Source organism: Lutjanus erythropterus, chromosome 12, assembly GCF_056507025.1.
Source record: "Lutjanus erythropterus isolate fLutEry1 chromosome 12, fLutEry1.hap2, whole genome shotgun sequence".
NCBI lineage: Eukaryota > Metazoa > Chordata > Actinopteri > Lutjaniformes > Lutjanidae > Lutjanus > Lutjanus erythropterus.
Window position 1 is genome coordinate 6,749,585 of NC_139328.1, and position 102,133 is coordinate 6,851,717.

Genomic DNA, 102,133 nt, shown 5'->3' on the forward strand with positions numbered 1-102,133 from the left:
GGGAGAAAAGAAAATGAGAGATGGATGAAAAGCAGTGACGGCACTGGTAAATTTTCTTGTTTTATCTAACGCACGGCCGACATAGATTCTATTTGGAGATCAAAAGGAGAAGGAGATATAGAGATGAGCTTTTAATGTTGGGAGCATTTAACGGTGTGTGTGTGTGTGTGTGTGTGTGTGTGTGTGTGTTTACTTCAGAGGGGAAAACACTCATCAAGCTCCAAATATGGAAAAAGATGCTGTTTAGTCTGAGAATGAGTGTGATGGAAACAGAGAGCAACAGGGAAGAAGAAGAGGAGGAGAGAAGGATGGAGAGAGTTGGGCTGGTGTTAAGGTGATTAGTCTGGTGGGTTGGCGATAGAGAGAGTTGATCAATAACCTATCGATCTCCCATTGCGAGTGTCAGGGGGGTAGTGGGAAAGAGAGGGAGGGTGAGAGAAAGGATAGGGAGGGAGTCGGTCCTGGCTTGACTTTTAAAAATCCTTTACTCTGCAGATGACAAATAACCCATTAGATTGCAGGAGAGCTGGAAAATCTGGAAATCCTTCCTGCTGCACACACACACACACACACACACACACACACACACACACACACACACACACACACACACACACACCTGTGCATTTTCTGAATGTTGCAAATATTTCTCACTTTCAAATAAGCGTGGTCCAGGCGATTTTTCAACCACGGCTGCATGCAAAAAGAAAAATCATTTCTGCGAGTAGTGTGGAGGAACTATTGAGCTCAATGCAGTGAAGTTACTTAGCAGACCATTACTTCAAAGAATTCCTCTAGGCTGAAATATTCACTGAAGCAAGTCCCGACTCAATATTCATCCTGAAGCCTTTTAAAATGTTCTGCAATAAGTCTATTAGAAACAAGTGACACATCTGAATGCAAACAAAAGCAGGGAAAGAAACAAAAGCTGCCAATCTCCGCTCACTTTTTTGGGGGGGTGGGGGGGCGATTTTTAGGGCTATAAAAAGACAAATATGTTGCATCCAACAGCCAATATTCTTTGTTTGGAGCATTAAGTAGAAAAATGATATAAGATCTTGTGGAAATAATGCGATGATGACAAACATGGCTATTAACCATCCGGTCCCTCAGGCCTCCTCACGGACCAGAGCGGTGGTTATTAGAGGCTGAAAAATGAATACTGAGAGAAAACTCAAAACACAGCGAGCTAATGAAATCAGTTGACACAGAAAGAACGATGACACTGGCTGGGCTGCACTCAAAAAGGATTCATTTTTAAACCCGATGAAATCACAGTTTAACTTTAAATTATGTTGCATCAACCTTTAAAAGTAGCCTCGAATTAAGAAAGCTTAAAGTTTAACCTCAGTCTAGTTTTTACTCTAAACCGAGATTAAATTTAATTTTGAGCAAAATAACCTTCAAACAAAGTTAAGGGACAGACTCAACCTCACTGAGTTTTATGACGGGTCTCTTTCTTTCTTCCATGATTAATCTTCTTTTATTTGGCCATAATTAGCTTTTCTGCTCAACTACTCTCATGAGTAGGCTAACTAGGCTAACTAACTTTTTAGCTAGCTAGCAAACACTTAGTAGCACTTTAGTACGCTAAAACAGTATGTGAGATTTTTTTTTTTAGTGTGAAACAAATAGTACACAAGGTGCATACTATTTCCTTGGAAACACTACAGTATGCAAGCACTGGAGCCTGCATAAGTATCCCACAATGCAATGCAGCAGTGAAGACAACAACAAAACAGACAAAGGTGGGCAGCGACCAAGGCAGGTCCAGCATAACATCAATAACACTTTAAACATTAGTAAGGTCTCACTTTGCTCGGTGTTATATGTTTCTAAATTCTTTTCAATGAGGTCGTCATCACAAAACTACGTTGAATGATAATAAAGATTTTGCGTATGTAGTGCAAAGTATTCAGTATATTTCAGATGCAGCAAATGTAATGTTTCAACTTTTTAGCTAGCTAGAAAACAGTGTAACTTTTTTTATACGAACAAGTTCCCAACAAGATTTATTTTTTAGTTAATTTCTTTTAATTCGGATAAGCAAACATTTCCATACTACCCAGTGACTGTGTGCATATGTTTGTGTGCAGGTGTCTTTGTTATGTGTGTCACCAGGAGAGAGGTCATGGTGTTACAAGGTTTGTCGCTCCCTGGTGTAATCCGGATCACGCAGGGTGGGGGTCATACTTGAGGGGTGAGAGGTGAGGGGTCACCTGGTCCTTGAAAATACCACAGAGCCCAGAGGATGGATGTCAAGGTAATAGACGAGAGGATGGTTATTGAGTAAGCCATCATTTTTATTGTCAGCTCTCATATACCGGAAGTCTTTCGTTACGGCAGGTGGGGGTTAAAGGATTCGGTGCAGGTGTGTGTTACGTCTGCATCGAAATAAAAACACGGCACTTTTCCCGTCATGAATCACCGCAGGGCTCCGCTTTTTCTTTGCAGAGGCTTGGAGGTCTGAAGGCGGGGAATGATGGATTCTCCTCGCACTGGGGCTCAGCTCTCAAACAGCCATTATCATTACAGATCCTGCTGACTCCAGGGCTCATTTGGACAAATGGAGAGGGCTTTTGATATTTGAAGGAAGCCGTGTATGAGAGTGGTAAATGGACAAAGCACGAGCCTCTTTGTCCGGTCTTCTCTTTCTCACCCACACTCGGCCCTGCCATCCCTCATCCCGCTTCTGTTTCCTCATTTTCCTCTCGTTTCTCCTCCTCCGCCTGCATGGCGCTCTCCTTCTTGTGTCCTTGTCTCTTCTGCGTGCCACTGCTCCCCCACCCCGTGCCTCCCTCTCTACCTGCTCAGAGAGCCCCTCCCCCACCCCCAGTGTCCCCGCTGCCACGCAGTCTCTCAAATTAATGTAGAGATATTGACAAGTGATGGGCCTGCGAGGCATAGATCATCAGGAGGGAGAGGAGAGGAGTTTCCCTATCATCCACCATACAGCAGCTTTCTCTGCCAGCTAACTGTGGCTGCACAGCAAACATCCACCAAAGCTGAATCTCAAAAGTCCTCCATCAGCTGATTTACTTCACTGTAATGTTTACCGTCAAGTTCATCATCCAGTAGTTGATGTATTTCATACCACAGAAAAATTACACTGTAAAGTTTTTAAAATATTTTATTATGAAGTACAACATCAAACTGTTATGAAAATGTACAAGTAATTTATTTTACAGTTTTACTGCAAAAGTTCCTGTATTTATCACAATAAAATACATACACACACATTTAGATTGGTCAAGACACGTTTGTACTTTGTTTACTACATGATCTGTGTTTTTCTGATGTTTTTTTTTAACTGTATTATCCTTTCTGCTTTGGCTATATAGTTTAGGGAACATTCACACCAATAAATCCTGTTGAATTGACTTGGAATTGACTTTCACTCATTCATTCATTCATTCAACCTGTATTTTAACTCAGAAATACACTGAGGTAGAGACCTCATTTACAATGCACCTGAGTAAAACAATAAAAAGATAATAAAATAAAAGCACTTACATAGAGAAAACACCAAAGCCACAATAAAAATTTAAAAATGAGTAAAAACACCAATAATAAATAAAAAAATAAAATCTAGGGCACATTAATCAGCTAAAACAGGAACACCTAGAAGTAAAATATGATATAGTCAAAGATTTAAATTGGCCTGTGGATAAAAATGCAGAAAGCTTTAAATTGTTCTGCATGTCGTTCCACGTTGCAGTTGCACAATATGAAAAACTGGATTTCCCAAGTTCTGTAAAAACAGCCGGCACCTGCAGCGTAATCCAGTCACTAGACCGAGTTTGATCTTCCTCACTTAAATGTTACAAACATCCCAAAACAAACTGAAAGCTCCATTAAATAACAGAAAACTAACTTTAGCCTTCAGCCCCAGTATATAATCTAACAGTCCAAAATCAAATGCGCAGAACAAATATTTTTGTCAGCATTATTTTATTCACTTTCTAACTTACTGACAACCCAGTAGGACAGTTATGTTATGCTAATGATAGCCTAGCTAAGGTAGCTACATTAGCAGTAGATTCTTTATTGTTAAAGTTACAGAATATCGATGTCACGGGCAGTTCTTCAAGAGTAATGTTAACTTTACATTTAAAATGTATATGCAGTTTTTATTTGTATGACAACATTAAAGGGGAAATCTGTAATATATTTAATAAATCATAAAATGACCATAATATGTCATCAGCGATTCAGGAAACATGTTAAGTTGAAATCTTCTTCTCTGGCAACAATGCGCCAGTCAGAAAGATCTTTTTTGAAATTTAAATTCTAGCAGATAATTTGTGCTATTGTTCGCCTGTTTCATGTTTATTGGAGTTACACTTAATGCTGAATGTTTGTCAAATGAGTTAGTGTCTGTTTATGAGTAATAAGAAGTCATAGTAGTCTTTTAGAAAGAGTAGATGTTTATAACAGTTAAATCGAGCAGCCACTGAACTCAAACACAACAGAGTGTGTATTTTTAGAGCAGTTTTCAGGATAACAGGCTTAACTTGACCACTATTAGCAGCTGATCGATTTAAAGTGGAGGACTCGTCATCATATTATAATGATATGCTTGTCTTGTGCTCCTGCAGTGCTCCTGCAGCCTGCCTGAGCTTCCTCAGTAAACAGGACTTCAACCTGTTTAATACACCGTCTATGGCTCCAACTTGCTATTCGGACTGCAGGAGTGGGTTTGTTTGTTGCAGTTGCTACATATTGCTCCTTTAAGATTCTCTGCTCGCCAGATATTAATGATGAAGCAGGTTCCACCTTTACAAAAAAAAAAAATGACCAGGCGCTTAAACTTCTCATGCATCAGCCTCCAACACCTGTCCTATGTAAACTGGATAAGGTGCTGCTAACAACGTACAAAGGGCCAGTTGGTCAATACGCCAATTACATAGATGAGGGTATGGAAAGGGCAAATGATAGCCAATCAGTGAAGTGCTTTTACTGTCTTCCAGCAAGAGCTGACCCTCCGACCCCGTTTGATGACCCTCAGGCCAAAGGTCACCTCTCCCGGGGGTCAGAGGGCATTGCCACGCTGCTGGCCAGAGAGGCGTCGCTATGGTAACGGCACTGGCCGGAGAATGGCAAGGTGTGGCGATCGAGAGGAGAGGGGTCACCGTGGATGTACTGAGCGGTGATGTGATGTGATGTGATGTTACTCGCTGCTTGTTTAAGCTGCGTTCAGAGGCAGCTGGTGATCGTTTTTCTAGGCGGGGCTGCTGTGGCAAACAAGATTCAGTAATCATAAAATCAGTAAATATGATTTCATTCAAACTGCAAGGTTTGAGACAAAGGCAAGAGAGGGATCCATCCTCCGTGCGTCTCCTGAGGTTTCACCTTTTTCTTTTTTTTTGCTGTTAAAAGTTTTTTTTTTGTTTTTTTTTTGAGGGGAGTTTTTCCTTACCTGAATCGAGGATCTAAGGACAGAAGGTTTCGTGTTGAAAAGCCCCTCGAGGCAAATTGTGATTTGTGCATTTGGGCTAAAAATAAAAACTGACTTGATTTGCCTTTGATCACTGCAGTCCAAAAAAAAAAAAAAAAGTCTTTTGGTGTTGGTGATTATTTCATTGGAATTCAAATTTCCATCCCCATTTGAAAATAATCTATAATTTAAAAAATATATATTTAAAATCACCCCTCCATTGTATTGTTTCCCATACAATTATCTTATATGTCACCTTTTTAATAATACCAAATAAATGTTTTCAGGAAAGTATAAAGAATATTAAAAAAAAAACAACAACAACAAAAACTTACATATCAAGAAGCTGAACTCAAACTTATGACTCTTAAGTTTAACATGATCAAAGTTCAGTCTCTTAATGTTGCATTGTTTTATATTTGTGTAAATAAAATACAATTTCATTTAGTGTTGAACATAATAGTAATTATACATTGTTCATTTGATTTTTTTCTGGTTAAACTGCTGCTAACTACAGAAACATCTATATTATTAACAATCTGGTTCAGTCTGTGTTGCGTGTCTTAGTGGACTTGACCACTTTACTAACCTGTAACGGCATCTTTTAACATTTTATCAAGCTCAACAACATAATGGCCGCTGTATTTCATTCATGTCTGCTGTCTTTTGCTGCTTGTCTTCACGTAACTGAAGATGGATGTTTGTGGTCAGCGCCGCTCGGCTGTGTGTTGTCGCTTTGTGTTTGTCCTGAAATGTTGTTTGTTTGTTGTTGCTGTGTTACTGTACTGATGCTCTGCTGCCTCGGGTTTCTCCTCGTGACTTGTGATCTGTCTTGAGAATTTTTGTTTTTTGTTTTGTTGCTGTCTTTATGGCGTCCTGTTGTCTTCTTTTTGTGGATTTTATCATTTTATAGATTTCAAAACATCTTGGCAAAGGACCGTAGCTGAAAAATGGCCAGCTGGCAAACATATTTACAGAAATATTGATTAATGTGTGTTGTCCTTACAAATAAAATAAATGGAATGAAATTACACAATTAAAGGAGTACATTTACTCAAGTATTGTGTGCTACTTTATACTTCACCACATTTCAAAGAGAAATATTGCACTTTTCACTATTTATGTGTTATTTTACAGCTATAGTTGCTTTTTAATTTAATATTTACATATAAAACTATATGATTAGTTTAGAAATTATGATGCATTGTTACAGATTAAACTACTGAAAATACAGGAAGTAGTTAAAGCTCTAACTTGACCGATGACAACATTAAAGAACGGCTTACATTGTAATACATCCATAATAATAATAATGATCCAGTAAAAATAATGTTATGAGCATTTTGTTGCTGATATTTTTTTTTTACTGTGTAGCAGTAAATGGTTTAAATATTTATTCTACTACTGTGCATCAATAGTCTAATAATGTTGCAAATCAGGGGTTTTCAAAGTGGTAGGCAGGCCTCTCTGGGGGGGTCCAAACAGTTTCAAGCGAGGCTCAATGAGAGAAAGTTTTACAAATATTATATTAGTTATTGAAAGAAGGCTACGTATAAAAGACTAAATGTGTATGATTGGGTTAAAGAGAGATTTCAGACACGCTGTTACTGTTTTTTCACTTTCTCAGTCAGAAACTAACAAATAGCTTTAGACAGACCTTTTTTTAAAAAAAAAAAATGTTTTGGAACTAATTTACTTTCTTGGCTCAATTGTTGAGTGTCTCTGGGATCATAAAGGAGGACCTCAGTCTTAGACTCTGAAAATCATTGTTAAATATGATATCAGGAGCCAGTTTTCTACAGAACGAACACTTTTACTGTTGATACTTGTGGTATTGCTTTTTTAACAATATAAGTTGTCTTATAAGAATATAAGACACTTCTGACCTCATTCCTGGCGATGCATACAGAATATCTGGACAGAAGCTTTACCTTTTGTAAGGGCACGTCACTGTTTTGTGTTGTGTTGCACCATCTGGTGGTGGCTGTACACACGGCTAATGAGGAGGGATTTTGTGTCTGTTTTTTCCCACAGATGTTTTCTATCTTCTTCATGCCATCTCTTCTGTCTGTTTCAACTAGTAAACAAATTGCTCTTCAAGGTTGAATCAGGAGTTTCCGGATTTTTGCCAACTTTGCTGAGACATGTTAGTTCTGTTTCTCACCTTTTGTACATACAGTGCCAACTGATGAATATCAGCCACTGAGTCATCACTGGACATTTCACAAAATAAACTTAAGCCAAGATCAGCTTACTGCACTTTTACAGCTTTCAGCTTTTATATGATTTCAGAGGCCAATTGTCTCACAGGCCAAAAGCATCACAGCAAGAGACGGCATAAAGAACAATACAAAGTTAAAAAGACATAATCCAATACAGCAATAATCAGCAAAAAAAAAGATAATATGAAAGTTAAAAGGACATAGTCACAGTCCAAATATAAAAAAGGAAATTGCCACACACTTATCACAGTAAACAACGTAAGACAAAGGATAAAACAGACTGTCAAACACAAAGAAAATGCTGTTAAGAGACTTTGCATTTACATCTGCATGAGTATCCTGGTTATGATCCTGCTTTTGATCTTATTCGGGATTTGGCGTTTACATAGAACATTAGAAACTGGTTGTTCATATCCCAGTGGACATGATTCCAAGTTTCTGATCACGTGTGCAGTTGTATCTTGATCTCTCACCATCTCAACCACTCTGTTCTGTTCCAACAAGGAATATTCAGAAAGCAGGATTAGGTGTTAAGATGCGACAGTATCCTGGTTTTTGGGTCTATCACAGTACTCCTAGTAGCTTATGCAGGTTTGTCCATACCTGCAGTTAGCAACAAAAACATTTAGCTCAGGTTTTTCTTCTCTGTCACTTCTGAACAGCTGACAGACTGTGTCGCTATACTGAGTCTTATCTGAGAAATATTCTGACATAATCCTGTCAGACAGACTCATCATCATCTGGAATTACTCGCTGACTGATAGTTACAGGTTTCTGCGTTGTGCGGTGGAAGCGCATGTGCAGGTTGGGCAGAGAAAGGAACTTTGCGGACATGTGAGACAGGTTAAGCAAGTTTGGAAGCATTTAAATTGCTGGGGTGTTGCCTGAATACTCATTTATCACCGTTCACCTCAACGCAACCTCCCGGTGTGGATGATTTTTGCAGTTAAGTCATGTCAGGTGAAAAAACCAAAGACTACGATGAAATCACGTCTTTTCTGGGCGACTACGGCCTCTTTCAAATTCTAGTGATAGTTCTGCTCGGTTTAAGTGCAGTTCCGTGCGGGTACATGGGGATGATGGTGGTTTTCGTCTCGGACACGCCGGAGCATCGCTGCAGAGCGTCCATCAACTCCACGCGCAACGGCACAGATGTGGAGCAGATGCGCAGCTGGATCGGACCCGACAGCTGCTCCCGATACAAGCGGAGCGCGAACTGGACGGAGACAGGGGGACTCAGCAACGACACAGAGTCGTGTATGGATGGATGGGTGTTCAGCAATGAGACGTATACCGCCACAATTGTGTCTGAGGTGTATAAACATGGCCCAGCAGAAACTGTCCCCTTTCTTTCTTGAGATTTCGTTTAAAACTCAGATTTTTCTGACATTTTTCTTGCTTTAATCTGACTGACTGTCTCCTTCCTCTATCCTGTTAATGACAGTGGGGTCTGGTGTGTGACGATGCATGGAAGGTCCCTTTTTCCACCTCCTTATTCTTTGTGGGGACCCTGATTGGCTCCATCGTTAGCGGTCACCTCTCCGACAAGTAAGCAGAAGTACTCAAATCCTTCACTTGAGTAAAAGTACAAATACCACACTAAAAGTCCTGTATTCAAAAGTATGTAGTTGTAAGCAAATTGTAAAAATATTATCAGCACAATGTAGGCTACTTAAGTATCAAAAATAGGGGAGACCTGGGGCGAATATTAAATTTTTTGTATTTTCCTTAATAACTCACCGACTACTTGAAATACACAAGTCATATTTAGATATAAGAAACATAAATGTGCACCAATTTTCAATAGAGTGTCAAACAGTTGGTCTTTAGCTTTATCTGACAGGTAAGTGGCTCCAACACAATGTGTGGTTTGTGTCAAAAAATCCAGCTTACTCGGATGGGTAAATCAAACAGCCCCCAAACATGAAGGTGTGTTAAAGAGCCAAATACACACATTGACTGTGTCATAGTTCAAGTTAACTCAAACAAGGTGGCTACAACAATCAAACGAACTTGGTTGGCTGCACGGACACAGAGAAAAGGACCTGGCAAACCACTGCCAGACTTTTTATAACCTCCTCCAGTGTTACAACTGCCAATGACATAGAAATAAAATTGATATAACCTTTGCTGTACAGACAAAAAGTAACTTTTGTTTTGTTTGAAACTGAGAAAGCTGGAGCCCGAGAATATTTGACTTTTTTGTTTGCAAAATTAAAAATATTCTCTTGATCAACTTTTTGAAATTGTCAGTGTGAGATGGTGTAGATGGTTTGTTAATGTCATGTGTCTGTGCATCGTCTTACAGGTTTGGCAGAAAGCCAGTGTTTTTCTTCACCATGGTCTTACAGGCAGCGACCGCCTTGATCCAGGCCGCCTCCGTCAGCTGGATCATGTTCTGTGTCTTCAACTGTCTGAGAGGACTCGGCCAGATATCCAATTTCATCACGTCACTGGTGCTGGGTGAGACGGGACGCTTCTGTCTGTCTCAAAACATTCTCTACCTCTGTCTCTTCTCTCACATCTTCCTCAAGTGTTCACTCGTAGAAATGAAGACGCTAATTAGAACCATAAAGGGTTCTCCAGCCTGTCCCCAGAGGAGAACCCTTTTTGGTTCATTGTAGAACTTGGAACTTTTTCAGAGTTACATAAAGAGTTATACCTTAAACCATCTGTGAAAGGTTTCGCCAAGAACCATATGAGAGGTTTTAGAAAGAACCCTTATATGGTGTAATGGTTCCACCCAGAACCCTCTCTGGGGGTGTTTACAAGAACCCACCTAGGAGGGTCTACTGAGAACCTTTTTATATTTCAAGGGTTTTATCTAAAGCACACGTAGGGGGTTCTACTGAAAACTTTTTCATATTCCAAGGGTTTTATCAAGAACCCACCCTGGATGTTCTGACGAGAACCTTTTTATATTCCAAGGGTTTTATCTACAGCCCCCTCAAGGGATTCTACCAAGAACCTTTTTATAATCCAAGGGCTTTCTCTAGAACCCTCCTGGGAGGTTCTAATAAGAACCTTTTTATATTCCAAGGGTTTTATCTAGACCCCACTCAGGGGGTTCTACTGAAAACCCTTTTATATTCCAAGGATTTTATCTATAACCTATCCAGGGGGTTCTAACGAGAACCCTTTTATATTCCAAGGGTTTTATCTAAAGCACACTCATGTGATTCTACTGAGAACCTTTTCATATTTCATTCTACTGAGAATTTTTTTTATATTGCAGTGGCTTTATCTAGAAAACACTCTCGGCGTGACAGTGGCATGTTCTCCCCTCGGTCACAGTCAGTAAACGGCGCTCAGGCTGTTGAGGGAGTAATGAATTCCACAGTTTTAAGAACATGCTCATGTTCTCCCTCATCTTAATGCCGTGTTCCTGGTTCTCCTCTTGGTCAGGGACTGAGATGATGAGCCAGACTGCCAGGGTGAGCTACATTCTGCTGGGCCACGATCTAGGTTTTGCCGTCGGCTACGCCGTGCTGCCGCTCCTGGCCTACTTCATACGAGGCTGGAGGATGCTGCTGGTTGTTTCTGCCGTCCCCGGCCTCCTGCTTGTTCCAATGTGGTGGTACGTTAACAGCCGATGATATTCAATGTGCTTTATGATGATGATGGTCTCGATGCCAAGACTTGTATCTGTTCTAGGTAGCCTGTGCTTTCAGTCAGCTGTAGATGCAGATGTGCAAGTTGACTGCAGTTCACTTCGAACAGAGGTGTGGGGTCTCATTACAGAAAAACTGTTTGTCCTGTCTTAACTTAATTTACCAGGAGCAATCTGCAAACTCCTACCTTGTCTCATAACTCATATCTCATCTTGATGTAGACAATTCTAACTAGAGCGGCAAACTCGATTCTTCAGTCGGTACTCATCCTGTCATGCCTGTATCTGCGTTTACAATATACGTGAGACTGCCTGTTTCCTTGACAACGGCCATCTCACTTCACTTGCAAACAGACAAGATGAGATGGGTGGTCAGTCTTACCTTCAGTGAGTCAAAGACATTATTAATAGGTGATCTGGGAAATTTAAAGCATCATCATACGGTTTGAGCAGCCTATCAAACATAATATTTCTGTGTTGATGTTGTTCCATTTCTATACAGACAATTATTTTGAATTCAGGTCTATGCCATCCCAGTTTAGGATTCCTAACTTAGGAAAACTTTAAATTAGGACTGTTCTGTAATAACTTAATTCTTATCCTAATATAAAATAGGATATTTTCCTCAATGCCGTTTGGAAACAAGTTTCTGTAATACCAAAAATCCTAAATGTCATCCTAAAGTGAGAAAAGATAGTGACTTAGGAAGATTCTGTAATGAGGCCGAAGGATAATAAGACAGACGAATGCAACTGTCACATGACAACAAGAATGATGATATTTGATAGAAAAAAAACAGCTCAAACACCCTTTTATCCATCATTAGTGTACAATCACCTGAAAATAAGAATCATCGTTTCTGTTACTTTAAAATAATCAATTTATGTCTACAGTGGGCGCAGTTCTCTTCCATGGAGTCTGCCATGTTGCACTACCGTGTTTCTAGACCTAGACTAGAGCAGATAAGCCAAACGCTGTGAGGTGAGGTGTTTATAATCTGCAAGCTCACTGCTAGATGTCACTAAATCCCACACACTGGTTCTTTAAATTCTCATGGTTCCGCTCCGAACCAGATGCTGATCTCAGTCTCAACACCGTCCCTTTCTTTGTGTTCAGGGTGATTCCCGAGTCTCCGCGTTGGCTTTTGCAGAAAGGTCGGGTGGAGGAGGCTGAGCTTATCATACGTAATGCAGCCAAAAGGAACGGAGTCCCCGCCCCTGAGGTCATATTTAAGCCTGGCGAGTGCTTGGAGCTAACGGTACTTATTACATTTTTACTCCTCATGCTGTGAAAGCCACTGTGCTTTAGTATGAGCATAGTGGCATGTTTGGCAAACACACAATATGACTGTTCTGTTTATGTCTAATACAGTACAATAAAGGTGAAGAGAAGAAGACGTACACTTATGTGGACCTGATCCGCACCCTTAACATGAGAAATATGACAATTCTGTCTGTTTTCATATAGTAATGTGTCCTCTTTTCTCTGTTTGTAAATGTCCTGAATTCTCTACTTGCGCAATGTGGCGTGACTTACATCTATGTTACAAGCAAAACAAAAATGAATGTCATTATCTACTCACCATCACACCGATTGAAGGGCAGGTTTAGTTTTTTAGTCCACAACAACACTGCTGCAGTTTCACAGGAAAACAGCGTTGCAGAATCTCCTAAACAATGTAATGGGCCTTTTCCACAGCAGCGTCGTGCAAACCGTATCGCACCAAATTGGATTTCCGTTATCACTTTCAGTGTGCCGAGCTGCACTTGACATGGATCGACTCTGGAGTGGGGCCGAAGCGAGCCCAACCCTCCTCCAAGTGGGCTGTGGTTAGGGTTAGTCTCGCTGGCTACAGTTAACCTGCGACGACCCTCCTTTCGAACAAGCGCGTGTTGTGATACTCAGCTCATGTGTGCAGGAAAGCAGAGAGAAAGATGTTTTTTAAAGTCTCTGTATGTTCACCTCTCAGTACTTTTGTAGCTTCTAACAGAATCTTTATGTTTTGAAATGTTGCAGTTTGTACTTTCAGGTATCTGCATTGTTTCACTGTTTCATCTTCGCTTTCAGCTGTGTCAAAGTTGTGTTACTGCTGATTAACTTGATTGTTTTTTACGTTTGGAAACTGGTCACAATTCAGTTAAATCATGTGGGAGATTCTACAACTCCAGCAGGTTTGTGGACTAAAAAAAACAACCTCCATCTTCAATCAGCATGAACGTGAGTAAATAATGACTGAATTTTCATTTGTGGGTGAATTATCTCTTCAATAACTCAGATTTAGTTGTTGCCTGGTGTTAGTCTGAATTCCACCATTACTAACTAAACCAAACAAATTTAAACTTAGCTGCTTTAAAGTGACTTGAATAGATAGTGTCATCATGAGGAAACTGGGCTTCTTCATCTTCATTTTAATCCAGTCTTGATTTCTGTATGTCTGCAGGCTGTCTGTCCCCATGGTCTTCTATGGTCTCTCTCTCAATACTGGTAACCTGCATGGAAATGTCTACCTCAACTGCTTCCTTTCGGCAGCCATTGACATTGTGGTGTGTGTAGCCTCTTGGCTTCTGGTGAACCGTGTGCCTCGCCCCGTTTTCCTCTTCTCCATGCTGATGTTCTGTGGCATCATGCGTGGTCAGGAACATGGGCTTAGGGCTTGGCTCCACAGCTGGACGCATTGGCACCATCATCAGTCCCTATGTGATCTACATAGGCAAGTGTTGTCTTTTTTTTTGGTTCTGTTTTTTGCAGTTGCAGTTGATTCTTGCAGGATAAAACATATAGAAGCATCCAAAAATGCAAAGGGAGAACATTTCACTGAGAAATAAAGGGAATCATTAACAAATTTCTGTATTAGCATGCGCCTTTATGAAAGAAAAGCCTTGTTAGAATATGCACCGGTGGTTAACTGATGAAAGAAGGTGAAACAAGTGTTTGTTAAACAAGTTTCAGTTCTTGTTTTTATCTGTGTCACTGCGCATGGAGTGATGCAACAGCACACCAGGCTATAAAATTTAGAAACCAAGTCTCTAAATCACCACAAACCACAAAGCTAACTGTGATGGAAGCTGAGAAGAATGATAAAAAAATGGAGCACAGGTGACTCGCTGCAGCAGCCACTTCACCAGAGCGCACAGGGCAGGTAACGCTTGCTCGTGCTCGTTTTTGCCACTCACAGCTGTAGTAAGTGGCTGTTGTAAGTAGTGGTATTGTAAGTGGCTGACAACATTATGAAAACAGAGTACAGATGTTGCCAAACTCACCAAGCTGCTTTTGAAACCTTGCTTGTTATAGGCTACATGAACTGAAACAACCCTTAGGCTGTATCCACACACCATCAAATCAGGCAAACAAGTCAGTCTGTGCATCAGCATAAAGTAGTTTAGGACATCCTGAACAGGCTGAGACACAGCAATAACCACTATGAAACAATCAGTAAATAACATTTTATTTCTCTGTCTCACCAGAGTTTGCTTATGTAAACCACCACCAGATGACAGTTCTTGCCGAGACTATTTCCCCATCTCCACATCTCATTTGCATATTCTTATCAAGCTGTTAGACATGAGCCTTTGACTCAATTTCAGAAACATCTTTTGGTGATTAATTTGATCGAAATCTCCTCAGAGGCACAAGAAGCTCCAATAGAGCAGAGGAGGTTTAGGACAACATCGAAGGTATCACAGGGTCAGACTCCTGGTTTCATTTTAGAAGGTAGTTCCATCATCATCAGGCAGGGCTGGGGTCTTTTCTGTGATTGTCACCTTTTAATGCCAAGAAAAAAGTCAAAACTAATTTTACAATTTCTTCAGTCACTAACAAGAATAAATGTTGCTAACCTGTACTTTGATAGGCTTGCTAGCGTCTGCTTCTTTTTCAAACTCAAATAGATCCGGTTCATGGAAACAGCAGACACCATGAAAACTAAACATTAAAGTCTCTCAGGCTAGCATCCGTTGATATGTTTGTGCGGCAACAGAAAATGTACCAAACTGTCCACATAAAGGCACTTCAATAAATATAGAAATGAAAGTATGAAATCTTAAATTACAGCCTGTGCCTTTCAGACCATGTAGAATATGGTTATTTGAGGGCTGTATATTTATCCTCTGCGGCCATATTGGTGCTGACCCATAATTCCACAGGAGTGCCCTTCACTAAACTTAGGTCATGTGACCTGCTACACTCAATATATATATAATATATTTTTAACATTTTATTATTACATTTTTTAACATTTTTTCATGACTGTATGAACTCAAACATGTATGCATTTGTTTAAAAATATGAAATTAACATTGCAATGAAAAATGTCTCTCAGATTCACAGACATTTTTCAAAGCAGGAAAAGCCAAGGTGCAGCTAAAAACACTGACGAGGTCTCTGTTACAATTAATCATGTTATTGATTACACCTCCGTTTGACAAGTCAAAATGTCTGCTGTGGAAATGTCTTTTCAATTTTTGTTTAACTTCATATGTTTTCCCTGTCTTTTAGTATTTTAAACCTGTTTTGCTGAGGGGTTTTTTTTGTTTTGTTTTGTTTTGTAGCCCTTTTTTTCTTGATCTTGCTTTTTCTCTCTTGGTAGAATTTTATTTGTGACTATAAATTAAAAGGCCTTTTTCACAGCAGACATTCTGACTTGTCATAGAAGAGAAAGTGTCAGTTAGCCAGCATGCACAATACCAGGACCCTGACACTGAAGTAGCTAAATGCAGTTAAGCCATTATTAATTATATTATTTACACCAATGCTTTTTCTACTGTGACATGTCTAAAATGTCCACTGTGAAAAGGATTATGATTGGTGTCCGTGGAAATTAACAGAACAGTGACAATTCTAATTAAAGTGTCCATTATGCTGTTTGCAGGTGTGTACAATAAGATCCTGCCATACGTTGTTTTTGGCACAATCACTATCATGGCTGCTGCTGTTGGCATGTTGCTACCAGACACCAGAAACAGCAAACTTCCTGACCTCATCAGCGAGGCCAAACCCATCAGAAGGTATGTTGCTCTGTGTGTGTGTGTGTGTGTGTGTGTGTGTGTGAACAACGATCAACACAAATAAAAAACACTAGTCACAGCAATTCTGTGAAACTGAGGCAATCAAATTTTGTGAAATAAATAGGTTTTTGCACAAGTTTAGTAATATTATTATTACACCAAGCAGGTCTGATTTTGTATTATATATATAACTTTTTTTTTTTTTTATAATTAATTTCTTATATTTTTCATATTTTTTATTTTGTGATCATATGCATTTTAACAGTTTTTCTCCCTCTGTTTCTTTTTGTTTCTTGAAGCTGCTGCTGCCCAAAGGAAACGGCTTCAGCGCAGTCAGATTCAACTCAAGGCTGCAAAGAAATGAACAAGAATGCCCTCTGCTGACCGAAAAATCACACAGCAAGAGCCGAGCAGTCGAGAGAGATGTTAAATAAGCAGTATTTCTGTGTTTTCTGATGTGTTGGGGAGACGTTATTGTTTATGAGACAAGGCCTCTGAGCTTCTCTGGTCTTTTCAAACACAGAATAAGCGACTATATCATTTAAGTTTATGTCTATTTTAAAATATTTATGACAGTGTTTTATACATAAAGAGGCATCAGAGTTACAGTTTCTCAAAACACTGCAGTTTGTCAATGAGAAATATATGTCAGCTAACTAAAATGTTTCTTTACACCTAGTTTTACTTTTTACTTAATTTTAATTGATTATAATAACCTTGGTGGACTCATGGTTACCTGATGGGGAACTTGGATGCAACAGGGCACATAATGCACAGACAGCAATAGGTTGGGTGTCAACAGGGGCCCAACAGCAAATATTACAAACACACCTTGCAGTTATGATGGTTTTTGAATAACTTGGGAAAGGTGAGTTATTACAAAAATGTTTTTTATGTTATATCTCATCGGAATAAAAAAAAAAAAAAAAACCTTTGTCAAACTGTGACTCTTGAAAACAGAAAAAAAAACCAAGTGTAAACATTCAACACAGATTCCAGTTAGTTTATAATTTATAATTTATTTCGGTCTGCAAATAGAAATAAGAATATCATGTATTAATCTACAAATTCATGTAAAAAATACATAGCATCTTACAGAAAATGGCAGATACTTAAATACTACAGTGCACAACATTACAATAAAGTAATTTAACATAACTTGGACACTTAAGCGGTCTGATATAGGTGCAGGCTGAAGCTACAGCTTAAACAACCTACCCTTTTAACGGCACATCATATTTAGCATTCAACAACAAAACAAAACAAAACAGGTGCACATAGTAATCAAATATAATAGCCTATGAAGATTTGAATTAAATATAAAAATAAGGCATCTGAACATAACCTAAATTTACACCAATAAAGTTAATTTATCTTACAGTAAAGAACTCTTCACAGTGTGCATTAACTTTTTTGTCTCTCATGATAGACAATATGTATAATTTAAATTCAACCAAGTTAGAAAATTAAGTAATTATGTATTTAACAATTACAATTATTGGATTTGTCATGAAAATCAAAGGCTTATAATTACATTCAAATGTAGTAATAGTGTATTTAGCCACAATTGTTATAGCATGTCCAGTTTTGTTTTGGGTTATTGCATAATCCCGTTCACATGTCGCTACCATAGGCTGTTTATTAAACTGTCACTACACAGCTGACTGTCAACATCTGAAATATCGCGAGATTGAATCCACAGTTACACCGGGAAGTGTGCGGGTACTGCTGGAGCCCCTGAGCTGGGTCGGGCCTAGAAGGGAACCCCAGAGCCGCGAAAAATCTCGCGAGAGTGATCATTTTAGCGCAAACGCGCGATCTTTGCCTGATCTCAACCAAGCGTTTTGTTGTCTCTAAACCTTATCAGATCTCCACACAATGTTGTAATATTATAAAACACAATTATCTTAAATGACGTGCACAATTAAGAGACAATGCGTACAACTCTCGCGAGATCTTGGGTTTCCTTGTATACGCGACCGCCGCGCCCCCACCTCTGTTGCTGCTGATTCTGGGACCGGTGTCTGGGTGCAGCAGCCTCACACCTGCCAGCGGAAGACGGGGAAAAGATAAACTAAGCGACACTAGCTCCTGGTGTCTCTAACTTAAACAGCTGGCTGGGAAACCGCACTGAAAGCGTTTGTAAAGTAAAACAGTCGCTTGCCATTCGCTAGCGTTAAATGTAGTAACTTATTATCACGCAACAGTGGTACTGTCACGCAACAGCTAGCAGATGAAGTTAGCTAGCTCGCTAACGTGAAGTGTTGCTAGTGATGGCTCTGGTTTTGAACATATTCTGTTTGCCGTTGCGTTGTAGCTAGCTAGGTTAGCGTCTGTTAATTTATAATTTGCATAATTCACGTTAGTGTAGTGATGTTAATTGTCGTGCTAACCAGTTTTAGTACCGTTACGTCTTATCATTTAAAACAACTAATCTAGCTAACGTTAACTTAACGTTAGCCGGCAAGCTAACGTTAGCATTATACTACCCCATTTTCTTGTTATAATTTACCGTTTTGCTCATCGTGTTGTGAATCAGGGAAGGATTATTTCAACAGATTCTGAGGCCAAGTCCGTGTAACCTTTAAAGTGTTGAATCCGGGTCATGTTTGCCTAAGTTAACTGTCCTGACTGTACCTAACAACTGACAGTTAACTGACTGGACGCTCGTAAAATAAAACCTTTTCGCTGTTTAGATACGAAACGTGTGCACCGGAAATATAACTTCTCAGACTGATCACAAATAACCTAGCCTTGTTCGCCAGAAACCTGTACGTGAAGACGGGTTCAGTTGAGTAAATTATAATTTATAGCTCAGAGAAAAGTGTGAGCTCATTTATTCACAAGTGAGTATGGCCCCGAAAAAGAGACCAGTGCCCTTAAACATTGCTCCTACTGGTGATGGGTTATCCACCTCGACCAACTCTGATGTTGCATCTGAGTAAGTTATTCTATTAACCATATCAGTATCCTCATATACTACATAAACAATAATGTCAGTCATGTCTGAGATATTCTTTGTTCCTGTCTTGTATCCTTTTTATCAGGGCTAATTTAGAGGCACTTAAAAAAATATTGGAAGAGTTGGACCTGGATGAACAACAGAAGAAAAGGTTAGAAGCTTTCCTTACCCAGAAGGCCAAAGTGGGCGAGATGAGAGATGATGACTTCCATCGTATCTGTGAGCTGGGCGCAGGCAATGGAGGAGTCGTCAATAAGGAATGCCACAAACCTTCGGGAATAATCATGGCCAGGAAGGTGAGCTACAGATACACTGTTTTGTAGCTGCTGTTACCATGCTCAAAATTTCTAGGCCACATAATCTGTAGACTGTCTTGTTTTGGATTGTGTTCCAGTGAATTAAAATTAGCCTTACATTTACATCTCACTTCAGTCCATTACTGACTTGATGGTCGATTCACTCTTGTGGCACATATATCGATTACATCTTAAGAGTATACACAGTGTCTTAAAAGTATTTAAAAAGTAGTGAATTTCAAAATCGAAAACCTTAAAAGGCCTTAAAAGTATTGAATTTCACTTACAAACATCTTAATTTTTCTTGTCCTTTCGTAGGACTATGTAAATACAATAATGTCATAATTATCTGTCAAATACATATGTTTTGATGTAATTTATTATCATGCTACAGCGTCACCCCGGCTCTGTATCAGGACGGCTCCATCACATACACACACATGGACAAAATTACATGTGCTCAGAGTGAAGCCAGTGAACAGCAGAGCAGAAACAGCACAGTGGAGAGATAGTAAAATGAAAATAAGTCAAAGATGAGCCTATTTCATTTGACAATAACTACGCCTGTTAATGTAAGTAAGTGGCATAAAACTTAAAAAGCCAATAGTGTAACAATACACCTGTTCAAAAAATGTAAACATGGTGGTGGCGACATGTCAGTCTGCTTCGTCCACAGTCCCTCATCCATCCAGTGTGTTTAAAACAGGTACAGCGCACTATGTTGGCTAATATCCAATCCTTAAAACCAACTAAAACGATAGCTGTCTGTATGTACTCTAACTATTTAGCTTAGTTTGCCACAGATCTTGTAGATCCCTGGAGATACCCTGATCTTCTTATCATCACGTGGTCAATAAATTGTATCGATCCATAAGTCCACTGCTTCTTATTACCATCATGTAGCCCAAAATGTTTTGCTCATGTGCACTAAAACTGTATTACAGCAATATTACCTGCTGTGACACTAATTAATATTCAAACTAATTCTCTAAGTATACCTGCCACATGGAATTCTCTATACATCAGGTTTTCACAAGAACATTGATTTTACTTCAGTTTAGCACAAATGATAACAAGAAACCAAATGGTCGTACCATAAAACAAAACCAGTATAACAATTCTCTTTTTCATCAGCTCATTCATCTTGAAATTAAACCGGCTATCAGAAACCAGATCATCCGAGAGCTTCAGGTGCTGCATGAGTGTAACTCTCCCTACATCGTGGGCTTCTATGGAGCATTTTACAGCGATGGAGAGATCAGCATCTGCATGGAACACATGGTGAGAAAACTGAGCTAGTTCAAGTATTAAGGACATTTCTGTATTGATCAATATAGTCCCACAGGGAAATTGTTTTCTTGTGGCCCTTTGCACATTTTTATCTTGTAAATTCATGCAGAAGGACTGTATGCATATGTATCAGCACCATGTTTGGTTTAATTTGTCAGAAGTAAAGTAGGTTATTGTGAAACCACAATCATCATTTGTACATCATTTTAGTCTAAAGCATCTGCCAAATTATTTAATGTAAATTTGGCTTTCCGTAGTGCAGTTTTATGGTAAAATGTAAAGCAAATTCATTGTGGTATTTGTGTCATGAAACTGCACAGTACTGCACCTGACATGCTCTTGAAAAAGAGCCACGGTTGTTCTACAGATTGAGAACCACTGTACGTATTTCGTAAATATACTCAGTGCACATTACAACAGTGGGAAATATATGTTATCTTGTGACATTTTATTTTATACAAAATGCATTGTAGCGATCTTTAGTATGACCTGTTGTATTCTTTGTTGTCTCACTTATTTTTGCAGGATGGGGGATCTTTGGATCAGGTGCTGAAAGAAGCAAAGAGGATCCCTGAAGAGATTCTAGGCAAAGTCAGCATTGCTGTAAGTGTGTGGTTATCTTATATTTCGTAATATAACATGAGATTACATTGCTGCCTTTAATGAAACAGTGGTTAATTTAAATTGTTCTATTTAGATATATTCACTCACCAGATGTAGACTGTGGACATAACCCAGGGTGTAAATCACAAGTTTCATCACAATGTGATATTATTTCAGTTCTTTTGGGAAGGATAAGATATTTGATCATATTTTGATCAAACATTTTTTATCGTTTTTGTGCTTCTACCATTGATATGTAGACAACATGGTTAAATAGTTTTTAGTTTTATGGCTGCGAGTCTGCATGGGGGTCTTATGTCTTGAAAGCTGATTCTCTATGATTTTTCTGTGTCTTCCTGCCTGTTCGAGCTCCTCAGTGCTGCTTGACGCGGCATCTGTCAAAGATAGACTCAGTATGTATTTGTAGTGGAGCAGAGTGAAATCAAGCCATAAGCCTGCCATTGGCCACGTATTTCAGGCGGCCTTCTCCTTCCTCCACGATCTGTGTTATTCTTTTCAAAGTCCCCGTTGCTACGTTGAGCACAAAATAAACCATGGACCTCATATAAGCACACAAGCCAAGTGTCTGGATGGGTTTCATGATTGTTTCTGACTGTGTCCATATTAAGTTTATTTATGATTATTGACTTGTGTACTTTTTCTTCTTTTCTAAACAGGTTTTGAGGGGCCTTGCCTACCTAAGAGAAAAACACCAAATCATGCACAGAGGTACTCGCCTTTTCATCAAGTTAATTACTGATTCTACTTTAAAATATGTAGTTTTATCTCTGTCACATAAGGAACTCTAGTAAGGTGCATTGTATTTTGTTAAAATGCATATAAACCTGTTTATACACATGGTCACAGTCCAGAGATACTTAAAGTCTAATAGTTAAACTTATTGTTGATATCAGGGCTGTACTCCATTTGATGGCATAAAGGTTTCTGAACATACCCCTTTTACCTCCAGACGTCAAGCCTTCAAACATACTGGTGAACTCACGCGGGGAGATCAAGTTGTGTGACTTCGGTGTCAGCGGGCAGCTCATAGACTCTATGGCTAATTCCTTTGTTGGGACAAGATCCTATATGTCGGTATGTTGGTTCTCTCTGAATCATGTCTTTAAAACAATGATTCCCAAAATGTGGACTGTGAAGACCCTGCAGGTGGGCCTTGAGAGGTCATTAAAAACAAATAGATAAATGAGTTTCAGTTTTTATGAGTTTGAAATTACCATGAAATATTGATGATTATTTTTTTAAAGGTAATCAGAACTAATAAAGCAAAGTTGTGGGATTTAAATTATGTGTTGTTATTTATTTATCTACCCTAGTTTAACAAGTGCAGAGTTGTGATGAAATTTTGGAGTGGGCCCAAGAAGATTTTCTGATTTCAAAATGGGTTGTGGCATTTTTAAGTTTGGGAATGTCTGCCATAAAAGATTAACTCAGATTAACTTCCCCTGTAATATTATCAAACCTAACTTCAACCAGTGTCAGAATAAAAAATAAAAAGGATATTTGTAAACTGTTAGAAATGGCCTAATCCACTAACAGTTCAAAACAAATATGACATCAGAGCAGTATCTTAGTCATTTCTTTTCAGTTAATTCAGTGCTTGAGCATTAAGAAACAGTTTCTTAAACTTGTTGATGTAATGTTAATTGTTGTGTGTCGTTTGTGTTTGCTGTGCAGCCTGAGAGACTACAGGGAACCCACTATTCTGTGCAGTCGGATGTGTGGAGTATGGGTTTGTCCCTGGTAGAGCTGTCGATCGGACGCTTCCCCATCCCTCCTCCAGACGCTAAAGAACTGGAGGCCATATTTGGACGTCCCATCATGGATGGTAGTGAGAGAGAGACCCACAGCACTTCACCCAGACCCAGACCACCAGGTAGACCTGTCAGTGGTGAGCAACTCATGCAAATATTATTTCTTTTTAAGAGTATATTTATTGACTTCAGAGGGTCAAACAATTTCAAATGAAAGGACATGATGAAAACAGATACAAAAAACACATTGTCCACACGTACAGAACAAAATAACTAACTAAACAGAGGAACTAACGTATAAATGATAAAACAAAAACAAGACAAAATGACATAATAAATGGCAGAATGAAGAGATAATAACATATTAAACACTAAGACCTACATGCAGATGTAACTCGAGATCTTGATTTTTGCTTGTCTGTAGAGATCAGAGGGCCTGGGCCCCTTCATCTCCAGTATAGTCCAGAAAGCACACACAGTATAACAGTTTTGTTAGATCAAAGGGAGAACTACATTGAAAACTTGTTATACAACCTTGTTGTACATGATAAATAACCACTGCTACTTTGTATTCAGGCAACTCCACATGGCAGCATTAGGAATAATTGGGGATGCACAAGATGGATTTTTTTAATCAGTGCGGATAACTAATAATTACCCTATTTCTAATGGCTGATATCTATAATATAGCTGATAATTTCCTATTTTTACATTGTAAAAGAAGTTCATATAACCTGTAGTTTATGCACACCTGCGGGTAAGAAAGGCAAAGACATATTGAGAAGAGATGGATGATTTAATACTTAATAGCACTGACTGAACCTAATACAAGGGATACATCATTATTTAACATCAAGGTTGTAAAATGAGACTTGGTTGTAGTTCCCTCTTTGACTGACTGACTGACTGAAAGGTAAAACAGAAATAAAAATGTAGAACAAATTATTTAATTGCCTGAGAGAATAAGTCAGTGGATACTTCTGTACCTCTCACTGAGAAACACAAATCTAACTGACATCACTAAAGTACAGTTCTGACTCTTCAGATGTTCAGTTATGTTTTTGTAGTTAAGTACATCAAAAAAAACCTTCAAAAATAAATGTTTTGACAATCTGTCAAATCAGAGATTAGTGCTGCCAATATTTATCAGCTGATACCATTACTGGGGAATTTTGGCTGATAATTTATCAGCGCTGATATTTATTGTGCATCTGCAGAAATAATGTCACCTGGTGTAAATATACGGTGTACAAACTTGGCCAGTCTGTGACCGTTAAATGCCACAAGGCAGTGTTTACTGTTTGTGATTCAAGTTTCTTGTCTCTCTTGAGTTCTCACTGTCTGGTGTTGTGGACAGTTTTTTTTAATGTTTTGATTCATCAGTTCTTTCTGGTAGAAAACTATAATGCTGCCACTGAAATCTAATTAAAGGCAAAATAAGATAAATCTTCCGTGTTGCTAATAAAAGTGCTGTTTTACTTTGGCTCCTTTTCCAGGTCACGGTCCTGCAATGGCCATCTTTGAACTACTAGACTACATAGTAAATGAGGTAAGACTCCAAGAACGTGTTAAAAGAACAACTTAAAATTGTATTTACTGTCATCCTTGCACAATCAGGAAGGCATCCGTCTCTGCTATGATCTCATGTTCATTCAACGTCCTTTCTGTATTTCAGCCCCCTCCCAAACTACCACACGGCGTCTTCACCCCTGATTTCCAGGACTTTGTGACGAAGTGGTGAGACATTTTAGCCTGAAAACATAACTCAGTGGTCCCTTTTCACATCTTTTCTGAGTGTGTGCTTGGCTGTAAGAAATTATCATGAATATATAGTCCAGTGTTTTTTGATGAAGCTCTCTCTCGAGGACTGATCTCTCTTCTATTATTTTCAGTCTCATCAAAAATCCAGCAGACAGAGCGGACTTGAAAATGTTGATGGTGAGTATCCTCAATTAGACTACAGCCTAAGTTTGAATTTAAGCTCCCACTTTTCTGTTTGGTCCCATTTTCACTGGGAGCATGTGCAATATCTGACAGGTTGATTACATAAGATAAGAGAAGAGAGGACAATCCTTTATTAGTCCTACATCTGGGAAAATTTTCACTGATGCAGCAGCAAGTGAATAGCTAAAATGGAAATGAAACACTAAATAAATGAGTAAACAGGGAATATTAACAGAGGAATTATATTTAAAAAAACAGAAATAATAATTAAGAGTTAACAGGTCTAGATAACAAAAAAGTTTCTATTCATTTAAACTATTGAATTATTTAATGTCCATTGTCTTATTTGTACATGATTGTGCTTGTTTTGTTGCAGAACCATACATTTATCAAGCGGTCTGAGGCGGAGGAGGTGGACTTTGCTGGCTGGCTTTGTAAAACCATGGGGCTGAACCAACCTAGAACTCCCACGCGCACTGCAGACTGAACACACACACTCACACATACAGACACACACACACACACACACACACATATACAGTATGTACATGTAAAAACGTGGAGAAGCTGCTGCCTAAACATACACACCTTGTTTGCCACATCTTCCCTCAGGTGACCCTCTGAAGTCTCATCTATCAGATGAACCCTACTGACATGTAAACCAGGTGATCACACATTAGGAAAGATACTGTACCTACAGTTTGCACCTTTTGTGGAAAGTCGGTACAAAGTTTCCTCTTAAATAATTACAATATAATTTCTCTGAATGTGTCATGGCAACATAGAGAACATTGGTCATCACTAATTTGTGTTCAGTTCAGTTCAGGATTTTGGGCCATTAAATATCTTATTTTTTAACCTATAGCCGCTAGATTGGAGTCCTGTTAAAAATGCTAGACTTTGCATTTGAATTTGTCACTGTTATTGCAACCATGCTGAGGGTTCAGCACTGCTGCATTACTTTTTGCTTGTCTGGCCAACGAATGCCATTATCATTTTGTTTAGCTCTCACCCAACATCCTTCAGTCATGTGTACAAAACTGGATAAAGATATCCCTTATAAGCAAATTAAAATGTGTACATCAGACCGGCATCATATCATCAAGGACCAATGCCCTGCTTTTGGGGGAAAGAGAAGCACTTTGACATATGTTAACCTGAGGGACCTAGAGTGAAACTAGGAACAACCATCCTAATAACCAATGCTTCTGCAGTTAAATTTGAGGCACATAAGATACAAGAAACAGACAGTGTTTCAGCCTCTTTAGCTTTTGCAAGCGGTATTATTGTTGGGCCACTGTGTTGTGTCACAGTCTGTTAATATCACCTTAATGTAACATGATTGCTTTGCACAAACAAGCAGGGGTTGATGTTGAGGTGGACGGAGAGGAACGCTAGAATGTAACATTAGGAGAAATTCATTCATTCATTCATTCATTACTAAATTCATTAATTTAGTCTAACAGCGACACAGTGTCCTGTGGCAGACCAAAGAAAACCCAGTTTGTTGTGACTGTGCAGACCTGTCCATGTGGCCACTGCAGACTCCGTTTGGAGTCCATGATTCACACATGCCCAATAGATCAGACTCCATAAAGTAGAAGAAACAAAACCAATCGGCATCTGTGGTGTCACAGGTGTGTCACAGGTGTGCGTGTATGCATCCGTTAGGAAGTGTAGCCCGCCTCCTTATAGGGAATCAGTTTAAACACAGATGGTGTCATTGTTCTGTAGCCGTTATGCTGTGTGTAGCAACCACTAATGTAATAACTACCAAAATAAGTGTCTTAACTGGTGACATAATAACTTTTTCATATAATCTAATGAGTTATTTCATTGTTGTCTAGTTATTACATTATCAGTTGGATTAAAATAACAATAATAATAGTAATTGGAGCCGCTGATGTAATATTATACTGTTCTTATATCACTTTAAGTTTTGTTTATTGGTTATAAAGTGTCAGACTTCCATGACACTTACCCTTACTGTTGCTCAAACACCTGAGCTACTTTTGACATTGACAAGTTACTCAGAGTTGCAACTAAGATTCAGGGGTCAGGATTGGTCAGGTTTTTTAGCAGCTATTTGAAAGAAGCAACAGTAAAGGTAAGTGTAAGGGAAGTCTGACATTTGATAATAAATAATAACATTATGTGCAAAAAATTATTGCGTTATTGCTTCAGAAATTATATTACATTATTGGCCATTTAGTACATTTTCAACTTTTATTGCATTAGGACTGGAAAAACAGTTCCTCCCTCAGGTTCAGGGAAGGTCACAAACTAATTATTAGACGTGTCTATAAATTAGCAGTTTGCTTAATACAAAGGGAATATATACAAACTTGTCAAGTGTGATCCAAACACATCTCAGGTTGCATTAACATTTGTCGAATCTTTAGTTTTCTTTCCCCCTAAAAGAGGAGTGGCTGTGATGAGCATACATGCTGGTCTGATGTAAATAATAGCTGTGTAATTTTCTATTATTTTTAAATTCTGCTTTTCAGTTTTCTTGTCTGAATTTCTCACACATTTTCCAAGGCTTACAGCACGAGTGTGTCAATCCCAGTTGTTACAATCATGGTCAAGCATCTGTACATGTGTACAGGCAGATACATAGTATATGAATTTGTTTTTATATGTGTTATGCAAGCACATTGAGAAATGTTAGAATAAGTTTATTTTACTAAACAGGTCGGGGTTATGTGTGTCTGTGTTAGCAAGAGATGATTGAGTCTAGGAAGGTTTTTTTTTTTTGTTGCATTTGTCGATGTGACTGATTTCTACAAATTTCGAGATGTCTTGAGGTGAAGCACAATGTTTAAAACATTTTAGCATGACCCTCATGTCAAAGCCAAAAATAATAAAAAGATACAACCTTAAATGCACCCTCTGTCTGTTGGGGTTGTTGATTTAAAGCACCGTCCTCCTTGCTCTTGTACCATTAGCTTTACATTAACCACACTGGGGCTGCCTTTAGAAACAGTAGAAATTCATCCCTGGATATTACCTGCTTTAACAAGACTGCTTTTGTCTCTTGAGCGAGCTGCATCACAACTCACTGAGCAGTCCCTGCGGAAACAAATGGTTATTACTTTGTATTCGCTGTAATGTAAACAACAGGACATGGATTTGCCATTGAAGTGCATCCTGTGTTGTCGCAGGATTACGGCATTTCGCTCCTTTTGTTTTGTTCTACTTGTGCACTTCCTCCTTTAAGCAACGGTTTAATGATATACATGTTTTTATGGTTAAGTCATTTAAAATTTTGTCTTAATAAAGTCATAATTGTCAATAAATGGTTATGTATTGTAACAGCGGACATGATGTCTTGATTTGCCAGAATACCACTTCACTGTCTTACCCCCATTTCACCAGAAGGGGGAAGCACATCAGATGCAATGCACTGAGGACTTGTGATAACATTTCAAAATCAAGTATGCTGCCAAACAGGAACATCAAAATATACTTGGTGCTGTGTGTGTGGTGTATACATCACTGCAGCTAAGTCAAGTCGTGCATACACAGACTGAAAGCAAGAGCTGGACAGTGAGTTGAAGCCCTGCTGAAATACATGAGTCCTCCATTTAAATCACAAGCACAATGATTCATCTGTTTGGCTCATGTGTGGAGTGATAATGAAATGTCTTCCCTTGAATGTCTGTCAACTTCAGGCTGAAAGTGTCAGGCCTTGAGCTCGGTGAAAGGCGTAGTGTTGCAGCATGTAGGGAGGCAAAGAAGTCTGAGCAATGTTGATGATGGGAGGGGGACTACTGCAGCAGAAAAACAGCAAAGTCTGCAGTCATTAATATGCAAATATGCAAATGAGAGGGTAATTAAGATTGGGCGTTTGTCAGTGGCTCTTTGATTGCTAATGAATTCAAATCTGCAAGAAAGGGGGAGGGGATGATGAGCTAAAAATGAGGAAAAAGAACAGGATGGCATTGTGCTTTTTCTTGCAAAAAAACAAGAAAAATAGTGAGTGATCTGTCGAATATAGACTGTATTAAACAGAAGAAATACTGAACATTTCTGCTTTTAATATAAAAAAAAAGTTGACACCCACCCACCCACAACTGATAAAAGGAATCAAATGCGCTAAACGCGTTTGTTAAAATTCAGAAGCAGCAGCATAAAAGAGGAGAAAATGGGGCTATGAGTTTGTGCCAAGACAATTAACCGTGTACACCATCACTGAGCATTCAGCATGGCAGGCTAGAGCCACCGCAGGAAAGCAGAGAGATTTCTGCTCATTAAGAGTGATGTGGCTGACCCCTGTTGAGAGAGATGCTCAGGTATCTTGGCAGGACGTGTGTGTGTGGAGGGGGGCTGGCAGCATGCTGTGTGTCACAAACTGTGTTATTTTCATTTTTTTATTTTTTTTTTTTGTCAAACGGGGGCCTACAGTTCACACACGAGCACACACTGCTGTTATTGCTGTTTCAGTGGTCCCCTGACACTTGTACATCTTCCTCTCTGGCATGTGAAATGAGGATATGTATACAAGGAATAAAAACAAATTAAATGCTGTGAAAAATGGGGGGAAAACAGCTGTTCTTGTCACCTTATAGCATAATGACTTTCTCACAATGCCGCAGTGTATTTCACAGGGCAGGACGCTGACCACAACAGCGTCACTGTGTGTGACACCCAGTCGAAAATACACTAAAAAATTAGATCGTTGGAAATAATCTAAAACACTGAAAAAATAGATCTGAGTGGATTAAATCTGTAACATAAAAAAAAGTTAGTATCTTTACATGAATAAATATAGATTTTAATTGAATTAGCATTATGCATTTTCCCTTAAGATGTATTTATGTTATCCTAGCAACTCTTTTTAGGTACACCCAAACAACAAACATTGATATAATTGACCCTTCCTAAGCCCCACCCCTTTTAAAACCTCTGTCAACTTTCTGCACCAATATATTCCATGCGCTGCCTCGTCTGTTAAAAACAAGAAAAAATTTCTAACAAGGCTAAAAAATGTTGCTGAGGGACCTGTGAAGTCAACATATATATTCATATAATCACATCTTAAGTCAGCTAATGTTAACAAAAAGCTAGCCAGCTAATCTAGGTATTGTTAGCTAGCTAGTTATGTAGTATTTTGTTTTGTAGCAGAGCATTTGCTAACTAATTAGCTAATATTTATCAATTGTTGTTTAAGTAGTTACATGTTACAGCGAATGTTAGCAAAGCACTTCCTAGCTAGGTAGCTAATATACATCAATTGTTTGCTAGCTAGTTAACAAGGTGGTAATTTCAATACAAGAAACAGGAAAGAAGAAAGATTTAGTTAAAGCAAGAATAGTCTGGCTAAACTAGCCAAACCACAGTTTAGTGACTGGCTGTGTTTTGAGGCAATGGATGATGGGATTTGTAGGTGACTTCGCGTCTAATGTTTTCACATGCACAGTATTGGACCTTTGGGTTTACTTAGATTAACCTGAATTATGTGAAAGTGGCTGCTATTTTAAGTAAGATTCACTTAAAAATATACAGTAGTTTAAACAAAGACTAGACATGCTTGATCTACATAATAATGTGATGATTTAACCAGATCAAGCAGGAAGTTTTTCAGTGAAAAAGAGCATGGCACCATATTTTTAACTGAATCCAAGTGGCAGTAGTTTGATATTTATACTGAACACAGTCCCAAATGCTTAAGCCAGGATTGTAAGAGCAAACACTCAAACTAATATATTTGGAAATGGGGTGTTAGCAGCTGATCCCATGCAGCCCTGCTCTGTGCGGTGTGTGCCGCTGAGCGGTGGAGTTCATGAGTGTGTTTGTGTGTGAGGGGGGTGGGGGTGGGGGGCTGTATTTTTCACAGGAAACAGGAAACCAGAAGTCATAACAGGATGCCCCAGGTCTTCATACTGTACCTGATGCGTGGGTGGCTGCATGGGGGTAACCCATTTACAAACAGTGCTTGTCTAGAAGAAATAGAAGAGAGAGCCCAGGAAAGAGTGGGTGGAGAGGAGGGTACACACTTGGGGGTTAGGAAAATGGAGTTCCACTCTAAATATAGATTTTTCTTTGTGTCTTGCGCCTTACCGTACAACCTTGATGTTGTTTTGCCTCCATGCCGCTCGTCCTACTTTTGAAAAGGCAACAAACCAAACATTGTTTGATGTTTTGTGTAGAGCTGTGATATGATCACTTCCATGGCAAATACATGCGCCTTCTTTCCCCAGGTGTACTGTAGGAGCTTCACGAGTCAATCTGTGACATGAGGCCTGTTTTGTCATAATGAGGTTGATCTGCTCACACTGACTGAATGCAAAAAATATAAAGCTGAGGTGTACAGTCTTAGAAATAAGGGTTCAGAAAGGGATCTTCCTCACCTGATATCAGACTGAATTGTCAACTCGTTACACCTCATTTCAACTCAGTGGGGTGGGCGGATTTCCAAGTCTGGACCCAGGCAAAGCACTTCCTGTAGGACTGAGGTTCTGCCCAGAACCATTTGCTCCTGAAAAATTCCTTAAGCCTTCTTTGTAAGACTAAGGGTTCCATTAAGAATCTTTTTCCTCCAAAGAACCCTTTTTGAAAGGAGTTCTTAGAGGATTGTTGAAACCCTTTAAGAAGTCTTGTGTCAAGGGTTTCTATAGGGTTAGTCAAGGGTTCTTGGCAGAAGAAGTTAGAAGGTGGAAAGGTTCTGGCTAGATCCCCATGATAGGCCTTTTCCACCAACATGGAACCAGCCCCATTCTAGTTCAAGCATCTAATTTTGAACTGTTGTAAGCATTTCCACATACGTAATTTGGCTCAGTACCTGAAAAGTTGTATTAAGACCCCTTTTCATCCAGGGAAGGAAGACTAGGAACTCTTTCATCAAGAGTTCTTTGTACCATAATTTAAAAGGGGTATTAGCAGAACCCTGAGTGGGTTCTAGATAAGACCCTTGGAATATAAAATGGTTTTCAGCTCTGGCTTTCACCCTTAGAAGGTGGAAATGTTCTAGATAAAACTAGCTCTGGTTCCATTTAAAATTCTTGGAACCTCTGTGCTATCTAGCGACCCAGCCTGCGAACTAATTCATGTTTGGTGGAAATGTTCACAATGTTTCAAAAGTAGTTGCTTGAACCGGAATAGGGTCAGTTCCATGTTAGTGGAAAAGACCTGTTTTAGGAACCAGTGTGGGCTACAGGTTGTTAATTCCACAGGTTCCACTCAAAACTGCTGGAAATACAGTTGGTTCACTAAGTAGCACCAAAGTTCCAAGAATCTTGAACAGTACCGGTTCAAGAACCAGAGCTTATTTGGTGGAAAAAGGCCCAGGTTCTGGGTGGACTCATTACGCCACAGAAGGGTTCTCTGTAGAACCTCTCATAGGGGGGGGGTTCTGGGTGAAACCTTTCATAGATGGTTCTAGGTATAACTCTTTATGTTGAGTTCAAAGTAGGACTCTCTGAGAGGGTTCCAAGTACAGCCTCAAAGGTTCAACCAGGAACTAAAAAGGGTTCTGTAGTGACATGTTGCATAACCCTTTATGGTTCTACATAGCACCTTTATTTCTAAAAGTATATCTTTACACCTATTTAATTGCATCTGTCTATAACAGTGCAATTGTGTGCATGAATTGTCTGCTTCTTTGGTACATTTAATTTATTTATTTAGTTCTAAAATGACGACATCATAACCAGACGTTAGTCCCTTTGTTAGCAGCATACAGGTTCGTGTCTGGGTTGCATGTGTGCAATGCATGCTGAGCATATGTGTGTGTGTGTTTTGCCAACCACAAAGTGGATGGCTGAGTTTTCTCGTAAAGGCCAGCACAGATGTTATTTGGGTTTTTTTTCCCCTTGAACCAGTTGAGGTTTTCTTTAGAAAGACTGAAAACAAACAGTCACATTAAGTGCAGCCTTGTTTACATAACCACCAAGGTACAGCTCATGAAAAACAGCAGCCGGACTCTGTATGTGAGTTAGTTAGATGCTGTCTCATGCTCTAAACTCAAGTCTTTTGATTCTGGTTGACAAAAGGAAGTAGCTGTGCCATTACTCTTTTTCTTTCTACCACTTTCTGTCTCTCTTCCACACACACGTTCACACGCACTCGCCCATGCTTTCACTCTACTAGTCTATAAAGCACTCATTGGTTTGGTTCCGCAGTCTCTGACTTGCCCACAGATTATATTCTGATCATGCCTCTCAGATCATCATGTGGAGGTCTTCTAGCTGTGCCCAGAATTGGATCCAAGTCTGGTGAGGATGCCTTCAGCTACTGTGGTTCTGCTCTGTGGAACAAGCCGCCTGCTCACTGGAGGTCCATCACAACTGTGTCCCCATTCAAAAGGGAACTCAAAATGCTCCTGTTCTCCCAGGCTATTTGTTGATTACTCTGTGTGTGGGTGTGTGTTTCTATGGAAGCGCTTGTTTATTGTACAGTTTGTAACATGTACAGCTATGTGACTGGGCAGGGTTTTTTAATTTGATCATTCTGATATTTTCGATTTTTATCGTGTGGTATGTTTGTGTATATGCTTCATTGATTCAGCTTCTGTATTTTTTTCATGCTTCTCTTTTTAGATTTATATTTCTTGTGTTACCTATTTTTATATTTTGTTTTTCAGTGTAAAGCACGTTGAGCGTTTATAAATAGATTATATAAATAAAACTGCCATTGCCATTACTGCTTTTGTTTCTTTCCTCCCTAAACACTAAGCTAAAACTATTGACCGCTTATGAATGCGTAATTATATATCACAGGATGTTTTTCCTCTCAAAAACAAATGATGATAGTTGATATTGTAAGACTGCAAATATCATTGTGAACACAGGGCACTGTAATTATAATCATTATTTGTGAGGATGTTTTCATAGCATTTTCAAATTACACGTTTTTCTCTCTTGACGGCAAACTAAACTAAAACTATTGGACAAAAATAGCATTATGAATGAGATAAGGAATAAGTCGTGTAGGAACTATTTTCTTTCTACTGTCCACCAACTGTAAAACTACGCAGAAGGAAGCGAGCATCTGTTCATGGATGAGAGGCTTGTACTCTTGACTGCACGGGAAATAAATATTAAAGGCGTCCTCCTCGGCTGAGCTGTAACTTCTCGTCCATGAGCCGATGCACGCTTCCTTCTGTGCAGTGATTCGGTTGGTGGGTGTAGTTTGGTTAAAAAGAAAATAGTTCCTTCATGAAACTGCTTACAACAGGATCTGTGGATTATTTTGAGTAACCAGGTCATGATTTATGGAAAGAGAGGCCGTTGTTGAGTTTTGTAAAAGTATGTTTTTGGTGCTAGTTCCATTATATTTGAGACAAGACAGACATCTCTACGCCAGACAGCTCAAAAACTTGCCAATTCACACCAAAACAATCCGGATGGATTAATAACACTACAGGTAAAGGCGCATTTCGGCCTTCTTTATACATAAAAGTAGATGCATCTGTTTCAAAAGGTGTAACTGTCACTGCTCACGTACTTCCATGCGTCCTTTATGTTGGCATGGATGTTGAGCAATACGTCCACTAGAGGGCGCCACTCAGAGTCAAAAGTTACCCTAAAAAAAGTAGATGTCAAAAGTTTCTGATTACAACAAATATGGCAACACTGGAGGAGGTTGCAAAAGTGTTCTTGCAGCTATTAAATACATCTTGACATGTGGATGGAATTTTTTTTTCCACTAATTAATTCAGTGGTTCCGAAACTGGGGGGCGCAGTGCCACTGCAGCGGGGGCACGGAAGACCAGGGGAGAAAAATAGAATGAAACAAAGTTTAATGAATATGTCTTATATCGGGGAAATAAACAAGCGAACAAGTTTGCTTCAACTTGAATCCTTTTTTAAAAAACAGTTTCTTCCCCGATTATTGTTAATGATTATAATACATTATAATGCGGGCGGGCGTGAACTGTTTTTGGGCTTCAGAAGGGGGGCATGCTAAATAAAGTTTGGGATCCAGTGAGCTAACTGAAGACGAACGTCATTTCCAGTACTTTTTGATTTTTAAAATTTGTCGTGTCTTGCTTGATCTATATCCATAAGCTTTCAAAAATGAACACGGAGTACAGAAAGAAGGGTTCGTCCGTATCTGTATCTAACTTTCAGCATAAATGAACCTTTCAGAAAAATATGGATTTTTAATTTTGGGTTGAACTATCCCTTTAATACTGGAATAGTGCGCATGTTATTATACTGCACAGGTCGGTATGATTAGTGTGGTTTTTCAGGGATTTATTCACAGCAAGGTCAACGCATGAGCTGCCATCTTTGACCATAAATTTAGACAACATGGCAAATTACAATTCACCGTAAAAGAAACTTTGTTACCCACGTTTGGCATAACCGTCTGAGCATGGTGGACTCCCACCTCTTTCCCACACACACACACGAACATTTCTTATAGCACAAGCACTGTTCGAGAGCAAAACTAAAGTGTAAAAAAAACCCGTAGGCTAGATGACACTGCCCTAAAGGTTGATGATGAAACATATTTGGGCGCCCCAGTTGCCAATCAAATGTTGGTCGTATCCAATTGGTCCTCCCTCTGATATTATCATTCCATCTGTAGTGTGTTGGGCTTTCCGCTGTCCTCATCCGCCAGTCGACATAGACCCCCGCGAATCCGATCGTTTTGCGTCTCGTTCATCGCCACAACCCCGTGACATTTGTGGTATTTGAGATAACCGCCGCGTCGACGCGAAAACAGCTGAAACCTGCTTCGTTCGGCCACTTCGTTTCAGTTCAGATGGGAGACCGTTGATGTTTCAGCGTCCATGTCCTCCCGTAGGCTGCTGTGCTGCTCGCGGATTGATACTCGGAGTGAACCGACAATGTGGAGGCTGTTAAAATGTCTACTTGGAAAATGAAATGGTTACAATTTCTCTAACAATAAGCAAACGGCTGTAACACAAGAGTTATGGTTTGTGTTAGAGACGTGTTTTTACTTTCGTGACGGAAGACAACAAAAGGAGACGAAGGCGGACGGAGGACTGGTTCATATTGTCTTTCCTCATTTTCATCAAGCCCACAGTCCGGACCACGGGGGGAAGGATCCTATCCCTAACTTTGTTTTTCTCTCCACTCCAGCCGCTGATTTCTCCCTGTTGGATGCCACATAATTGAATCCAGGTAACTACGCGGATAAATACGAATTCATAACAAGCATATGCATATCAAACTGAAGTTGTCTGCCACGTTGTTAACCAGAGTAATAAGCAAGTTTTTAAGCGCATCGTTCAAGTTGTACCGAGTGCCACAGCCGGGAAAAGCGGGGGTCCCTTCGGCCTGCGCGAGCTCGCCGTGTTACTATTGACTATTACAATCTTATATGTGGTGGAAAAGACTTCTTTGTTCACTTCAATTGGTTATAACGTTACATGGCATTAACATATTACTAGTTAGACCCCTTGGATTGTGCTGTCTGACTCTGTATGTTGGTTTTCGTGGTGCAAATGCAACATTAGCCGTGAAACATTAACATACAACTATAACACTCTTGTGTTTAGCTAACATTGCAGTCTTATCCACATGTTATAGATGCTAATGTAGCTTTGGTCACTGTGTTAACATATGTAAAATCCACATATTGTGCAATGTGCAAAAATTCTACTTCAAAGTATAACTCTGGGGTGTTATTTTTACCCCCTCCACCTCTTAATAACAACACCACCACTATACAAGCAACATGAATGCATCCAAAGCTTTATTTATTGCATCCTGCATGGTGAAAAATACATTTGAAGGATTCTTTACATAAATTTGGACTTTTATTCTCATTTTGTTGCGTTTTGACCACTAAACTGAAACTTTGCTGGCCCGAGTCTTTGTGTTCATCAGTGTCCCAGACTCCTGCACGACGTGAGGGAGGGCAGGCAACAGGTTTTTTAGGTCCTTTTAAACATCCCGCAGGGCTTTTTAAACCCTACACACGAGCCCTGAAACACACAGGCTATCGATAACTGATCGTGTCTCATTTGATGCCGGGTACGAGATGTTGTGTGGGGATTAGTGCCGTAAAAGTTGACGCCAAATGGTCAGGCCGAAGGTGGGGGTGCTCAAGACAAGCGTAATGCAACTTCCATTTGTTAGGAGGGGCTAAAACACTTATCCCCCATTTTGACCTCAGCTCAAACAGAGACTGAAATTTCTAGATTAGGGTAGTGCCAGAACATTTTGGCTTGGTTTCATGTAATAACATTTATCATTAGTTACTCTTTATTTGTGTGATTATTACTTGTTTACGTTGCTTTTCACCCGTTTTCCTTCATCTTGTGGTTGCATCCTTTCATGCAGGGTTGCAACTAATGTTTATTTTCATTGTTGATTAATCTTTTAGTTGTTTATTCAATTAATGGATTACTTGCTTGTTCTATAAAATGTCAGAAAATGTTGATACGTGTTTCCCAAAAGCCTAAAGTGACACCCTCAAATGTCTTGTTTGTCCACAACTAAATATATTCAGTTTACTGTCATAGAGCGACCAAAGAGACCAGAAAATATTCATATTTAAGAAGCTGCGATCGGAGAAATCTGACTTTTTTTTTAATAAAAAAAAAAAAAAAATCACTAAAACTGATTAATCGATTAGCAAAATAAATGGCAATTAATTCAACAGTTGACAGCTAATTGATTAATTGTTTCAGCTCTGCTTTCGTGCCTTTAAAATCAGAAACAGTTGATATTTTGTTATGAGCTTTAACTGTAAACAAATTGTTGATTTTGGGTGTTGTCTCTGTTATGGTTTAACTTGATTACAAACAAATAAAGTAGTGAGATTACTCACAATATTTCAAGGAGTATCACAGGTAGGCTAATAGTAGCACTCTTGTAATGCATACAACACTGGTAGAGCTGCAACGGTTAGTCGATTGATTATCAACCATTAAATTAATAGCTAACTATTTTTCTAATTATTTAATCAGTTTGATTTATTTTTTAAGAGAAAAAACTCATAATTCTCTGATTCCAGTGTCTTAAATTAGACCCTTTATCTGGCTTCTGTAGTATTCAGTGACAATAAATTGAATATCTGTGTGTTGTGGACAAAACAAGATATTTCAGGATGTGATCTTGGGCTTTGAGAAGCAGTGACTGACATTTTTCACTATTTTCTGATATTTTGTAGACCAAACAACAAATCGATTAATTAAGAAAATAATAAACAGATTAATAAACAATGACAATAATTTCTAGCTGCAGTCCTAAACATTGGTATAAAAATTAGATATGTTTTAATTTGATTGATAAAGATTTTTGCAGTTGATAACTCAAGTAGCTGAAACTATTTGTCTTTCTTTGTTTCTAGTGTGCTATTTTAGATCGAAAGTGAATCTTCAGTCACGCCTTGAAAATGATACTGAGTTATTCAAGTGGTTTGATTGAAATCATCTCAGTTACAGTAACATCTTGTAAATGTACTTGAGGTCATGAAACATCCCGGATCCCTCAGAATTGTTTAAATGGTCAAAGATACTGAAAGGGTTGTTTGCTTGTAACAAAACAATTGACAAAATAAGAAAAAATACCACAATCCAGTAGATTATATAATTTAGAAGTTGGTCATCTTTTGTTGATTGACTGTCAGAGTCGTTAATTCCATCTTATTGACATTTTAAGTTTTAATTTGCAGTGTTGTTAATGGAGTATCACTTCAAGTGACTTTATGTCTCATTTGGCATCACAGTTATTCAGTGTTTTCAGTTTTTTACATTGCAAATTATTTTGCAGTATTAACAACTGATGCACCAGCAGTTATGGCTGCCTTTGCTTGCATAATAAATTGAATACCGTGCGTCAACATCAGTAGATGTTTGGTGAAACATACCAACAGATTAAGTCAGTTTTTAACACAATGCACAGATGTACACAGGGTCCACATCACACACAGCACAGTTATTTAAAGTGGCAAAGTCTCGACAACATATTCTAAAGTCAGGAAAAGTAGGCATTCATTAGGTCAGAGGAACAGTCGACACAAGCAAACCATCAATATCACTAACTGATAGACACTTAATTGTATATCAGCTTGACAGCATCACAAATTCTGAATTTAATCAACACCCTTGACTACCAACAAAATCACAACATTATGATTTGCCCCAGATGATATTTAAAAATTATAGTTATTTAGATGTTTTATACACATGGCCTGCATTTGCTTTGATACAGGCTGGTCATACAGTACACTGCTTATTTGAGAGTCCAGCATGCCGTGTTATTACTCTGTAAGTTTTTCTGAAGAGCTGTTAGAGCAGGTTGGTTTTTGAGGTTGAGGAAGCAGCCTGAGTCCAGGGTCTGACTAACAACGAGTGCAGTGTGGCCTGTGGCTGAACCATGGTCACCAATGTAAGATGTGGGCAACCAGGGAAATTCTTAGAACTGGCTGGATTTTTCATTACTTGGTCGATACTGTGATGGTCCTGCACGAAAGTACCACTACCATGCAAGCATTAGATTTTCTGGTTTAACTGTATCATTGTCTCATCTCTAAGTATAATCTCTAACTGTTGTATTGAGTGCCTTTTAATCATCCATCTGAATCATTATGTAAACCCTGGAGAAACTGGTGACAGATTTATATTGTGATGTGAGTCTAGACATCGTCTGGAGTTGTTTTCATTGTAATATTTCCTGTTCATAATGCAAGATTTTTACAATCTTAGTCTTACTTCCTAATAATTTCCCCATAATTCCTATTGGTCATGACAACATTTTATTTTTTAACTTTATTGTTGACATACAGGGACAGAAAAACGCCACTGGACACAACTTTACAGTGGAAGAGGCAACGACATAGACACTCAGGCAGGTTTAAACAAGTCTCCAGTTTAACTTTATTATCTGAACCACTTCTCTGTAAGTGAAAAGGAAGACACCTCAAACTATAACTGCTCACCTGCACCTCTACCATAAACACAGTAGACCAAATCAGCACTTCTGCATCTACTGGGTGTTTTTGAGTGGACAGATTTGGTAATAATTTCAATTTTAGCCCTAATTTTAATTGTAGATAGTATGTAGATAGTATGGTTAGTGGGTTGGGTAATATGTTAAATGGAACTTTAAAACCTGTCTGATTGCTTGTGTAGTCGTCTCACGTCAGCAGTCAGTGAGTAATATGCTGTCATAGTCGATAGTAATGATACAATGAAAACAATAAAAATAAAATCTGATTATAAAACGTAAGAATTACGGAGATGCATTGGAAGAATGTGTCAGAAATGGGAATATAATATTCATAAGTATGTTTTCATTAGTGTACAATCACCTGAAAATAGCAATCAATAGGTTTTCGGTTTTGTTTCGTTTTGTTTGGAGTCTGCCATGTTCCTCTACCATGTTTCTACAGTAGCCCAGAATGGACAAACCCAACACATGCGCCTGATAGGGCCTTTAATTTTTTTTTTCGTGAGTTTTGTGGTCAGCAATTTGCAGGCTTACTGCTATATGCCACAAAATCATACAAACTGGTCCTTTTAAAGGCTGTAGCTACAATTTCCTACACTTTAAGTAGGCTCTGCCCGCTGAGTGAGATAAACAGTGAATGCATCGTACTGCCATATTTTGCTCCAAACTCATGTCACCCTCTCTTTGTTTTGATTATATTTTGTAGAAAGCACTAATAGTCATACCCATAATACTATCACACTTGATTTTGCTAATAATTAGCAGAATAGTTAACCATCTTACAAATGAGGAACATATACTCATATTCCCCTTACCTCTGCTTGTAGTCGCTTGCTGAGACTGAAAGGGCCAAGTGAAGAGCAGCAGAGAATGGCTGCAGTGGAAACAGACAAGGAGCTCAACGACTTGCTGGATTTTAGCGCGGTAAGATCTCTCTGAAGATTGCTTGAGTTTGTCGAGTAGGCATCCTACACAGTTCATTCTTTGCTCACAATACAAGATTACTGTAACTGCCATAGTTTTTCCTGAACAGCTGTCATGTGGGTAGAAATGTGAATGAAAATCAGGGCATCAGTGAACGGGTCAGTCGGTCAGGGTTTGAAGGATTTCAGTGTGATTACATCAGCCAACTTTTTACGAGAGAGTTGTTGTGTCATTTTAATTTTAGCAGTCTCTCAGCCCAAGCTGGAATGTGTACATTGTTTCGTGCCCAGTGAAGCTGTTGGCGAGATAGGATGGGAAGCGGGATAGGATAGCTTAAATAACGGCCGAATCAACCTTTGCACCAGTAAATAGAATACACAGGGTGTTTACATGTATCTGGAAGTGTCTAATGATTCAATTAAATTTAAGGCCAATTTTGCAGTAAAATGTAAAACATCTAATGTGAAAATATAGGTGTTGTCTTCTGAGTAAATACATATTGTCAGTTCAAAATTAGAAGTAAGACAAAAATGACAAACGGGTGAAGTTAAAGAACATTTGTCCAAATATGTTTATGAGCAAAAACCTAAAAGACTGACAGGAAAACAAAGGTATTCAAAATAAACTCCTGCACCACCATTACAGCACTCAATAAATTAATATTTAAGTCTTTAAAACTATTCAATACTTCTTAAGGCCTTTTATTAGTTTGTGTGAATTTTAGACATTTTAAGACTGTTAAGGACCTGTAGTCACCCTGTTACAGCTCAGTACAGTCTTAGATGGACTTGGACTGGTGTGTTTACAGTATCGTTTCTCTCATTTCAGATGTTTGAGCTTCCAGTTTCAAATGGCAAGAACCGGCCAACTACTCTTGCCAGCAGTCAGTTTGGAGGGTCAGGTAAGACAAAAACATTTTATTTACTCTTTATGTCATGATCTCCTCTCTTTCTGACTTTCTCCTCTTTAATACAATAATCAGTCTTATTTTCTTGATTTTAAAAAAAGAAATGTTTCACTTTCTGTTCCTTCCTCTCGCCTAAAGCTTGTGTTGAAATGTCCTTATTGGTGTGTAACGCTCCCTAGTGCATCTCCTGACAGAAAAGCATGGCAGTAATGTGCTGTTAGAGCTTCTTGTCTTCTCGCTGCTCCACCCCCATTCATTCATGGTGTTTTGAATGGGGATAGAAAAGGAAAGTGGTCCCGTTCTGTGTTTCAGATCACAGATTATTGTAAGAAACCTCAGTTAAGATTGCCAGGTTATTTAATGTTATGTAGATCAAGCGCCATCTCCTTTACACTTCCTCACCCTCCTCGCCTTGCAGGTGTCCCTTCCCTCACCTTCTCAGCTGTTGCCATTCAATCACCTAAGGACAAAGGCAGAGGGTGGGGGTTTGTGGGAACAGCACAATTAATCTCCTCTGCTTACCTTTTGAGTGTGTATTCCCTTGTCCTGCAATCTCACACCCTATTTTTTGCCTTCACATAACTCATTTCCACATCCTCAACATTACCAGCCTTGTAATCATTTGTATGCAGCCTCAGAGATAATCAAGATCTGTTTCCTTCTATTCTGTAGCATTTCTGGACCCTTTTGAATTACTCTTAAACATAAAAAGTAATAAGCTTTTAAAGGTGTCTTCTTGTCCATCTGTATTCCTGCTGCTGCAGACCGTCTTGCCCAACATGAACCTTTCTCTGTCACCCTCGCAGAAGTGCAGTAGGTCTTTCGGCTGGCAATAGAAATGAAACAGGATATTGAGGCTAAGATGAAAGACAAGGCAAGCGGTGGCAGGGTGGAGTATAGGGGGCTCTATTTCTTTCTATTCACTTGAGGGCCACTTACATGTTCTTTTGTCACGGCAAGGTGTGCGCTTACAAGAGACACACTGATGTTATCTATCCAACGGCTGCTTATGGCATTGTCCCTCAACCTTGAATTCATCCTCCTACTAAAATCTATCCCCTGAGTGTCACACACTCAACCGCTATGGCTGTAAAAATGTTGTAATTTGCTTCTTCACAAAACAGTGAAATAGTGCTATTCACTTTAATCAATGTTTCTTACAGGAGATTCTCATTCTGAAAAGTTTTCCCGGCAGGAAAAAGGTGTCACGGTGTCCATAGAAACGTGCAGCACCTGAGTATTTTGCCATACTTGGACAAAAAAGTGATTATTTGGAACAGACTGAGCATTTGGATAAACAGTAGAGAAGTAGATAATGATAAAAGAAGTATCTTTGGATGTTCAATACTTTTTCTATGGCTGCAACTAATGATTATGTTCATTAGCGATTAATCAATTAGTTGTGTGGCTCATAAAATGACATGGTGAAAAATGTCTTGTTTTGTCTACAGCCACTATCACAGAGGAGTAAAGAAACCAGAAAACATTAATTTGAGAAGCTAAAATCTGAAAATTTGGACACTTAAAAAAAGAGTCAAGCAGATTATCAATTATAAGAATAGTTGGCAAATATTAGTCAACAATTATTCGTTGCAGCTCTACTCGTTAACCCTGATACGAAAACCCATCACTTTAAAGAAATAGTTACACCTTTATTTGTGTTATTTCCAGTGTCATATCAAATACAAAGTAAGAGCCAGAAAGCAATTAGCTTAGCATCAAGATTGGCAGCAGGAATTTTTTTTTACTAAATTCAAAAACCAACATTTATAAAGCTTACTATTTAACAATTTTACCTTGTTTGTTTTATCTGTATACAAACAGAAATGGTGAGAAATATATATTTTGTTGAGTTGTGTACTTAAATTATCCAAAGTGTTTCCAGCTATGTTCAAACACAGAGAAATAGGTAATTTATTTAAGGTAATGGTGCATTTCCTGTTTCTGTTGCTTGCTTGTTGCTATAACGTATGAGAAAACACATGATGCGTTGATACGTCAGAGTGTGAGGAAGGAAGTCGGCGCATGTGACTAAATGTAACTTTAATGAAAATATAATACTGTATCATTCATGAACTTGATATCTGCCTGAGTTGTGTCTGATAGCTTTTCATCAGCTCTGATGGCTCTTTAAAAGTGAAAATAACAACTCCGATGATCCTATGCAACTTAACAATATCATCAAATATGTCTTCTGTTATTGTTTTAATGTGAGAGAGACTTCTATTTGTAGAATTTACATATTGTGCCTTTAAAGGTAGTTGCATGCTGAAGCTATTTCTTGGTCATTAGCTGCAGGATACATTGACTTCCTGAAGTCTTGTTGTCACAATAAGGTTGCCAGGTTTGGTTCTGTAAAACCTGCGTAGAGACCTGTTCCAAAACATGGGCTCATTAAACACATTTGGCAGTCCATTCTAAAGCCAGATGAATAAACTATTGTTCATCAAGAAATAGCATCTAACTCTCTATTTCTTGTCGTTTATTTCTGTGTGGTTAAATGTCAGAAAGGAAGTCTTATCTCCTAAAATGTCAAACTATTCCATCTACAAGACCAAACATTTGCCTAAAGCACTTTGACAGTGGGATAGGTCATAGCAGTCCTGCTGGATATTCATGTAGCATATGTGGCTACAGAGTTAAAAAGTCACCTCCACCATGATTCACATCTGTCTGTTTGTAGTGAAGTTGACCCTGTAAATTCTTTCTGTTTTTCTGGTTACTTAAATCTTTGCTGTCACATGATTAGTTCCAAAAAACCTGACTTGGTCAAACTGTGTTCCTGCTTTTTGTGGAGCAGCTGCCACGTGTTTTCCTTATAGAGTCGGTTAGATGCCTTTTTTTCCCCAGTATGGTTAAGGTTTGGGATGTGTGGAGGTTTAACATGTGCGGGTATGTGGAACCTCCCTTTTAGAGCCTTCAGTGATGGTAATATCTCTGCTCTGGTCTTATGTGCCTGTTCAGTCCCTTTCACTAGTCAGTTAAAGTAATTTTCAGTGCACTTTCATTTTTTGGTGTCTGGAAACTGAGACTCTAGAAATGTATTTTTAAAGTTTGGTACGGGCTGAAATGCAGAAGGACATGGGTGTAATATTTGCATGAAATGTTTCATTTTCAATCAGATGTGTGTTGGTAAATTACAAAGACTGAAAGATGTTAAAGACACAAGTAGATTTGCTGTTTACTATTTGAATTCCTGACACATATTGCTATTGAAATATACTGTTTTTAATTTCACTCGGGGTCACGACTGGGGCATTCAAAGCTGTATATGTTGGTGGTTAAGAGCGCACTTGTGTATGAGAAGTCTCTGGTGACTCACAGGTTAAAACAGCCCGGCCGGTGTTATTGTACATTGTTCAGTATTTCATTAACAGTGTTCACTCTCTTGAGATTTGATCTGACATCATGCTTTGTGTCTGTGTGACTCACTTTGCCAAGGGAAGGAAGAAGGTGTGTGTAGACAAAACGGCACACACTCAGTTATAGGTGCCTGGGGCAGTGTGCCTGTAAAAACCAAGACATGTCTGCAAGTTTGGTCAATGTATGTGCTGGAGTTTTGCTCATGAAGCCTATGACTCAGGCTGGCTGTCTGTTCCCAGTATCTCTTCCTGTGTAATTATAGACTAGCCATGCTTAAAGGGGCGTTGCATGCTGGGAGGAGAAGTGCATTGGGGTTCACCAGAGAATTTGTCTGATGTTACTCACCCTTTTCTTCATTTTTCTTTTTCTAGTCCTGCGAGTCTGTCTGAGTATGCACTACTCATGGTTTCCACTTGGTTAGCACTTCAGTGCTAATGGGAATCTGTAGAAATGACACAGGATTCACATTATTTTGTCATTAAAAAGATGATTTAATTTCATAAGAAATCTCATTCATACATACTGATTCTTGCTGCGACAACAGTGCGATCTGTTGTATCTGTTCAAGTTCTCCCAGGTTCTCGCCAGAACTGCGTAACACCACATTATGAAGTGCACACAGGCCAAGGAGGCTGAGACAAAAACTAAAAGCATGTGAATAACACAAAGGAGTAATGTTATCAGGGTTTCTGCAGCTTTCAACAAGTTAAAGTCAATGCTTTTTAAGACCATTAAGAATTAAATTTAAGACCCATTTCATGCCCTTATTGGGAAAAAAAGTGTGTTAATCAATCTCTTATTACTTTTAATATAATCTGCCAATTGAAATAGCACAATGTAAGATCTTTTCACACTTCCACATGCAAGGCTGAAGTTAATGAATTGTTAACTTCATGATCCAGCCATTTTTAAGACCTGCCAAGATTGTATTTAAGACATTTTAAGGCCTATAATTCAGATTATTGGATTTTGACTTTTTAAGGACCTGCAGAAACCTTGGTGATGAAAGAAAAAGCAACATATTATAAACTGAAAAAGCTTCAAAGGAAAAACAATAGCAAGAACAATATTAGTCTGACTCAGGGAAACAAACAAGAAAAGAAAACAAACGTGTCAAACCCCTGAGAACATGAAAATCATGTGTTTCAAACATGTTTCATGAATAATTCGATATTGCTTTCATCATAGGTAGGAATAGAGAGGGATAAGAAAAAGGATATTTTAAAGACCAAAGACGGAGATGTTGATAGATCTAGTCTGCATTATTAATGGGATTATACGCAGAGTCTGTGATCTTTGTCTCGTAAGTGCTTTCTTCTGTGTTGTTTTCCTGTACCATCACCAAACTACGTGGGGAAATTAAATTAAAAAGCTGGTCACAAGAAAAACACCATTGTTCTTGTATTGGAAAAAAGGGTCACATTCTGTGGTCTGTTTTATGTTTAAAGATGATGACTCTTAAAAACCACAACAAGGATCACACACACGGAAGGCTCGAAAAACGGAGACATGTTGGAATTCAGAGGAAAAAATCAGTCGTGCCACATTGATAAGTTTGACTCAGTTACCAAAACAAGTGAACTAGGCCATTTTCACATATGCTCTCACATGAATACGTTGCAGGCAGTTTGTTATCTCTTTCAATCTTGCTAATGCGCCGTCAACTGAAATGTCTCCTCTCTACTAATCAATGTGAAATGAAGACACGAAAGCAGGACTGTAAAGTGCGACATGTATGTCACACATGTCAAGAAAAAAACAGATTGTGCGACGTTTGAAATTACCACCGTAGCACCCGTTTTATACACCTTTGCAGCGTGTGTGAGACAGCTGCTTGTTTGTGAGTGAGGTGAATCGATGTGCATCTCCCAGACGTTACTTAACTTTACTAGGGCGGGCCGTCCAGGTATATAAATGGTTGCCCAACTATATGTGGTGACCCATTTTAACATTTTTTATTCTTTTTTTTTTTAATCCATCTGAGAGGATGATGCATCTGCAATCGATTAACTAGTGGATAGTCTGCCCTCACTCAACCCCTCCTCTATCTGTTTGTTCTGCTATGTGAGAAGCCAGTAATAGTTACTGACAATCACACAAGCTCTGCAGAGAAACGCAGAGAGAGAGCATCTTCTCTTTATTATTACAGCCTTGCCGTTTTGTAAAAATCTTGTAAGTGAATTTGTACAAATGTAACAATTAGTCGATCAAAAGAAAATTAGTTGCCTTCTATTTTGATAATCGATTCATCATCTCAGTCATTTTTCAAGCCGAAATGTCAAACATTTGCTGGTTCTGGCATCTAAAATGTGTGGATTTGCTGCTTTTTCTTGTCATTTATGGTAGTGAATGATGAGTCTTTGAGTTTTTGGTTGGACAAAAGAAGCAATTTGAAGACGTCACTTTAGGCTCTGGGAGTGATTTTCACAGTTTTTGTCATTTTGAAAACTAAACAGTTAATTTGGAAAATAATTTGCAGATTAATCAGTTAGTTAGTTGTAGCCCTGTGCATGTGATTGGTGCCGATGTCATTCTGCACCACGTTGGGTTCAACTGGTTAGATAGGCTACATCATTAACAACAAGCCTCCTCCTCACACAGCTCACCCGCTGTGAAGACCCCATGAAAATGCGCATCGTATTTTTTGGCAACTTTATGAAACATACTGATGACCAGCAGAGTCAACAGATCATATACACACTGTACAGGAGGAGAGAGAAACAGAAAGAGGCACAGCGGGGCAAGCTGGAGTGTTTGCAGTAAGAGAGGTGTAAGTGTGTGTGGTTGTGTGGGGGGAAAAAAGAGAGGTGAGCATGAGGCAAGTTGAACTGCACTACTTGTGGTGTTTTTTTGGAGAGGGTGACAGACATTTTGATGTTTATGCTGTAATTTTGTGGCCTGTACTACAAAACTTTAAACCTCTGTAGCACCAGTTATATGCGCAAAAAAGGTCAACGTAAAGCCCATAAAGGAGGCTTAAAAGTCACCAAAACAACACAATCGCTAAGATGACAACACTGAAGTGATGTCCCATTGAAACTGGAGCAAATTATTCATATTGTGGCACGTAACATATAAACCTACATTATAACACTGTAGTGTATATAGTGGATTACACTTAGTATGTCGGGATGATCCATATCTATTATATTCATACACATATACTGTATGTGTGTAAGTTTTCTATTGTTTTACTCCTGTGTTTGAAGCCACAATAGATTGGTGTGTAGAGGGAATCGGTTAATCCAAGACATTAGAAAATACACAGTACAGAGACCAGAATAATAGAAACACCTGTATAATCTACCAAGTGTTTTTTACTGTCTTCATTTGATAGACTTGTCAGGATTCATGGAAGCAGATCAAAATCAGCTTAGTTTTGCTCATCTGCTTATCATCAGATCAGTTAATTAGAATATGTGGGTTAATTTACATTAGTTTAGATGACTCTTTAATGGCTCTCAGTTCATCTTATGTCCACTCTCCCATGTCTTAAACATTAATCCCATAATTACATTTCTTCAGGTGTGAATATTCATGTTAATTCTCCCATTATTTCCTCCACACAATCCATTGATTCCATTAAATTTGTTTACCGTTTCGTACACAACACCTGTTAACCCTACAGTTGAGTGCCTTGAACAAAGTATTATTTTACCAGTGGGGTTGTGGAGTTCGTTTAGTGCTATATACATCCTGCTGTTTGTGGCGTGAATGGTGGCAGTTCACATTTTTCCTTCTTCATCCTCAGTCCTGCTAAAGAGGCGGAAAATGCCACATGTTTGTGTCTCGCTAATTAGCTTCGAATCTGACTGTTCTGATATGCTACATGGTTCTGAATACATGATAATAATGTCGGTGTGTGGCAGATGAAATGTGACCACTTTGTTACAGTAGTCCCCAAAATTAAAGCTTGTTCCACTTGTCTGTAAACTTAAATTGTACTGCACTGATCAGAGCTTAACAATAAGGGTTGTCTGCTTGCATGGGGCAAATAAAATGCCATGGCAGTCATTAAATTGATTTAAAAAAGAAACAAACTACGTTAAAGTAATATTTTTAATGCAAAAATGGCAGGAAATGCTGTTTTCAGCCCCTGGTATATGGAAATTTCCTGCTTTTTTCAGTTTAATATCATATTAAACTGGGAGGGATGGACTATTTCCTGACATTTTATAGAGGTAGATTAAACATGACAGTTAACTGTAGTCTTTGTTGTTATTTGATAGTTGGAAGTGGAAAAAAAAAAACCCTGACTGATGGTGCAGCAGTTTGTTTGACACGGTAACTGGCTTATTTAAATTAAGTATGAATAGCAGATGAAGTAAAATAGACCCCATGAATATACAGTTTATTATTAACTTTTTCATTTTGCATTTAGGCAGTCAGGAACAGAGAATATTGAATTGAAGTCTTGTCTTGTCTGGAGCTTCTGTGCTGACGACTTACAGCGGAAACGAACGGTTCATGCATTTTCTTTATCATCTTTGATTGACGTGGAGAGTGACAGTCAGCCATAGAGAGGGGACAAGACATTGTCTCCTTCATCTCTTATTCTGCTGGTGTCGTGCGTATAGATCACAGTTGTCACGGCAATCTAGCAGCTCTCAGCGCTGTGGACCCATCATTCTGTTCTACTGCTGATCCTGTCATGATTCTAGCCCGCCTCTACCCCCCCCCTTCCCTCGCCCCTCTCCGCTTTTTAATTAGACAACAAAACAAAAATATGAATATTCATAGAGCCTAGCTTCATTAATATGCACAATTATGCAAATCAGTACACAATTAAGCTTCAGCTTTCCCCCAGAGATGCTGTGTTGCAGTACGAGAGGAGATTGAGAGAAAAGGGGACGGGCAGGAATTTCTGCTTCACCAATCTTTAAAATCACTCCTTTCAAACACGTTCACCTCTCTGAAAGCTGCCACGCTCTGGCCTTGGATAACGCGTGTCAACTGTGTAAGATTGAGACCTTGCGTCTGTGTTAAGGCGAAGGTGTAGGCCAAATGTGAGAGAACGGATAGGGCATGAATGACTGTTGCCATGGAAAATGTAAAGGAGTGGAGTGGGAGAATGAAGAATGTCGAGGATGATTCTGGGAGCCTCATACTGGGTGTTAATTATTCAAACTTCCTACAGCTCATATCCACGCTATGTGACAGCGCTGTCACTATGCTGTCTCTGTGTGAGCTGTGAAGTGAAGCTCTTCAATGGAGGTTACTTTGAGCAGCCTCAGAAACCTGTATCAAAGCAGGTCAACTTCGTCATTCTCTGAAGTTAGACTTAGTTTTGCAAATCCTAAAGTGCAAATCCCCGTTAAGAACGTGTCTGACTTTTTAGTGGTTAACAGGCCTAACCCCGTTCTTTGTCTTGCAGGTATAGATGAGAGAAGCGGGTCCAGTCCCTGGGGGCCGGGACAACAGAACAGTCCATCATTCAACCAGGGAAGGGTACGTTTTATCTTCACTTAAGTGACACAGTGAATGGTATGGGATGATAATGTTTCAACCTGCATTTGACTGGTGACACTACACAAGTCATGGCATTACCTTACTTGCATTTGTTTTGATAAAAGAAAAATGTGTGACAGAACAGCATTATAATTAAATACTGCAGTGCTGCAGAGATGCCCTGGCCTAAAACTCTTGTTCCTCAGATGAAAAGAAAACATGTTTGTTGGGTAGAGACTTTAACAAATGCCACATCATCATGATTTTAATATTTAAAATCGAAAATTGTGATGCAGAAATGATCGTTACGCAATCCGTGACTCATGTCACAAAATCTGTCACAGTAGTTGCAACATGATTTTATTTTTGTGCCGCGTTAGTCATAGGTGAATACACGGCTAAAACGAGGTTCAGACTGTAGGAGTTTACTAGAAAACAAGATGGATAGGACACATAAGGAGACATTTTACACGTGATCTATGAACAACAGCATGAACGTATTCACACTGAAAGATAAATTAATGGCAGTGTCACACATTACACAGTATAATGAAGACTGTCTTTCCAGAGGGAGCCGTGCACATCACAAACATTAGTCTGTCTCATTAATCTCATAGATACTTGGTTTGTATCCAACTGCGTATCTTGAGTCCACTTGTTCAGCTCAAAAAGTCGTGTTTCTGTCCAGATTCTTACTAATATCAAAAAGATTACCATCAATTTAGAGGGGTTAAACCAACTCACGTTACTAGGGATGGACATTTCAAGCAAAAATGCTATTAAATCACTTGGAACTATTTGACCATTTGTTGAAGGTAGTTGTGCTTGATATACACTGATGGATACAACAAGGAATCGTTCCTTCTGTGTCCCTATATTGTCCCATGCGTTTAGGTTGAAATTGGTCAACATGATGCCAAATAAAAATGATCATTAATTATCCTCAAATGCATAAAGTAACAAATCTGTTTTGAAAATGTAAAGAGTTGAAAATACAGATATTTGTGTTAAAGCAGGCCTAAGCAAAAAATAAAAACTGAAGTAAAGTACAGATACCTGAAAACTCTTAAGCGCTCACAGTAACAAGTATTTGTACTTATATGTTACTTCCCACCTCTGGTTACTGCAAGGTGCCAAGAAAAACAAGGGAAAATATATTTTTAAGACAAGACAACGGTTGCCTACACAATTGGACTTTTTATGAAAAAAAAAAGAAAAAAAGAAAATTTGAAAATCATGACCCATCCCTACAAATAACCAGACCATATTTCTTCCCAGATATCTAGAACAGGGTGGGTATCAGAGGCAGTGTGAGATGATTAGACATTATGGATGGCGCAGACTAATTTATTTGCTTCGTTTGTACACCTTAATGCAATCCCATATCCACTGTTGTGTTTTAATAAAAGGCTTTATTTATTTTAATTTAGTGGTTTTCTATCCCTAATGCCTGTGCTGTGTTTCCCTCAGGGTTATGGAGAAGAAGGTCTGTACAGCGAGCAGGAGGGCATCGCCCCGGCCCCCATGTTTGGACCAGGGATTGTTGGTGAGAAGGTTTAAATTGAACTAAGCTGTCGAAGTATAGCAAACACAACTTTCACATGGTCTTTTTTTTTTTTTTAAATCAAAGAGAACCAGGAAACTTTGGAGCCAGCATTTCTAATAATAGGGCCTTGTACAGAAGAATGTACCGATTGAAATACACAAGTTGTTTTTTTATGAATGATCCTGTGTGACCAAACCAAAAGAATGAGCTGTTTGTTTGAGAGAGCAACCGTTCGCATGTTAGACCCTAATGTGCCACTTTAGGGCAAACCATATTTATGCTTAGGTGGCAATGGATGAGAGGAGCAGGGTAATCGGGGAGGATGTGGAGGAGGGGTTTGTTCGTGTGTTGTAGTGTGTGTGTGTGTTCAGGGCAGGAGGGGGTTGGGGGGATGTAAAGGGCGCCCATGCACAAACAAGGCTCTCCCTCGGGACTACGGTAGCCTATAGCTCTCCTCTGTTTAACTGTCAGGGGAGGGGACAGAGGTTGGGCACAATTGCCCCTGAACCATTTATAATGGGCCAATTTGTTGTTGTTTTGCTGTCCACAGCCATAAATACCACACATCATCATATACACTCACACAGCAGATGGGAGGCACCCAAATGGAGAAGGGGGAATGGCCAGATTGTGATTTAATATTGACATAACAGCCCAATTTTCACGATCATGACCTGATTTTATATTCCTTTCTTCTCACAGGGAAGGCTGAGCGAGGGCCATACTCATCATTTGCAACACAGGTAAATCTGTCAGAAAGCAAAGTCCTCTACTGTATCACTCTTTCTCTCCTCAAGCTCTTTTGAAGAAAATGTTCTCCTCAGTCACTTCTCTTTTTCTTATGTTTCCATAGGTCCTTTAAAAGTCTAAAATCTAATAAACTGAAATTTAGGCCTTAACATGTCTTGAAATGTCTTTATTACAATTTTGACAGGTCTTAAAAGTTGAATGGATTATGAAGTTAGCACCACTTTTTAGGGGTGGAAGGAAAAAAATTATTCTCTTAAGTATTGTGATTGATTTTTTCCAATTCCTGAGATGATTTTTTGATTACTGCATTGATTTTTTTTTTAATATATAAATAAATAACTATTCCAAGTCCATTAGATTGATGCTAACACATAATGGGAATTCCTTTTAACCCGCTAACTTAAATTAGCATCCTTATTTTTGGTTAATGGTTGAAAATAACAAATTTGAAAGCCGCTGAACCTTGTACAAGAAAACTCAAATTAGGAACTTATGACACGAAGGCTTTAGAGTCACATGAGAACCATAAACTGTCAGAGAACCATAAATCCACTGTAACAATCCACCAGCAAACTCCTGCCATCACCCAGTATAGTTCTGTATTCATACTGGAAGCATTACCAAAGTCTGACCCCCACGCTGAATGTGACTAAATTTATATACCTTAGCAAGTAATTCTGGGACTCAGATTTTCCTTCATATCCTTAGTATTTCTTTTGCCAGCAAGCATATGAAATGGGTCTTAAATTGCATCTATAATGGTCTTAAAAAGTCTTAAATTAAACTTGTTGAAATGTGCTGAATAATTACTTCTGTGTCTTTTTCCATTACACGAGCTTGTACTTTCTTTTATAATTTCTATAGCAGGGCTTCATGCCCAGTGAGATACCCATGCCCAGTCCCAATGCCCTCTCCCCGTCTGGCCTGAAGTCCAACTCCCAGTTTTACTCTTCTTATGATGGAAGCAACCATCGCAGGAGACCCTCACAGGACCCAATTGGTAAGATTGTCAAGGATTATTTCAAGCACAGTGCTGAACAGAGTCACAGTCGTCAGAAATTCCGGTTCAAAAAACATTCTCTTTGTTCTGATTTATATTTAGGTCTGTGTGTATCATCACTTCTCCTGCTGAGGTTTTAAAAAGTGTTTGAGAAATTTCACTTCTGCTTATTTTAAGAGAGTGAATCCACCACGAGAGCTCAATGAGAAAAGTCAGACTAAAATACCTTTTGATTAGACATTAATGAGTCGTCACAAGACAGATGGATAGATCGGTTCAGCAGGACTTCAGAAGGAATGGGGCTGCATAAATGAATCCCTTCATTGGTTGGTTGTGTTCTGCAATAAGTTAAGATCTTGTGTGTGTGTGTTAGCATGCTTATGTGATTTCACTCCTCTCCTTCCTCCCCTCAGAGTCGCAGCCAAAAAAGATCAGGAAGGTGCCCCCTGGCCTGCCCTCCTCGGTGAGTGTTAGCATCCAGAAACGTTGCAAAACCTGAACTGTATCTCAGCCCTGGCAGTCAGTCCATGGGAGCCCATGTTTTTGTGTTTTACGCCCCGTTTTCACATTCCATTTGGCATCTTAAGCCTCCCCTTGGCTCGCAAAGCAGCAGAATAGCTGCAATACAGGACATCCAGCTCTTACAGCTGTGTATCTGCACCACCGAAGTAAAAAAAAAAAAATGGAAAGAGGGGGGAAAAAAGCCACTCATTCACCCAGTCACTCATTTGCAGCATGTATTTATAGTGTGTTGTATTTGTGGGCCCTTTACTTTATGGCCACATTTCTTCCCCTCTGCCAAGTATACTCGTTAGATCACTGGAGGGAATTCATACTGGGGTTTGATGGTTCTTACTCCACCTCATTTTTTTCCCTCCCACTCTCCGCTCTCTGGGCACCCTATTTCCTCCTCTTCTCTGTTTCTTCCCCCCCCCTCCTCCTCTCCTCTCTACCCGACACCCACCCGCCTCCTCCTCCTCCTCCCTCTCCTTCCCGCCGCCTCCCTCCCCTTTCTCTCTCTTTCTCCCTCCCCCATCCCTCTATCCCAGCTGCCAGTGGAGTTGGCTGCCGTCCAGGATTCGGCAGATGGTTCAGTAATTAGGAGTGCATCTCTCCGTTCCCTCTTCTCCTCTCCCCTCTTTTTTCCCTCTCCTTTTTCTCTCTGTTTAATCAAATTACAGAAGAAAACTTCAGTCCGTTTGGATTTGAGTTCTGCAGACACAGTTTGATACTTGCTTTTTCGTCTAGAATAGTCTTGATTGAGAGTGATAGGCTGGTTCAGAACATGGGTTTCTTTTATACCCATGATACCGTGCACCAAATCCAACTGCATCTGCCATTGTGTGGCCACATCTTGCTGTGGTAAAGAGTGTGAATTATGTATCTGTAAACCACTCTCAGTGTGTTTCTGTTTAAAAGGGTGATATGTAAAAGCCCTACAGAGATGGAAGAGCAATAAAATCACTGACATTGCACATTCAATACATTATGCTCTGTGCTCCAGCCTGCAGAAATCTTGCAACAGCCTGTTTATTGAATTAAGTTGTAAAACCGCATTGTAAAAATAGATTCTAGCCTTGGAAGGAACACATACTTTTAAGAGCTGTGTTAAATCAGGTATTTGGTGCATAAATCTCATTTGTTTTATTTGAAAATTTTATTCAGATTATAATATTAAGTTATAGGAAAATGAATTTGTGGTCACCCTTCTAGCTAAGCACAAGGAAGCTTTCAGGAAACTTTCTTTTGAGAATGTCAAAATGAAACTGTCATGTGTCTGTGCTGTGTGTCATTCATGCAACAAGTTACATACACCATATAGCAAACCTATTCAATAAGGGCCAGATTTGAACAAATTAAAGAGTTAGGGGGACGGTTATTTACATTTCCTATGTCTGTGTGACCTGTAAAGTTAGGAATTTAAATGTGTAAGACAATGCATATTATTTTTCTTCACTTAAACAGAAAAAATGTGCCTTTATAATCCTGGATTTTAATTAGCTTGTTGTTTTAATAAAGACAGTGTTGCATTTAACATCTTTTTTCACCTAGTTTGACTCAGTCTGAGGGAAAACTTTTTTTAATAATATAATAATAATAAATTTAATAAAATGTCTCTCTGCTTAACAACAGACATAACCAATAAATGGCTAACTAGCCTCTCTATCATTTGAAGAAATTATTTATTTGCACTATATTTATGAATGATTAAGGGGCCCCCAGTTGAATAGGTCTGCCATATAGTTTGTTTACAGTATTGTAGTGATTTGTGAGGACGTTTAGGAGCACCAACATTTCACTCCTTTTGTCCTCTTTAGGTTTATGCAACAGCCTCAGGAGAGGATTTTAACAGGGACAATGCCGGCTACCCGGCCTCCAAGGCAGGAAACGTCTACCCGCCACCATTCTACATGCAAGGTCAGTGAGTTGAAACAAGATTTGCCTTCGGTACCTGCCTGTGTTCTTTGTCTTGGGTTGAAAAGTTCAGCCTGATCGAGAAACTTGTGGTTGTTAAATGCAGTTAAATGTTTCACACACCTTCAGAGATAATAATGACCTGGAATAGGGCAAAAATGAATCACAATAAAATGTTTAAGTTCAGATAGTATTCATAATTATTGAAAATTTTAATTACCTTTTTTTATTTAAGACAAAAAGAAAAAAAGATTGAGTTGACCAACTTTAATTTGAACTTAAGCACTTCTTTTTTCAGTGAGGACCATTTATAGACTCAATAAACTTAAAAAAGCACAAATACTTCACTGGCGACGTGATCTGGCGTCTCTTGCTGTTTCTGGTGTTGTGTCACACGTCGATGGTGCAGCCGAACAACAAACTTGTTAAAAGGTTGGGTGTTTGTGTGTCACTCTTTGAACGCTCCGTCGTCAAGCGATATAATGGATTTGTTATGTGTGTCCGTAACATTGAACAATTTTTTTATTACTTATTTTCAACGTTTAGTTGTTTGGTCCATAAAATGTGAGAAAATGCTGAAACAAATGTTAATTGCACCTCATACGTCTTTTTTTTGTCCACAACTCAAAGATATTCAGTTTACTGTCATTGAGGACTAAAGAAACCAGAGAATATTAACATCTGAAGCCCTAAAATCAGAGAATTTAGACATGTTTCTTTAAAATGAGCTAAAACGGTTAATCAATTATCAAAAAAGTTGCAGATTAAGTTGATAGTTGACAACTTTTCTACTCTTGATATCACCATTGTTTTACTGCCCAGGACTAACATGGAATATTCTTTTAGTGTCAGTATAGTTGTGAAATTAGCTCCCAGTAATATCCTTATTGAAGTCTGGATGGATGTAGGTGCTGTAGCCGTATGCCAGTGAACACCCCGTGGTGCCTGGGTGCTGAATAGTGCATCACAGTTGAATGAAGTCGTCACAGTAATGTGACATGGCTCATATGTGGCCTTCATTGTCTTCTCATCTCCTGTGGCTGGTTATCCCTCGCCCCCTCCTCCGCTGGATGCCCCCTGACAGAAGGCCTCCACCCGCCCTCCGATCCATGGGGCTCTGCTAGGTCGATGGTTCAGCCCGGTTATTCTGCCATGCTGGGCAACTCCCCCCATCTGAGCCAGCATGGTCCCTTCACTGCCATCAACCCCCAAGACAGACTGGTGAGCTCTGCCTTCACACTCTGGACTTGTTTTTCTATGAAGACATAATGAGGTCTTTGACACTTTTTGACTAATGCATCATTGAGGGCTTCTGTGTGTTTGTGCATTTAAATCATTGGCTGCCTTTGCTTCCCAGAAACGGCAGCCGCTGCCCCTGTCTCCCCAAAACTACCCCCTGCATGGCAGCGAGGTGAATGGAGCTCATCCTGCTGGCTTTCACTCTGGCTCCAGCAGCTTCGGAGTCCCCAGCCACACACCCCCCATCGCTGGCACTGACACCATTATGGGTAAACCCTTTATTGTGTGCTCTTATTTTTGTGAAAGAAAATCATAGCATAACAGAATTGTTTTTGAGCATAGGATCTAATTGAAATGTTTTTTTTTCCCTCCCCAAAAGCCAATCGTGGCGCAGTACCTGAAAGTTCAGGTGATGAGATTGGAAAAGCCCTGGCATCTGTAAGTAAAATACATGACTCTAAATGTTACAAATCATGTTTCTGTGACATAATACATGTAAAGGATTAAGCTGTGTTTGATTTAAATTAAAAACAAAACTCCTCCGTGTGCAGATCTATCCTTCAGACCCCAACAGTAACGCCTTCCCTCCGTCCCCGTCCACTCCCTCTGGCTCTCCCCAGGCTGTATCAGGTGAGGGAACAGCTCGAGTCATTTTTTCCTTCAAGCCTTCAAGGTCAACTGGTTGTTCTGTAGTTTTGTTTGTCCAAGTTGGGGTCTTTCCTGTTGTGTAAGGGGATGATTAAAATCTTCTGACTGAGCCTCAGTGGTGCATGGTGACAGTGTAGCTCCATCTATTGGGTTAAAAGTGGAAGTAAAATATTATGTTATATTAAAATTCTTAATTTTTGTGCATTGAAGGATTTTGACCGTCAAATTCCATCATGATATAGATCAATATTGTTAGTGAAACATATTACTTAAAATATATTAGATGAATGGCTGTATACAAGCGTGTATTTACCTTGTCATCAGTTGAACTTTCAAACATCAATTCAAGTTACAAAATGTTAAAATTGATTTAAGATACAAAGAAAGTGTCTCCACAATAAGACAATGGCTGAGCCTTTCACAGGTTCAGGGTCACCCTTGCTAAATTTGATTGGTTTGCAAATTGTTTTTTTTTTTCACCTGTGTCACTGAGTTCAGTCGGGCCTTTTTCTTGTGCTGGCACTGAACAAACATAGAACGAAGATAAGTTTGGCGCACAGGACTATCTTGACATTTAGGTCATCTGATTTAGCTGCAAGCTAGTTGTAAGAAACGTCTCACCTTTTCACTGAACTCTATCCAAGAGTCAAGGGGTACTTGTGTTGATGTTATGCAGATTTCTTGTTTTTTGTACTGAAATAAATTTTGTTTAACTCATTGTACCACATCCACAGCTTAACCTTCACTTGATCTTTTAGACACTCACATATATATACACACACACACACACACCATCCAAATATAACTCATGAGAGAGGAAGGGAAAATACAGTAAAAATAAAAAGAGGGTGGGGTCACTTCCCCATTTGTCTCTTCACTCCAGTCCACGAATGAGCTCATCACACGCTTCATACATCAAATACTGCTGCTGACACATGGTGAGAGAAAATAAAAAAAGGGGAGATGATCATGAATCTAGTAAGGAATTACATGAGGAAATACCTTGCTTTAAAATTGTGGATTAAATTCATATTTAGTATATGATATATATGATATGGATGACGGGTTCATATTTTTTATCTACAGCGTTTCACATTTGTTTCATATCCTCATCACTTCAGTTTCACATCTTGAAAATGTAGAATCAAAAGGCAATTTCTTTCACTTAGTTCTGAATCATCATCACACAATAATGTGAGAAACGCACATTTTGGAAACAATAAAAACTTCCAATTTGTCAAAGTACAGATACGTCTTCTACATGCGGTTGGGCTCAAAACAGCGAAAACGTAGGCGTTTACTTTATAGTGTCTTTGATTGAGCGTGCTTCATGCACTGTACAGCTTTCGACCAAAATGACTCACAGAATACGACAGGAAAAGGAGGCCCAAGCTCAAGCCCCAGTTGCATCAATCATCTGCTCTGTATGTTTGTGAGTAAGACATGAAAAGCTCATTTCCAGGAGTGCTTCTCATTGACTAACCCCGCACACTCACATCTCGCTGTGAGCACAGAGGGCAAACAACAAAAAAAAAAAGGAATATAGCATTTGGAGGCAGATGTAGTATTGTAAATCCATTTGATTCGGTAAACATCAGCAAATGTTACCTGTGATCTTCTGTTTTTTAGGCTCTGCATCCCAGTGGACTCGGTCCTCTGGCCAGGCCACACCTTCACCCAACTTCGAGGGTGTAAATCAGTCCATCGTAAGTCAACATGCTGTTTTATTCTTTTTCATGTGAGATTCAAGATTAAACAACAAAAGATTGAAGTCGATTAAAGAGGTTAAAACTGAGGCTGCCCCAGACTTAAACATTTTCTATCTTTTCTATATTTTTGGGGCACAAAAGGGAGCGAGTTAGTGGTAATGACTGAATACAGTATACCCTCAACAAGTCTCATTGTTCAAATCACAGGAATAAATAACTTCCAACTTGACAAAAACAAATACTTCTTCATTCTCCGTAGCCGAGTAAAATGGAGGACCATCTGGACGAAGCCATCAATGTTCTTCAGCGTCACGCCAGTGGACAAGGAGGACCAGGCCTGGCTGAAATGCACAGTCTGCTCTCGTCCGGTTTAGGGTTACCTCCGGCCTTCACCAGCGCAGCACTTGGACTGGCGAGCCGTGTGCCAGGACTGGTGAGATGAAATGACGCACAAATTACAAAATGAAGTCTGACATTTTAAATTAAATAAAATGATACAGTAATAGTTTTGTTCTGTTGCTCTTATGTCAGATAATTGAATCACTGATCATGTTTAAATTCTTGTCTTGAAGATGTCCAGCCACCACGAGGACTCTGGTCTGCCCTCTAGTGGAGGAATCCTGCATGGTCACCACAGCCCTGCATCTGTCCAGCCTGGTTCCCAGGCCTCTGGTGAGACTTTCTGTTGCTTTGTGCTCCTCTACTTATTTTTCATGTCAGAAAGGATGATAATCCTCTGCCATCATTGGACTGTTAAGTCATATGTTTTGGTGTCTTATTCTCTGTCTTCGTCTCTGATCTCTCTGTGCAGGCCTGCCCGGCAGCCTAAGTCGTCCCAGTGGTGCTAATATCAAACGAGAGGAAAAGGAGGACGACGAGAACTGCTCCATCACAGACAGGTCAGAGGATGAGAAAAAAGACGTGAAGGCCCGCCTTGGAACAAGGTGTCTAAAACCTCTTTTTTTTCTTTCCTATTTAACATTTATAAACGAATGCATGAGATTACATGATATGTAATTCTGCAGTATAATAAGATAATATGTGGAAATAGTCTTTTCTACATATGAGTCTTAATAGTCATGTTTTTTTGTTATTTAATTCCAAAGTAGATTTCTGGGCACTATTAAGATCTAAACATTTCTAATTATTGTTCTTCAGAGGCAGATCATTAAATTGGCAAAATAAAATGACAAAAAAACAACTGCCGATGGACTCTATTGCAATTCTATTCATCCAATCACCCAAACCTGTTCTGTTCCTGACTTAAGTTCCTGAGAATCTGTTATTCCTGGTACTATTTGGTCAAAAACTTACAAACTCTAATGTGACCCATGTTTGTAGCAGTGTCTGTAATTGTCATTGAGTTACTCCTCTCCATGTGGTTTTGACATTATCAGAAAAATTTATTGCACACCACAATTGGCAAGTAATGTCCAGTGAACTGTACCCATGTTGTTGTTTCCTTCCCTCCTCATCTGCCGTTGGCTCTTCGCTAGTCTGGATGATGTGGATGACGACGAAGATCTGCCAGTGGAGATTAAGGCTGAGCGGGAGAAAGTGCGGAGGTTGGCAAACAACACCCGCGAGCGGCTACGTGTGCGGGACATCAACGAGGCTTTTAAGGAGCTGGGCCGCATGTGTCAGCTCCATCTGAGCAATGAGAAACCGCAGACCAAATTGATCATACTGCAACAGGCCGTTAACGTTATTCTCAACCTGGAGCAGCAAGTTCGAGGTCAGTGGGTGTCCAGGGAGGAAGGAAGAGGAGGGGAAGGGCCTCTTTACAAAATAAAACTCCCACACGGCTTCAATTCCCGGCTCCTGACATGTCCTTCACACCATGTAAAATCTTTTTTAAAGCACTTTAGGTAGTTTTACTTCACTTTGGGTAGCAAAGGATTTATGCAAGGCTGAAACTAATGGTTATTTTCATTGTTGATTAATAATCTTAAAAATGATCAGCGAGATGAGGACATGGGATAAGGAAATGAAGCTGTGTGACTGTTTTTAAGACATGCCCATCCTCCAGTTCATCTTCTCAGGTTTTCGTCCTCTGGTAACACATACAGGACTGCTGTTTGTTCTGATTCAGTATGTGTTGCATTGTCTTAAAAGTGGCTGTCTGTGAAAATGCTTACACGTCTCTCCGCCTCACTCTTTGACTGGATTAACACATCTTTTTTTTGTGTGCTCACTTGCTTTTTTCTTCCCACTGTTGCCTCATTATGCTTTTATTAAACTATGACGTCATTTTAATTTCAAATATTTCAGCATTGCGACGTCTTCTACGGGTTAGCATGAAAGCAGGGTTGTCTGTTGTCATGCGTATTAACCCGTCTTCAGCTTTGTTGCAGTGTCTCTATGCTGCTGCATGCTCCCAGCCTTTCAAGCATTAACCTTTTTTTAATTTTGCCGCTGTTTTGTGAGACAAAACTTTCCATCTGTCCATTCACTCCCACTGTCCTCTGTCAGTTTCTTTTTACAGATGGCAACAGTGACCTCCTCTTCCTCACACTCAGATAAATACATCTCCTTCTGCTGATGTATTTAACACGATGCCCTCAGTCCTCTCCTCCTGGCTTTTTTTTTTTTTCTCTGTTGCTCTTTTCTACTGTCAGCAGAGGGTGTTGCTTCCTCTCTTTCTCCCTTTCTCTCTTCTTCCTCCTCATTACTTCTCTCATTCTGCTGGACAGTCACCATATCCCCCCTACGACTTCCATCCTGGACCCCAATGACCAAAAAAAAAAAAAGAAAAAAAAAAAGATATTTGTTGGTTGGATAGACTTCAAGACAGATCCTATTTGTTCTTGGATTGAAATCATTTAGTGTTGCGTTTGCTCAACCCACAACACTTAAAGTTGTGTCCGACTGAGAATATGCTCATTCATTTTTACTGGGGCTGCAACTAAGGATTATTTTCCATTATCGATTAATCTGTTAATTTCTCAATTAATTGATTAGTTGTTTGATTCATAATGTCAGAAAATCTTTATCACTGTCTACTAAAATCAAAGGGGACTTCTTTAAATATCTTGTTTTGTTCACAACCCAAAGAGGATTAAAGAAACCAGAACAAGAAGTTGAGATCAGATAAGTTGAACTTTTTTTCCTAAAGCATTTCCTCAAACAATTAATTAACAAGGTGATGTCCTCAAATCTCTTTTTTCTTGCACAACCCAAAGATGTTCAGTTAACTGTCATAGAGGACTAAAGAAAAAATAACATTTGAGAAGCTGAAATCAGAGAATTTGGACTTTTGTTTTCTTATAAAATGACTCAAAATAATGTAGTTGCAAATTCATTTAACAGTTGACAACTAATCAATTAATTGTCTTATCATTGCAGCTCCAATTTTCACAAAGATGTTTTATTTATCATCTACTTTCTCAAGATCTAAGAAAAAAAAAAAGCACCTCTCCGCTCACTCCCCTGCAGCACAGCCCAACTCCACTGGGATCTTCTTCAGCAATTCCACTGGTTTCATCTTGAGCGAACAGCTTGACGTTACCATCATACATGGACGTACATAAAAGATCAAATATTTCCCAGTAACAGAACAAAGATTCTGAGTAAACGTACTGCTTTATAATAAGTTAAACTCAGTAGTATGGGTTTAAACCAGTATAACTGGTTTACTGAGAATATCTAGCTTAGTTTCAGTGAGGGTTGTGATTTGGGTTTGTTAACCAGCCCCTCAACCCCTCCCTTCTCCTCCTGGCCTGCAGCGTTGTCTCGGTGACTGATGAGAACCTGACTGCCGAGGAGAAGGAGCAGAGGGAGCGTGAGCGCCGCCTAGCTAACAACGCTAGGGAGAGGGTGCGCGTGCGCGACATTAACGAAGCCTTCAGAGAGCTGGGCAGGATGTGTCAGGTCCACCTGCAGAGCGACAAGGCCCAGACCAAGCTTATCATCCTGCAACAGGCTGTCCAGGTCATCCTGGGTCTGGAGAAGCAGGTGCGAGGTAGGTCAGCCGGTACAGGAAGGTCTGATCCACGTAGACAACCAACCATCTCTTATCAGAGCTGGACAAACGCTGCCAGTCACTCACCTGTAGGAAAAGCTCCTCTTCGACTTTGTTCTCACTGACTGTGAAGCATCCACTTTGGCTTTCTCTTCGCTATTTGCCTGCATCGCTTAGAGAAATGAAGAAAAGGGGTTGAAAGGGAGAATTTGTGAGGAAGTATATCCCTGCTTTTCTGCCTGCAGTTCTCATCCTACTCTTCATTTTCCTGCTATCCTTGCTTTCCCTCCCTGTCTATTATTGACCTTTTGTATGTTCAAAACTCTGCTTTAATGTCTTTAAAGATTTCTGAAGATGGAACGTAATGAGCTTATCTTAATAATTTCCTCACTTACTGATTTTAATCTATGAATGTGTCCTTTTTTTCCCAAAGAGCGTAATTTGAACCCAAAGGCTGCCTGCCTCAAGAGGAGAGAGGAGGAGAAAGTCTCAGGCGTGGACCCCCAGATGCAGCTCGGCGGGGGTCACCCTGGTCTAGGAGGAGATGGACATATGTAATTCTCAGGTCCGTCTACAGAGTCTGTTTGTGTTGCCTGCAAGATTATATAATGGGTTTATTTGAAGGGGTGTTCATAAGACATCATAACTGTGTCACGTCACCTGTCATGAACACTAAGGAGTCTTTCTGAATGTTTTGACATGACATTAGCAAGACAAATATCTTTGTATTGACCAAATGTAACAGCAGACAGCAGTTAGCCTACTTTAGCAACAAGTAAACTAGCTAACAGCTAACTGTCCATCAGCTAACTTTGTAAGCTAATTCACCTTGGTACTGTACTCTGTCATCAAAATGGCCTTATGACATTTAATGACATGTTTATGACAAGTCCAAATGGCAGCACTTTAGTTGAAGTGAAGGGAGGGAATTATTCATGACGGTGTTATAAAACCACTTGACAGTGCAATAAACCTTAATGACAGGTTTATGAGACATTCAAAATATACAACTTTACTTGAGTCAACACATTTGACAGTGTAATAAAACTTCATGACATCTTTATGACAAAGTCCAACATGCGTCACTTAACTTGAGTCAAAACATTCATGACACACAAAGTTGTCATAAAGAAGGCATCTCAAACAACATCAGCTTAACATGAAACATGGCATGCATGACCAAATAAAACCTAATGACAACAGTTAAACAGTCATAAAGGCGTCCCTCATGTTCAAGGCAGGCGTCATGACAGGGTTATGACAGTGTAATGCCAGTCTTATGCACACCCCCTCAAATAAGGTGTTACCATGTTAAGAATATGTGTTTGAAGCTTGTTTTGTGCAAATATATTAATTAATTTTTGTCTCTTTTCTCTTGCAGTTCCTGTTGATTGTACAGCCCTTAGAACACGTGGCCTTAATCTATCATTGTCATGCATCTCAGTGTGTGTTAATCAACTTTTGGAAAGCACACACGCACACACACCTCATTACTGACAAGGCAGGTGGCCACATTCCTGACGATGAATACAAAAGTAACAAGCACACTCTTGCAGAAAGAGGAAACATTTATTAATCTTTACGTGACAATACCTTTGAACCGAGGACACTGGTTTGGAGACAGTGGAAATTGGACATAAGGACGTTCTTATGATCGTGTTTTTGTAAGACATTTTGGAAAAAATTTGCTTTACGCGTTGGGAGCAAAAACTTGTTTGGATCAAATCAAACTTTTTGGATCAATTTGCTCGTGTGAGCAGAGTTAGGATTTGTATTGTTGGATGATTATTGGCATTCCCATCTGAAAAGGAGGTCTTACATTCTTCACAAGCACAGAGGGACACCCGGGTTTAAATCTTATGGTTGAACAATACCTGTTTAAGCATGTGCCTGAGAGAGGCCTAATGCATAGTGTTTGATTATGATAAAAAAAATAGCCATCTTTATTATCCTTTCATGTGATGACTGAATTACAGGTTTGGAGACATCAGCCACTGACTGGCCAATCAGAGAGCTCGACTCTCTTTTTGATATGCTGGTAACTCTGGCTGTATTTTTTTAATTTCTTGCTTTGGCTGCAAAGGTGCCACAGTCGTCGACTCACACACGAGTGGTGGGTTATTTTTTGTTTATTTTGTAACTGTGGATCTCCGAGTCTTATCTCTTTAAGTCGTGCGCATCTGTTATTGTCACGGCCGTGCGAGTGGATAAGAAAGACCGCCGGAGAGAGAGACACAAACACGAGAAAAGACTCGATACAAATCCAGGATCCACGCTGACGTAGAATCAAATCCCATCCTGAACCTTCCCTCCATGAGGCTGCCGTCGGACTCGAGAACACAGATGTCGCCCTCGCTGCTCGCGTCCTTCGCCATCGTGAGGTCAGCCGCTCTCAGCCTCAGTCTGACTCAAATACAGCCAGTGTCACATCAGCCTGCCCCACCTAAAGACACTGTTACAGCACGATGAAGAGCAATTTGTGTTGTGCTAAGTGACTTTTTGCTAAAAGACAGAACTAATTGAGTATTGAAAGGGATCATGAGTGTTACTGCTACCTTGTGGAGAATTTACTCAAATCGCCATTGACTGACTTGTTGTGGTTGTTGCTCTTTGTCGAGCATTTTGGTGTTTTGTTTTTTTGTTTAATTTTTTCCCTTTTGAACAATTTGCAAAACCTGTTGTAAGGATCTTCCTTTTGTAGAATTGATTTATCATTGTTTTTTATGTTATTTTTTACTTTGTAAGATAGTTGTATGAGTTTTATCATTTGGAATGCTCTTTTCTTTTTTTGTTTTGTTTACATTGTTTAAATGTAAGACGGCTCTCAATTTAGATTCCAGGAACAAAGTGAGGTGTTTTTCTTTTTGTGCCAGGTGCTTAGAAATGTTAGAAATGACAAAATTATCTGGCTGTAACATCACATGTTGTGATATTGCTCTTTTTGTTATCTTTGAATGCCTATTTCAGCCATCGGCATAAATAGTATATGTGTCAGTGGTTTCAACACAAACCTGTCAGGCCAGTTGTAATTGGATTTTTCTGGTGTTTGTGACAGTTTTTCTTAAAATGAAACACACACACACACACACACATGCCCCTCCTCTCCTCTCCCTGATGTCCAGCTGTCTGGTCATGAGCTTGTTGATTAGTTTGAGGAAGGGGCAGCAGGGGACGGTGGTCTGCACAATCTACAACATAATTCACTGTTTCATTACGACGTGAAGCATAAAATGAATCAAAAAGGGTGGCCTTAGTCATTTTCCTGACTTTGGGAGTTTTGATAATGGTTACTCACCAGTGCCTGAATACTTCTCTGCTACATGGTGGATGATGTTGAGGATTTTTTGGTTGTACCTTTTTATAATACAGATGTATAAAAGCATATATACTTCAGTAACATCTGACAACATCTAAATGAAGAGACGCTGACCACTTCAGTGTCAGAAAGTGTAAGATGACTAATAACCTGGTCTGAAAACTGTACTTAAAATTTCTCATCTTTTACAAACTGATTTTCTTAAATATAATTTTGTCCTTGACTGGCATGTGCATTGATATGTATGTACAGCTGTATGATACGTCCTCATCAGCTTTATCATTGTAAGCTGGTACTGATATGTTAACAGTATTTGGTTTACCTGTAATTTTGTCACAAACCATGCCCTATGGACTGGCCCCAAGCATTATTTTCTTTGTCAGTTACTCTAGCCTTCCTGCAGAAGAACGTGGTGTTGTTGTGACATGAGAAGTTGTTACTGAAGACTTTTATTTCTTTAACACGAACAATGTGTCTGCAGTATCCAAGTATCAAAACATGCACCTGATATTCTTTGTTAACAGACCCTTTTCTGTCCGCCACAACAGATGAACTGCTACAGATCTCTCTGTCTTCACTCATGTTTGGGGACAATATCTATGTAGGCTATGTCCTCAAAGTGCCTCCTGTTTCCTATTTTTTATATATAAAGTAGATATCGAGAACTGTTGTGTATATAACAGTAATGTAGCAATAAATGTGCCATTTTTAATAACAAAACTCGTGTTTATCCAATGTCCTTTTTTAAAACAACTTTCAGATATGTTTTAATTAGCCAATTATACATACATAAGGAAATAAACTGACAAAAATAAAATAATGTGTATATAATAAATAAAAGAGACTACATTAATCTGTACTGAGAATAGGAACATGACTCAGATTAGGTATTCTAGGAGCGCATCTTTCTTTTTTAAAAACCCATAAATAATTTCCATTCTGCAATGCAATGTAGTGAAGTAGGTAGTGGTTAATCTTTTCAATAATTTATTAAGGTAAATTGAATTTACCCAACTGAGACAGATCAAGCAGTTGGTGATGATTTCATAGACTGAGCAGCAGAAATGTACCATAGCTCAATTAATCCACTATGCGGCAGAAATGAGCTACACTGCCACCTCCTACAGCCCGTAAAGCACACTGCACGCAGCTAAATACACATTGCAGAGCCATTATACTGTATTTTGATCAGAGCCATAGAAACAAATCATTACTCCTGTGCTGCAATAATATTTCACTTCAATTTTATAATGCTACAGATTGTTAGTCCGGTTTTTATTCTTATTATTTTCTTTTTGAAAACACATGTAGATGAACAGTATCTTCACAAAAACTGTTTATACAAAGGGTGTATATACAAAGTTAGAAGAGGGGAACAAATGCGAAAAATTAATACAAATTCAATCTATTTTGTTTTTATTGTTAGGGACTTTTATTTTTCAAGTAAACGGAAGTACTCTGCGCACATGCGCAGTAAGTATAGTCAGTGAACTCGAAGCGGAAGTTCTTCATTGCTTTTAAAGTGGCACGTCCCTTGATAGGAGGACAAATTTCAGCCAAAATGATCAATAAGTTGATCGGTCAGAAATATGTGGCCATTGCCAAATCATGGTAAGTTGTTTTTTTAATCATACGAGTTGTAGAAAAAGCGGAAAGGAGTCGGAATTTTGGTTAACAGTATCTTGGTGTGTCCTTTGCTAACATTAGCTGTTAGCCTAGCCGAGGTCATTGCTCTGCTGTGGGGACATGCTGACTTTAGCTAACTGTCAGCTACAAAAACGAACATTTTGAAGTAATAAACAAAGTAAGCGTTACCTTTTCCTCAACTACTGTTGTTTTCCCAGTGGTCACATGTAGAAAAAGTGATTTCATACATACCTCATTATCTAGTTTTAATACGTTTAACCAACCAGCTAGCTGACCGACTGATCTCACTTGAAGGGCTGGAGCTATTGTTGACGTTATGTTTATCAGAAAGACAATTATTAGTCCATTAATCATTTAGTCTACAAGAGTCATGGATAATGTCAAATCAGTGTCCTTAGATGTTTAATATTGTCTGAAAGTTAACTGATGAGGAATAGAACAAAGTGAGCAACTTAACACGTTTGTAAATGAAGCAGTAACATCTAAATCTATAGATTTTAACTCTACAGATGTTTGAGCACTTCTTTCTTGTGCTAGTCAATTGTTGCTTAATGTTTCTTGCTTAGGTGTTTTGTATTTATTGTACAAAGAACAATTTTCCAGTTACAGACAAGAAAACAGATCCCTAATACAACGACAACAACTTGACAGCTGACAAGCTTGACCTCTAGTAATCTTAGGATTTGTGTTTCGATTTCTAAATATACTGACCTTAGAATGAATGAAATTGTGAATTGAAGTAGTTTCTGTTATCATTTTCATTAAGGGTATATCCACTCTAAAAATAAGAAAATCTTGACGTTGTCTTCTACTCCACAGGGTCCCAACTCTGGCAGTCTGGGGGACAGCCGGGGGTGTAGCTCTGGTCCACTTCACAGATTGGCGAGTGTTTTTAGATTATGTTCCCTACATCAATGGCAAATTCAAGAAGGACGAGTAGTGGCACTCAGGTCAGTCTGAGGAATGACAAAGACTAACTGCAGTAATAAGATCGGATGCGATGTCACATTAATTTCTTGTTTTGCCACAGTCATCACAGTCAACTTCATCATTCTACATTCTACATCTACTGCTAACAAAAACCAGACACTGCTGTCTATTGTATTAATGGGCCTCAGTTCCAACTTTTACATCTAAATTTGCTTTAGACTGTCTTCTAAAACTGTTCAGACTTGCATTTTTTTTTACATATTGTGGTATTGATTAATTATTATTCAAATTAATTCAAAGGGGCAGATCTCCATTCGGAGATCACAGACAGAATTGGGTGGCGGTTTTGCCAATTTGATTGACAGTTGATATAACTGCTCTGTTGTACAAACACTATTCCTTTAGTTCAGTGAACACAGACAGTGTTTTTCATTCAGAAACAACCCTTGAGACTGTAAACATCACCACATGCACAGGGGTGCAGTTTGTTGTTTGCATGTTTTGCTAGTTGACAAGCTGAGAGTTAAAGAAAAAAGTAACCTTGTGCATGCTTTGTACGTTTCTGCTCTTGTTCACGTTGGATCTGTTGTGAAGAATAAATGCAAATGCTACTTTGTTCCAAGAAGGAAAAATCCCACAGACATTTTTGCAGTTAAAGTACACATACAGTAATTTAAGTAAATGTAAAACAAGTTATACAGACTATAATCTCATGATCATGTGATTCTTTTTTCAAAATTATAGTGTGATACCCTCACACAGGTTGAGACATCCTGCGGCGAGGTGAATAAATGATCAGTCTTACACCTTTTCCCACAAATAAACTGGTATTTATTAAAGACTGTGTGCAGCTCATACATACTTCAGACCAGGTGTACACACAGTTTAAGAGATAGCTGTGGCTGAGATGACAAGGTCCATGTGAAGAATAGGCTGAGAAGTGTAACCTTGTAGTAAAACATTGTTTAGGTTGTTTGCTAAATTATTATTTTAACAGGGGCCACAGCATTCTGTATTCTTTTTATTTACACTGGAACTGTCATTTTCCTGTTAATGATCTTTTCATTTGATCCTGAAAGGCAAAGCACTTTGTAAATTCTTTGTAAAAGTCTTTGGAAAGTTATTTTAATATGAGCTCTGCATATTAATCACTGAGCAATCTTCTGATGTTTAATAATGATTGAGATATCTCCACGATGTTGTTTACAGGTACATGTGATGAATTAGTGCAGTGGGTGCTATAAATAGCCACAGCCCGACATAACAGCCGCGTGTAATGACAGCTGTTCTGTACTGATGCGATTCAATCAGTTAAACTGTGTTTTCTTCTCAGCCGTTCTTCTCATTTACAGGTCTAATGAGTAGTGGAGCGGGCACAAGTATCGATAGACAAACTGATGTTTACGAGCTTTTTCTCATCCATTAATGGATAGTTCTAAGAGCGGAAATCAAGCTCATAGACATGTGACAGAATCAGACATATATACAGCTATACATAATTGTTTATAACAAAAAACAGTGCTTCTGCATATTCTTAGTGTGTACATTGATACTGTTTAAGCTAAAACAATCGATTATCAAAATGGTTGCAACTAATTCTAATTTGATAAACTAACTGATTTATTGACTAATCATTGCAGCTCTAGTTCTTAGTTTAATGTGTAGAAATGTGTCCTTGTCTTAGTTTTTCTTATACAGTATGTTTATCATGCATCTATTCAGTCTGCAAAGTAAGTACAAATAAAATTTCTGGGTTAAAAGTACCAATATTCCTCTCAAGAAGAGAGAATTTTGCTGGAAGATTTTTAAGTAATAAAAAAGCATTTGTTCAGAGGATTTTAAATGCTGGAGACAATGTGGTTTCGTAACTGCTAATTATTATTTTTTGGGACTGCAATGTAGTACATTCCTTTTGGAAGGACATACACAAGGTTATAGAGACTATACTTGATACTAAGATTCCATTTATGTTTGATCTGGTGTACTTTTATTTTGGCTGCAAGTACGAAAACCATAATAAGGGAATAGTGAGAATTTTAGTCATGAATCTAAGTACAGTTTTATGCATCTGGCCCCCTGATCCATGTATGTGAAGCTGCACTATATTAGTAACTCTGCTCACTCTGGTGGACAAAAAAGTTAAGTGCCTTTGCCTAAATATCAGGTGCTCTGTCTGGTATAAATAGGTTAATAATATCACCTGCCTAACACCTTTCCTTTGTTGAAACTCGGTGGTGGTAACACACAGCAGGGACTGGGAAACTGCCAGGACTGTAGAAACAATGAGTGAAATTCAGAGACATTGTGCCAGGTAGTTTAGAGGTGTCAGGAGACCTGAATCCAGGACAGCGGCCTATTTTAAGACCATATGATGCAACTTCTAATGGACAGGGACGCCTGAAAAACCTTCGACCACTGCAGTTTGCAGTTTGGCAGGGAGAAATAAAAAATTGAGTGTTTAGGATAATGCTTTTAAATAAAACAAAAAAAAACAATTTGTACAAATTTATGAACAAAAAGACAAACGTGCTTTCAAGTGAATTGTTCATATCATGTCGGTTTCATCCAGATTTGATTTATCCATCACAGCAAAACCTCGTTTCTACTGTACACCCTAATGACTTTGTTTTTCTTCTGTCAGGTCGCTGCTGTTTTTTACACAAAGAACAAGAACTGCTGCAGCCGGTTCCTTGCACTCCGGTCCAATTCCATGCCAGGCCGCCAGATGTTAACATCTTCATCCTGCAGCTCAAGTCAATGCTGAACTGTTCACCATCAACATCCTCATAAAGACGCTGCTTGAGTTTGGCAATTTAATGTCCCTCACTCCACCAGTGATTTAAAAAAAAACGTGAACGGAAGGAATATGAAAACAGAGATGATACGTGGACTTTGGTTTTCTTTTCTTTCTCAGTTTGGGGTCAGATATTTATTGTAAACAACAGTCTCCTGTCCTGTGTGCTGTGGATCAAACCTGATTCACAAATGAAAAAAACTCTGTCTTTGATGTCATGCTGTAATTGTTTGAAAGAGAAGAAGTAAAGTATGTGCGATTTATCCTATGTTGTGGTTGTGTTCAATTATTTCCCTTGCAGTTATGTAAATTAAAGTTTGGCTTCAGTTTGCTGAGACTTTGCACTGAGTCAAATCACTGAAGGACAGAATTAATAATCCTGACTTGTTCTTCTGCTTTGTTGGTACATTCGGAAAGAATGTAACTGATCCCGCTTCGTTTCAGACCTTCAAAACCACCGCGTTGACTTATTCTGTAAATAGTAATTATTACAGTTACAATTAATGCTCTCTGAATATGAATATAAGCTGTTTGACTTCTGTGATGTCAGCGAGGAAAATGAACCTTTAAAACCATCAGAACACAGTGTATGTATTACAAGAGCAGTCAAACAAGTCAGGAAAGGTGATCGTTACTATGCTAAAGATTTTTTGGATCGTGTATCTGTATGAAGATATTTCTGTGTGTACAAGTCATATACCTGTTCAGGTGTAACTCAAGATTGTCATGGAGTAACAGAAACCTCATACTTAGTATAAATAAAGTATATTATAACAAGCAGCAAATGTAAATTTAAGTAAAAGTACTCGTACAGGACGGCCATCTGAGGGTGGCCAGTCCACACCAGGCTTCTCGGTCACAATTGATCGTTTTAGTCTATAAAATGTCATAAGATTGAAAAAAAAGTTCACCACAATTTTCCAGAGCCCAAAGTGACGTCTTCAAATTGACTCATCATTTACTTTAAAAAATGACAAAGAAATGCAGCAAATCCTCACAGTGAAGAGGCTGAAACCAATCAAATGTTTGACTTTTTTTGCTTGAAAAAATGACAACTAATCAATTGATTGACTAACTGTTGAAACTTGAATCCAGAGTTATTATAGTTTCCTGTTTTTCATTTTTGTTTTTTTTAAACCTGATTTTTTGATTTTTGTCTTCAGTTTATTTTTGTTAGTTTCCAGAGTGGATTTGCTTGTTTCAGTTTAGTTTTCATTGCTTTCATTTTTTAAAATTACATTACAAGGCTCATTTGACACGGGCAAGATGTAAGAAATTAAGAATAGATATTACAAGATAAACACAACACTTTGAATTGACTCTCATGTCTCAGTAAACGTGCAACAATGCTTCCTCATGCTTGTGTATATGTTTATTTTAGGTAGTTTTGTAAATACACAGTTTCAGCTTTTTCTTCTAGTCTCTTTTCTTTTGTTGTTTGTTTTATTTCAGTTGACTGTTTTTTTTTTTTTCAAATCTAGTTTTGTTTTGTTTTAAACTTGGTTTAATGAGTAGAAATGTCACTGAGTTTTTCAAACAATATTTTTTCATGCACCTTTTCAACCTGCAAAGTAACTACATTTTCCTCTAAAATGTTTACTCCACAGTTCCTACACCTTCTCTTTTCAAACTTTTCCAGAACCTTACAGTTGTGGTAAATGACATATTTATGTTCATATACATACTCAAAAATCTTTTAATCACGTTATTGTGCTATAAATGACCAAAATTATGTTTTATGACAGAATTCTACAGAGAGGTGACAAATTCAAGAAAAACTAAGTGACACCTGTCTAGACTTGATTAATTTTTGCAGCTATAATAGGATGTCAGTTGATTTTTACTAATCAATAAATTAATTACCAACCATTTTGATAATTGATTAGTCATGTGAATAACATTTTTTTACTCCTCCTTGACAACTGAATATCTTTGAGATGTGGACGAAAACAAGACATTTGGACTTTGGGAAACACTGATCAACATTTATCACAATTTTCTGACATTTTTATGGACCATACAACAAATTAATTAACTGAGAAAATCATCGACAGATTAATCAACAAAACTTGAAAAGCCTGCACCTATTTTTTTTTTTTTTTTTTTGAGTGAAAAAATGTAAGATTAATTGATTAACTGCTTTGAGTCATTTTTAAATGACAAATGAAATTATTATTTCAGCCATTGTGAATATACACTTACAATTTCAAGCAATTAAACACTTTTCAACCCTTGAAAACACATGATTTAAATTCAAGCGTCAGCACCCGTAAAAACAGTTTCTCTGTCTTTTAGTTCAGTTAACTGCGTGCAGTGCACAGACCACGTCATTTACGGACTAGTTTACTGGAGCGTGTGGCGGATGTCTCCGGCTCATTATGTAGGCTGGTGGCGGAGTGATCTACAGCGGAGGTCCTGACTGGAGACAGACAGACAGAGGAGATCGATAACAAACCACACTCATCGAAATATTATGACTGCAATAATACACCCATATCTGGCTTCTTACCTTCTATAAGCCAGAACCAGGGGCAAGAAAATCACAACGACCGAGAGGATGGACAGGAAAAGGTGGGACTTCTGAACGTATTGTCGAAGGAGTTGTTAAATAAAAGTTTTTCTGCAGGAAATGCACGCATGCATACGAGCGTTGTGCAGTTGAGAACAACACTTAGCTAATGAACATGTCTTGGTTATTTAAACTTTTGTTATAATGGCCAGTTGTGTGCTTTAGTTAGTTTTGAGTTCATTGCGTTAGGAAGCAGGTAGTATTGAACAACTGTAATTGATACTCTGGTTGCTGTTACATTGACGTTTGTCAGCGCTGCTAGCTTGATTAGCTAGCTAAGTTTCATTGTTTACACACGCTTGACTTGCGGTCCGTCGGGCCCCGGCACAGTTTACCGCAAACAAGTGTTTAAAAAAACGGAATAAAAGCTCAACTTTTGCACAGTAATTTCATGAAAACTTGCTCTTGAATACTATGATGCCTCGGGTGTCTCTCATCGCTGATTTATCCGCTTACAAGTCTCTTAAACGAGCAGCTGCATCGCTCTCTACACGTGAAAATGCAGTTGTGAAGGAAGTGAGTAAGTTGTATTACAATCACAAAGCTGCTGCTCCTCCTACACAACTAAATATCAGCCTCACAGGTGTTTTAACTGACTTTGGCTCATTACACCTCCTTGTTAAGACCGTGTGGGCGTGTACAGATGGGCTTTATTGACATGTCCTGATGCAGTGTCATTACACCTGTTCGGGGCAAGTTGCACCTTTTAATCATGTTTTAATGTTATATGCAGTCAGATAACGAAGCCCAACTTCAGCCTGTGCAGAGATCAAATCATTTAATAAGACTGAGAAAGCATGTATGGGTGTCCAGAGTGGGGCTGGGCAGTCTATTGATAATATATCAGTTAGGCAATACCATATGTATCGTGACAAAGGAGTTACAGCTCAATGTATTGCTATTTTTTAAAGGGATAATTAAACCAAAAGTGAAATTTCCGTCATTATCTACTCACCTTCATGCTGATGTAAGTTCAGGTTTATTACGTTGGTCCACAAAACACTGCTGGAGCTTCACATGTAAACAGTGTTGCAGAATCTCCAAAACAATGTAATTGATTATTTATCAAAACTCTCATTGTTATATTTCATGAAAGCACCATGAGTCATCCCTATAATATTGTCACAATATCAGTATTGAGGTATTTGGTCAAAAATATTGTGATGTTTGATTTTGTCTGTATCGCTCAGCTCTAGTCCAGAGCCATAATTGCTTTAATGCCTCAGTCACTGATGAGGTCCGTCTTGTGATCATGAGTTTTCTGTTTGTCTCTCTAGTTTACCTGTGAAGCGCATCCTCAACAAGCCTCAGATAGTCCGCAGTCTGGGCAGCAACCTTCACACAAATGTGAATCCCAGCCACGCCATGGCCGGACGGCCGCTGCTGACCAAAGTGCAGCGCAACAGACACAAGCATCTCTATGACATCAACCATCAAGTCAGGGTGAGTCTGCGTTTGATTTTAGCATTTATAAAGGCATACGTGACTGCAGTGCTACTTGAAGGAGGAAAAAAAACCAAAATGAAACAAAACAGAATGAATATATTGCTGTTTTAGTGATTTCTGGACAACAGGAGACTTAAAGACACAGTGCTTGTAAAACATTAACTTTCCTTGGACATTTTCATGTTTTTGTTGAATCACATGGGTTAATAAATTCTGACCTGATTTAGGTAATCCTGGATTCACCCACAGTGTTGTTTTGAACTCAAAACAACATTTACTGCAATTAGTACATCAAAAAAAGCTCAGTTAGGTCTCATTAGACTGGGAATCTCGTGAGAACTGACACTGAAGCGCACACAGCAGCGCATTCAGTGCGCTCTGTCAGCTCAGCTGATCGGTGCCCAAAGCACGACAAAATAGGTTAAATCTTGAAACAGTGGACTTTGTTCTTTTTCCTCACAGTGCAGCCAAACACCAGGCTAAAATGTACAGTATAGACCTGCAAATGTGCACTGTTCTGTTAAAACTAACTGTTAAAATATAAAGGGGAAAAGAGGAAGAGAATGAGAGGAAAAAGCAACAGACATAACGTCTGAGCAGAAACATTACATTACATTGCATTATTTTCCAGACATGAGAACATGTTCTCCTGACAGTGATTTGTGGCAGGCTCAGTAAATCTCCCCCTCAATCTTTTGTCCCAAAACCTCAGAAGAGGTTTTTATTTTGGGAGGCAAAGAAAAACAACACTGGCAGAATTTTATTCTCGTTCTTCTCTTTTACTGTGGCATCAAATTAGGTATCGAGAATCATGGAAATTCACTGACTACTAAATTTCTGGTGTTGTGACATTCCTATATTAGACCATAAAGCCTTCTTCCACTTTGTTTCTGAGTCTCCCACATGGCTTCTGGCAAACACTAGTTGATATGTCATGAGACTTGTTGGCTTTCTTTCCCGCTCTGTCATAAAGCTGCAACTCATAAATTGTTATGTCTGAAATCACTATGACCTTTTTAATAATAAATATTTCATCGTTTGCTCCAGTGAGATGAAATTTAGATTTCCGACACTAGTACATGCAAATATTTTACAGTTCATATTCTGATACTAAATATAAAACACTACTGTAGGTGGCAAATGAGTGATTTTGAACACAACGAGACTCTTAAATCTTGGCAATAAAACCCTGTAGCTACTGAAGAGTTGCCATAGACCGCTTTGTTCTTTGCTGGTAAACCTCTCCCACAGACATTGTTTTATGATTGACTGGTGACTGTGCTGCAAGGGGATTTTTAGTGCCTTATAAAATTGACATCGTCACAGACTTTTATCTCTGCTGTTCAGCCTAAGGAAGAATTTTAATTCTAAACTATTTTTGGATCATGATAATCATTCCAGCTTATTCTAGTGTTCATGTTATCCATTCACAGGCCATAGAACTACATACAAAAACACTCATACAGCTCCACAGGCTTGTAAAGTAACTTCCCACAATTGTATTATTAAAATAGAAAATTGGTCAAAGCTGGTTATCACACTTTTAACCAGTGAGTCTCATCATTTCTCTGTTAAAGGCCAAGCCTGATTTGAACACAACACTACCAGTACGTCAGACGGCGTCCATCTTCAAACAACCAGTGACCAAGGTGACAAATCATCCCAACAACAAGGTGAAGACAGACCCGCAGAAGGCCGTGGACCAACCTAAACAAGTAAGTCAGAGGATAGAAAACGTCCACATTTCACTTCTTTGAACTTTCTTTGTTTTTTAGTGTTTTCAGGAAACCGCAGTATTATCATTGATAGAGACGAATGAGTCAAAAGCAATTTCTCCTGCAAGTAGTTGTAATTTTTTTAAAGAACTTGGTGTCCTGGTTTCTCTTTGCTATTGTTTAGAACGAGTTGAAGGATTCATTTAACCTCGTAGTTCAAGATCCTCATAATTTAGATAATGATGGACATATTCAGTTTGGTGCTCAATACCTAACAAGGATTTTCTTTGTTTTTTGGTTTGCCTCAACCTTCAGCTGTTCTGGGAGAGGAAGTTGAGCGGGTTAAATGCGTTTGACATCGCAGAAGAGCTGGTGAAAACTATGGATCTTCCTAAAGGCTTACAGGGTGAGGATAACCCCCCCCCCACCCCCAATATGACAACATTGTCTGATTCAATGCTGCAATTTTTATAGCAGCTTGACTCGAGCCTCCCTGTTGTCCTCTGTTTAGGTGTTGGGCCTGCATGCTCAGATAAAACACTGCTGTCTGCCATCGCCAGCGCCCTGCACACCAGCCCTGCTCCTGTCACCGGACAGCTCACCGCTGCGGTCGAGAAAAATCCTGGAGTCTGGCTCAACACAACACAACCTCTCTGCAAGGCTTTCGTAGTGACTGACGATGACATCAGGTAAAATGTCCACACAGCTGTAATTTCCTCACAGTAGGATTAATCGATCAATCAGCATCATTGTATATTTCTTTAAAGCAGATGTTTTTGTCAGATGTAGGGCTCTGTTTAAGGTGGCCAATCAAAGTGTCAAATGTGAATCAAATAAACTGTTGAGGGCTGCGTCCACCAAACTGTTTTTACCCAGCAAAACGGCCAGGTGCTCTCCTGTAAACACCCAGCTGGGAGTAACTGTTGATTTGTGTTGCAAGTACCTAATTTTGCAGATAGTTTGTGTTATCAACAAATATTCAATGTAAAAATATCAGCACAAGGTATTAGAGTATTTCCTCTGGCTCGTGCTCTCATAGGCTGGACCACACAGAGGAGGAAAGACTGGTCTGTGTGGGTTCATGAGACTTTGTGGGCAGGGAAACGCGTCAGCAGGCGACATCATTTGGTCGGAGACTGATTCAAGGAGCGCTGTATGAGCAGGACATAGTTTTTTGTGTTTGTCCCACCCCTCCTCCCCTGTGATTGGACAGCTGAGGAAAAAGAGCAAGCGCATCCTTCAAGCCAAAGTTGAACCGCCTAAACACCAAGTGTTTAGTGCTAATCTCAGGAAAGATGCTCAGAACCTCATCACGCTGCTGGCATTTGTAGCAGAGTGTAAAAATGTGTCAAGCTGGACACAGCCCCTTAAAGTGCAGTCGATTGTGACACATACACCCAATAACAAGGTAGTGTAACACGTTCGGCCTGTTGTTAGCTTTGGGTAATCATTTCTGAACAAGTGAAAACAAGTGTACATGTGTCCCCTGCCTGAGAACGAGCACCAGCCTTAAAATGTCAACTTAAAAAGCTGCAAAGCTGATAATGTATTTTTATCACAGCTTCTACTGTAATTCTAGCACTGCACTTTGTGCATCTCAATGCTTGTTCCTCTTTTATGTTAATATGTAGAGTATTTCTTCACAGTTATTTTGAGATGCTTTGAAAACAAACCTGCTTTGTTTCACCTACATGTCAGCCATATGATATACTGTAAACGCATTGACAATAATCTTAAAATAATCTAATAGTGATGTGTTTCTTTCATGCTTTGTTTGATTATATATCCACTGCTGTGGAATTACTTGTTACGACAGGGAGATAGAGTCTTTGGTTAAAACAGTCAAACTGTTGTTCACAACATGCGATGCTGAATAATTTTGTAGTTAACTCACACCAGTGCACATAGTCAAACTAAATGAGAGGTAGATTCTGACACGTCACACCATCCTACTGTACTAAGGCTCTCCTGTGCTGTTGCTAAGAACCTGTGTAGCTCAGGGGGATGATGAGCACAGACACTCTGCCAAGATCAGGGGAACAGTCCCTCACTTGGGCCAAAAACTGTGCAGGCTTAAATCGCACCTGCACGGTGCTTTAGTGGCCGTCAGATGACAACAACAGAACTTGAAATCACTCTACACTTTCCACTACTTGTGGATGTTGAAACTAAATCCCTTTCATCATCATTAAGCTGTCTTCACGAAAGGTTTGTTTTCATTACTGCCACCTTTATTTTCTTCCTGTCTGCGTCCGTCAGGAAGCAGGAGGACCTGGTGCAGAATGTGAGGAGGCGTCTGGAGGAAGCCCTCACAGCTGACATGTTGGCTCATATAGAGGACACCGCCGCAGACGCAGCAGCCAGCAAAGCAGAGGAGACGGTTGACCCAGTGGACAAGGAGGAATTATAGCCAAGGTACAAAGAACCACATGACTGGTTCAAGTCTTCTCCTACTGGTGCATCCATTGCCACTTGGGATTAATATTTTTCCCGAAAATGAGACAACTCTGGAAAAGAAGCACCTTATCCCAGGATTCCTGGGAAGTGCACTTGTTAAGTTATGACTACAGTCAGAATGCTTTGCTTCTATTTTAGGAAACGCTAAATGCAACATGGAGAAATGCGAGCTCCCAAACTGACCGCTTTAGTTTATTATTTGGTAGTATTAATATTTATTAACGCAAAAGATCACCGTTTATCTTAATCACCATTAGAACAAATAAAAGATAAACTGTGCTTGAACTTCCACAGCTGCAAGGATGAGATGCCAAATTTATTGATGTTTTAATTCAGTGTTCTCGCTCGCTTTGGGCTTTCACTGGAAAGTTTGTCTGAGATTTTAAATGTTACAGCAAACCGCTAGCTGGACCTCCGTCTGGTGTATTTGATCCCTCCTTCACAGGGTTCACACGTAGCCTAACTTAGATGGCACAGCCTGCAAGTTACCACACTAACTTAACAGTCTGGTGCGCACACACAGCTCTTGGACATGTTTTAAACAGGAAACTAGGTTTACATATTTTCTAAATAAAACAGGAAATGGTTTGGAATCTTTTTTTACGTTGGATCAAACCTTAATTGCCTCTCTTTGACCATTTCACTCTGTTATGATCTGCAGGACACCTCCTAACATGTGACATCTCTCTTTCTCGTCTCTCCCACAGGTTTGTTTGACATGAAGTCTGCTGGTAAACTCCTTTCATTCTCAAATAATTGACACCATGAATATTTTTATACACTTGTAACTGACCCTAAACACAGACATTCTGCAGATTTTGTTAACCTAAGCAAAGACTGCTTTCTTTATTTTTATTCTTGTTTTACATGTGACAGTGTAATCCTGAAAGGGTGCTTTGAGTTTCAGTTCATGTTTACCTCTTTTACTAATGAATGGCAGTTATGGATGATGGTCTATATAATGCAGTGTTACACTTAGTTAACAGCTGTCAAAGCTCAGAGTTGAAAACACAAACCTGATGTGTGAGACTGATGAGTGTGTGAGTGTTTGAATGTATCAGTTCACGTTGAGAACTTCTTTTTAACTGTTCTACCAGAACATGTTGCTCTTTTATATTTTACTCTGGAACTGTAGGTAGTATGTTTATGTCTGGAAACATAGAAAAAATTGCAGTATGTTTACATGAAAATTAAAATTTAGCTTGTCTGATTCAAGGTGTTACAGTTCGAAGTAGTATTACTTCACACAATAACCTGAGTTTACATGGTTTTGAAGTTTATAGTCATGGTATTTTTTATTGACAAAAGAACGATCAGTATTGTTTTGTCACATTTGATTTTAGACAGTAAAAGAAAACAAGTGTGTACCCTCCAAAAAAAAAACAACAACAACAACAATGCTGATGTACCTCATAACAAGATGTACTGTACCTCATTACAAGATTCATTATGTGTCTCTGTACCGCCGTGTCACTGTCAAATAAATGCAGCTTTTTTGTGACAGGCCTATAGTGTCATTTATTTGTCTTTATTATGTGTAAATTTATGAAGTTGTGGAAGGTGGACATGGTTTTAAATTGTTGTGTATTTCTTAAAACAACACTCAAAAGCCCAAATGTGTATTATAGGCATTATTGGTTGCTTTGATAATTCCTCCTTTCCAAAAATCCACAGTCCTTGTTGAGCTGAAGTACAGTGGGGATCCTCCAAAGTTTACAAGCTTTTTAGAGCTAAATTTTCTCTTTGTGTCACTAAACCTTCACCTCAGCTCAGCAATGAAAGACAAAGAAGATTTAGGAGTTTTAGGAGGGAATCTCCTCACCCCCAAAATCAAAATTTCATATTTTTCTTACCTGTAGGATTGTTTTGGTGTGAGCTGCTGGGTTTTGGTGATACCATCTATACAGATGTCTGCCTTCTCTTGAATATCATGGAACTAGATGACACTCAGGTTGTGGTGCTCAAAGTGTCCATAAGTAAATGCACGCTTCCCTCTGCACGGCGATACACTTGGCGGACAATAGAGAATAGTTCCTACATGCAACTGCTCACAGAAAAGTCTGTGGATCATCTTAAGTAACTGGGTCATGATGTCTTAAAGGAGACACTGGTGTGAGGTTTTTTTGTGTGTATTTCTTACCACCAGCCAAGTACCATCTTGTTTTATTATATTCTAGAGTTTTGGAGGTACTGGCTCCAATTCACACCAAAACTAGTTAGATCAGTGGTTCCCAAACAGTGTGCTCTGAGGCATTTATAGGTGTGTCTTTGGATATTTTTGACAACCACATGATTTCATAAAGGAAGAAGGAAGGGCTGCATGCCCAACAGTTGCTCTTTTAGTAAAGCAGGTAAAACTACAAAAGGACAACATAAACACACAGGAAGTCTTGCTTGTTATAATGTTAGGCAGATAATTGTGCAAAAAAAATCTAAAGTACTCTGCCTTCTGGAGAAATAATGCTATAAATGTACTCTTCAAGCACAGGAAAACAAACAGACTTATGTGTATCAACTCTAGGTCTTCAGGGTCATTGTTACTGCAACATACAGTCACAGCAAAAGTTTGAAATTAATTTTTACGATGTTGATTACGATTGTGCATACTAGTCTCCCAATACTAATTCTATATGCTAAAAACCATCCTTTAAAGTGAACCCCAGCTTTTATGTGCAGTTACCAGATTGTGGGAATTATTAATGTCCATCTTTCCCTCTTTTCCTCTTTTCTTTGACCTCATTTGTAATTTTGTGACCTCTCTCCTTTAAATGGGTGTGTTGCTGCTTTGAATTGAATTCTTGAATTATTTCGTTAATAAATATTTAATGAGTAATATAGCTGTTTGTCATTTTTTATGTGGCATTTGTAAATAAAGATAAATGTTTACAAAGTGTTTTCATAGAGGCTATTTTGCACAGATATCAATATAGATGGATAAATAGCACTGCAGGTAGGAGGATTTTTGGGTGAATTGTCCCTTTAACTCTTTCTGTGTCCATATGGGTGTGTGAGGGTTGTTTTAAGATACACTGAAAAAAAAAACTGAACATATTCTGTATTTATTTCAGGTTATGGTACAATAAAACGAGGTGCCTTATTACACATTACACATGATTTGAACTCATTGACCCTCCATGTGTCTATTTATTATTCATTTTTATTACCTAGAAAGCACAAATAAATGCAGGCACACACGCGCACTGCATGAGCATCATCATTCAGTGCTGTTATTGGACCACCCAAAACACCTCATTGGTAGCCATGATGAACACACCCAACCAAGAGCACATTTTTTAAAGCCATGTATCAATGCAGTCAGGATGCATTAAAGAGAGGTGGTTAAAACAGTGCCCTGCAGACTGACTGACAAACACAATGGCAGTGACAGCAGCAGTAGTAGTAGATGCTCTCCTCTCCTCTCCTGCTGCTGCTGCATGTGGCCTTTGAACCCATTGTTGTGTCGCGGGTGACGTCAGTGCCGTGTGCGGGAGACGGAGCGGCGCGGCGTGCGCCTGGCGAGACAAAGGCGGCGGACCGACCGGGGTCAGTCAGCAGCAGCAGCACAGAGAGCCGAGAATCACTGTTTTTTTTAACTAAAAGGTAACTGCTAACCTTGGATTTCAGCTACGGTGTCCCTGGCGGTTCACAGCATGAAGACCCAGTGACCCACCCAGGAATATGTTTTGACTCTCCGGACAGTTAAAAAACAACAGTGGCCTCTTTTCGCTTTTTAACGTTTTTCTCCTACGCCCCCCCGTTTAGCGTGCTAGCTTAGCTAGCTAGCCCGCTGCTAGCTCCTACTAGCTCCTGCACAGCACAGCACAGCACAGCACAGGTCTCCTCCTCCTCCTCCTCCTTCTCCTCCTGCCTGGCTGCTTCTCATCTTTTCCTGAAGAAACTGGGCGACAAGCGAGGAGAGGATCTCAAAGGCAAAGATAAAGTAAGTTCACGCTGTTTTCGAACTTGTCTAATTTTAAAAAACAACCTTTGCGAATGGAGTTGGACTGTCAGAGAGCAGAGCTAACAGCAAGCTAGCCGCGGTGCTCCCAAACAAAGGGGTCGACAACGTGACTGAGTGAGCCGACTGTGTGGGACTAGCCTGTTAGCTTGGCTGTTGGGGCTAACAACAGCTTATTTCACTATTTTATCCACATTTTTTAAATTCAGCCAAAGCGTGTAAGAGTGTCCGGGGTTAGTGCCACGTTGGTTTTTAATGTGTGAGCGGAGAAATAGTTTGTTCTGTGGCAAAACAAGCAGCCTCCTCCTGGATGGCTTCAGTTGTCAGACAAGGAGCAACAACAGACAAAGCAAGGCGCCCAAATCAACACTCCTAACGCATGCTGTTGTTTATGAATGATAGAAATAACCAGAAAGATGCATCACTTGTAATATTTATTATTACCTTTTTGCAGGAACGACAAGGTAACTTATTTTGTGTCATTGCATGTGGCTGCATTTTCATTAAATTCAGGAAAGTGAGCCCCCACTTTTGAACGTTTTGTCCTGTCATCTGTTTATGTAACATTACAGAAATACTGATAGCAGTGTCGTTTGTTCAGGAGCTTATTTTGGTACTTACTAGTCAGGATCCCTAGCTATATGGCTCTTTATAAGGTGGCATCATTGACATATATTTATTTATGTCAAAAGTAGGCGTTCAAGGTGTCTGATGTGAACCAAATAAGCTGTTGAACTGCCGTTCATTATAATAACAAAGTAGTCCAACATATTAGAGATATGGCACACAAATAGCACCAGCCATCAGCCCAAAATACTCTCAAAATAAGAAAAAATTGGTAGCTTTGTTTTACTCGACAGCCAAGAAACACAATGATAATCTATTATGTGGCTGGTTAAAATGTGAGCATCCGCTGTGCCCATCTCCAGGCTTTCTTTGTGTGTTTCATGATAAACAAATACTTGACTTTTGTGTTGTTTTTTTTCTTTCAGGAGAGGGTGAGCTCACTCCCAACACACAGGCATCCGTGATCTGATGTGAGATCCACGGAGAGAGACTATGCCTAGCCCTTTATTCCACCCCGAGATTATGGACCACGACGTGGTGATCAGCAGCCAGCACAGCGGGGTCGGTCTGCCCCGGGAAACAGACCAGGAGTCCCGGGAAGAGGACCACCAAGAGGCGCTCCGCTTCGCCCTGGACCAGCTGTCACTCATGGCCCTGGAGAAGGTGGACTGTGGGGGCGGCGGCGGTGGTACCGGAGTGGTCGACTCTCTGGATGGGACCCAGGGTCCCGGCTCTGAGGGCTGCAACGGCGTGGGCGGAGGAGGGGGCTACGTGGATCTACAGATGCTGGAGCATCCCAACGGGTCGCGGGACTCGCCGACGTCCTGCTCTCCGTCCCCGGAGTACTACGGCTCGGGCGGGTACCACATGGCCGGCTCGCACTCCATGCTCCACGGGGAACAAAGCTCCGTCCTCTGCAGCAGGAAAAGAAGTGTCAACATGACTGAATGTGTGCCTGTGCCCAGCTCTGAACATGTGGCAGAAATAGTAGGGAGACAAGGTAAGCGCATGGCTGCTAAATAATGTGGTGTTGATGTTTGTTGGACAGCTTGTTCAGCCTGGTTGTTCTTTGTTTGGGTGGCTGCCTGGTGAGAGGAGGGTCTCTGAACTTTTTACAGCCTCAGCCTGGTGCTCTGCTCGGGGCTGCACCCACTGTTTGGGTCGTTAATGCCAAAATAATGCGGGCGCCCCATTAAAAACCCATACCTGCCCCATTTACATGTGCTTTTTTAAACAGTATTTAGACAATGCCTTGACAAGAGTGTGGTTGAGAGTGTGGTTGATGAGCAGGAGGGAGGGGGAGGGGTGGGAGAGGGTCAGACAAAGCGGCAGATTGTCGGGAGTCTGGACATGTCTAGCAGCCTGCACCAAACAAAGGAAATACACCGAAATGTGCTGCTTTTGTGTATCACAGATGTTGGGCGGCGGGTTTTAACACCGGGCTCACATTTTTAACTCGTGTACACGTTCGCGGTAGATTATTTTTGGCTTTGCGGAGCAGATTTTAGGCTGAAACGGGGCAGCAGGCGCACAAACACGGGACTGGGCGGTGTTACGCCCTGCACCCAGCTCTGTCTGCCGAGGCTGTGCTCGCTCGCCTCCGAGCCGCCACATCTGACACATTTTTTTTTATTTTTCTCTCTCGTTTTCGCCGCCGTACGTGTTAGACTTTAATTAGACAGATGTTGACGGTTTGGTCGGCCCGTCGCAGCCGCGGTATCGTTACGGCATTGTTCTCTTTGTTTGAAAAAGCCATGCTTTCTGCTTCCCAGAATGACATCACACTCTGTGCGCCCTATTGGTCGCCGGGAACCAGGCGTCCATATTTAAAGAAACAGCAGCACGCACACACGGTTGATGCTGCTGGAGGAGCATGAGTTGACACAAGCAGTGCAGCAGCTACTGACTCAATGTTTGTCTGGCAGACAGGCTCTTATATCCTGCATACCTGCTGCTCCTGCTTCTATATGTTATGTTATTGTTAAAGGGCTGGTTGCTATGTTAAAAAAAAACAACAGTGCATAAATGAACAGCTTAGGCTGGAGTGCTGTGTTTTGTTTTGTTTTTTTTGAATGTTTGTTTTTGAGGATTCAGTACCCAGCTAATCTGTTTTTTTGTTTTTTTTGCTTTTGTTTTTTGAGTAGGGGCAGATTTAGGAAATAAAAACGTATGACCTCTTGGCACATTACTTTTTCCTTGACCGGTGAAGTCAGGGATTCAAAGGTGTAAAACAATGCAGCTTTCACTTTTTTCTCCCTCCACTTTCTTAGTTTTCACATTGGCAAAGAAACACAACACTACAGGGGAAAAAAATATCATCCTAGATTAACTTGCTTGTTTTAATGAACACATTTAATATAATTCTTTTCATTCAGTTTGACTCTTCTAAATTCCCTCTGCTTAAACAACCCGAGTTAAAGCTTTTTAAAATAGTGTCTCTGTGCTTAACAAACATAACCAAAGAATGGGCTAATTAATCCCTCACTCATGTGAAGTAATTACTCATTTATAATTTAAGTTTTTCATATTTATAAATGAGCAAAGGGCCTGATTGAGGCCATTAAAATTTGGCCCTCAGTCTGCCAGTTAAATATGCTTGTGGCCTAAGAAAGCAACCCCAGAATCTATTTAACAGGGAAAATAATCTAAGAAACGTCAAGAAGATCCACAGAGGAGAGAAACCTCTCCCATGATGGACAGACATGTAATAGATGTTGCATGTACAGATAAAAAAAAACGATTTTTAAAAAATAACATTACATAACAAATCTATTGTGTGTTGGAACTATTAATAATTAACTATATCTTTGTGTATATATTTGCCAGATAGTCGGGTAAACTTACTGTATTTTTGTCATCTGATACTGAAGCCCTGCAATAAATCAAACCTTCAAGAAGGTTTAAACTGGCGTTGATTCAATTTTATGAACATTTTGGAGACTGCAGTTTCTGCCGCTGTTGCATTTCACTACGAGGTGTTTCTAATATTTTGTCCAACTTATTTAAGTCAGTTTGGGCCACTAAATTGTAGAAACAACACCACCGCAAACTACAATGTTCAAAATAGAGCTGAAACTAACAATTATTTGTCTTCTTGATTAATCACGGTTAATCACTTTGTGATCAGTCGTGAAAAATGTGCATTGTGGCATCACAGAACTCAAAATCTGAGTCTCCAAAGTCTTCAGATTACTTTTCTTTTCTGTCCAAAACCTGAAGACTCAATATTCACTTTCATAAATGTCAAAGGAAAGCAGCAAATTCTCACATTTAAGAAGCTGGTACCAGCAAATGTTTAACGTCTTTTCTTGTAAAATGGCTGAAACAATTAATCGATGGTCAAAATAGATGGCATCTGATTTTCTTTCGATTAATTCGCAGACTAATTGTTGCAGCTCTAATTCAGCTGGAACTTTTTCAATTGACTGTCTGAAACAGTTGCTGGTCAGTTAAGTCCTACTGTTGTAGTTGATTGATGCCATCTGACACAAAAGCTTTGCAATACATGAAACCATGAAGGTTGTAACGTTTAGTTTGTTGCAGTTTGCGGTGCTGTTGAATCGCATTATACTGACAGGTGTTTGTAATCTTTTCTCCACCTAATTTACATCTATTAGGGAAACTAAATTATTTTGTTATATAGCATATTTATTATTATTAAAACACCTGAAGCAGTTCCCTATTCTGTAAAACTTGAAGCTTTTGCACTTCTAATAAAAAATAAGCATAAATACTAGAAACAACTGCACCACAAGCCACCTTTAAAGTTGAATGAACATCTCTGAATTAATGAGCAGGTAACAGAATAACCTTCATGAAGGTAGGATTTATTATAGAGCTGCTGTATCAGACTGCGTTAGTTTTAACAAGGTGAACTAAAAATGCTAACTGAGTGTCGATTGGCACTGTTCTCATTAGACTATGTGTTTGTGTATGACATAATCACTCTTATGTATGGCTATAAATAAATGTGTTTATATACGTGTGGGTGCATATGAAGTGTTTTGGTATTTGTCCTAAAATTGATATTTATGTGCTTCTGCTTCATCTTCAGGTTGCAAGATCAAGGCTTTACGTGCCAAAACAAATACCTACATAAAGACTCCAGTCAGAGGCGAAGAGCCGGTGTTCATCGTGACGGGGCGCAGGGAGGACGTGGAGATGGCCAAACGTGAAATTGTCTCCGCAGCAGAACACTTCTCTATGATCCGGGCGTCCCGCTGCAAAGCTGGAGCGCCAGGAGGAGGAGGAGGTTCTCTTCCTGGACCACCACACTTACCTGGACAGACCACCATACAGGTACACAAATCTTAAGTGATCGTTCTGTATGACTGGATGTTTGATATATCTGTATCCCTGCTCTTTCAGATATTAAAACGTGTTTTTTGTCTGTGCTGCAGGTGCGGGTGCCCTACAGAGTGGTCGGTTTAGTTGTGGGACCAAAGGGAGCAACGATCAAACGCATCCAGCAGCAGACTCACACCTACATTGTGACGCCCAGTCGAGAGAAGGACCCGGTGTTCGAGGTGACTGGCATGCCAGAGAACGTTGACCGTGCGCGGGAAGAGATCGAGACCCACATCACCCTGCGGACTGGAACCTTTGTGGACCTGCAGGGGGACAATGACTTCCACTCCAACGGCACTGATGTCAGTCTAGAGGGCCTGGGCTCGCTCAGCGGCGGGCTGGGGGCATCGCTGTGGTCCAGAGCTACGGGCCACCACTCAGCACCCCCTCCTCCTCCACCCTCCCCACCTCCTCCTATACCCATGTCCATGCACCACTCCTCTGGCCGGAAGATGTCCTCGTCAGTCGCCTATCACACGCACAACGGCGGGATGAGCTCAGACAGCTTTAGCACCGCCCGCAAGACCAACGAGGGCGGCAGCCCCACCAGCCCTTTTAGCACAGGCTCCAGCAGCGCTGGAGGAGGATTCACTTTCGGGGGCGACTCCACCCCGGGGCTGCCCTCCTCAGAGGAACTGGGCTTCGAGTTCAGCGCTTCCAACATCTGGGCACCTTTCGTCAATGGTGGGACAGGCAATAAGACAGCCGGCTCCTCCCAGCAGCAGCCTCTCCGTCGCAACAGCAGTGGCCTCAGTGGCGGCGCCATTACTCCAAGATTGTCTCCAACTCTGCCTCAGGATACGGGCGTGGGTCCCCTGGATCACCCGTTAGCCCGCCGTGCGCAGAGCGACCCCCTCAGCACTCTCTCCTGGCTGCAGTCCGGTAGCGCGGGCGGCGGCTCCTTCTCTGGAGCGTCCAGCTCCAGTTCTGGCGGTTCATCAACCGGCTACTCCTCCTGCTCGGCCTCCTCCCTGCCCGGCGGCTCACCCACCGACTCCGAGGGAGGCAGCAGCGGCGTGGGCCTCAGCTCTGGGATGCTGAGCCGGCTGAAAGGCAGCTCGGGCCCCGGGGTGGCGGGCCTGGTGGGCGTCAGCCCCGGGATCAACAGGGACTGCTTCGTGTGTTATGAGAGCGAGGTGACGGCAGCCCTGGTGCCTTGTGGCCACAACCTGTTCTGCATGGAGTGCGCCGGGCAGATCTGCCAGTCAGCGGAGCCTGAGTGCCCCGTGTGCCACACCCCCACCACACAGTGCATCCGCATCTTCTCCTAATGCCCTGCAGGGGGCCGGGCTCGGGGTGGGGGGTAAATATGATGAGGGGACAGGAAGAAGACTGGAGTGGGGCACCAGCTGTGGCGGAGGCGATGATGGAAGGATTCACACTAATAACCTTCAAACACACACATGATGGACCATAATAAATGCATTAATAGAGATGATGATACTATACGGATGTTGATTTATTGCTGATAACTGTCCAGATGAATAATAACAATAATAATAATAATAACAGTGACTTATTTTCAGAGTGAAGTTAATGTAAACGTGGGGCTCAGACAGTCTCTCTCGGTGGTGAACTTATGGAAGGAAACTAGTGTCTTATCTCTCTTCAGGCCTTCATTTTGACCCGGAGCGGCGTGCACCGCTGCTGGCCCGGTCTGTCTCTCAACATCTCTTCATTCTGGCTTCTTCTTCTTCAGATCTCTGCCTGCTTTCTCTCTCACAGCCTTTCCTTTTGACACTTTTGTACTTAACAGATATTTTTCGATGAAGCTGTCAATGAGGCCTGCACTTTTCTACTCCTTATTTTAATGTTCTCGACAGAACTGTTCCAGCAGATCCCCCTCGCCCCCTCCGCTCCTCTGCTCTCACTCATGCTGTTGTTGTTTGTGACACGAAGAAGAAGCGGCGGCGGGGTTGCTATTTTTCTGTAAGCGTGGAACTTTTTTAAAAAGGTCGGCATATAGTCAGGCACCAGGCGGAACAACAACGCACCCGAGGGACCTCTTAAAGGATGAATTCCTGTTTTTTCTTTCTCGTTGCCACACAAAAATTAGCCATCAGTGATGCCAAATGAATGCTATTAATAGACGTCTCTTAATTCTCGATCAGATTCAATAATGTGTTGGATGAATTTGGATGAGTCTGCCCCACATTTCAAATGTGGCATTGATTGACATTAATTCTCCTTCAATAAGTGAGAAATGTAAGTGATCCTGTAGGAGTGTGAGATCAGTTTTCTGTACGTTTGGGCTGCCTGACAATCCCTTTACATCTCTCTCTGGTGTATATGTGTGTGTGTGCGTGTGTGTGTGTGTGTGTGTGAGTGTTATGCCCACTCATGCTGTTTGTTACATAGGCGTCAACATATGTCCTCCTCACCACGAGAAGGTCTGCTTTCTGTCCTGCTGCCCCTCTCCTCCACGTTACTCTCACAGTCTTAGAGATCCATCCTCACGCCCTCTCTCTCTCTCTCGTCTGTTACACTTAGATCGGCTCGTTTAGCGTTTTCTACTAGTTTTTGACTCTTGACTGTCAAAGTGTGTGGCTACCAGACGTATTTTAGGAAAAGATAGGGCTTTTCTGCTGTCACACGTGAATGTTTTGTCCAATAAAGGAGAGATGGCTGCTCCTCCCACACAAAACAATAACTAATAAGGGGCTTTGATTGAACCATTTATATTTTTTCGTGCACTGTAACCCCCGGCCCCTCTAAAAACGGAAAAAAAAAGAAGAAACAACAGCTCTTACTGTTTTAGTTTTGGTCTTCCACCCCCCTCTCACAGCAAAGCTGTATGGCACTCTCTCAGATGACACACATACCGCTTTACTCCTGGCTAAATTCAGTGCACTATATGGTTAGTCGTTTGAGATCTGTCCGATTTTTCTTAGGTGGGTGCATCCTGTTAAGTGTTTTATTTTTGTTTTTAAATCCAGTGTGAGTTTGCAGTAACTGCCTCCTATAGTGTTATAATACTGTCCGTATGATTTGGGCGATGTCTGCGGTGCGATGATGGTACACGGTTGCCATTAAGTGGCCCCTTGTCGAACATACATGGAATCAGCTCATAGAATGAGACAAGCCATGAGTTAAAACAACGACACAGCTAATTCTCAAAGGGCTTCCTCTTGACTGCACAGACACACGATCACATTTTCAGGCTCACACACCGTACCGTACGTAGAATCAACTTATCCTTTATGGCAGCTAGTAGCTAGGTCATCCAGGGCTTCCAGACACTCTTTGTGTTCAAATCCCAGCAGCTGCAGAATGTTTTGCTTGTTGTTTTTTTTCGATTTCTTTTAAATTATTCTTTTCTAATCGTCCCTACACGGTCATCACATGCGGATCCTGTTGGTTGAGAGTGTAGGGCATTGGAGCTGCAGTGTGTCCCTCCGTGGACGTAGTCGCAGATTGTACGGTTTTAATATCAAGGAAAAAAGGGTAACTCTACTTGAGTAAATAGGCAGTTACTGCTGTGCTTTGGTGCTCCAGCCAGTTTAATGCAAGGACGCTAAAAAAAGCAGAAGGAAGTGTCATTACATCCCTAATGAACATTGTGTGCCCCTGACTTTGATGCACGTTCAATTGAAGCTTATAGGAGATGCATGGAGAAGCAAAACCCAACATGTTTACATTGTATGACCTCTGATGCAGAAATGCCTTTGACAAATCAAAGAACACACTTCAGAGAAAAGCATACTGACTGACTTTTTTCCCCCAAAATATGCTCATTCTTTTATTTGCTGTTGGTCTCCAAACAGCACGATCGACAGGGCAAGTAACATCGCATATTGACATGAAACTTTTAGACTTTCTCTGATCATTAATTGCTCTTTGGCAGGCTATAATCAAACCCTTGCTGTATATTATATTTACTACACAGCTTTGTTAAATACTCTATTCCGATTGGTCAGGTTACAACATTGTAAGGTCTGTTATTTCTGAAAAGAGGAGGCTGTTGCTATGAAGAACAGAGCGTTGCTATGGACGCGGTTATGATCATGGGCTCTGGAGGAGCAGCATTTTATCAACAGAATCAGATTTAAATCTGTGTTTGGTGTCAAATTATTGATTTTTTTGGTAAGTAGCCGTGTAACGAGGGGTGTAGACTGAGCAGGGCATCATTGTGAAATAAACGCCTTCAGGATGATTCAGAACCCCTCTGTTCAGTGAACTGCTATTAGCTATTATTAGTTCTGTCAATTATGTTTAAGCAGCCTCTGGATTGAAGTTAAACGAAGAGAGAAGAAATAATACAGACTGTCTTAATGATATTTATTTATCCTGAACTTCTTTACGTCTGTAATCATCTTTGGACACTATTTGGAGACCCAACAGCAAAAAAACAGTTGCACATAAGTGTATTCTTTTGTTGGAAGCATTTCTTCATCAAAGGTCGTGTAACGTTGATATGTTGGCTTTTCTTCTCCACGCGTCTCCCATAAGCATTAATAGAACCGTCACCGAGCAGAACATGTAATGTTCATTAGTGATGTATTGACCCTTCCTTCTTTTTCAGTTTCCTTGGTTTATTGTTGAACTTATTTGCTGTCTGACTGTTCGTTTGCTACTTCAGGTGACGAGGGCAGTCGCTCCACAGAGGAATCTTAATAAGCCGCTGTCCTGGTTGAGCGCAGCAGTGCACTAATTCATGTGTCCACACGTGTAGGAAAAAAAAAAATAACCTGAACCGGTAGTCTTTGTGAAGGCTATCCCATGGTGCTTTGGTGCAACTCCCTACTGAAAACACAGTGATGAACAAACCCAATCGGCAGTGGGGAAGCCTCTGTTCTCATTGTGGTTGGAAAAAAAAAAAAAAAAACGGGCAGCCCGTCCTCGTCGTCAGGGCCCCCGGTGTCAAACATTTTGTCTCGTGCTCGTGCAGAACAGACGCAGGGCTGCTGCGAGTGTGTCTGAATGAACAGATCAGCCGTGACTGTTGTGTGAGTCTGTTGAGGCCAATCTTTAAAGCCCTCCTTCAAACTGTCCCAAGTCGACGTGTTCAAGGAATAAAATGTGTTGTTTTGGGGTTTTTTTTTTTGCCAGATGGGTCTAATGTAAACCCCCGGACGTTGCACCGGGATGTTTTCTGGCCATTGAGAGAATGTTAGGGTTTAATGTACAGTAGTTTAATTGTTTAAAAAAAAAAAAAGGTACAAATTTTTTCAGATCGACTGCTGATTTTTATTTTTTTTAGCCAAACTTCTCCCCCTCCCCCATTTCCTTCCTTAAAGGTTTGAAAACAGGGTTTCCTGAGGCATGCTAGCCAGTGACCTCTGACCTTTTTTGTGATTAGAGGGGGGGGATGCGAAGAGAGCCTCGCCAGTAAAGGGGTGACAGACACCCCTCAAGCCTCCGCTCTCTCCTATTTTTTGCTTTAATTCTCTTTGTATGCAGAACCAAAATGTAAAACAATGTCAGCAAACTAGGTTTCAGGCCTGACCTGTGTGTGTAAATACCCTGAATACAATCATTGGGATCTTGTTTTCAAAAGCAAAATGACTTAATTGAAGATAAGTGTAGTTTCTAAAGAACATGTATCATTATTTGTAAGTTAACCATCTGCATGTCTTCAAGCCACCTGGCATTAGCTAATAATTTTTAAGATAAAAAAAAAACTTTTTACACATTTTATTTTTTACAATTTATTTGCTTACCTAAATATCCCAGACAATAATGTGACCCTTTTTATTACTTCAAATTTATTTTTATTTTCCATTTTTTTATTTTCCTTATTTCCTGTGTACTACATATAGGCAATTTATAACAAAATGAGAAAATTATTGAAGAAATTTTAAAATTGAAATATATTTTATTTGAAAGTTTATGGACCTTTTAACCGTGAGCCGGACAAAATTGTATAATCATATAATTTGAGCTGACTTGACGGTTATGAGAAATGTATCAAGAGTTTTATTTTTTATGCTTCTTTAATAAAGTCTTGTTTTTGGTTTCATTTTTTTACTGTAAAATAAGAACCTGCGTGCTGTGTCTTCATTTCTGTTTTGTGCAGCAGACTGGACCTGCTGCGTCTCCACCACATGGTGGCAGTACACACACACACACACACACACACACAGGCTGCAGCAGATAAAACATGAATAATCGTGGGGCGTGAGATCTGCAGTTCAGACATGTTTGTCTATGAATCTGCGATCACAGACAGTCAGTTCTTTAGAAAATTGACAGAATATTAGCTTTAATCTAACATTTATATATTTAAATACATCATGTGCTGAAATGATTAGTCAACAGGAAATAAATTCATGTGTTTTAAGTCCCTTATCAATAAAAGAAAGTGCCTTTTTCAACAAGTTAAAGCTTCTGTAATGTGAGGATTTGCTTTGTTCTCTCTCTGATATCAGTCTGAATTAAATACATTTAGGTTAAATACTGCTGTACTGCAAAACAAGCAAATTAAGACTCAGTTTGGATTCTGACATTTAATAAACTGAAATAGTCCTGAAGCTAAATGATAATAATGTACATGTAATTTTCAAGGGAAAATGCCAGATGCTTAAATTAGGATTCACTGTTTCCTCGTCTAACATTATAGTGAACTACATATTTTGAGGTTTTGGACTGTTAGTCGGTTATTTAAAGAGCAATTTAAAGGCATACTTTGCATATTTTTGCTAAAAAAAAAAAAAAAAAGATAAGACCCTTACAAACACAATCCCTCTATATTATCATATCATAGGAATGCAGCTTAATTATAAACACTTTTCAGCAACTGACAAATCTTGCATATTCTACCTTTAAGTATATAGAGTGTGTTAAAATGCTTGGATTTTCTTTTTCCTGTTTTTAAATATCAAGGTGAGATCTAGGAATATGTAAAACACATTTTCACTCCTCTAACATTTTATGGTCCAAATGTTTAATAGAGTAATAAAGAAAATAACTGCTAATTGGTAGATACTGAAAATAAAGCATTAACTGGAGCCCTAAATTAAAAGTATGATCATCAGCAGCATGTTTAGTACACAATATAACATGTGGACATATTATACTGTTTTCCAAGTTCATACTTTGATTTCGGGTTTCTACTTGAATAGATGTTTAGACATGTTTTCATTGTCAAAAAAATACACACTCAGTTTTATTTCAATCATCAGAGTAAAACATGATAATTACTGTTATGGTAATGTGTACAATAGTATGAAAGAGAAGTGTCTTACTGATTATTTATGTGGACTAATTAAAAGAGAGTTTTCTCTCTCTCTTTCTCCCCCGACTGTCGAGAAGGAGCTAAAACATCTGGTTCGACTTTGGTAAAGTGGTGTTGGGTGATGCTCCCCTCCCCTCCTCCACGGAGAGGTCAGAGGTCACGCTGAGAACAGACCGAGCGCTCGCTGGAGTGGAAGCTGAGTTGTTCCAGCTGAAGGCTTGGAGTCGATATAACACCCCGCTGCCTCCGTCTGAGAGGAAACAGCATCTGTTCGCACACTTTTTATGAGGGAGGGGATTAAAAAGTTTAAACGTAATATTTTTAATAACTTGTTGCTTTATAGACTCCTGTTATTAGACGTCTGCTCTGCGACTGAATAAATAGATCCTTTTTTTCACGTTTGACATGAAACAGAGTAAACACAGGTGTTACCAGTGACACTAATTAAGGTTCAGGTCAAACAGAGTCAGGGTGCTGCTGTTGTGCATGTTGGCTCACTGCTACACGAAGGACCATAACTTATTTTATTTTATTTGTTTATTTGTTTATTTAAAAAGGAACAACGTACATTAGTCTGAGTTTGCTAGTTTTCATCAGCAGTCCCTTTGTCAGATGTTGTTTAGTAATAGTTGGCATCTTTGGTGACTAGAGCCTGACGAATATATTGATTGACCGATATTATTAGCCTGATATTGGCCATTATTGTTCGATATGCACCTGTATTAAAACTTTTTAAACAGAATACAATGCAGATAGTTTTTTTTATTTGTTAGTGTTACAGGCGGCATTTTACATATAATATTAATTCAGGTTTAATATATACATGTGTTACATGGCTTTGCTAAGTACTCGATTCTGATCCATTTAAAGAATAATATTTTGTGTCAAATTATTGATTTTTTTTTTGGCAAGTAACCACTGTACACCATGATAATGTACAGTGAGCAGTCTGTCGAAGTTTATTTTGCAATAATGACCTGCTCACTGTACGTTATCCCATTCATTATGACCTGTATATCATATATCCTGTACAAAGAAAATTAGACAAGATATCAAAATTTACGCTTTTTTTCCCTGCCTAATATCTGTATCGACATTGACCCCAAAAATCCAGTATCGGTCGGCCGTGCTGGTAACATCTCTGTTTACTCTGCTATTCCATATCAATATGGCTGTCGTGAAAAAGGTCAACTAAACTGCAGAAATGTGATCGTCAGGTACCACGGGAGGAGGAGGAATAATCAAGCAGGCGTTTAGATTGTGACACAAATGTCCTTTTAATAGGAAGCAGATCACAATCAGGCTGCATTCCAGTTCCACTTCATCCTCATTAAAGAACGATCAATAATGATAAGAAACAAATTAGAAACATCCTTAGTAGAAAATAATTCTCTCATGCGAGTTCTGTGTTCACACTACATTCATATTGGTTACAGATGACGTATTCACAAGCCGTTTTTAAAAAACAAAAAACATTGATGACTTATCGTTACATAGCTTAAATAAAAATAACGAGAAAACAAACAAAAAGGAACATCAAAGAGACACGTGCTGGCACGATAAAGTTTCCCATCATGCAATTTGTAAGTTGATTCTATTCACAGGGTGGGCATCATTGGTCTCCACAGAGTTGTGTCGGCGTGCATGCATGCATGTGTGTCATCTTACATGTGCCCTTTTGTGCTTGAGCAGAGATCGGTGTGTAGACGTGTGTGTGTGTAGGTGTCGTCAGTGTGAGTGTGTGTGCAGTAGGTGTGTCTGTGTGTGCGTACATACATGAAGCAGGCAACCAACGAGCCCCAAACTGGATGATCTTAATATTTTTTTTGTTGCTTTTTCAGCTACAACCTGACATGTCAAGTTTTGTCTTGAGCCCTGGGATTACTTACAGACAACGTAACTGCACTGTGTGTTAAATGTGGTGGAAAAAAAAAGCTCTTTTTAAAGGCTAGTTCACCCAAAAATCAAGCAAGACTGAACTCTTGATCCTTTTATTTAAAGGGATAGTTCAGATTATTTGAAGACGCAGAGAGGAGCACCAGCACTGAAACTAAGCAACGTACTTCTGTGAACAAACAGCAACAAAACATAAAAAAGGTCCACCTAAAAAATCAGTATCAGTTTAAATGTACAATATATTTAGAATGTTTTCACCACTTTACCTTTCTGTAACCTTTTCTGATGAGAAGTCACTGTTATATGAGCCACATGTCGCTCTCTCCAAACCAACCAAACTTCATTGGCAAAATCAGCAATTTTGTGTCACAGAACACAGGGGTTGATTTAATTGATTTAATTATGTGGCTAAAAAAAAAGCTCCTCCTGGCCGCCGTCCACAGCAGTACATCGCTCAGCCTCCAACACCAGAACTCCTGCTGCTTCTCCTGACTGAGGGTGTGCGAACCGCCATCTACCGTAGGCAAAACACTGACTATTGATAAGTCACTCGTACAGCCTCGCTTCAAATAATCCAAACCATCTCTTTTAGTGAAATTTGGACGCCTAAATTAAAAGGCATGAGTTGGTGTCCCCAAGCTAGTTGCGGTTTTGGATTCATCCCTTTTTTGATCGTAGAAAGAAGGCTCTGCTGAAGGCTAAGAATAACATTCAGAAGCTTTGTGTGTGTGTTTTTTTTTTTTTTTTTTGGTAGAATTCAACAGTTTTCAGTAAAGACAACATGTGACAGGCCAGCAGTGACGTCTGGTGTAGCTCCACACAGCGACAGGGAAACCTACTGCAGCGTTTACTCACTGTCACTGACATCATTTAAGTTTTCACAAAGAGACCAAGACCAGAAAGACGAGCCGGACCGTGAGTGTCTGCTCACGAGAGATTCATTTACGCACATGACAGGACTGAAACTAATACGTGAACGACATGTAGTAAATGCTTGGCGGTGACTCCGATGGCTTCTTTCTTTAATTCTTTGAAGTAAATAAATAAATACACTTGAGATCTCGTGCAAATTTGGTCCTACTAAAGGCAAAACACTTCCCCTCTCTCTTATCCAAAATATGTGTGAAAAAGCTTGCACACTTCCAACAGGAATGGGGATTTTATGAGTCCATAAATAAAATATCTTTGTGATTTTTTTTACACAAACAAACAAACAAACAAACGAAAAAAAGAATCATAAGTTTCCCATTCCTTGGATCTGGATATTGCAGTTGGTGCTGCTGTAGTTATATTGACAGCGCATTACATTTTGGGTATGTAGGTACAATATATTGCTCACAATCTCAGAGCCCATTTTGCGGGTGTGACAGTCACACTCACACACACCTTCACACACACATGCACACACACACACACACACACACACACACACACACACACACACACACACTAACAAAAGACAGAGCAGTGTTCACAGAGTTCTTCATATAAAGGTTCAGTGAACACACAAACAAACAAACCACTATTGCCTTAAAGAGATGGGTGTAGATACGTCGTGTGCAGGCGGTCAGGAGGAGCTGTCGTGTGTCCTTCAGGCTCCATGTTGATTTTTTTTTTTTTCTTTTTTCTTTTCAAGTTCCTCCACAGAGACTTTTTCTGAACCGGAGCGTGTCTGCAGTGTGGCAGGTGGACATGGAGGGGCACGTGGGTAAAACCTTGCGGTTCAGTTTGCCAACAGAAGCGTGGACAGCATGTATTAGTGCGTAAACTTGACGTCCCAGTCCACTGATCCCGTAGCCCTTTTGTTTTTTTGTTTTTTTTTTTTGGAGTTAATGTGCACTCTAGGGGTGTGGATGTGTTCGACTCTGGGGTATTGCTCCGTTTTGTTGTGATGTGAAGCAAGAAAAGTAAAAAAAAAAAAGAAAAAAAAAAAGCACACTGTGGCCACAACTTTCGCTTCTATCGACACGTCACACGTCAGGCTCAGCGTTTCTCCACCGTCCACCACCATGAAGGTTAGTCAGGTCATAACTATAAAACCTTATTGTACCAGGGTTATACTTATATGCACCATGCTCACACCGGTAAAATATTGGAGGCACCCATCTTTTTATGTTGGGGAGGGGAGCGGTTGCCATGGTTACAGCAAAGTGAAATCACAGTGTTCCTGGGGGGGTCAACATGCAGGACGTTAGTACATTACAGGACAGACTAGCAGTGATGTTGCCCCTGGACGGACATCTAAGGTCAGTTTGTTGTGAGTGTTTTTTCTCTATTTTTGGATTTTTGGGGCAAAAAGGAAGCTGGGGCCTCATTACAGAAAAAAAAACCCTAACTGCCTGTCTTATCCTAACTTTCACAGATAGGAAAAATCCTGTCTTTCTATTACAAAGGTGATTTCTATACTCATGGTTGTGTCCTATCCTATCTCGTATCTTCTCTTAAAGGAGAAATTTGAAAATATATTTACTGTACAAAATCATAAAATGACCATGATATCTCATCAGAGATGAAGGAAACACGTTGAGTGGAAATACTCGCTTCTCTGAGAACATCGTGATAGCAGTGGTGTCCTCTTTTGAATGTCCTGTTCCAGGCTGGAATAACTGTTTTTGTTTACCCGTTTCATGTTTATTAGAGTTCAAATTAATGCAGAATGTTTGCCAAATAAGTAAGTGTCTTTTTATGAGTCATAAGAAATCATTAATTATCTTTTATAAAGAGTGGATACATATAACGGTTAAATTGAGCAATTTGTGAATGGAGTCTGGCAGGCAGAGAGCCAGACAGCCACTGAACTCCAACTCGTGTGTATTTTCAGAGAAGTGAGCTTTTGTTTTGGTGATAACAGGTTTAACGTTACATTACCAGACAATTGACAATTATTGAACAGCTGATCCACGACAAGCTGCCTGAGTTTCCAGTCTGGGGAGGAGGGAAATTTAAAGCATCATAATTTCATCATAATACTGTATTTTAATCTTCATGTTGTTTTTCCACCTTCATTGTCATTTCCATACAGATCTAACAACAGTGATGCTGCTATTTTGACTTTAGACTAGGGTCTATTCCATCCTAACTTAGGAAAATTCTTCAGTTACGACAGTTCTATAGAACTAAATTACTATCCTAGAATAAGACAGGATTTTTTTTCCTAAATGCGTTGAGGAAACATATTTCTGTGATACCAAAAAGTGTCATCCTAAACTGACTTAAGACAGGACAGTGGTTCTCAACCTTTTCGAGTCACGACCCCTCGTCCCCCTTTGCCTGAGAGACTCAAACACGACCAACGAGACCATTACTTTGACTCTCAGAAACACACTGTACACAGTACACTGTATATGCTAAGGCAAAATATATCACTGGTAGGCGATGTAATGTCTAAACCATTC

General features: G+C 39.6%; 5 protein-coding genes and 1 pseudogene across 12 annotated transcripts; all 6 read left to right on the forward strand.

Annotated features, from left to right (window-relative positions):
* Window positions 1–8,574: 8,574 nt before the first annotated feature.
* Window positions 8,575–16,934, forward strand: LOC146317489 (organic cation/carnitine transporter 2-like; annotated as a pseudogene). The gene is made up of 9 exons (XR_014771671.1): window positions 8,575–8,972; window positions 9,104–9,207; window positions 9,968–10,122; window positions 11,065–11,236; window positions 12,386–12,527; window positions 12,641–12,735; window positions 13,710–13,979; window positions 16,137–16,272; window positions 16,572–16,934. The product of XR_014771671.1 is annotated as an organic cation/carnitine transporter 2-like (transcript).
* Window positions 16,935–18,282: 1,348 nt separating this feature from the next.
* On the forward strand, window positions 18,283–26,229 carry map2k2b (mitogen-activated protein kinase kinase 2b). Of its 2 annotated transcripts, none has more exons than XM_084732137.1 (11): window positions 18,283–19,213; window positions 19,320–19,530; window positions 20,665–20,811; window positions 21,346–21,423; window positions 22,101–22,152; window positions 22,394–22,518; window positions 23,119–23,332; window positions 24,692–24,744; window positions 24,871–24,932; window positions 25,088–25,133; window positions 25,516–26,229. In XM_084732137.1, the coding sequence occupies exons 1-11, from the start codon at window positions 19,125–19,127 to the stop codon at window positions 25,624–25,626; spliced, it is 1,188 nt and encodes a 395-aa protein (XP_084588263.1). In that variant the 5' UTR covers window positions 18,283–19,124; the 3' UTR covers window positions 25,627–26,229. The 2 variants fall into 2 exon arrangements, with proteins under 2 accessions (XP_084588263.1, XP_084588264.1); XM_084732138.1 differs by having other exon boundaries at window positions 23,119–23,317.
* A 9,489-nt stretch (window positions 26,230–35,718) lies between these two features.
* On the forward strand, window positions 35,719–67,958 carry LOC146317491 (transcription factor E2-alpha-like). 6 transcript variants are annotated; one of them, XM_084731424.1, is made up of 20 exons: window positions 35,719–36,235; window positions 40,840–40,936; window positions 41,765–41,837; window positions 50,581–50,654; window positions 52,125–52,200; window positions 52,903–52,943; window positions 53,815–53,950; window positions 54,364–54,413; window positions 56,269–56,368; window positions 57,450–57,586; window positions 57,723–57,873; window positions 57,984–58,042; window positions 58,156–58,234; window positions 59,882–59,958; window positions 60,221–60,394; window positions 60,534–60,633; window positions 60,773–60,905; window positions 63,687–63,922; window positions 64,356–64,487; window positions 65,304–67,958. In XM_084731424.1, the coding sequence occupies exons 2-19, from the start codon at window positions 40,883–40,885 to the stop codon at window positions 64,478–64,480; spliced, it is 1,875 nt and encodes a 624-aa protein (XP_084587550.1). In that variant the 5' UTR covers window positions 35,719–36,235; window positions 40,840–40,882; the 3' UTR covers window positions 64,481–64,487; window positions 65,304–67,958. The 6 variants fall into 6 exon arrangements, with proteins under 6 accessions (XP_084587550.1, XP_084587553.1, XP_084587549.1 ...); XM_084731427.1 differs by having other exon boundaries at window positions 60,773–60,860; XM_084731423.1 differs by lacking the exon at window positions 63,687–63,922 and adding an exon at window positions 61,458–61,696 and having other exon boundaries at window positions 35,723–36,235; window positions 53,818–53,950.
* A 738-nt stretch (window positions 67,959–68,696) lies between these two features.
* Window positions 68,697–72,877, forward strand: uqcr11 (ubiquinol-cytochrome c reductase, complex III subunit XI). Its single transcript, XM_084732976.1, has 3 exons — window positions 68,697–68,849; window positions 69,705–69,835; window positions 72,457–72,877. Exons 1-2 carry the CDS (start codon window positions 68,800–68,802, stop codon window positions 69,823–69,825), a joined length of 171 nt encoding a protein of 56 aa, XP_084589102.1. The 5' UTR covers window positions 68,697–68,799; the 3' UTR covers window positions 69,826–69,835; window positions 72,457–72,877.
* Window positions 72,878–75,010: 2,133 nt separating this feature from the next.
* On the forward strand, window positions 75,011–82,297 carry LOC146317493 (methyl-CpG-binding domain protein 3-like). The gene is made up of 7 exons (XM_084732721.1): window positions 75,011–75,180; window positions 76,456–76,621; window positions 78,202–78,339; window positions 78,655–78,745; window positions 78,851–79,028; window positions 80,599–80,754; window positions 81,504–82,297. The coding sequence occupies exons 1-6, from the start codon at window positions 75,167–75,169 to the stop codon at window positions 80,747–80,749; spliced, it is 738 nt and encodes a 245-aa protein (XP_084588847.1). The 5' UTR covers window positions 75,011–75,166; the 3' UTR covers window positions 80,750–80,754; window positions 81,504–82,297.
* A 1,861-nt stretch (window positions 82,298–84,158) lies between these two features.
* On the forward strand, window positions 84,159–92,628 carry LOC146317494 (RNA-binding protein MEX3B). The gene is made up of 5 exons (XM_084731911.1): window positions 84,159–84,396; window positions 84,559–84,736; window positions 85,747–86,321; window positions 89,376–89,620; window positions 89,722–92,628. The coding sequence occupies exons 3-5, from the start codon at window positions 85,814–85,816 to the stop codon at window positions 90,937–90,939; spliced, it is 1,971 nt and encodes a 656-aa protein (XP_084588037.1). The 5' UTR covers window positions 84,159–84,396; window positions 84,559–84,736; window positions 85,747–85,813; the 3' UTR covers window positions 90,940–92,628.
* Window positions 92,629–102,133: the final 9,505 nt, after the last annotated feature.

Bases quoted from the DNA above. Each gene is read 5' to 3' on its own strand.
- LOC146317493 (XM_084732721.1), top strand. The intron at 76,622-78,201 runs GTGAGTCTGCGT...TCTCTGTTAAAG, and splicing joins ACATCAACCATCAAGTCAGG to GCCAAGCCTGATTTGAACAC. The intron at 78,340-78,654 runs GTAAGTCAGAGG...CTCAACCTTCAG, and splicing joins CCGTGGACCAACCTAAACAA to CTGTTCTGGGAGAGGAAGTT.
- LOC146317491 (XM_084731422.1), top strand. From the start codon at position 40,883: ATGGCTGCAGTGGAAACAGACAAGGAGCTCAACGACTTGCTGGATTTT. The intron at 60,634-60,772 runs GTGAGACTTTCT...CTCTCTGTGCAG, and splicing joins GCCTGGTTCCCAGGCCTCTG to GCCTGCCCGGCAGCCTAAGT. The intron at 60,906-61,457 runs GTGTCTAAAACC...GCTCTTCGCTAG, and splicing joins AAGGCCCGCCTTGGAACAAG to TCTGGATGATGTGGATGACG.
- LOC146317494 (XM_084731911.1), top strand. From the start codon at position 85,814: ATGCCTAGCCCTTTATTCCACCCCGAGATTATGGACCACGACGTGGTG. The intron at 86,322-89,375 runs GTAAGCGCATGG...CTTCATCTTCAG, and splicing joins AGAAATAGTAGGGAGACAAG to GTTGCAAGATCAAGGCTTTA. The intron at 89,621-89,721 runs GTACACAAATCT...TCTGTGCTGCAG, and splicing joins CTGGACAGACCACCATACAG to GTGCGGGTGCCCTACAGAGT.
- uqcr11 (XM_084732976.1), top strand. From the start codon at position 68,800: ATGATCAATAAGTTGATCGGTCAGAAATATGTGGCCATTGCCAAATCA. The intron at 68,850-69,704 runs GTAAGTTGTTTT...TCTACTCCACAG, and splicing joins GTGGCCATTGCCAAATCATG to GGTCCCAACTCTGGCAGTCT.
- map2k2b (XM_084732137.1), top strand. From the start codon at position 19,125: ATGGCCCCGAAAAAGAGACCAGTGCCCTTAAACATTGCTCCTACTGGT. The intron at 20,812-21,345 runs GTGAGAAAACTG...TTATTTTTGCAG, and splicing joins GCATCTGCATGGAACACATG to GATGGGGGATCTTTGGATCA. The intron at 22,153-22,393 runs GTACTCGCCTTT...TTTTACCTCCAG, and splicing joins ACACCAAATCATGCACAGAG to ACGTCAAGCCTTCAAACATA.